General features: G+C 43.8%; 9 protein-coding genes and 1 long non-coding RNA gene across 27 annotated transcripts in view; 8 read left to right on the top strand and 2 right to left on the bottom strand.

Moving 5' to 3' along the window:
* LOC118236547 (metastasis-associated protein MTA2-like) overlaps window positions 1-12,032 on the top strand; it is a 19,843-nt gene extending 7,811 nt beyond the window's left edge. For all 3 annotated transcript variants that reach the window (XM_035435023.1, XM_035435024.1, XM_035435025.1), the window contains exons 6-19: window positions 5,633-5,696; window positions 5,863-5,980; window positions 6,310-6,412; window positions 6,547-6,646; window positions 6,920-7,108; window positions 7,519-7,593; window positions 7,995-8,053; window positions 8,306-8,406; window positions 8,836-8,975; window positions 9,160-9,388; window positions 9,485-9,574; window positions 9,760-9,878; window positions 10,242-10,384; window positions 11,184-12,032. In XM_035435023.1, the coding sequence (XP_035290914.1) occupies window positions 5,633-5,696; window positions 5,863-5,980; window positions 6,310-6,412; window positions 6,547-6,646; window positions 6,920-7,108; window positions 7,519-7,593; window positions 7,995-8,053; window positions 8,306-8,406; window positions 8,836-8,975; window positions 9,160-9,388; window positions 9,485-9,574; window positions 9,760-9,878; window positions 10,242-10,384; window positions 11,184-11,331 (1,678 nt within the window). In that variant the 3' untranslated portion in view covers window positions 11,332-12,032. The remainder of the gene's footprint in view (window positions 1-5,632; window positions 5,697-5,862; window positions 5,981-6,309; window positions 6,413-6,546; window positions 6,647-6,919; window positions 7,109-7,518; window positions 7,594-7,994; window positions 8,054-8,305; window positions 8,407-8,835; window positions 8,976-9,159; window positions 9,389-9,484; window positions 9,575-9,759; window positions 9,879-10,241; window positions 10,385-11,183) is intronic.
* A 1,157-nt stretch (window positions 12,033-13,189) lies between these two features.
* Window positions 13,190-18,903, top strand: LOC118235875 (solute carrier family 35 member F4). Its single transcript, XM_035433741.1, has 7 exons — window positions 13,190-13,268; window positions 14,261-14,570; window positions 15,527-15,746; window positions 16,143-16,268; window positions 16,640-16,832; window positions 17,167-17,256; window positions 18,012-18,903. The coding sequence occupies exons 1-7, from the start codon at window positions 13,190-13,192 to the stop codon at window positions 18,248-18,250; spliced, it is 1,257 nt and encodes a 418-aa protein (XP_035289632.1). The 3' UTR covers window positions 18,251-18,903.
* Window positions 18,904-19,589: 686 nt separating this feature from the next.
* On the top strand, window positions 19,590-22,629 carry LOC118236026 (protein ZNRD2-like). 2 transcript variants are annotated; one of them, XM_035434023.1, is made up of 4 exons: window positions 19,590-19,702; window positions 20,515-20,666; window positions 20,995-21,079; window positions 21,525-22,629. In XM_035434023.1, the coding sequence occupies exons 1-4, from the start codon at window positions 19,642-19,644 to the stop codon at window positions 21,962-21,964; spliced, it is 738 nt and encodes a 245-aa protein (XP_035289914.1). In that variant the 5' UTR covers window positions 19,590-19,641; the 3' UTR covers window positions 21,965-22,629. The 2 variants fall into 2 exon arrangements, with proteins under 2 accessions (XP_035289914.1, XP_035289915.1); XM_035434024.1 differs by having other exon boundaries at window positions 19,607-19,698.
* Window positions 22,630-22,907: 278 nt separating this feature from the next.
* LOC118236024 (protein ZNRD2-like) lies at window positions 22,908-25,975 on the top strand. 2 transcript variants are annotated; one of them, XM_035434022.1, is made up of 2 exons: window positions 22,908-23,826; window positions 25,297-25,975. In XM_035434022.1, exons 1-2 carry the CDS (start codon window positions 23,709-23,711, stop codon window positions 25,743-25,745), a joined length of 567 nt encoding a protein of 188 aa, XP_035289913.1. In that variant the 5' UTR covers window positions 22,908-23,708; the 3' UTR covers window positions 25,746-25,975. The 2 variants fall into 2 exon arrangements, with proteins under 2 accessions (XP_035289913.1, XP_035289912.1); XM_035434021.1 differs by having other exon boundaries at window positions 22,908-24,225.
* Window positions 25,976-26,079: 104 nt separating this feature from the next.
* fam89b (family with sequence similarity 89 member B) lies at window positions 26,080-29,796 on the top strand. Its single transcript, XM_035434025.1, has 3 exons — window positions 26,080-27,347; window positions 27,921-28,189; window positions 28,667-29,796. The coding sequence occupies exons 2-3, from the start codon at window positions 27,935-27,937 to the stop codon at window positions 28,961-28,963; spliced, it is 552 nt and encodes a 183-aa protein (XP_035289916.1). The 5' UTR covers window positions 26,080-27,347; window positions 27,921-27,934; the 3' UTR covers window positions 28,964-29,796.
* A 7,212-nt stretch (window positions 29,797-37,008) lies between these two features.
* On the bottom strand, window positions 37,009-38,449 carry LOC118235750. The gene is made up of 2 exons (XR_004766911.1): window positions 38,377-38,449; window positions 37,009-37,665 (listed from the first exon to the last, which is right to left on the bottom strand). It is a non-coding gene; the product is annotated as an uncharacterized LOC118235750 (long non-coding RNA).
* LOC118235746 (EH domain-binding protein 1-like protein 1) lies at window positions 38,167-82,545 on the top strand. 12 transcript variants are annotated; one of them, XM_035433490.1, is made up of 30 exons: window positions 38,167-39,110; window positions 48,784-48,841; window positions 50,368-50,463; window positions 52,074-52,127; window positions 52,940-53,118; window positions 54,351-54,484; window positions 55,030-55,104; window positions 57,186-57,365; window positions 57,599-57,769; window positions 58,108-58,464; window positions 58,640-58,837; window positions 59,406-59,465; window positions 60,283-60,526; window positions 62,203-63,150; window positions 64,123-64,521; window positions 65,549-65,989; window positions 67,261-67,773; window positions 68,338-69,081; window positions 69,680-71,263; window positions 73,818-74,067; window positions 74,399-74,613; window positions 75,260-75,308; window positions 75,431-76,018; window positions 76,398-76,458; window positions 77,109-77,179; window positions 77,733-77,844; window positions 78,084-78,183; window positions 78,838-78,911; window positions 80,157-80,271; window positions 80,576-82,545. In XM_035433490.1, exons 1-30 carry the CDS (start codon window positions 39,007-39,009, stop codon window positions 80,661-80,663), a joined length of 8,262 nt encoding a protein of 2,753 aa, XP_035289381.1. In that variant the 5' UTR covers window positions 38,167-39,006; the 3' UTR covers window positions 80,664-82,545. The 12 variants fall into 12 exon arrangements, with proteins under 12 accessions (XP_035289381.1, XP_035289382.1, XP_035289380.1 ...); XM_035433491.1 differs by having other exon boundaries at window positions 38,168-39,110; window positions 73,818-73,956; window positions 77,724-77,844; XM_035433489.1 differs by having other exon boundaries at window positions 38,168-39,110; window positions 77,724-77,844.
* A 4,588-nt stretch (window positions 82,546-87,133) lies between these two features.
* Window positions 87,134-95,698, top strand: LOC118235749 (ras-related protein Rab-1B). The gene is made up of 6 exons (XM_035433503.1): window positions 87,134-87,440; window positions 91,693-91,765; window positions 91,876-91,971; window positions 94,708-94,803; window positions 94,893-95,024; window positions 95,369-95,698. Exons 1-6 carry the CDS (start codon window positions 87,427-87,429, stop codon window positions 95,561-95,563), a joined length of 606 nt encoding a protein of 201 aa, XP_035289394.1. The 5' UTR covers window positions 87,134-87,426; the 3' UTR covers window positions 95,564-95,698.
* A 4,924-nt stretch (window positions 95,699-100,622) lies between these two features.
* Window positions 100,623-119,045, bottom strand: LOC118235747 (E3 ubiquitin-protein ligase pellino homolog 1-like). Its single transcript, XM_035433502.1, has 7 exons — window positions 118,744-119,045; window positions 110,145-110,345; window positions 108,084-108,213; window positions 106,144-106,245; window positions 105,695-105,901; window positions 102,694-102,882; window positions 100,623-101,345 (listed from the first exon to the last, which is right to left on the bottom strand). Exons 2-7 carry the CDS (start codon window positions 110,315-110,317, stop codon window positions 100,746-100,748), a joined length of 1,401 nt encoding a protein of 466 aa, XP_035289393.1. The 5' UTR covers window positions 110,318-110,345; window positions 118,744-119,045; the 3' UTR covers window positions 100,623-100,745.
* A 2,090-nt stretch (window positions 119,046-121,135) lies between these two features.
* Window positions 121,136-130,794, top strand: LOC118234866 (CAAX prenyl protease 2-like). Of its 3 annotated transcripts, XM_035431693.1 has the most exons (9): window positions 121,448-121,481; window positions 121,920-122,022; window positions 122,226-122,265; window positions 123,850-123,933; window positions 124,741-124,819; window positions 125,472-125,639; window positions 126,065-126,136; window positions 127,582-127,644; window positions 127,870-130,794. In XM_035431693.1, the coding sequence occupies exons 4-9, from the start codon at window positions 123,874-123,876 to the stop codon at window positions 128,091-128,093; spliced, it is 666 nt and encodes a 221-aa protein (XP_035287584.1). In that variant the 5' UTR covers window positions 121,448-121,481; window positions 121,920-122,022; window positions 122,226-122,265; window positions 123,850-123,873; the 3' UTR covers window positions 128,094-130,794. The 3 variants fall into 3 exon arrangements, with proteins under 3 accessions (XP_035287582.1, XP_035287583.1, XP_035287584.1); XM_035431691.1 differs by lacking the exon at window positions 122,226-122,265 and having other exon boundaries at window positions 121,136-121,481; XM_035431692.1 differs by lacking the exon at window positions 122,226-122,265 and having other exon boundaries at window positions 121,288-121,481; window positions 123,854-123,933.
* The last annotated feature ends 10,117 nt before the right edge of the window (window positions 130,795-140,911 follow it).

Here is a 140,911-nt window from a genome sequence, read left to right as displayed (position 1 = left end):
CTGACTGATAGGAAATCATAAATAGCTGCAATCACTGTGGCCCTCCAGGACTGCCGTTTGACACCCATGAACTAGAGTCGATTGAGATGTCAAATGTTTCCTCGTCAGAGTCTCCCAGTTCCAGTGTTTTCAGAGCTTTGTTTCAAATTCACTGTGCAGTCACATAGATGGGTGTTCAGATACTTTGTTATACCTAATGAACTACCAACAAATTGATGGAATAGCATACTAATTTCTGCTACAAGAGGAACATCTGCTTATGCAAATAAACTCTAATATAATTTATTTGCCCTATTTAATGCATGACTTGAATATAATTTAACAGACAGACTTGCATTTTAAAATTGATAAGACTGGTTAATGTTTGTAGCTGTTCAGTACACTCGTATAATCTCACACATCCAACCCTTTTACATTTGGCACATTGAAGTAATCAAAGTTTATTGGATGGCAGTGCTACTATAGAGAAGCAGTTCACACAGTGCTTGCATAATAATGATGGAATATGATTCTTAAAATTAAGAACCTAATTTGAAATTACTTTAAAAATTATTTAAAATTATTTTAGCCCAATGTTTTACACAACCTACGCAATCAGCCAAGTTTTGAGTCAAGATATTCGCGCAGTTAATGAAAATGGATGAATTAAATGGGGAAAATGCAAAAAAAAAACCCATGTATGTATGTGCTCTGCTGATAGTGGTGGTGAAAAGAAAACCAAGTCGTGCTCTCCACTGAGTCAAAGTGAAATAAAAACAATGTTTCTTTTTGGAGAAGGAGTGACCACCGATGAAGTATTATGGGATGTAGCCTACAAAAGGCTGCCATGCCTGGCTTAAGATATACAGCCCAGATAAGAAACTTTGTCTGGAGTCCTGAAGGGTTGGCTAAACTGAAGGCGCTTGAAATGCTTTACTCTTGTCTTGAGCTAAATTGAGTTAAGTTCAGAAATTTAAAGTGCAGTATTGTGTATGAAAGTGCATTTCTTCCGTCTATGTTTAACTCAGAGCCGACATTTTGTGGTTTCTAAAATCTCATGCTGATTTTAATAATACCTTCAGTGCATTTCATCAGTGGTGCCTTCGCTGGGCTTGTTGCTTGTTTTTTTTTTTTTTTTTTTGGTGCGTCTGAACATAGCTGTGGTGCTTCACAATGAAAATGAGGTTTAGACCTTATAGAGTTCACATTTGATTCATTTGGTCCCTAATTTTTTGTGCAGAAAGAACTGTTTGTAACAGCAGTTCAGTTGTAGTAATGACTGTGTTCACTTACCATATTTTTATATTTGTTAATCAGTGTTCTTAGCTTTTTTCATGCAACTAGTTTTTCTTATGGTTGTCCTTGTTTGCTGTAGTTTTACCACAAGCATGCTTACCTTGTTTGTCTTTCAGATACTGAAACCTCAATGTTCCACAACTCGTCACACACTACACAAATAGTAGCTTGACTCAAATGCCACGCTCACAAACCTTCCATACTTCCTCACTTTACAGCCTCAGTCCTGCTTGTAATGATAGCAGTGTGGCTGTTTGCTGAAGATGGATTATTATTACAGTTTATTGTCATTTTTTAAGCCTGAGCCTTAAGGTGAAAGTAGCCTGAGATGCCCCAATGGCTGTTCACTCTTAAAGGAACTCATTTAAGCATATGCTAAATGTTTTCTATTTTTAGAGAGAAAAAAAATTTCCCTTTGTGAAGCAGAATCTAGAACAAGGGGTCTAGTCACAAGACCCAGCCTCCCCAGAAACAGGAAAAGGTGTGGCCTCAAAATTGTGCTGCCCAGGGGCCTTTTTTTTTTTTTTTTTAAAAAAGGAAAACCAATCCAAAGAGTATGTTTACCTTTCCCCAGCATTACAGCCCCCACCGTTTAATAGGTTAAGCCTGTACACATGTGCAAAAAGTGCATACTTAAACAATTCCCCACTGGATATGCACACTCTATGGCTTTTTTAACAGATGTCCAAGAAAAAAGTTCCAAAGAATGAGTAATGCCATTATACTGGATTTAAGGAGGAATCAAATAAATACTGTACTCATGTTCTATGTTCAATATGTACAATATGCGTGGCCTATGCTATGCAGAAATGTAGTTAATGAATAGGATAGTTGCAAACACTGGCCATTCAAAATAGGATTTTCAGAGTAGAATATGCCACTAATTATAAGGGTTACAGTTTGCCACTCAATTAATTGTATTGGTATATCAGGTATTTTGTTATAGTCTGATGCGTTTAATGTGTTTTGCTATTAATACGAGTTCAATTGTTCCTCAATGTTATACTCCTATATACATGTAGGAGAGTTTGCACCTGGTTAAAATGGTTAACACTGCAGCACGTTAGCTGCCCGAAGAAGACCATAGCCATTTAAGTGTCTAAATAAAGAATTTTCTTTTTGGATGTCTATTTTAAGCTGTATTTGTGGTTTCTGTTTCATGTAGACCTGTGTAATAATGAAAAAAATGGCACGCAAGCCAAAAAAGGGAAGAGTATAGTTTCAATATAACTGGCATGTTCTTGCAGGACAGAATCTGTTGACAAAATAAAATAAAGCTGTTGTTCAATGTTAATTACATGTTTGGGTATTTTCTTTCCTGAGAGGGTTGTTGCAAAATAAAGAACAGTTATTGCATAATAGCAAGTTTTGTGACCTTGTTTAACTTGAACCTGAGCAACAAACTCTGTATGTAGAATCTCATAAAAAACACGTTTTCAACGTACAAAAATGCCAAGTTACTCATACATACAAGACATACACCATCTATAACTCATTCATTCACATACAATCATTCACGCAACAGAAACGCTGGGCAGCGAAATACATACATACCAATAGAAATTGGACATATAGACGCCTATTCAATCAATCTTGACTGAGAAAGCCATCCACACATATGTTTGGCCTGTCCATGTACTGCATGCTTATGCACACAGGGCCAAGTGACTTGAAAGAATTGAGGAAATATTGGGTAGCATTGCTTTGGAATACATCTTATTTAATTTTGGTGAGACAAGATAGCCTATATTGTTTCTAGTACCGTAACTTGGCATCATTTTGATATCAATACTTTTAATGGCAGGCCTGGATTTTGGCAGTGTGAATGAATGAGTTATAGACGGTGTATGTCTTGTATGTGTGAGTAACTTGGCATTTTTGTACGTTGAAAACCGTGTTTTTTATGGGATATCATTTCTTTTTGCAAAGCGTTTTATTATGAGAGTGAGAAATGCGAAGTGACCCTGTAAGAAACGTTGTGGATTATGGTTATCGTTGTGTGAATTTGTACAGTCACATGAGCGTGTACCGTTAAGCAGTTTCGGTTTGCTATATATGTAAAACAGTTCAGAAGGGTGCGGTGGCGTAAGCGTAAACACATCAGAAACGCAGGTGAAATATGGCCAGTGTATGTACTCATGGATCTGACAGCCATCCAACTAGCTTTGATTGACAAAAGAATCAACAAGAATTAGTAGAATTAGAACTCCCTAGGTCGCAACTTGTGTACCCTTCTGTCCTGCTCCGTTGTCTGTTATTTCGTGGAGATGCAGTTTTAGTGTTTGTAAGGTTTATAAGGCATTTTGATAGGCTTATCTGCAGGTAGGAATCCTCTTCGCTGTTTTGCTAAGCCAGAACCGGAATACTTGATAGTGGAGAATAGGAGCAGACTCGTATGTCCCAGCAGGCTTTGCATATGAGAAAATAACAACAGTGTGAGATAAATTAGGAGAAATTATGAAATTGTGTAGTTGAAACAATATATTTTTAGCAGAATGGGCATGTAGGGGAAGGTTGACATGATCACAGACTATAGTACGCAGTAAATGAAGTGACCATGAGCGAGCTTAGTTTCCTTATCGAATGGTATATATAACAGTCTGTATAAAACATTAGTCATTAAAATGGAGGGTTAAGTTACGTGTGAAATCAATTGCATTGGTGTGCTTTTCTCATGTTCAGTAGTAGTAGTAGTTATAATTATGAGTGAGTCATGATTTAAAATGTAATGTTTTAATGAGGAGTTGCAGAACGTACATACGTAGTAATTGTGTGTATGTGGCTAGATAGAGAACAGGGCGAGGTAACATGAATGTAGAAACGTGGCGTTTGCTGATAAGAAGGTTTTGTACGGTAGCCAAGTGAAGAAATATAGTTAGTAGAAATGGCACAGTGGTGAACTGGTGTAACTGTTTAATAAAAGGAATACATTTGCCGTCATGAAATGCATATGGGTGGCCGTGAGTGAGTTTTGGTAAAGAAAATATAAAAGCGTAAGAAAACGTTAGTGTAAAAGAGGAAATTATCTGCCCGAGGGTGAGGCGGGATTCAATCCTTCAACCGGAGGTTTACCAGTCTGTGACTTTGTTAGTGCAGCACCATGACATAGCTATGCAATGCGTGAAATATCATTAGCGAACCTGTCCGTAGTTTTAAAGAAGAACAGTAAGCACAGAAGAGCTCCCGTTGAATTCATATGGCTTTGCAATGTTGTAGCCGGTTAATAACTGAAGAACGTGCAGACTGTACGTCATAATGCAGTGTACGTTCGGTGAACAGCGGGTAGATATGGTGAAAAGCAATAATTGAGAAGTAGTAGACAATTATTAGTGAGGGTAAAAGCGGGTTACAGAAACATGTCCCTAGCTGGGCTTGAACCCAGGACGCCGTGTTTCCAAGACTAACCTTGGCCACTAGGCTACAACAGACTGGCTGTTGAAACTGGAAATGTTTCAGAATAAGAAGGTATGGGTATTTTGCATGTGTATGCAAGTTTTTGATTGGGTCGTGTAGGTGAAGATTTGGCTGGTGTCGGTAAAGTGTCCAATGGGGAGACATGTTGTTAGTGGGATAGGCGGCAGGACAAAGAAGAAGAAGAAGAAGAACAATGAAAAGTAGAAGGAGAAAACGCAAAATCCCCTTAGTTTGGGGCTTTATTGTGTGGACATGTGAAGTTGTTTATGAATTCTGTCTGTTGAAATGGGGTGAGAATGTACAGAATTTAATGTTTTTAAGGGCTGAGTGTCTGTGGCTGTTGTGGTTATTTCTGTGGGGAACCCTGAAAAGTGCCAAACTCTCGGTGCTGTATAGGTATGGAGCATGCCCCCGCCAAGGCGTAACTTGGCGGGATGGCATACCTGCCATCCCAATCTACCTAAGCTTAGAAAAAAAACAAAACAGTTCAGAGGATCTTACCTACTCCATTAGGGAAAAATAAACGAATTGTCTATATAGTGTAACACTATATTGAGCTTGCTAAAAATATGTGATCCAAACAGACAGTTGGAAAGGTATGTTTACTACTGCCTGACCAATCAGATTCAGCCCATTGTGTCAACAATTCAGTAAAAACGAATTTTCATTGGGTGGAACCTCTTGATTCCTGCCTCTATCATTCTACAGCCAGAAAACTCCCCTTGTTCGTGTATCTCTATGACAGGAAGACACAATTGTGCAACTACAGAATGCAGGAAGGTTGGTTTTTAGTTTGATTGAATTGCGAATCTCCTTAGAGTCTGAGTGCATTTGGTTGAGTACTGCCCTCATTTTCAGAGCAGAATGGGGCCACAGCGGGGTGCCAGTAGGACTTAACCTCCAGTTTCCTGTGTTTCCTGATCTTGCTTCTTCTTTCCACTAGGGGGAAGTGTAACGTCACGCTCCTAAATGAGACTGACCTGCTCACCAGATACCTGGAGAAAGAGGTGAGACCCTGCTGAAATCGTTTTTGGCATCAGTGTGGCGTGTCTGAAGAACCGGAAGGTTGCTGGTTCTCTTCCCGGATTAGGGCTAAGCACCTAACAGACATGGAGTTAAAAAGTTGTCGTCTGGTTGGATGGATATTTTAGAACCTATTCATGTCTGTTTCAGGACTCCTTCTTCTACTCACTGGTGTTTGATCCGGCCCAGAAGACTCTGCTAGCAGACCAGGGGGAGATCAGGGTTGGATCCAAGTACCAGGCTGAGATTCCGGACAGGCTGGCCGAAGGTGGGTGGGGATGAAGACCCATGTACTCCTGATTGACAGTAGCTTTCACTACATTTTTGTTGTGTATACTATTTTGGTTCAGGCCATAGGTCTTTGTTGTGCACATTGTATGTAATGGTATTAGTAAAATGTTTGTTTTTAGCACTGAATGTATACTTATTGTATTGTTATATACTATGCCACTTACTGTGACATGTGAAGTTGAATGCTTATGTTAGCAATGTTTTTGGCCTGATGCATTATCAGTGATATCTTGCTCGCTATTCTGTGGGGATGGATAAATAACTATAAGCCCCATGGAGTTCATCCCCTTTAATGGTTGCGTGTAGGGGATTTGGATGGCCGTGTGCAGGAGAAGCTGGAGACCAAGGTGTGGGACCCAGACAACCAGTTAAAGGACTCACAAATTGACCAGTTCCTAGTGGTGGCACGGTGAGTGGAGTATCTGTGCTCTGCCTGCTGTAAAAGTGAAACGGTGCTTTAGGCGTTTTAAACTCCAGTTGAAACTGCTGTTTTGTGGCTGTGTGGAGGTCCTGAGAGTGGACTCTGTGTTGTTTTTCCTCCAGTGCCGTCGGGACGTTCGCTCGCGCGCTCGACTGCAGCAGCTCCATCCGCCAGCCGAGTCTCCATATGAGCGCTGCTGCCGCCTCCAGAGACGTAACACTGGTGAGACACTGCTGAGGTTAACGTTACTGCTGACACTGATACTAACGCTACTAATGACATTGAAGCTACTCCTACTGCTAATGCTAACGTTACTGCTGACACTGATACTAACGCTACTAGTAACAATGATGCTACTGCTAATGCTAACGTTACTGCTGATGCTAATACTCCCGCTACTGTACGTTACTGTGGACAGTTAATGCTGCTGCTTTTGTGAGATTCTGCTGCTACTTCGGCTGTCCCTGACTCCACTCCACATTTCTGCCCCGGCAGTTCCACGCCATGGACACACTGCAGCGGAGCGGGTATGACCTGGCACAGGCTATGTGCGCGCTGGCACCCCAGGGGGGGCCAGTGCTGTGCCGGGATGAGATGGAGGAGTGGGGAGCGTCGGAGGCCATGCTGTTTGAGGAGGCGCTGGAGAAGTACGGCAAGGACTTCACCGACATCCGGCAGGACTTTGTGAGTCACCAAAACTCCAGTATTTCAACCTTTCCATTCCTGCAAGGCAGTTCTTCCCAAGCTGTGGCTCAGATCCACTCGTCCCTAAGGGGGTTCTGTGGGCTACTGGCTAATGGGGTACTGTGAACTACTGGCTAATGGGGTACTGTGGATTAGTGGTTAAGGGGATACTGCAGTTAAGTGGTAGTGTGGAATCGTGGTTAAAGGTTTACTGTGCAGTAGTGGCTAAATGGTTGAGGGAAAGTGGTTAAGGGTGTACGGGATGGTGTTGTGGAAGCAAGGGTCAAATACCAGTGAGGGGTGTTGTTTTTGTACCCTCATCCATGGGGAAGGATGAAACAGCAGTAATATGCGAGGGGTGGTGAGCAGTATGGTGCAGTTCTGAGTGACCCTCTTTCCCCCCCTCTTAGCTGCCCTGGAAGTCTCTGGCCAGCATTGTGCAGTTCTACTACATGTGGAAGACCACGGACCGCTACATCCAACAGGTTGTGCGCGCAATCACCTGGCATGGGGCAGATCAGGGGGTCCAGTACAGTCGCCCACCAGACACCCGAGTCTCCTCTCTGCTACTGCTCTGCTGGTCATATTTGCTCTTCTCATTTCCTGTTTTTAAAGTCATGCTCCTACCACTTCTATAAATACCCTTGTATGTAGACATTGCTGAATGAGTAGTATACCACCTAGTGGCTGGGGTTCAGTCAACATTTGTGCACATTGCCAATGCCACTGTGGCCAAACAGTGTTTGTGCAGAAAATAGTCAGATTAGGCAGAGTTTGAAAAATGGTGATTGAATCCAGGTCAGAGTGTAATAATATGCCTCATTCAAGTGCAGGGTGATTACAGAGTTTTAATTCCAGTTTTGCTTTGTCATTTTTTTCTCTTCAGAAACGTCTCAAGGCCGCGGAAGCAGATAGCAAACTGAAGCAGGTTTACATCCCTACCTAGTAAGCACCTTCTGTATTGGGTACTCCTGTCTCCTGCCTATCAGCGGACTTACCGGGAACATCAAATAATCACATGATGCGCTTCAAAGAGAAAGGATCTGTGCTTTCCCCCCTCATACCAGAACAGATTCAGCTCCTTCTGTAGTTTTTCTTAGTCATAGGTCCATATCACTATTCAGTACATTTCCGTTTTATTCCAGAATCTTTACACTGTGTAATTTGTTTTACTACTTCCCTGCTTTCCCCCACCAGCACCAAACCCAACCCCAACCAGATCATGGCGCCGGGCACCAAACCTGGCATGAACGGGTCGGCAGGGTTCCAGAAGATCCTGAGCTGCGAGAGCTGTTTCAGTGAGTGCGCCTCCGTCACCAGCGCCGAAAACAAGTCGCGCGTTAGCCAATTAGACTCCAGCTTCCGATGGGCAAACCTGGCAACGGTCCTCCATTTTTATTTGTCACCTGCACTGATCACATTTTACATGTTATCCGTTGACTTTTGACCTGATTACCAGCTGTCTCTAAAACATTGTACATAGGGTAACCTTACCCTATTTTCACATTGAAATGTTTAGGAAAATCATATCTGAATCAAGTTTACCAAATCATATCTGAATCAAGTTTACCAAATCATATCTGAATCAAGTTTATCAAATCATATCTGAATCAAGGGTACCAAATCATTACCAACCACATGTTACTGGTCTCTCCTCCCATCAGCACACCTACTATCAGTGTTTAATTTGTGCCAGCCCAGTATCATTGGTGTCCTCTCTCTTGCAGCTGCACAGTCTCCACAGTGGTATGCCTGGGGGCCTCCCAGCATGCAGTGCAGACTGTGCGCGTCGTGCTGGATCTACTGGAAGAAGTATGGAGGACTGAAGACCCCCACACAGCTAGAGGGCGGCGCACGACCCAGCACGGTACCTCTAACAGCACAGCCCGAACCCTTTCTGTCTCCTGTACCTCATGTAAATCACAATGCTGATCAATTCACAGAATCTTGATGCGAAATTTCATGTAAGTGGTTCAGCTTTAAAATCACAAGAGTGTATGATTGACAGATGTCTCTCAGGTTGTCATAACTGTGACCCTTTTCTCCCGCAGGAGGCGGCGCCCAGAGGTCACATGACTCGGACGGAGGCGCAGGGCATGCCCCCGTACGCCATCAGCGCCGGCCGGGCCAAGCTGCTGGCCAAGAACCGGCAGACCTTCATCCTGCAGACGACCAAGCTGAGCCGCGTGGCGCGCCGCGTGTGCCACGACGTCCTGCAGCCGCGCCGCGCCGCCCGCCGCCCTTACGTCCCCATCAACTCCACCGCCGTCAAAGCCGAGTGTAAGGAGCGCTGCGCCCTCTGCTGGCCTGGCTGTCTGTGTGACCGTTCTGCACATGTTCTGTCTCTCACTCTGTTCCCCTCTGTCTCTCCTCCAGGTATGATCAGACTCTCTAAGTCCTCGAAGGCTCCTGTGAAGGCCAGGGCCTCGCCCCGGGCAGACCTGGCCACCATAGTGAAAGAGCTGGGTGAGAGAGCACAGGCATGCTCGTGTGCCGGTCCTTGTGTGCGTTTGTGCGCCTGTGCGTTTGTGAACGTTAGTGCCACAGCCCTGGTGGTATGTCTCCATACAAGTCAAAGCATTGTGGGATGTGTGAAATGCGATGATGCCTGCTTTCTGGTGTTAATTGGTGGATCCTCTTTGTTTCTACAGCATTGCAGGCTCCGCTACGGCTCAAGGCTCCTAGCAGCACGACAACTGCCATGAGCGGTAACCAAGGCAACCAGCCTCGTGGTGCCTCAAACCTGCTGGGCAAGAGGCCCTTCGAAAGTGTGAGTGTGACTCTCTCGCCCTCTCTGTCTCTCTCTCCCTGTCTCCCTCTCTCCTTCCCTCCCTCCCCCCTCTCAGCACCACACTGGTGAGATGTGACTAATGCTAGCATTATAAGTGAAACTGATACTAGCACTAATGCTACTGCTATTGTGAGAGTCTGCTGCTGCTGTGATTCTCTCTCTCTCACATGCACGCACACACACACAGATACACACACTCATACTCTCACTCTCTCTGTGGTTTGACTGCCCTGTTGTGGGACTTCCTTGGTCTCTGGGGAGCTGCTAGCCTCATTCCTAATTTAAAATACATTTTCCTTGCACAGGCTGCAAACCAAAACTCCTTTTTATCATTGGCTGCAGGTGGGAGGTGCCGAGCTGTCCACCAATGGGAGACCATTTACCTCAGGCATGCGGACAACCTCACAATCTCTAGTCAAGAGGCAGAAGGTGAACCAAGGAGACTCCCCAACCCCAGTGGTGTTTGTGGCGACTAAATATACCAGGTAAAACCAGTCTCTATCTGAACACTATCAGGTAAACCTCTGCAAACATTCCACCTGGTATAGCTCTCCAAACATCTGTTCTCATCTGGAGGTTGTGGACCAAAGGACATGTTAATTTTCTTCTTTACCATCGATCACTTTATATCTGTATTACAGTATCACAGAACATAAAAATGCTATCCCTAATTGTATTTTTCCATTAAAAATGCCTGTGAGTGTGTGTGCGTGTATGCATGCATGTGTGTGGTGTGTACATTTAACGGGTGTGCTTTGTGTGGTGTGTTTTGGCTGCGTGTGAGTGTATGTGTTTGGGTGGGTGTGTTTGTGTGAGGAGATGGTCTTATTTAATGTCAGCTCTATGTGTATTTGGTGTGTTTCAGTAGCGTGTAACTGTGTTTGGCCTGTAATTTACGGCCTGCTGTGTGTGCTGCGTAATTTCCTGCCTACTGTGTGTGTTTGCTGGATGTGTTCTCTGGGCTGTATGTATGATGTGTAATGTGGGGTCTCTGTGTGTATATGGTGTTTCAGTAGTATGTAACTCTGTGTGATGTGTAGTTTCCTGCCTGCTGTGTGTGTTTGCTGGATGTGTTTCGGGGGTGTATGTGTGTGTTTTCGGGGCTGTGTGTGTAAAGTGTAATGTGGGGTCTGTGTGTGTATATGGTGTTCTAGTAGTGTGTAACTGTGTGTGATGCGTAGTTTCCTGCCTGCTGTGTGTGTTTGCTGGATGTGTTTCGGGGGTGTATGTGTGTGTTTTCAGGGTTGTGTGTGTGAAGTGTAATGTGGGGTCTCTTTGTTTCAGAGCCCTGAGGAAGGCTCTGACCCAGACTGAGATGAGGCGTGCTGCCAGGAAACCCCACTTCCCCCTCAAGGTCAAGGTCCTCCCCCCTCCCCCTCCTGCCCCCATCCTGCCGCCCCTCAGCAGTGAGCCTATTGTGCTGGAGGACTGAGGACTGGGGGGCAGGGAGGGGGGGTCTCTGCAGTGCAGTGTCCTTCACTTTCACCTTTCAGTTTATAATTCAGTTACATCCCAGGAACACACATTCCTCAGCCACATCCCCCCCCCCCACCCCCCCCTCACACACACACTCGCAGTAGGGTATGTGTGCGTGTGTGTGTGGTGTGTGCGTGCATTCGCCTGTGTGTGTCTGTGTGTGCGTGTGTATGTGTGGTGTGTATGCATGCATTCGCCTGTGTGTGTGTGTGTGCGTGTGCGTCTGTGTGCGTGTCTGTGTGTCTGTGTGTGCGTGTATGACACTTTTTCTATTGTTTTTTTTGGGGGAGGTGGGGTGAATGGGCGATGGTGTGTTGGATTATGCTCTGCTGTTACTGCCCACCTCCACCATGCGTCAGCACACAGGTCATGTGGTCAAAAGTACAGCTGTGTGTGTCTGTTTCTCTGTAACACCCTCACCTCCTTTTCCTTAATCATGTACAATGCATTGCTCTCCCCCCCCCCCCAACACATCCAATCAGGTTATGAGCATAACACACAACGTCTTCACATTAACTTAAAATCTTAAAAGTAATATTTTTGTACAAAAAGCTTGTAATTTGTTCTCAACATGGAAAGGGTTAATATGCTCTCCGTGGCTGGGGTTTTGGGTAAGGGTTTGGAGGAATGGGATCTAAATTTTGTACATTTAAAAATGGAGAAAAAAAATCTGTGATTGTCTTTTGTTTTTTTTGTTTGTTTGTTTTTTTACAGTTCTTTCGTAATAATGTACCTTGAGATGAAAAAAGGAATAAAACATTTTTTTCATCAATCTGTCTTGTGTTTTTGTCATTCTGGTAAGGGCATTTTGTCTGTACCCTTGAGTAATTAAGGTTGAATGATTGGTACAGTTTAATCTGTGCTGTTTATAACTAGTCAATAAATTAAAATGGGTTTTCAGTTCAGAAAATACAGTTCAGTCTAAGTATTTGGACAGTGACAGTTTTTGTGTTTTGGCTCCCTACTCCAATGCACTGGATTTGAATTGAAACTATGAATATGCGGTTAAAGTGCAGTCAGCTGTAAGTTAATGGTTTTTTTTTACATCCTCATCCAGTGATCCATGTGAGAATTGCTGCCCTTTTTTGTACATACTACTCCAACCTGTGCTGGAGTACAGAGCCAAGACAGCAAAAATTGTGTCACTGTCCAAATGCTTACACTGAATAGACTTCACCGAATATGATAACACGCATCCCCAGACGGAACCAGGTTGTTACTTTAAAAGCAAATCAATGCAAGAAGTAATGATGCATTTCCGATGGGTTTTCCTTATGTGACTGATGTCATTTCACTTCCGATTAGATGCATCTGTTCTCTACATTTTTAGACTCTTTCAATTGCTGCCAATTAAAGGCACTGTTGAATTGCTGCATCTCTCATTGCTTCTGGGGCGATTTAACCAGCTTTGAAGTGATCCCGAAATTTGCATGCATTATATTGTGATTGTGCAGATGAAAAGAGGCTATAGATCTGTAAACCTCCTTGGTGTAGATCAAAGGGCTCGTAAATGTACGTCCTGTGTATAAATTTGTTCGGGCCCGTATGCTCTGTGTTTGTGAGGGCATGTGTGTGTGCTTTGTTTACTGGTTATGATGAGTGGTTCGGGAGGATTGTAGATGCTGAGATTGAGATTGCCCGTGGTGCAATGGTAATTACGGAGCCAGATGATTGGCTGATCTCCTTAGTTTAAGTATATTAATCCACCTGCCTGCTACACCCTGTCCTGCCCCCTCAGAGGCTTACACTCCTCACATTGGGGGTCCTGAGTACAGCAGGACTATCAGCGCAGAGGAATACAGAGAAGGACAGCCATGAACAAGCTAACGGCCAAAGTGTCTCCTTCCCCCGCTGCTGTTGCTCCTGTTGCCCTCTCGCCTCCTGCCCCTCCAGGTAAGACGCATCGCCTGGTTCAGTCTCTCATTGTGATGTCATAGATTTCTTGTTGATGACATCACAGAAATCACCTGACACAACCAGAACAGGAATCAGTGTCAGTGCTTCCTGTAATTCATGTTTTTTTGTTCAGTGCTTGGAAATCTATTCATCGAAGGTTGGATATGAATCAACCAACATTTGATTAGGGATTATTAGAGATGATACACCATGCAATTTTATTTTGGGAGAACAAGTACTTTCAAATGAGTGGTATATCCAGTTAAAGCACTGTGCTGAGGGATGTGCCATATGGCCTGAATGCTGGCTGCTCCAGTACCAGCTGTGGCAGGGGTGTCATGGAGCGACACACGATTGGCCGAAATATTTGCCAGGATGTTCCTCTCCTCAGTGTGTGGTCACTGCACAAGCAGATTGCATAGTGGAAAAGAAGCGAAAAGGTGACTTCATGCATTTCAGAGAATGTACATGCATGTGTGCACCTTCCAGAATGGAGGTGTTCACAGCAAAGGGACGGGCAATTATGATCGGTCACTGGAAAAAGAATGGGAGGGAAATCATTTGATGATTGTAAAATGTCCAATGATATCAATAAGTTTTCAGTTGGAACATTGAAACCTGGCTCATATTTTAGTTTTTTTCCCAATGCTTTTCTTAAACCGAATTTTTGTCAGACCTGTCCTTTTGGTAGCCTGTTTCTCCATGAATACGTTGGTCAAGGGTGTTTGGGCTAACCTCAGAATTATGTCAGTTATACTGTATTTTTGACAGGACTTTATTGGTTCATCTCTTATTGGGTGCCTCCTGCTTTCTGTGTATCCTTGTTATGAACCCAGTGCAGGCTTCATGTCTTAACTTGCACTCACAGAGCATACTGCAGAGGTTCATGGAAGGAGAGAAGCCTGATGAACTGGATACCCAGTGTGTTGTGTGAGCGACCTCTAAACTATGACCTTTCCCTGATCCTGACCCCCACCCGCCCCTTGTAGATGACGCAGCAGGGGAGGAAGCGACCATGTCCGAAATGGCAGGGTCTGAGGGGGACAGTGCGACAGGGTGCTGTGATCGCTGCCCATTGGTTGGCATCAGGCGGGTGGCATGGGGGGTGGTGCTGGGGGGTGCCGTTGCATTGGCCTGGACTGCCAGCACACACAGCGCCAAGCTGGTCCTCCTCAAACTCCACGCCCCCTTCTTCATCACCTGGTTCTGCAGCACCTGGAACCTTCTTGTCTTCCCCTTGTACTACCTGGGACATCTAATCGGATCGGACCAGAGGCAGAGGCCAGTGACTCGCTTCAGGTGGGTAAATTCAACTGTGAAAATTTAGAAATCCTCAAAACGTTTATTTTTTTGTATCTAGTTGTTAGAGTTTTGGGTAGAGGTTATCCAGGTCTCCCAATTTTTTTGAAAGAATCAGATTTGATATACACATGAAATGCAAGTTCATATTTGTATTAATGTGTTTATGATTTTTTAAAACTTTTGTGACCATTTATAAATGTTCCTCACTCAACAAATATATTTAGCTAAGATGGTGTTGCTAGTATATGTCACATTCACATTGATTCTTCAATGGAACATGATACCAAGGTGGATTATTTGAGCTGAAAAATAATGTATTCAGAGATGACAATGGCCATTTTCAGAACATTAAAAACAGTTGTTTTAGTTTACCGAGTTACCTGCTGATTGCAGTTTTTGCAGACGAAGAGTTTAACAATCATGTGGCAGATTATAGTCTTCACATACTACAGTATAAACACACTCAAACTCAATATAAGCTGCTTTGGGTGTCTAATCTTCTCAGATTCACTTTAAGATAAACAAGCGTTTGCACTTCAGGATTGGCACGTAAGCTGGTGCTATTAAATTGGCTTACCAACTGCGGTATATCTTTGGTCTAAGATATACCATGCACTTGTTTCCCCACTTACTGCAATTGAACTTGCTACCCTGTCTGAACCCAGTAGCTTTTCAGTATTATTAGGCCAATTGTCATGTTTGTTAAATATGATTGGCAGGAATGTGCAAACAGCACACTTCATTCTGTCACTTATTACTTTGCTGTTAGTGGCTTTTGTTGTTACTGCAGCTCTCGTAAATCCATCAATGTGTATTTGAATATACTTTATGCTGTAAGTACGCCTGGATGAATAAACTGATGCAATGTAATGTGACGTGCTGTGGTCTCTCACCCCCTGGCACCCCCACCCCCTCGCATTTGGGGTCTGATAGTTTTCCTTAAACTCTTGCAGGGAGTGCGGCGAGGCCCTGGGAGGAGGGGCGGTGCCCTTGCGGGCGCTCCTGCGAAGCTCCGCCCCCTTCTCCGTGCTGTGGAGCCTCTCCGGCTACCTGTACCTGCTGGCGCTGACCCGTATCTCAGCCAGCGACGCCAGCACCGTCCTGTGCTGCAGCCAGGCCTTCACCTTCCTGCTGTCCTGGATTGGCCTGCGTGACCGCTTCATGGGCGTCAGGGTGAGCTCTGCCCCCACCTCGCTTCGCCCTGCACCCTGCTCCTCGCCCAGCCACGCCCAGCACCCCACACTGCACCCCGCCCCGCGCCCCTGTCTCGCCTCATGTGGGCTGGTCGATGGCTGGATGGTGGGTGTGTCCAGATTATTGTGCGGTGGTCATATTTGAAAGAGTACCTTAAAATCCTTTTTTTTCCCTCAAGTAGAAAATATTTGATTTTTATTTACAGTTGAAATGATCCTTCTCTATTGGCAAATCTTGAAAAGAGTCAAACTGTCTCATTTCATAGGCAATCTTTTTGTCCTATTTAGCAAAAAAGTAACAGAAATAAGATTTTAAGTCTAAATATAAGACCAAAATACTTGTTAAGATTGACTTTTTTTGTGTTGTCTATTGCAGATAGTGGGAGCCATCCTCTCCATCACTGGAATTGTCATGATGGCCTATGCTGATGGTTTCCACAGTGACTCCATCACTGGGGTGGCACTTGGGGTGGGCTCTGCTTCCACCTCCGCCCTGTACAAGGTCAGCACCAGCTCTGTTCTCCCATGACCCTCAATTTCTTCGCTTCCCTCCAGCTCTCTCTGCTTCCTGACTCAGTCAACTCCTAGCTCTGAGTGATGTAATGCCCAAACCCTTTGCTTAAACAAAAAAACACTTTGTGCTGCCATACTGTATTGAGTGTCTGTCCATTGTCCATGTGTGTGCATATGTGTGTGTGTGCGTGTGCATGCATGTGTGTGTGTATACATGCGTGTATGTGTGTCTGTGTGCATATGTGTGTGTGTGTACATGCGTGTATGTGTGTGTGTGTGCGTGTGTGTTTATGCATGTGTTTGTGTGTGTGCGTGCGTGCATGCATGTGTGGTGTGTGTGTGTGTGTGTGTGCTCTCCAGGTGCTGCTGAAGCGGAGGGTGGGGGAAGTTGGTGCGGGCGTAGCCAGTGTGCTGCTGTCCTGCGTGGGCCTGTGCAGCTGCGCTCTGCACTCCTGGATGTGTGTGCTGCTCTACCTCACCCACGTGGAGTACTGGCCCTTCTCCCAGCGCATGCCCTGGGACATGCTGTGTGGCCTGGCTGCGCTGCTACTTGGTGGGATGGCCTCTAGGGGGAGCCCTTTCACAATTGCTCAGCCACACATGCTCTCCTTCACAAAACTCTTGCTCCCCACATCGTACTTACCCTTACTCTCAGTCACACCTTTTACTAAGTAATGCCAACTGTTCATTGCATGAGTTCTGTAATGTACTTTATAACAGTCAGTTACTGCCTCAGATCCATGAGAAATGTTTTCTAACAGTAATCAAATAATCAATAATAGCTTTTCCAGTTTTTATCCCACAAGCTTTACTCACCTGTGTTATGTGTATACTCTTTAATAATAATAACTTATAATAACTTTAATAATTCTCTCCACTCTTTCCAGCTTTCAATGTATTGGTGAATTTGGGGGGAGTTCTCACGTACCCCACATTCATCTCCTTGGGGGTCCTGCTGAGTGTCCCAGCAAGCACCGGTAACCACTGACACACCGTCATTCTGTTTCTTACAGCCTGCTTGCCAGTGATGAAATTCACTGGGTTATAGCATTACTGACTCAAGTTTTACATTTGCAATAATCTTGCAATCTAGTCATGCTTGCAGCAATCCTGTTCCCGCTTGTTCATGTGTAATTTTTACCTGGAAGCTGTATGATTGTGTAAGGGCTCCTTGCTCCTGTGTAATTGTACATGTAAGCTCTATGTATTGTGTAAGGGCATTCTTACACCAGACTGTGCTGCAGGAAATACAGCAAACACTCAATGTAATTACCCACAGTTACTAGTGTAAATGTGTATGTACTCAGTTTATCCCTATGTGTAAATTCCATGTAAGCATTACATGAATCTCAGTATCTGAGTATGTCATGCTGAATGATAAGTTGCTTACAAAAGATGTACTGTAAGGAATATGTATAAATGACAAGGTCTTAATCCCTCCAGCAATAGTGAAAATATAAGCATTACAAAAATATAAAGAATACAAGAGCTATAAAGCCACTGGAGTTATATGGAAGTAATCTAGTAGGCATAATTGATAGTATTTATTTTACAGTGCTGTTGTATTTCATTTGAGGGTAAATTGATTTTTTCAAACAGACCACACATGGCAAGTTAACATAATTGCTAGTATTCCAGCTGAGCTGTGTAGTATAGTCTAAACACCATATACATTCCAGACTGCTCAGGAATATTAATTGGCTAGTTTCTAACCCCATTGCACCCTGTGTAGCTGCAGATTTGTACCTGACTGGAGCTTCCCAGCTCAGCCAGGTGAGGCTGGCTGCTGCGGGAATCATTGGGACTGGCTACCTTCTCCTGCTGCTTCCAGAGCATTGGGATGATAGTGCCCTCAGGTGGCTGGGAGGACTATGGCATGGCGGGTGGCAGAAGGACAGAATGGCTGGAGAGGAGATCGGCATCGAGGGTTCAACTGGTGCCCGACCAAAGCCCAAACCAGCACTGGCCTGACATGACAGAAAGTAGTAGAAATGAAGAGGGTGAATGAGAAATGTGCTCTCTCAGGCTCAGCATGTTCCCATAATTTCACACACGCATGAGTGTGTGTAACTGTTAACCCTTGTATTGTTCATTTGTGCCAGCGAGTCCAGCACTGGTTATAGCAGTCCCCAGGGATGAAAAGTGTGAATCAAATGAGTATCCCATACCACGTTGTGCAACAGCGACTCCTCTGGTCAGCGTGGTGCCTGCAGTCTGCCTGCGCTAGCTGTGCATAATGGCGGCCATGTCTGCGCAGCCCAGCTGGCTGCCCAGACCGCAAGCACTAGTCCGGAGTCGCTAAAATTGACCGAAGATGTTGGACGGGATCACAAATATGAGAGAAAATTCCAAACTGCAGAGAAATTTTTTTTTGAGAAACCCTTGCGGAAAAAAAGAGGCACATGCTTTCCATACACACCTGAGTAAACGACAGCTGTCACTGAAATGCGCATTATTGAAAACACAGTAGGCCTACATAAAATGCTTTTTAATCCATCCAGTACATGAAAATATTAAATTACCAATATTATAGCACAAGATAGGTTTCTGAGTATGTACTGTATGGTTTGCATGGTCCTGCTGAACCACACATGGAAGGCAAACACCGGTTGACCCACTACTTTTATGTCTGTGATCTGTGAAAGGTGTTATTTATGAATAAACTGTTTTCGAATGGTCATGTTAAAACCTTTGTGAAAGTTCCTTTAATAGTCCTCATTAAAGAGTTAAATCATGTATCAGGAACTGGAAAATACAGGATACATGGGATCCAAAAAGACAGATTTTTATGGTATGAAATGCACCTTGTGGGTTTATTCATTATTTTTAAAAAGACTTTGAAGCAGGTGTTCGGGCTTGACCCTGTGAATGTGAGTGAAAACTCACCAACCCCATATTGTTATGACAGAGATGTGACCAAGAACAATACTATGGCAATTGATGTATGTTTTTTGTTCTGTCATATTCCACTGGAAACTCCTGTTGATAAGAAACAGAGAGGACATAAAGAGGAAAGCAGGATCTGAGTATGTTGTGAGTCTATAGAATACATGGGAGAGCTACCAGTACCTGTTGGCAATAACTCATTGATTAAGAATTTGGTGTCCATGAAAAAATTATTTGAAAAAATGAAAAAAGCATTTGCGTTCAGTGTCAGGAGTCAGGCAGAAGAGCCCCAGCCATTGTTTCACATGGCTAGAACTCCCCAGTTTCGCCATCCCTAAGCTTACTCCCTCTTCCGCTAGAGTTTGATAAAATGAATTTACTTGGTACGTGTATTTTCCCTCCGGGGCAGTAGGGGGTAGTAAAACGAGTAATACCCGGAGCGTAAACATCCAGAAAAAAACCCCAGAACGTGGTTTATGCTTTCGGTCACGGACTTGGAAATGCTGCCGGGTGCTGGAAACATGTCTCTCAAGGCAGGTTAGTAGATTTTTGTTTTAGTGTTCCGAAGTTTGTATGATTTAATATTAGATGTGTGTGTGTATGTGGTGTTAAGCAAGCTAATTGCAAAATGTGCTAGCACTCATCATAAGTAAGGGTAGCTGCCATGCCGTTTCTGTTTCATGCTAGTTGGCTAGCCGTTTTTTCCCCCGAAAACAAGATAACCAGCTGTCTTTGAAAGTTGGTTGGCCGGTAACTTACGTTACGTTGTCGATAGGTCATATCTCGGGTATTGGAATGTGACAAACTAACTTACCAACTGAGGTAATAGCACCTTACAACTCTACTTGGAAACATAATTCGCAGTTTTATTTCCATTGCTTGAACATGCCAGTCAGCTAGCTAACGTTAGCTAGATATACGCTAAGTAAGGCAAGTGTGTAATAGTCGGCTACAGTGTGTAAAAGTTAACTAACGGGTCCGACTGCCAATCTATTGTAAATGTCCAAATTATGCTAAACAACTACGGTAGCAAGCTTCTAGCGGTATGCAATGTCTAACAGTCTTCAGTCACGATTGAAGGCAAAAAGTAAGGTTGCCGTCAGCTAATTTAAAAGCTATTAGCAGTATAACCGTTTCTTTTAACGTTACTTGGCTAGCTCACCTGCTGTAGCAGCGATCAAGTGGCTACGCTCATGCAAATGTTAACTATATGAATGTAGATATATAGTTTTTATAGCTATGTTCTGCTACATTACTCCAGTCCAACCATTAACAGGGGCCTTTCTAGACAGTAGTTAGCTAGATAAAGACAAAGTACTGGTGAATATTCCATGCCCTCGTTTCCGCAGAGGACGATGACTTTGAGTGGGAGCCCCCGTCGGAGGCAGAGATGAAGGTGATCCAAGCTCGGCGGGAACGACAGGACAAAATCAGCAAGCTGATGGGAGACTATCTGCTGAAGGGCTACAAGATGCTGGGCGAGTGCTGTGAGCAGTGCGGGGTGAATAAGCAGCGCGCGCGCACACGACCCCATTAGCAGTTCACCTGCTCTGTTACCTTATGTCCCGAAAAACTGGTGTCTGAAAGATCATCACGACCGTTATTTTACAGTGCAGTTGCCATGTTTGCAATATCTGCATTGAAACCAGAGGGTTGCTGGCTCACAGTCCAGCTGGTTAGGTCAGGACACCCTTAGAAATAGTCTTGAGACTCACAAGTCAGGAAGAGTTGTGGGTCTGTGAGCTGTGAGGGATGAGTTCATAGTTGGGATTTGAGGATAAAGTTGATGCCATAGAAGAGGAGTGAGTTTTTCCCTTTCTGCTTTCCAGACAATCCTTTTACAGGACAAGCAGAAAAAGAATTACTGTGTGGCATGCCAGGAGCTGGATTCAGACATCGACAAGGACAACCCAGGTAAGGGGCCATCATATCTGGTAGGGAATGTAAGAGATCATGTTGTCAATCAGATATCATCAGGGATGATTAAGAGGCTATAGGCAAGATCCAGTTTTGTGGAATTTTCATCAGTTTTTTTATCACTGAGGTTAACAACCCTACTCTTTTGAGTTTGTTTAGTAGTTGGACATGAGAATGCTACTGGGCAGCATGACCGTTTCCACAGATGGTTTACTATAGTTGGAGTTAATCCACATTATTCCCTGTCTTGGATGGTGAAGCTGCCTTGCCCTTTCCCTGCCAGTCAATATGTCATGCATGCCACATTTGTTAGTCCTTTGGTATGTGGTAGCCAAACCTATGTTGCATATATCTTGTGGGGTCTAAAGGAAGGGCTGTAACATTGTTGAGACTCCCTTGATTGGACCAAACAAAATGATGACACGTTTGCTCTCTGTTCCAGCACTGAATGCCCAGGCTGCCCTTTCACAGGTGAGGGAGAGACAGCTGGCAGCTCACCCTCTCCCGCTCGTCAACGGAACCACACCCAGTGACTCCTCCCCCTCAGTTCCTGGTCTGCCACGCCCAGAACACTGCGAGGGTGCTGCCTCTGGACTAAGAGGACCTCTACCAGTGCAACCGAATCCCGCCTCCTCTCTTCCGGGCCCCGCCCCTCCCCTCCCGACCACAGCCCCTCCCATTCAGCAGAGCCAGTCCCAAGCAGCTTTGCCGGGCCAGCACTCCACCACATTCTGTGCGGAAGAGGCAGTCCTGCAGAAGATGCGGTGGGCATCGCAGGAGCTGCAGCATTCTAGCTCGGTGGAAAACAGTATCCAGCTCTGCAGCCTCATCCGCAGCTGCGCAGATTCACTGCGCAGCCTGAGGAATCTGCAGCTCTCCTGAAACTTTTACCACATTATCTGCGCAACATGTCACCCTTGTAGCCAGTCCAACCGACACCAAGCCTCACTCAAGGTCGGAAAGTTCAATCTTGTTAATGGTAAAAAAAGGAGGTTATTTTAAAAAAAGAGCCCTGTGTGTTTTTTTTTTTTGTTTTTTTTTGGTTTGTGCCTGAGGGGTTGTATGGCTTGATCCTAAAGGACTGTAAACCACTGCTGTTAGTGCCGTGTTGATGTTGCACTTGTTCACCAGTCAGGGTTGCCATGGTTGGGGATTAGGATTAATGCATAGTGGAGTGCCAAGGCAAGGTGTGTGTTCATTCCTCACATTCTTACCATTTCTATCATTGTAGGAGGTGACATTTAGTGATGCAAATCCCCTGTTGTATAGAGACTTAAACTGTAGAGGAAAAGGAAGGGTAGAATTTGACTTGGTGTAATAGGTCTTAAATCCCAACTGTACAGATCCCAAGCAAATAGAACTGCAGTTTCCCCCCATGTGTATAAATGAGACTGTCCATTTGATTTCAGGCCCATTTCACACCCCTCTCAGGAACCTGGCTTTGACTGAAAGTGTGCAGTTAAATGGAGCTGTGAACTTTGGTGGAAAGCAGGTGATCACAATGTGTATCTGCTGTGCTGCTGCTCATTAAAGCTGACTTAGACACAGCTCTCTCTGGTGTGTACTCACTCCCTGATTCTGCACAAAGCCACAATGCCAGGTTTAATCCAGAAACAGGAAATTGCCAATTTAATGTTTTATCAGCCCAATTTCTATGGAGTGGTACTTATTTCAGACTGAAATGAACAATTTTCTTGATGATGATGATAGATCTGTTAAACCTCTTAGAAACCAATTCAGCTTTACTCTAATCTGATTGGTACACTTTTACTAAAAATCAGTATGCAGCTTTTGCACTGCCTCCATCTTTTGGTAAAGATGGGTTTCAGCCCATATTCCCTCTGTGGATAGCAGCTCAGTGGTGCCATTTCCTCGCAAGCATGTAGGGTAGGCCTGCTGAGAACTTGGTTCTGTTTTGCAGGGATGACCCGGGGAATCAAATCCGCTAGGGAACGCAAATGATTGTGTAGTCAGTCAGACATAGGGGATGCTTGGGTGCGGTGGCCAGATGTTGAGATTCGGTATTCTGGGGATTTCAGTAGAATTTCACTGCTCACTCAAAATTGCAATGAGATCTTCAATGACCCCAGAGAGTCAGGACTTCAGTTTGACATCTGGACAGAGCATTTTACAGCACAGAGCCCCCATCTCTCCCTACTGGCCCACCAAAACTGCTTACAACAGCACACTGGTTTTCCTAAGAGGTCTCCAATCTAAGTATTAAGACCAAATCTGTTAAGCTTTGGCAGTTTGACAGGTAGAGGTTGGCATACCTGTGTGCAGAAAGACAGTTTATTATGGTTTGAATGATTCTATATTATTCCATGTCTTGGATGATGAAGCTGCCTTGTTTTAGTTTTTCAGTAAACATCTCATGCACACATTTCTTAGTCCTTACCCGTTTGGTAGTCAGACTTATCTTGCACACATCTTGTGGGTTTAAGGTTTGAAATTGTGACTCGATTAAGGCAGTTGTCATGTAAACGCCATTATATAATTATTTTAATCGGGGTAAAGTCAAAATAGGAGTAAACATAACTAGATACGTCTCCAATTTTGCTCAGTTCTATGATTATTGGTGCACGTACTCGTCTTAGTCGCATTTAGATATATTTTAAAACTGCGCATGCGACGGGTCACCAGATGCAGTGAACCGGATGTTGTTTGTACACTTCAATCTCAAACCAACATGGCGAACAGCAATATACAGCGCAGTGTGAGGAGCGGTGGTGCAATTAATAAAAGTAATCATTTTTGGACTGATGAAGAAACTCTGTTTATGCTTAATCAGATTAAGAAACTAGACATTCTGAAGTTCATTGACGGAAGAAAACACCGTAATGTACATATGTTTAAAAAGGTGTCAAACAAAATGGTGGAGGCGGGTTTCGTCCGAACAGTGGAACAAATTCGCTGTCGCTGGAAATCGTTAAAACAATCGTACTGTAAAGCGAAATCACACAACAGCACAAGTGGTAGTGATACGGTAAAATGCCCATATTTTGATTTTCTAAACGAAATGCTAGGGCGGTGGCACTTAGCGGGTACCGGGGACCAGGGGATAGATGTCTGTTTTGACAATAAACCCGTCACGGCGCCCGAGTACAGTCAGCCAGCGACACCGCCTACACCCTCCTCCTCGGGTAAGTCACAATAACTAGGCGGTAGTTGGCTCCCGATTCGAAATAGCCAGTTACACATTAGCTAAATCGGTTGCTAATCGTTTGAATACTTTCATGTTCTTGCTTAAGTGTTTAAGGCTATTATGTGCTTCTAGAACCGAGCTAAGGCTCAAAGAGAAATGGCACAATGGTGGCAATGCGATGAAATATATATTTTAAAGTTACATTTACTTCAGAAATATTTTGTTGGCTTTAAGGAAACATCAGCTATTTGCTACATGCAAATTTAAAAAAACAAATCAGTAATTACCCTACAAAATTCCTGGAATTCCGTAACACTTCATCAAGATCGACCAATGCTGTTTATTAGGTAAACAAAAATCGGAGCAATTACAGAAAACGTATGCATTTTGGGACATACGTGTTTTCACGCATGGGTGTATGTTGAAGTACATCAGAAATGATTTGCACGAAATATCACTGCCGCGGCTTGACAATCTCGCTTTGAAATTAATGTGTAAATCAATACAGTAATTTAGGCCGACTGAGAAACTGCATGCTGGATTGAGTTTTCTCTTCAGAATCAAAATGTCTCCAGTTTGACGCTTGTTTATGACAGACGAGGTCATGATGTACCTCTTACCTGATTTAGGTGAAATATTACTGTGGCGTTTTCAAATAATCTCACTCTAAACTTTCTGTTTAAATCAATAAGGTAATATGGCCGTATTGAAGCTAGGGACATTTTGGATTTAGTTTTTTTTCTCAATATCAAAATGTCACAAAAAAGCGTATTTTGGATTGAGTTTTCTCCCAAATATTTGGATGCCTCAATTTATTTTATTTTGCATTTATTTGGCACACGCTTTTATCCAACGCGACGTACAAAAATTGCACATCTTCAAGTGGAGAGAGGGGAACTAATTAGTGAAGTCAGCAGGTGAAGTGATCGATTGGAATGAAAAACTGCGTAGTCAGCCCTCTATGCTAAATGTTTAGGCACCCCTGGTCTAAAGGAAGGGTTGTGACATTGTTGAAACTTTTTTGATTGGCCCAGATAGAATGACATCGCAGGTTTGCTCTCTGTTCCAGCACTGAATGCCCAGGCTGCCATTTCACAGGTGAGGGAGAGACAGCTGGCAGCTCACCCTCTCCCGCTCGTCAGCGGAACCCCGCCCAGTGACGCCTCCCCCTCAGTGCCTGGTCTGCCACATCCAGAGCACTGTGAGGGTGTGGCCTCTGGACTAAGAGGACCTCTACCAGAACAACCAAATACCACGTCCTCTCTTCCGGGCCCCGCCCCTTCCCTCCCGACCACAGCCCCTCCCAATCAGCGGAGCAAGTCCCAAGTAGCTTTGCCGGGCCACCACTCCACCACATTCTGCGCGGAAGAGGCAGTCCTGCAGAAGATGCGATGGGCATCGCAGGAGCTGCAGCACTCTGCTTCAGTGGAAGCCAGTATCCAGCTTTGCAACCTCATCCGCTGCTGCGCAGATTCATTGCGCAGCCTGAGGGACCTGCAGTTCTCCTCAGACTTTTAACAGCACATTACTTGCGCAACACATCACCTTTGTAGTAGCTGGTCCAACCAGCACTTAAGCCTCACTCAAGGTCAGAAAAGTTCAATAATCTCATTTCTCCTAAGTGTTTTACCACATTACCCGCACAGTGCGTCACCTCCGTAGCCAGTCCAACCAGCACTTCAGCCTCACTCAAGGTCGGAAAGTTCAGTAATCTCATTTGTGGATAAATAAGTTGTTTTAAAAGAAAAGAACCCTGTGTATGTGTTTTTATTCCTTTTGGTTTGTGCCTGAGGGGTTGTATGGCTTGATCCGGAAGGGCTGTAAAACCACAAGTGATGTTGCACTTGTTCACCAGTCAGTCTGTGGGTTGCCATGGTTGGGGATTAGGAATAATGCATGGTGGAGTGCCAAGGCAAGGTGTGTGTTCATTCCTCACATTCTTACCTCAATTCTAGTATTGTGGGAGGTGTCATTTAGTGGCGCACATCCCCTGTTGTTATATAGAAACTTAAATTGTGGAGGAAATGAATGGGTAAAATTTTTAATTGTTTTAAATCTTAAATCCAAACTGTACTGCTCACAAGCAAATAGAACTGCAATTTCCCCCACATGTTTAAAAATGACACTATCCATATGATTTCAGACCCATTTTCACACCCCTTTCAGGAACCTGGGCCCCGTTTCACAAAGCAGGATTACTGAGTTAGCGGGAGTAAAACCCGGAAAGCTCCCTATTCTGGAACATGGACTGACGTAAAATGAGATGTTTTGGGTTTTACTCAGCGGAGTTATCCAGCTAACTCGGTAATCCTGCTTCGTGAAATACCCCACTGGACACTACTCTCTTTTGGTGTACACCCATTTCCTGCATCTGTAGGAACCATACAAAGTCACAATGCCAGGTTTAATCCAGACATGTGTAGGAAATTATGAATTAAATGTTTTATCAGCCCAGTTTCTGTGAGAAAGTGAGAAATAGCACTGATTTGAGACAGAAATGTGCTCCATATTGACAAAACATGAATTAAATCTGTTAAACTGGAGAATTTTGTCTGGTGTAATAAGTCACTGACATGAAATGTAGTTTTTAAAGGCATATTTAAAGATTAATCATATGCCCATTATATATTATTTTGGTGCATAAACCGGAACAAATTGAGCTTTGCTTTAAACTAGTACACTTTGAACGTTCTCTAAAAAAACAGTAAACAGTTTTGGACTGCCTCCGTTTTCGCAATAGATGTTGAGTTTCAGCTCTACAACCCTTCGTATTACCTCTGTACCAGCTCAGCGGCGAGAATCCATTTCCTAGCTGGCGTGAGTATGGGTTGGGCGGGGAGATACTGAGAGGGGCGAGGTTGGGAACACAGACAAAGGAAAAACCGCTGCGGGCAACCGTGGAAGATTGCGAGAAAACAAGACTACCGATCTGCCCCTAACGAACTATCTAGCAGCTCTTAAGAAGAGGAAAATATGACAATGACAACTGGATGTTAATGAGAACTGCACATTTTCGGCCTATTATTGTCTACAACGGAAGTGTTGACATGGTCTATGCTCTGCTGGTGCTGTTAAAAAGAGGCATTAACAAAAAAGAGGACAGCATAGGGCTACTGGAAGGTGAAGCACTGTTTTACTTTGACCACGAATTTACTGTACCGAAACTAACGAATAGTGGTGTTATCTTGGGTCAGGACGTGCGATGATAGCGGGCTAAACTGACACTTGCCTACATTTTACCGATGTCATGAATGAATATATGCGGGAGCGGGATTTCTTTCTGCCAGGAATAGCTCCGTGGTTTCGGGATCGTAAAGCTGTACATTTGTAGCTTACTAGTTCATTACATTGATTTTAAACAATTTCGTAACATTTTTATTTATTCTGGAAAAAAAAACAGTAAACGAATTAATTGTATTTTATGTTCTTTCGACTAAATTGTTAATCACAGAAAATATTTAGACGGCTCGATTCATGTTAGCGAAGAGCCTAGTGCAAGTAAACCGTAGGGTATTGTCGCACTGTAGGCTATTATTTTACCTACACATGTTAACAAGTTAACTTGTCGAATCTGTACAGGCTGTAAATGGAAAATTGTTTTGTTTGAAGGTGGTATGTGTATTTTGAATATTACAAACGTGGGGTTATATCTTTTTAAAATTAATTCAATTTTACATTGGGTCATTTCTTAAGATTAAAGAGGAAAAATGAACGGGTTCCAGTCTAGTCCTCCGGAGTGTCCCGTTGGAAGCGTCTGCTCCATCGAAGGTCTACCCCCACTTCCAAAAGGCCTCAGTGGGATTCTGAACTCCAGCGGTGGTTCGTGGAGGGACATCGAGAAGGTTTACAGCAAGAAGACCCGCATCCAAGCCGACATCAGCAAGTCCAGAGTTAATGATTCCATGGACCGTAGCAAGCCCGCCAGCCTGGACGCAGCGCTGGCCATGCTTCGTAAAGAGATGGTAAGAACATTAACAACAACATAAGATTTTTGTCACGTGCCCCTACAGATTTGTCGTTCATGTCTTGATGAGTTGTGGACATCAGCCTATTTTTCGCGTTTAGTACAGGTTTTGGGCAATTTGTTAGTTCAGACGACTCGAAACCTGAAATAGTTAAATAGACACGAACTATCAGCCTTCGGTGAATCTAATGTCTTCCAATTAACTGTTATTAATTTGTAGACCACACCCACACATTACCTCTAGGCAGAGTTGCATAGCTTACATTTTTATTTATTTATAGACCTGGACAGTTCAGTCTTTTCAGGTTAAGACACATTGCTCAACTCTTCAGCTGCCGTGGGATGTGTTCGCACAGCCTTATGGTAGCACTTCCTTACTGTAGCATGGCACTCCATCTTTTAATCACTCCCGCCCTTTTGACTTACTTTCCCTACATTTTCCTGTCCCCCCACCCCCGTCATTTCTGTTCCCAAGGTGGGGCTAAGACAGTTGGATATGTCGTTGCTGTGCCAGTTATGGTCCCTGTACGAGTCCATCCAGGAGTACAAAGGAGTTTTTCAAGACATGTCCTCCTCCCTCATGTCTGAGAGCTCCTTCACTACTGAGAATGGGTTCTCAGAGGAGGAGGAGGAGGAGGAAGAGGAAGAGGAGGAGGATGAGGATGAGGACAGAGAGGAAGATGCACAGGGTGCTCCCGGAACCACTCTGTCACTGCCACAGCCTGCGCAGAACTCTCGGGACCAGTGGATTAAGGAGTCCTTTCACTTATAGACCATAATGCTCTACTCACACATCCCCTTTTAGACCACTGCATTTGTTTCAGACATCCCATTATAGGACACTACATTCTTCCTATACATCCCTTATAGAACAATGCATTCATTCTGTACAGCCCTTATAGAACATTGCATTATTTCCACACATCCCCTTATGGAACACTGCATTCCACGTGTGCCCTTATAGAACGCCACATTTGTCCTGATGGAGTGCTCCTTTCTTCATCCGAGCTTCTGTGTCTTTCAGTAGCTAGCTGACATGAATCAAACAAAGCACTTTGCTCTCAACTTCCTGGGTGGCGTTTTCCAGGTGATGCTCTTGTTCCTTGAGTGGTCATAGGATGTCCCTGAACTCATGTTCGGGCACATCAGGCTGGTGCTCTAGTCAACTGCTTTTTATAAATATGTAATACTATCTTTTATACATACTGTTGAATAAGAAATTTGGTTAAAAAGTGATTGAATGTGGCAAGTGAAGAGGAGCATTTTCAGACTCTAAAGGCCGTTGGCTTATTTCTCCACTACATTTATTACTTTGGATGTACCTGTATGGATATGAAGTCAAATCAAAATGTTTTTCCAGTTTGTATTGATGCCTTTTAAAATCCTCCAGTGGTATCCATTGTTTTGCTTTCTTAATTTTATTCTGATTGTAAAAGTATTCATTTCTGATCTGTGGGGAGGGAGGGCATGTTGATGCTCTTTGTCTTTATATTCAAATGAAATATTTAACTTGTTTATACTTAACAGTTTTTTTCTATGCTCTGAAAACTGAATGTAGTCATAGACTCATTTGAAGTTGTGTGAATAAAATTATTTGTAATATTCCCTTCTGAATTATTATGCTACTTAATTTGTAAGTACCGTGAGATGGTCTGTATATACTTAATGTTTCACAGTGAATAGGTCATGATGTCCTTAGAGCTTTACATAGGCTCAAGTTGGTTGTTCAGCTTAGCAGCCAATTGTGTACTGGTGGCATAACAGTGTACAGTAGAGTAAATCTTTATTTGGTTTGCAGCATGTCACAGAAAATTGGCATAGCCAATAACAGCAAAGAACTTAAGGTAAAATAGGCAATACGTAATACATGAAAATATCTTAGTAAAGCAGTAAAGGCCTTCCACCCTGCCCATACCACAGAGGGTAGTTTGTATTATAAAGGTGCTGTAGCATAGTAGTAATCGTAAATATGTTCCTGTAAATTATACATTCATATTCAATAGATAAATAAATCAAATGTGTTAAAATTGATTATAAAAACACATTGATATAAATATACATTATTTATATAATTCCTTTAAATATTCCCCCTCAGATCATTAATGACTAGTACAGCTCTTATAAATTATTCATGTCTTATAAACAACTAAGTAGTTAGTCAATGTTACGTATTATTGAACTAAAGACATGTCCAAAAGTCTTGAAAATTATATCGGGTAGACACTGTTGCTGCAGTCCTAAAACAGACCACAAGATGGCGAATCCGGGTGCGTTTTATGCTACCAAGCATTTTAAGCGCTCGCATATTTTTTCTGCAAAATATGTGAAAAACAAATAAATGCATTAACTGTCTCAGCTTCAATAAGAAAAAAAAAACATTGGGAGGCAGCATATGTTGCATTATAACTGAAAGTATATTGCAATGTATTTTTTAATTTCCTTGGTATAGTCAACAGACACCTCAGTCAATGATCATAGTGCCTACATCGTGTGTCAACATCTGAAAAAAACGTTCACATTAGTTATTTGACTCGGATCCCAGTTGCTAGTAAATTGGGAAACAATTGTCGCCGTTTACTCAATGTAGATAGTTATGCAAGGCAGGACTACATGGAAAATAGAAACCCCACTGCAAGCCATGCTAACATTTTTATCGTAAACAGTTCGTTGGGAAACCATTACTAAGCCATACTGACTTTCTGTGATTATGTGGGCTGCAACGACACAACTCAACTGTCATTACTCTGAGAATGACATGGGCTTCAATGCTTCTGCATACAAGTGGAATCTCGCGGAGAGTGATTCGGATAGGCTACGCGCGCATCGCTTTCCCAAGCCCTGGGTTCCCACACTTCCTCCTGCACAGTCAAATAAACAGATCGTTCATGGTGGACATGTGCTTATTAGGCAATGCAAGGGGTTTGGGGCTGTGTATGACGATTCAAGGAGGAGCTGGACTCAAAGGTGTAACACTCAAATAATGGTCACTTTTAACGTGATCTGATAGGCTCCCTGCTCACAAACTACAGTATATAAACAATGGGCCTAATTTACAAAACTTTTAAATTGTTTTTACTTTTGTTCTTTAAAATGTTCTGACGAAAAGCCAATATGTGATTCTTGAAACATATGCAGAACTTTGGTTGTGTGCATATCCCAGGTGTATGAGATGATGAGGCCTAATGTTATGTATGAAATTGGTTCTCTTGCAACTTAAGGTGTTTTAAGGTTCATGTTACCATGTTCTTGTCTTATTTTAATGTTTCCCCCTTTTTTTCCCTCTCGGTTTGGAATGCCCAAACCTTTCCTTCATGGTCCATTGCAACAACCTTTGCTATGCATTTGGGAGAGCACAAACAACCATGCTCTCCTCCGAAGCACGTCACGTCAGCACACCAGTCACTGCTGCTTAGCCCACCGCAGCATACAAGTTGGATTAGCACAGACATGATTTGGAGGAAGATCTTTCACATGCAGGTCAACAAAAGGACCGCGTGTGTCTGATCATATGCAGTTTCACAGACTTGACCAGCAGAAGTTGCTACAGATCGATGAGACATCCCAGCCAGCTGAATCATTACCACCACTGTCATGTTTACTTACATTATTCCTAAATGGATGGTAAATGGACTGCATTTATATAGCGCTTTTATCCAAAGTGCTTTACAATTGATGCCTCTCATTCACCAGAGCAGTTAGGGGTTAGGTGTCTCAGGGACACTTTGACACGCCCAGGGCGGGGATCGAACCGGCAACCCTCCGACTGCTACACAACCGCTCTTACCTCCTGAGCTGTGTCGCCCGCAAGTTAGTTAGTCAACCTAGAGTAAAGGTAGTTCTACCCAGATGGTAAAATGTGTGTGTGTGGTACTGATAGAATCCCTAATAGTGGGCCACTGGGCTTTCTAAGGCATTACAGAAGCTGGAAATCCCCCTCAAACGCCTCAGAGCAGCTAATGAGACTGGCATGAACAGTCCATGGGGGGTCAGTGAGGTAGAGTGGGGAAGGATCTGATCTGGTTACAAGCCCCCTCCCCAGCCCCCATCACTTGAAATGTCAGGTTTTTAATCATTTCAGTCAGAGAAACATGCAGTGAGACAGGGTGTTTAGACTCACCGAGAGACAAGTTGTAAAAACGTACTTCGAAAGTAATGTAAATATTCTTGTGTGCATCTCAACATATATCCATTCATTTGTGTTTATTTGTATCCAGTAGTACTACAGAAACATAACACGCAGCTGATAAGTATTATGTAAGTCCTCAACCAGAAGTTGGAAATGTTTTCTGTTTTTAATCCAAGGGATTTGTGTCTGAATCTTAACATATATTCATTTGTGTTTATTCATATGTAGCAATACTACAGAGACATAGCAGCTCATAACAATTGTCCTCAATTAGAAGTTGACAATGAGTTTTTTTTTTATCCAGAGGAGGTCTGGAGTCTTATACATACTATGTTATACCTGAGTCACATAACATGCTCTCTTATGTATACCGGGCTTGTAAACTTATGAACAGCAAATATGATAATTTCTCAGATTTTCTATATTTTACAATGACCTTGTTAACCTTTCCTTCCTCTCTGTCTCTCCCCTTAAATGTGATGGACAGGGGACAGGTGATGGTAAGCCATCTCTATATTTAGACTGAGCAGAGTGACACCGTGTTCGGGCACTTCTCTCTGTCGTCTAAGAGGATATTAGTCCAGCACCCATTTCCTCCTTACTTCCAATATCAGGCAAACAAACTCCCCTCTCCTTAACTCTCTTAAATTCAAATAACCTACCATTATAGGATCATTATACATTGATTCTGGAGGATTGAATTGTGCAGATGTGCAGTTGTTATTAATGACAACCCTACCAACAATAATGGTTTGATTAGGTTTGAGCAACAGATTCCATATGTATAATGCATTCTATGTTCACAGGCTACACATTGTTGGCAATCAGAATGACTTTGCTTTTGGAGACAGTTTCTGAAATAGCAACTTGCTGAAAACAACTGGTTTACTCTCCAATGTGAGAGAGAGTAAGAGAGAGCAGCTACATCGGACATTTCATTCCCTTGGTAAACCAGTGGGGTTATATTTTGTTTTTAAAAAGAGCCTATTCATGATCTAGACTCATCCATCAAACGTTTAATTAATACATAATACATATAAAAATATAAACCAAGATTTTGCAAAATAAGGTTGTCGTTTGGGCTACCTCTAGATGTAAAAGATGGTCATGGAGAAGGGGGGCTGGAGCCTATCCCAGAATGCATTGGGCAAGAGGCAGGAGTACAATCCATCTCAGGGCACGCACACAATTCACTCACACACTTTCATACCTATGGACAGCTTAGGACTCTCTAATTATCCTAACTTTACTCTCTTTAGACTGTGGGAGGAGTATCTGTAGGAAATCCACACAGAGTTGCAGAGAACATGCAAACTCCACACAGAAAGGTGGGATTCAAACCCAGGACCTGCCGAAAGGCGATAGAGCTATCCAATGCACCACCGTGCAGTCCTACTGATTCATTTTGGTTTAAAATTTCCTTTCGCAAAGAATTTCTCTTCCTTCCAATCAGTCAAAGAGTGGTGGTTATGGTGAAAAGCAGCGGTGACCTGTCAGTCCTCCAACAGCATCCCCATCCTACCCAGCATGCTGAACACAGTTGGGAAACAGGATGTGCAGACATCAACAAACTCCAGGCCTACAGGAAGTGTGTGATCTGAGACAGGAACACCCCCCCACCCCCACCACCACCTGTCTTGTAGACACCCCCCATCTCGCCCCACTGTGCCCTATCTCAAGGTTGCCTAAGTCAGTTTTCAACAGTGTGGGTTTTCTTTGTTTGTCTTTCTTTTTTCAGACTCTCTTTTCATACTTGACCTGCATTGTGTGCATTGTGTAGGCCAAAAAAGGCTTTGCAGTTTACAAAGGTTTTCTATATACTGAAACAGGGCCTAGTCACGTTGACCTCCTTCCTAACAAGCGGCTCTAACCAGGTTCCAGGGGTCAAACACACAAACACAAATGCAAATGTGCTGTTAATTGCTCAGTTTGACATCAATATAATTGTGAAATGCTGTATATGATGTGGTTCCAGCTCTGTCTCAGTATTTGATTGACTGCCTCCATGTTCATCCAGGTAGAATTATGTTGAATAGTTAAAATGTATTGGTCCGCAGGCAAGTTCAAAGATATACATGATAAAATATTAGATAAGTGTTTTTGTGAGTGTAGTCTGCTTACCACTCACATTGTGTAATTGTGCAATATTAGAAAAAAGGCACATACACATTTAAAAAAAATTCAGCAGAAAATGAGAATTTCTGCTAATTTTTTAAGCTAGAATGTATACTGGCTGACAATTTTAATGAAATTCTCACCTGGAAAATACTATCTACGAGGTGTTCCTAAAGGCAATTTTTCATAATGTTGGTATGCAGGGTGCTTCTGATTATGAAGAGCATATACAATTTTCATCTGTGCCCGGAGTTTCCAATAGTTCCCGCTAATCAGACGTCACTTAAATTATAATGCATAATAACTTGTTGCTTTGTCCAGAACACCCATGCAGTGTTCTTGAGCTGGACCCGAACCTGTAGACTTTCATTTCTGACACGGAACCACCACTGTTTAAATTGTATCTTTCCCCTTTTTTTTAAAGATGGTCTCTTATTGTTTTGTATTCTATATTGCCTTCAGTCTCTTTAACCATTAGTATTAGTTGAGGTTAACAACTAGCTCTACACTGAAGTGCTCTTAGGTCCTGGATAGGGATGAATAGTGTCATATAAACACAACTGATTATAATAAGTCTTTATTATAATCTTTCTATAGCCCCATGTTTGCTGTTGTTATCCTCCTCCCATTTGTTGTGTGATCTTGTTTTTCCAGGCCATTGTGCTCCCATATTTGTCTTTCATGTAACCCTCATATTATGTTGACATTTTATGACGCCTTTTATGTTTGGGGTCAAACCGACCCCAGCAGTTTAAACTGACTGTTTACAGTAATAGAAAATTTTTGTGTGTCACCTTCTTAATGTCCCCCTAACTACTTAACTGGTTTTTAAGAGATGTCAAATGCTGAATAGGGCCAAACTGACCCCAAACACAATATGAGGGCTAAGTTGTTCTTCTTATTTATTTTTAGTTCTCTGACAGTTAAATGAATAGGAAAAAAGAACACAAATGAATTGTTGCAATTAACTGTCTATTCCTCCAGTCTGTCTGGAGTCTAGCCCCGCCCCCCCCCCCCCCCCCCCCCCACCCCCAACATGGCTGACATGCACAAATACAGCTGTTTGTTTCCCTTTTTAGACCCCATAGCAAAAAAGAATGAGCACTTCCTGAGATACAAGAGAATCTCATCGCACAATATGGTTGTGCATGAACACTATAAATACGGCAAACACGTTCCTTCCACTGTCTGGATTCAGAATCTGGGTCTTGAGTAAATATGCTTTCCTTTCATCAGTATTACAGCCTGACTAATATGGGGGGAAAATATCCCTGCTATCACCACAGTAATATCCTATCCAGGTATAAGCTCAGGAAATAGACACTGGACTCAATGTGTTGAATCTTAGTAATGAGTAATGCTTTACCATCCTTAAAAGGTAATACACTCTTTGTGTAACTTTTCTCTGTACTTAGTATTTCTATCTATTATATTTATATAATCAAAATTACATTCAAACATAAGTGGAAGCATTTGAAAAATATGAAATAGGAATAATTTTAATGATACAAATTTTTGGGTGTGTTCAAATCAGATTTATATAATTGAAAAAAATAAGAAATAAATAAAATATCTGAATGGCAAAAACTGTTGTCATTATTACAGTAAAAATGAAGGAAACTTGCAGGTGTGCAGATCATTTAAAAAAATCTGATTGGTTAATCAAATATTTGATGAAACTAACATCCCTCAATGTAATGAATACTCTGCCTTCACTTATGTGAGTATGTTATGACTTGAGAGTGACATCACTTCCTGAAGTCGACTAACAAACATGATTAGCTGTTGGTGCCAGGGACCTGGGTCTTTGGTTGCCAAGTTTCGTGCTTTGAGATTGCAAGGTTGGGGGTTTGATTTCTGTTTCGATCACACAAGTCACTTTTATTTGGAATATTTTTTGAGAGGATCGTAAGATAAGTCAAAGCTTGTTTAGTCTATACAGCGAGTCAGTATGTGGTAAATGGTTGCCAGGGCCAGTCATTGTGTTGTGAAAGCACATCCTTTGCTCACTGCAACCCACCTTGCGAATGACTGCGTGGAGGGAAGGGAAGCATCAGGAAACCACGTCTGCCAGCCAACCCAGTCTAGACTGCCGCAAGGGTGAGAGAGAACCGCGCAGCACAGAGAACGCAGCTCACAGCAAACAGCACAGAGTACACAGCTCACAGCACAGCAGTCAGCACAGTAATGCACAATACAACACCACACAGCACATTTAAGGAAGAATATGGTGTGGTAGCTGCACTTTGTCCACCTTGACTTGCTACACGAGTCGGAAGGTTGCAGAAGCGCATCCCAGATGGGGAAGTGTTACACCCTAGGCCTGGTGTAAGGTATTTAACCTGAATCACATTATTAAATATGCAGCCATCCTGGATAGGCATGTGTGCTTAGTAAATAAATAAGTTGGTGAATCAGAATTTCCCTGGGTCTGGGTTTTGTTTTCTTGCTGAATTGGAGTTGACATTTGTGGTATGACGATGTTGTAATCTGTACTTTGTTCCTTTCACAAGTGCGTATGGTTATTATAGGAGTAATAATTACTCACAGATGGACACATAGATAAGAGGCATACATATGTCTGGGAGATATCACCTTTATTAATGTAGCCTTGATTTATATTCACATTTTAAACATTCCAATTTTTTAATAGAGATTTTAAAAAATAAAATCCAAATATTTTTAATGAGAGCAAGAGTTGTGCCCGTTCATTGATCAAACATTCCAAATCTGCCATTGTTATGTTAGAAGAACCAGGCATCCCCCATTTGCCCTATGGGTAAATGAGTATGTTAGCCAGGGAACTTCTCCTGTCCTAAATACTCAACTTTTCCAGTGGATCTCAGGAGGATATGAAGGATATACCAGAATATAACGTGACTGTTGCACAATAAAAAAAAAAAAGTGTAAACTCTTACAGAGTACAAATGTCCTATTGGACTCATGTGTAGGCCTACTATGTTAGAGTTCAATTAACACGGGGTATTTTACTGTGTGGTGCATGTTCTTCTGCAGTCTGAGCGAGCTCCACTTGTGCGAGCCCAGCTGCCTCCGTCTATCCGCCCCTTCTCTCTCTCACTGATTATAAATAAACTTCTGCGCACTCTGGAAAATCCCAGCGTCCTTATTCTCCCAATAGTTTAGGCGCTGTGATAAGAGTCCCCTTCCTCTGCTTGTTTCTCCCCAGATTCTCAGATTCTCCCCCTCCATCCACGCTTTCCCTGTGAGTTCCACTTGGGGGAAGAAACAAAACCAGCTGACCCTAACGAATGTGTTTAAATGGGTAAAAGTGTGCCAATATGGCAATGTTCTTCAGTAGCCTAGTAGCACTAGAAGTAGTAGGCTAGTAGTAGCCTTGTTGTATCCTAATAATAATACACAGTCTCAGGATTTTGTTACACATTCTCAGGATTTTCAGTACATTGGTTTTACATTTACATTTATTATTATTGTTACTATGATTATTATAGGTATACTCATATTGCTATTATGATTTTTCTAGATATAACAGCAACAACAAAAATATGATTATTCTAGACAACAGCAACAACAACAATAATTTAAAAAATAATAACGAGAATAATTTCATGATGTTGTCAATTTCTGTTTCTTACTTCACCTAAGTTAATTGATTAATTTGATAAAGATACAAAGGCTTTTCAGTTCTATAGGATTAATCTTATCAGATTTAAAGGGAAATCCTCCTGACAATATCAATCCTGATTAGGACTGGGAACCATGCTGAACAAACGAGATCCAAAGTCTGAGCGATTATGCCGCTCAGTGTACTTTTACCGACAGTTTGCAGACAGTCAATTTTGCATACTGCTTCATCATCAGTGCTTTGCGTGCCTCTCCCTGTTCCCAGCCTCGCATTTACTTAGCTCTCTGCTCTTCTGTAGTAACCCGAACGTTTTGTCACAGCAAATATCCTGAGGACTTACCTTCGGAAAATGCACTGAAAGTGCTCTTTGGACGGGACTACCAAAACTGCTGTACTTGGTCTGCGATAAAAAAAGACTATGGATTAACCCATTCGTTTCTTGTGTCCGTTTCAACAATTGTTAAGGACCAAGGACTGCACGTCGCAAGCCAGAAGAGCGACTAGGCTACCCTTTGCGTTATGTTAACTGGCTCAAATAACTGTAAATAATAAACATACTGTTTTAAGCGACAATACAATCAGTCAGAAGTTTTGAAACATAGGATAGGCTACCAAGTAAGGAAACATTAAAACGATCTAACGTTAACCTACGCAGTCTATATCATGATTCTGGGTCGGTTCCTCTTATGAGCGGGTAATTAGTTTCCGTACATAGCTTTGTGTTTTGTGCGCGTATTTTTCCGCTAGTTTGCAAGGGGGATGGCGACAATTCGCGAGGACTTCATCTGCCTCCGGAACGATGTCAATGTTTAGATCGACAGCATGCTTGTTTCCCCGAATACGACTCGTCATACGGCAACTGTCAGTGGTTTCTATATCTTTACTACAAGGGGGGGAAGACAAGGCATTGCTATTTAGGTATTAATTATTCCTCCGACATACGCCTTGTCCCAGTAAACCAGCTATCAACATGACTTCGGTCTGGAAGAGACTTCAACGGGTCGGCAAAAAAGCCACGAAATTTCAGTTTGTGGCTTCCTACCAAGAATTGATAGTCGAGTGCACGAAGAAGTGGTAAGTAACTCAAAGCAACACCCGCACCCCCTCTTCCTCCAGCTAGCGAGTTCAACCTAAAGAAAAAAGAACGCGTGACACGAGGGCGTTTCATCCCGTATAAAACATTATCTGATGGGGCATATTGCCCATAATAGCCTACTTTACCCGTTTGATTGAAATTTACATTTGCTTTTCCACTGTGAATGTAATGATGCAGTATAGGCTACTGTAGCCCAACTGAAAGAACGTTTGTGATGGCTTACAGCTAAAAGTGTTGCGTTTCCTGCCCGATGGTGACATTTGACAGCAAGGCTGCCCTGCTGAACTTTGTTAAGGCAATGTGGAAATTGAAAGCTAGATATGATGGTTGCTCGATCGAATGTACTTCCGCGTTGACTTTCTCTAATGCTGGCTTCTTATTGTGAGGCTATCGTCACCAGTAGACTACGTATTTTACAAACGTTATAACATTATACAGTATGATAAAATTAACATTGTAAGTTCGAAGTTGAAATTGGAAATATTTGATATAATACAATGAATCTAAAATGAATTCAACGAACACGTCCCTCCGAATATACCTTAAAATAGAATTGGAACGTGATATAATCATAATAATAATAATAATTATTATTATTGTTGCTATTGTTTTTGTTATTGGTGTTGTTGTCATATTATTAATAGTTTCGACAACAACTGCAACAAAAATTGTCGTATTTTGTCCCATCATTCTGTTTACTTAATTTGCCTGATTGTTTCATTGGCTCAGAATTGACTTCAATTTTTAATTAGGACCTAGTAGACTATTACCCTTGGAAAGGGCATGGAAAGGATGCATGTCAAAGGGTGCAGTGTGTGCACTGTGCGCGTGCATGCATTTTTGTTTGTATGATTTTTGCGTTTGTATGACTTGCAATATTGCATTGATAGGCTGGAGCTATATTCTAAACACATTATTTCCCCTGAAGCAGTCGTGTAGAGCCCAGTCTCGTGCTTCCTTGTGTGGTTAAATTTACATTCCAGCAGTCACTCTGGCTGTCCTGGCCTGTATCATTGCACAGGAAGCTAAAAAGCGAGGAAATAGTCTAACTTCAGCAGTCAGGGAAGAGTTATAACGATATCTATGTAACTAGTCCAAACGAAGACATATGAGATTGTTTTCTTACACCATTTAATGTCTCACATAGGGAGAATTGTGCAACCTTTACAAAAACTACCATAGAATAATGACCTTGCTGTGAGGTTGAATTAAGCAGATAATTCCAGAAAATAGTTTTCCAAAAGACCGAGGCAAATATATTCTGTACATTTCTTGATTTAAAAAAATATGTTGTAGATACTGTATCATGGCTGTCCTTGTTATCATCAGCTTCCAACCCAAAGAGGGGTCTCCAGTGATTAGTCAGCATTCAGTGAGATAATTCGAAGGATCCTGAAACAGTACAAACTTTTTAGCAAATACCATCACAGGCCCAGATTCTAACCATATCATATATTTTTTCTTAAAAACATGTTCATATGCCCGCTGCACCAATAATCTCAGAAACAGGGCAAACAAGGATTTTTATTTTTATTTTTCATTTTGCAAGTAATTTGGGAGTTTGCTATATGTAAGTTTGGATGTGGCAAAAGAAGTTGAGGAGGACGGGAAGATTTGCCTCTTATTTGGTTGCAGCGTGGATGTGTCCTGTTAGTGCGGCGCATTGAACCGTGGCTGGTGTAGCACGGCTGGTCTGATGTAGCGACACACGCGCAGGTCATTTGGCTGCTCATCACAGCGGAAGGTTGTGTTCCTGGAAAGCCTTCTTCAGGTTTCTGAAGTCACTCCAGACTAGTGCATGGTTATGTGGTATAAATATTTATTCAGTTATTCTCTCTCTCGCTCTCAAAGTTAATTTAGAATGGAATTGAATGTAAGTATAAAAGTATTATTCAAAAATAGAAAACATCAATTATTTTTTGAACAAAGGATTTATTATTTATTAAGTGGGGAGCAGGCTAGCCTGCAACAGGTATGACCCATTTAACTTGGAATATCATGCACCAGTGTAATTAAGCAATATCCCTGAGTTGATAGAAAGAAATGCTATAAATTACACTCTCACCTTATTAGTTGTGCCTGCTGATAGGATACAAATAAGCTTATGGTTCCCAGTACTCCTTAGTGAGCAGTTTTTATGCTGTGTGCAAGAAAATATGTTTATAGTTTAGAGTACAGACCAAATAGATCAATTAAAAAACAATGAAATCAGTTATTTATTTAACTTTGTGCCTTTACCAAGATCTAAAATGAGACTAGAGGGACAAAGGGTCAATACATTTGGTGGCGCTGGTAAATATAGACTGCATTACCCAAATTCCTTGAGTAAATGTACTGACCTAAGGAAAACCCCTGTGTGCTCTCTGGTCCATTTTGTATTTGTGTGTGCGACACATTGTGCTTGAGTGTTATGAACAATTACCATGTTAAAGAATGACATTTTTGTGAATAAAAGCCAAATAGCCCGCTGGTCATGCTGGGAAATGTTTTGGATTTTTGGTGATAATATCATCAACTTGAATAATATGCATTTGTCTAGTTTTTTAAATATAGCCGCAGGGCAACTTCTGAATTTGTATTTACAAAGATGTCTCCTCTACAGTATACACAAAGATGCTTCACTACAAAGCAAAGTGCATTTGGACATGCGACATGGGGAAGCCAATGATCACTTTCATTTATCCATCACTATTTAAAACTATTTTACATCATTAACCATTCATGTTCAATAGAAATGAAATGGGTGAAACAGGGTCGTGTGCCACTTGCTGTAATAATGGAAAAGCTGAAGCCATTTAGACATTGATGCAAAGCCACAACAGGCGTATTGGACTGGTGTTACCTCAGAGAGTGGGACAGATGAGTCATACAAAACCTTCGGTAGGCATGAAGGCCCCTTGCAGGGCTGTGTTTGACTTGCCTGTAATTTTTTCTTGTGGGCACCAGTGGCTTGGAGCCAGTTTGGGTTGTTCTGCTATAACGGTTTTGCCTTTTAAAACACTGTGCCTATTTTTAACTTTAACTTTGAAAATAGTCCGCCAATTCTGAAGTTTTGTGAAGATTTTCATTACTGTCCACTGTGCCTCAGCTGTGTAAGCCTGTGTCACTACCTGGCTCAAGAGCCATGACAAAAAGGGAGACACCCACTGACACATTTAAAAGTTAGCAAGTTCACATTTATTCTAACTAACCTAATTATACAAAAAAGGACAAATGTAAGGGTGTGAAAGTCAGCATTATCAGTAGTGTAGGTGAGTGGATGTGTGAAAGGTATACTGAAGCAATGTATGGTGTAAAACCAAAAACACAGCCAACACCTAAACAGAAGCCAAAAGGTGGGGAGAGAGCTCCTCCCCAATCTGGAGACAGGCATCTTAATCTCTCTGGGAGCCCTGGACACAGGTGCTCCCAACTGCACCAACGACCCTCAGCTCCGCCCTTTAGGCACCTGTGAACAATACCACAATGAGCAGCATGGGCAGCAGGTTAGGGGGTCATACAGCCTATATAAAAGCTTTCTTTTTGGAGACAGCTATCATGCCTTGCACATTTTTTTCCCCTGTAATTTTGATTGGAATATGAATATTGCGTGTTTTCTACATGCTCCAACTTAATGTCTCATCAGGTAAAACGTATTTAAAACATGCAATTTGTTTGATTAGCTTTTATCTAACTAGAAGAAAGCAAATTAGGTGTCCAATAAGGTTAAAAGGTCTGTTGGGCTGGAGCTGGTAACCAAAGAAGCTGCACCCATTATTGCCACAAGTATGTCCCATATCTCTGTGTGTCACTTTTAGTTCCGGGACACACAGACATTTGGGAATCAGAGTCACTGGTAGTTTGTGCTACAAAGGGACAGTACTTGGGTGTTGGTGATGTCACAGGAGGAAGGTGTTGGTGTGATGTCACAGGAGAGAAGTGTTAGTGTGCTGTCACAGGAGAGAGGTGTTGGTGTAATGTCACAGGAAGGAGGTGTTGGTGTGCTGTCACAGGAAGGAGGTGTTGGTGTGCTGTTACAGGAGAGAAGTGTTGGTGTGCTGTTACAGGAGAGAAGTGTTGGTGTGCTGTCGCAGGAGAGAGGTGTTGGTGTGCTGTTGCAGGAGAGAGGTGTTGGTGTGCTGTTACAGGAGAGAAGTGTTGGTGTGCTGTCGCAGGAGAGAGGTGTTGGTGTGCTGTTGCAGGAGAGAGGTGTTGGTGTGCTGTCACAGGAGAGAAGTGTTGGTGTGCTGTCGCAGGAGAGAGGTGTTGGTGTGCTGTTGCAGGAGAGAGGTGTTGGTGTAATGTCACAGGAGAGAAGTGTTGGTGTGCTGTTGCAGGAGAGAGGTGTTGGTGTGCTGTTGCAGGAGAGAGGTGTTGGTGTGCTGTCACAGGAGAGAAGTGTTGGTGTGCTGTCACAGGAGAGAAGTGTTGGTGTGCTGTTACAGGAGAGACTTGTGTGATGTCACAGGAGAGAGGTGTTGGTGTGCTGTCACAGGAGAGAAGTGTTGGTGTGCTGTCGCAGGAGAGAGGTGTTGGTGTGCTGTTACAGGAGAGAAGTGTTGGTGTGCTGTCGCAGGAGAGAGGTGTTGGTGTGCTGTTACAGGAGAGACTTGTGTGATGTCACAGAAGAGAGTTGTTGGTTTCTGGTCACAGGAGAAAGCTGTTGCATATGGGACTTGGAGTGGAGTGCAGTGTGTGGACACCGGACAGATGTGTGGCATGTCCATCCTGTTTATTTTGGGCCTGCATTTATAGCAGAATCTTGTATATAGCCTTATATATATTCAGGGGAACTACAACTTTTTCATTTATCCTTTTTAGACAATTTTTGATATGATATAAAATCATATAACAATCTGTCATAACTTTTCAGAACCAATAGACTTTTTATTTTACTGTATTTTAGGAAATCCCTGTCAGCAAATCAGTAGGCATTCAAGCCTGAGCCTTGATTTATAGTATGGGTGGCATGTTTAAACAGAGCAGTACTCTTTGGTTGCATATGCTTGCTAAACAATGCTTAATCAACTGGCAAACCTGGCCTGATGTTAAAGACAGGGATCCGGTCTGAGCATACCTGTGAATGTGCAATACCAGATGTTTAAACTCAGGGTCTTCCAAGTGCTGATTTTAATCACTGTTTCCAAAGTGCGCTCTTCAGATTAGCAAATTACAACACACTTGTGTGGAAAATCAACAACCCCTTGAGATTAATGGCAATTCCGAGGCTGAGAAACATTTAGGAAAGAATGAAAAGATAAAAATACTGTAAAGGTTTTTTTTAACAAACATTGCATTCCTTTGACATACTTGGCAGTCAAGGGGAGAAAGTCTGGTACTTTTCATATGGCTTTAAACTAAGCATTAAGTTGAACTGTTTTGGTTCCACATTATGAATGTAGACTATGTCCTTTTGCTAGCGTGGACGGTAGACAGGCTAGTGAGCTATCTTACATTATCAATGATGACAGTGCAGTGTGAATTTTTTGAATTGTGACACACAATCAAGGAATTGACAGGATGGTGTGTAGCAGGGGTGAGGCAGACTAGTTGATTATTTTCATATTTGACATTTGACCATTGCTATGTCACTAGTCAGTTATTAGACCCAGTGTAAATTCCTTTTAATAAAGAAAAAGCTTTTTATTAAAAACAAATTTGTGATAGAGTACAAAACCCTGAATTGAACATGTTTATTTCAGAATGAATTAATTTTACAAATATCTCACCCAAAATGTATGAGAATATCTAGATCCCTCTTTATTTTATGTTCCATACTGCATAAAAAAATAATTGTAAATTGGGGGGTCTGATTATTTTAATGTATAACCATGGGAAAAACAAAATATGAAAATATCAAGATAATAAAATTATGAATTCTCAAAATAAACTGTATGTTTATCAGCTGGTAAACCCCATTGTTTGTAGTTTGTAAAGCTGGAAATTGTACTGTATAGTATTGCATAGTACTGTTGGAAGAATGTCTTGTTGTCCAGTGAGAAAAACAGAGGCGTAAACTGGACTGCACTGGGTTGGGGTTCGAAAGGCTGGCTGAGCAGGTGGGTTAGACATCGTCACCAGGCTCAGCTGGGGGTGGGCGGTCGCAGCTGGGTCTGGCGTTCACGAGCTCGGACAGCTGACGCTGCGTCATGCCACCGCCTCAGACCCAAGACAGACTTTCCGGTGGTGACCGACCGCGGGGGTAGAGCGCTCTCTGACCTCATGCTTTAGCCAGCCAGGCCCCCTATCTATTTTTAATGCCCCACGCCACCCTCCCGCTCCCTCATAGCTTCCCCACCCAACGTGGCCTTTATGTCCTATTTGCACCGATGCTATAACTAGCCTGCAACTTGAGAAAGGACGAAAGAACTGCCACTGGGACGATCTCTCACCCCCCTGTGGATTTCCCACTGTACAGCTGTCGGTTCAGTGCTAAAGCAACATAGCCTAACCCCACTCTGCCAGCCCAACACATCACCCCCCTCTCCAGCCCACGTCATTTTCAAGATTCAGCATTTTTGTGACAAAAAAAATACAATGAAAAGAGAAAAAAGATAAAAGGTCATGAAACAAGTAATAATTTATTCCAGTGATTCTATTCCCATGTGTTCTGGAAAGTGTACTGGAATGTGTCTAGGGAATCAGAGATTCCACAGGGGTTTTACTGGGAATTTTGTCCAAGGCAATTCACACGAGACCCTCATGTTTGATAACGGAGGCATGCGTGAGTTACCTTCCATTAGTCTGGTTATGTCTGAGAAAAGGCTTTCACTCTTCATTTAGAATATTCTGCATATTTGCTTCTCATATTTTCCCATTTAGGGTCAATTGTATCTTCTGTGTGTCACACTAAAAGCAGGCCTTTATGAAAGCCCAACAATACTAAAAAAGCATGATACTGTGGAATAATATTTAATCCAAAAAGCACCAAGAGATTCGGAAGCACCTTTCGGACACCGCAATCCAGGTGCTATTCATTTCTGTTTATGAAAAACGTAGCGGTAAGGAGTCCAGACCTTTGAAACAACCTGCTGCAAGATGTTTTGTGGTGGGCGGGGCTTTTTTGTACTTTCCATATTTAGGGAGGACTGGATAGGCCACACCCTCTGCATGTAAACAGAACTGAAACCAGAGCCAAAGACCAGAGCCAGAATGGCTCTTCCTGTCATTCTCATGTGGGGTCAAAGGTCAGCTTTTACTGTATGTGCAAAGGAAACAGGAAAATCCATTTTCCAGTTTTCTCTGGCTACTTAAAATTTGCATTTGGTTGGAATGGTTTCTCAAACTTAATATTTCATATTTGGTAACAAATATGTTTCTGCCTTACTGCCTTTTTTTATTTCAGTTACATAACACAGAAAATGTTTTTTTTAAAATTAGAAATAGCATGTATTATACATGTTGACAACTTTTTTGAATGCTTGAGCAAAGATTCTCAGCTTTCACTTTCTTTTGTTTTTACTTAAAGGCTCTGTCCTTTGCTGACAGGCACCTAAATTATTTTTCAGCGTGATTTTAATAGAACACATCTGTTTGTCTTGGTAAGCGGCCATGGAGAGGAAACATCTCTACGTCACTGAAGGCCGAGGGGGACCGTTACCAAGCAGCACACACATCTGCTCTCAGGCCACTTTCTTCATTGTTTGAAACCTATTCCTCCGACTGGAGGCACATTCCTAACTGCTCTCCGTATTTGTTGTTGCCGTTCTAAACCAGGGGCCGTTCCTGGTGGTTCCCGTGTGACTGCGGCCGTCTCAGTCCAGCTCCGTTGCGGACAGTAATGCTCATCTCGTGATGGATGTCTGAACAAGACCGTGCCTGTCTGTAACTTCAGCCTCTCAGCTTAACTGTGATGACAAAACAAACGTAGAGAACATTGAGCAAAGCAGGAATATAAGCAAACAGTGGAGAAAAAGCCATTCATATAAATATTAAAAAGCAAAACTATCTTAAGTTTAATTTGGACATTTGTTTTTTAAAAAGGACTGTGGCAGCGTTTTTAACTTCACATTAATATTTTTTTTTCGGGTGCCAGGGTTGTGCTACCACGATACCAGTTTCAAATATGTTCAGGTAGCCACTAGCCTCTATAAAACAGTCAGATTTTCAGTACATGGTGTACTTTTACTTTTTTCTATTTCATGTAGCACCAGTGAGGCACTGAATAACATGAGGAATACCTTCAAAATTCCTTGAGAGGCTTTTGTGGGGGGTTGGGGTGTGGAATTGTTATTATGCATTTCCATTGTTTTTTTTTTCCTCGTCACTCTTGGACGGGTTCTAGCATCTCAGCAGCTGCTTTTGATTTGAGATAAAGGCTGATCTCAGTTCAGCAGTGAGCTTCTAACGTGGTCTGCACTGAGAAACCTACGATACTGAGTGATGTCATATGTGGGCTCTCCTGTGGGTTTAGCTTGGTTCTGCATGGTCCCGCTGAGGCAGTGTGGAGTATGGTGTGTAAGTGTGTGTTTGTGAGTGTGTGTGAGTGTGAGTGTGAGTGTGTGTGTGTCCTGGGTTTATGTTACTGGTAATAATAATATTATAGTGTACGTGGAGTATGCTTAAGCGACAGGGGTTTGCACTGTCCGAGGCAGAGATCAACAGAAATGCCACACTTTCATCAAAATTCTTTTTTTGCTGCTATAGTTATACTGAAAAATGCAGATTACAGGGAGTGATCAGTAAATATGCAAAAATAGCATGAGGGAGGGTGGTATTCCATGTTTTAGCTTTAATGATTTTATTTCATTATTGAGTAAAAATCTGATGCAAGTCAAAATATAGATATTGTCACTACCCCACCGCTATTACACCCTACCCCCCCCTGCCACCAACCCCCATGATTCACAGAAAGAAAAGTATTTGTTCTGATGGTGGTGGAAGCACACGTGTGTTTGTGTGAGTATGTGTGTGTCTGTGTTCCTGTGCCTCTGTACCTGTGCCTGTGCATCCAGTTTGTGTGTGTATGTGTGTGTGTGTGGTGTGGTTAGTGTGAGGAAGGGTGTGTCTTTGTGAGAGAAATTGTTATTGTACAACTTTTTTTACTAAACCACGTCAGTACACCCATCTCTCCAAGTTTCTTTCTTTCTTTCCCTCTTTCTTTCTTTCACTCTTTATCTTTCCTCCCTCCTCTGTCTTGAAACTTCTTATGAATATACCCTACTTGTCTTCTTCAGTTAATTATTGCCTGATATCAACAAGATAACTAGAAGGGAGTTGGAGGTAATGTTATCCAAAATGAATTGATCATTTTGAATTTACTAAAGAGTTTTTCTCAAGGTAATTAATTGTGGTTACTTGTCTATTTTTTGTACAGTACTGATGACATACAAAATTCTGTAAAAATCTTCCCTAGAGAAGATTGTTATGTTTGTGGCCCAGTGCCGTTGAGGATTGAAAGGTGAAAGGTCACCGAAAGCTTAGATTTACCGAGGCCTGGCAAAGATATGGCTGATAACAGGGGGTCTTATCGAGGCTGTCTGTACTGTGTGCCTGTGCATGAGGGTGCGTGACTGTGTGCACATGTGCAGTCTTCTGCATAAACACTTCCACAGAATGAGCGTGCGTGTTGTACATCTCACTGCTCCACATCTTTCTGGTTTTCCTGTAATGTTAATGTGATGTTAATGTAATGTTGGTGTGTAATATGATACCTGTGTTGTGTGATTGCAGGCAGCCAGACAAACTGAGAGTGGTGTGGACCAGGAGGAATAGACGAATCTGCTCCAAGGTAAAATGTGATAAAACCAACAATTATACTATTAATTATGACTGTTATTTTACTTAAACATATAAATATCAGTCATGGAGTTCTTATAGGATTTAAAGCAGTAATCATAGTCTTTAACCATAAAAAACACAAACAGTTAATTCATTATTAAGTGCTCATAGTATTGACTCTGTGGATTACCTTCTCTTGGGAGACTCACACAACCCTTTCACGCAGCTGTAAGGATTAGTGAAGCTACCCAGCCTGGCACCCCAGGCTCAAACACACAACCACTTGGTTGCAAGGCCAGAGGCTCTATACTGCCTCCTCTGGCTAAAGCATTAACAGCGGCAGCAGCAGCAGGGAGGAACATAAGTTAAAATGGCATGCGCAGGTGTAACACTGAGTAACGGTTGTGGCGGCAGTGGCTGCCCTTTCAGTTGTGATGTAAAACACGACACCTGTAGTAAAATTCAGGTCTGTTGGAGAAATATGGGCATTTATTTACATTAGTGCTGTAGAAGTGTAGAATATCCTAAGTGTTGATGCAGGATACTGCATGCATGGCTCATCTTTCATAGGGTTCATATCTCGAGCAGAAATGGAGTGATGTTGGCTCTTAGCACTTCCTACAATATCTATATTGCCCTTTATCATGTCTTATGCCTTCTGTACTGGCGTTTAGCACTCCATACTCTATCTGTATTGACCTTTAGCAGTCCGCACAGTATCTATACTGACCTTTAGCATTCCCTATAGCAGTGGTGCACAAACGTCTTCAGTAACGACCCGGAGACAACAGCCATGCCTATATACATGTTTTGTTTTGATTACTTAAAATCTAAAGGAGAAAGTTGCTGAAATTAGCTGACAATTTACCCTCTCTCCATTTAAAATAAATTACTTGTGGCGAGATGTTATAAATCTGGGGTAACTCATAATGCCCATAATGATTTGAGGACCCAATAGATTTCTCCCCCTATAATATCTATATTGGACTTTGGCATTCCATGTGGTATCTCTTTTTGCCTCCATACAGTCTTTGTGCAAGTTATATATACACCACCCACGGGCTCTTGCTGAGGCTCTGGTTCTTTGTGTAGTGACACACCCTGTAGTCTTGATCAAATCCTGACCATACCTGTTCTGTGGCCAGTAGTTCCAATGGGAAATGCATTATTGACCACTGGGTCACCCAGTGAGCAAGGGTTTGACTAGCCAGGGTAAGAACTTTGGTCCCCTAGTCCATCAGGTATCTGTGATATGCTTTTTAAGTTCTAAATGAAAAGTACTGCTTCTTTTGAGGACTGAAATTTCTTTAGACTTTCCCCCTTGGAAATCTCTGAGGGGCAACGGAGGTTCTGCTAGTGGACACAGTTGACCCCAGGCTCAGCAGTGGAGGAGCCCTGCAGTACCCCAGGCAGTCTGGAGACAGATTCACACTTTTTCCTTCTCAGTTCGCAGTGCCCTGATTTGTGCTTGTTGGAAGGTTTTTGCTGTTGGTTTTCACCCGGTTCTCACCTGGTTCTGGTCATGTGTCTGTCCAGCTTCACGGATGGCAGCCTGGGATCAAGAACCCATACCGGGGGATGGTGGTGTGGCCGGTACCGGAAAACGTGGACATCACTGTCACACTATTCAAGGTACGCCTGTCAGGAACACAAACATACTGAACTGTGAGGGGAGTCGTGGGTGGGTGGTGACCCTCAAAAACAGTTTGCTTTTCTGAGAGGAAGGCAAGTATACATGAAATGAAATGTCAAACAAAAAAAGGCTCTGAGCAACCGAGTGCACTAGTACCCGCCTTGTGCACTGCACACAGAATCAATGTATTCTGCACATTTTGCCATTCATTCATACATGCACCCCAAGCAACAGGTTGACAGTTGCAATAAAAAACATTTCAACTGTGGTCATGTTGTATGGAGATCAACAATAATGGTGAATCATCTCACAGCAGGGCACAAGGGAGTTATGAGTGGTGGACAGATGTCATCCACAACGTGACCAATACAAACATTCCATTAGAAAAAACTGAACAACCCCAAATTGTGTGCATTTCTCAATAAGCAAGTAATCAATGAAAGAGCAAGGTTCAGACTGACCAACAAAAGTCAAACCTGAGCCATGCAAACCCAAATGGGGCAGTTGGTATTCTGTAGTGACACAGCATCCCCAGTACCTCAGTGTCTCTTCCAGATTTGTGGAGCTGTAGATGAACGTGTCACCAAATACCACTAGGCTCACATAGCTTAAGGTCACAGATCATGTTGTTAGGTATGCGAGCAGAGAAATCAGAATACATGAAAAATACAATTAGATTGAAGAACTAAGAAATGTATACCAAACAGTTCTTCACCAGACGCACAGTGCAGTCAAAACAGTAAATAGATAATGTAACAAAACATTGAAAGGCGCAGAGAAACTGACAATTTATCACAACCCAGATGCTCTCCAAAAGAATGGATGGATTTTTGAAATCTAGAAATCCTGCACACTAGACTTGACCAAACTCACTGCACTTGATTCTGGAATTTTGTAGGGACTGTCCTTCTAACCTTGCCTTCACAAATTATTCACACAAGAAAACATCACTGTAATGTTACTGGGGGAGTTGTGGGACAGGTGAGAAAATCTTTCCAAATATTTTGCAGAGAGCAAAACTACATGCTTCATTCCAACCATCTCCTTTGATGCAGAAACTGTTTGGGAGGGGAAAATTGTGACACCAGCCAAGATGCATGTTCATGGTTCAGTGATGAAGTCCAAGGCCTGGACCTCCTCCTGGCCATGCTAGTGCTGACTGTGATCAGAAGTCCCTTGGGGAAATACATCATTTCCAAGCTTCCCCAAAGCTATGAGGATTTCAGTCAGTGGGGTATCACACACAAATGATTAGATTCCCAGATCCCCTGGTTTTTCAGGTGCTTGAGTTTTGCCTTAACCCTGGACACCAGTCAAACGATACCTCTCCATAATGCCTGAGCAATACTCCTGGGTAATGGCTGGCCAGTCCAGCTGGCAGATAATGCATTACTTGCTAGTGTGCTCCCTCCCTGAGCTCATGGCTACAATTGAGCATTGTGTTCCAAACTGGGCAAAAGAAAGAGCAGGAACGTGCATTAATTAGACAGGAAGAACATGCATTATTCTGGGAGAATGTGGATTCTGTGATTAGAAGATTGTGGTAGTCGTGAGTCAGGCTCCTTCTAACCTGTTGATCTTAGTCACAGGCCTTCTCCTTGTCTCTCAGGATCCCCATTCTGATGTGTATGAAGACAAGGAGTGGACCTTCGTCATTGAGAACGTGAGTGTCTGTCTCTGTATAGGATGTTTGTGTGGCATCCTGCCATACCTGGTGCCCCGTGGAAGGCCAAGTAGCTGAAAAATGACTGTTCATCTTTAGATTCAATTAAATAAAATAAAAGGGATTAAATATTGGGAGGCGCTGACTGGATAATACAGGCTCTTCTTCTTGCAATATGTAAACATATGTTCTCTGCACTGATATACGGGATTCATGGTTCTGATGATGTAAGTCTTCACATTCCAGGAAGGGCACATAGACTGTGACTCTTTTACTGGAGTCTTATTTCAATCTGGAGGAGATTAAGTAAAAAAAAAAGCAGCACTCTTCCCATAAAATTCTCAGTAGTAGCCCATAGGCAAAATTATTATTTTTTAAATAGTTTTTTTTGCAGTTTATTGTTGCCAGTCATGCATATGCCAGAGATTTACAGTATATCAGCTCTTGTAGGTGATAACATTATTTTTTTCTATTTTTCCTATTTGTCAGGTAACTGAAAAAATTGTATTGCCATTTTATGACTAATTTATAACGGCAGTACTGGTTCCGTTTTGTAAACGTTTTTGTTTGTGAGCAAAAGGTACAATTACCATGTGTTTACCAAGGGTGCTTTTTTTTTTTGAAAATGCAGCAATAACTTTATAAAAATATCACTCCGTCTTTTTTGTCTCAGGACGCTAAAACAACATAGAGCACTATTCGGATCACATCTCATGTGCATCTGTGCTGAAAATGTGATTAGCACATAATGCAGAGCGATTTGATGAGTGATGTAATGACGAGTGCACCCTGCTCCCCGGCTCCCCCCGCAGGAGACGAAGGGCCACCGCAAGGTGCTTGCGTCAGTGGACGTGAACATGAAGAAGTTTGCCAGCGCCACACCCACTCAGACGGACCTGACGCTGAAGCTGAAGCCGCTGTCGGTGAAGGTGGTGGAGGCCACACTGAAGCTGTCCCTCTCCTGTGTCTTCCTCAGGGAGGGGAAGGCCACGTGAGTACCAATACCCGCTACCGCTAAAATGCCTTTTATTATTACCCGCTACCGCTTAAATGCCTTTTCATTATTACTCAGTACTGCTAATAAACTGCCTTTTACTATTACCCACTACTGCTAATAAACTGCCTTTTATTATTACCCACTACTGCTAATAAACTGCCTTTTATTATTACCCACTACTGCTAATAAACTGCCTTTTATTATTACCCACTACTGCTAATAAACTGCCTTTTATTACCCACTACTGCTTAAATGCCTTTTATTATTACCCACTACTGCTTAAATGCCTTTTATTATTACCCACTACTGCTTAAATGCCTTTTATTATTACCCACTACTGCTTAAATGCCTTTTATTATTACCCACTACTACTTAAATGCCTTTTATTATTACTCAGTACTGCTAATAAACTGCCTTTTATTATTACCCACTACTGCTTAAATGCCTTTCATTATTACTCACTACTGCTTAAATGCCTTTTATTATTACCCACTACTGCTTAAATGCCTTTTATTATTACCCACTACTGCTTAAATGCCTTTCATTATTACTCAGTACTGCTAATAAACTGCCTTTTACTATTACCCACTACTGCTAATAAACTGCCTTTTATTATTACCCACTACTGCTAATAAACTGCCTTTTATTATTACCCACTACTGCTTAAATGCCTTTTATTATTACCCACTACTGCTAATAAACTGCCTTTTATTATTACCCACTACTGCTTAAATGCCTTTCATTATTACCCACTACTGCTTAAATGCCTTTCATTATTACTCACTACTGCTTAAATGCCTTTCATTATTACTCACTACTGCTTAAATGCCTTTCATTATTACTCACTACTGCTGTAGTGCTTTTATTTTTCCCACTGCCGCTAAAATGCTTTTTATTATTACCCGCTACCGTTAAACTGCCTTTTATTTACCCGCAACAGATAAACTGCCTTTTATTAGCTGCTAACGCTAAACTGCCTTTTATTTACCCGCTAATGCTAAACTGCCTTTTATTATTGCCCATTTGTCTAACTAGCCTATGTTGCTATTACTTACCAGGTTTTGTTATGCCCAATTCCTGAGGCCTAATTGGTCTAAATAGTTCATTTGCATATTATTGCATGCTTGGAGTATGTAAGTATGTGAATGAGTGTGAGTGAGATTGTTGTTCTGTATAAGGGAGCAAGTATTGATTAGTGATCAGTAACACTCAGTGCTGTCCCCTAGTGATGAGGACATGCAGAGCTTGGCCAGTCTGATGAGTGTGAAGCCCACTGACATTGGAAACCTGGACGACTTCAATGAGAGTGATGATGAGGAAGACAAGAGAGCTAGCAGTGGAGCCAGCATGGCTGCTGCAGGTACTGCTTATACACAGACACGGACACACACACACGTGCACGCCACACACACGCACACACACACATACCTTCCCATGCACACACACACCCCCCCCCCCACACACGCGCACACATGCACACACACAGTCGTGCATATGCACCCACATGCGCACAAACACACACATGCACATAAGTACACACACACACAGGTATATAGTCTCAAGCCCATACAGTGTTCAGCACCCCTCAGAATCTCTCTTTCCTGCTCCTGCAGGCTGTCGAGTCTTTAGGCTTTCTGTTCTTTCCTGTACTTCTGTGTCTGTTTTACCTTACTGTCATTACTTATCCTCTTTTTTCCTCCCTTTTCCCACCTCTTTTCTCTTTTTTCCTCCACTCTGCTGTATTATGCCCTGCTATGCTGTTTACCCTCATCCTCCCCCTGCCCCTCCTCCCTCCTTCCACTATCTATCTTTCCTGCTCCTCTGTGTCATTGCTCTCTCTCTCCCCCTTTCTTTCCCCCTCTATCTCCTTCTCCTATTTTTTCTCTCCCTCCTTCTGTCCATCAGCCCCTCTGGCTCCAATGCGGCGGGTGCGTGACGAGGAGTGTAAACCTCCGGTAGTACCCTCCCACCCAAAGAAAGGTATACCTTCACCTGCCCCCTCGAACCCCCCCCCCCAAAAAAAAAACCCCACCACCCTCCACCCCTGGAGGCTTTTTCCATTAGGCCAATGGCAACCAACCCTGTTCCTGGAGAGCTACCGTCCTGTAGGTTTTCACTCCAACCCTAATAGAGTACACCTCATTCAACAGCTAGAGATTTAATTGAGCTGCTAATTAGTAGAATCGGGTGTGCCAAATTTGGGTTGAAATGAAAACCTCCTGGATGGTTGATCTCCAGGAGCAGGGTTGGTTACCCCTGTGTTAAGCTATTGTTAATGTCATTTTTGACAGAACTGGCTGTAGTGCATGTATTTGGGCAATAGCTGACTACTCCAAAGCAATAGAATATTTGCTAGATTGAACTAGAAATTCTCAGGTAAAAAGCGTAACTCTGGCTTTTATTTCCATTGTTGTGTGTCTAAGAGCAGTTGCTGTCATTCATTTTTCCATTTCATTCATTTTGTTTCTTTTTCCATCTCTCTCCATCTCTTCTCTGGGTGCCCTAATCCACCCTTCTACACTCACTCTATCCTTTACCCCTCTTCCACTTCCTGTCTCCCATTTATACCTGCAATGTCTTCTCCATTCATAACCTCACCCACCCCATGCAATATATCCATTTTTCCTTTCTCCCTCTCCTCTCTCTGCTTCTCTCCCCCTTCTTTCTGGCTGTCTTATTTATTTTCTACCCTCCTCCTTGCACTCGTTCTTTTGCCACTTTTTCTTCCTCTTCTCTCTCTCCCTTTCTGCTTGTCCTTCATTCTTTTTTACTCTTCCTTTGCTCCTTCTCTGTTTCTCCTTTTCTACACCTTCCTCTTTTCTTCTCTCTCTCTCTCTCTCTCTCTCTCTCTCTCTCGCCCCAGTTCCCTCATCCACTGTCAGTGTGAAAGAGAAGTGTGGTTCTGCTGGCCCACCCTCCAAAGTGCCTAAGTTCTTCCGAAAGTCACACCCCTCACAGCCAGCCCCCTCTGCACCTCCCGCCCCCCCTGCCCCCCCTGCACCCCTGCCCCCGCCTACCCCCTCTGCATCCTTGCCCCCACCTACCCCCTCTGCACCCCTGCCCCCACCTACCCCCCCTGCCCACTCTGCCCCCTCTGCCCACCTGGCCCCCCCTGCTCCTCCTGACCCCCCTCCCTTGACCATCCCAGATGCTCCCCCCCAACACGCCCTCACGGGCCCCTCTGCCCCGCAGCAGGTTCACCCACCCCCTTATGCACCCACGGTGGCCACCCTAACCCGGGCACACCCACCGGCTCTGCCCAAAATCTTCCAGCCCACTGCTGGCTCAGGTACTGACAGACAGACTCCGCCTGACCGACAGAATGACTCACTGCTACAGTGTTTAGAGGTTCTTGTGTGATGGGAGCCTTCAAAAATCTAAAAATGCACTGAGCTACCATGTACTGTCAATCATTTGTGCAAACCAATCAAAAGCCTCTTCTCATTGTGAAACGCTATGATTGGTTCACTTCAGGGAGTGATTGAGAACATGACAGCTCCACCCTGTATTTTGTTTTGTGAAGCCTCACCATACCTTCATCAGCACCTGTGTTGCTGGATGTATAGCGTGCAAGATTGTTTTGCCTGAACAGTCATTATGAATCACCCATGGGTTAGTAAGCCACATTTGGAGACCTCAACGTCTTCTGAAACATTAATCTTACTGAGGTTTATATCAGAATGTAAAAAAATCCACAAAATGATGGAATTTCCCATCCACAGAAGACCAGCTGTGTGAAATATGAGCAACCAAAAGTTCATTTGGCCTATTAGTTTCATTTTCTGTGTATTCATGTCAAATTCTCCTTAGGAGTAGCAGGTTATAAAATGTGTTTTCAGCTTTTTCTGTATGGCACATGCTCTTATGAGTTTCTTCCTCTTCCTTTTTCTCAAACTAACACTTTCTGTTCTCTCTTCCTTTACTTCTCTTTCCCTCTCTCTCTGTCTCCCCCCCCCCGTCTCTCCCTCGCTTGCTCCCTCTCTCTCTTTCTCTGTCTCTCTCTCTGTCTCTCTCTCTCTGTCTCTGTCTCTCTCTCTCCCTCTCTCTCTCTTGGCCCTCAGTGCCCTTGTCTCTGGGGCGGAGGCTCTCTGGGGAGCAGAGTGGCCCCTGGCCAGGCTCTGGGCCCCCAGCCGGCTCTGCGGCCTCTGTGTTCCCCCAGCCCAGGCCGGACATGTCTGCTCTCTCCCGGCCCGAGCCTGCCTCTGCCTTCCTCCCTGCCCCGCCCCCCAGCCCGCAGACAGGTACGAGGGTCACCCGTCCCCTGCCTGCTCAGTTCCTCATTCTCTGTCCCTTTCCTAATTGTGGTGTTCTAATGTGCTCACTTCTTTTTCAATGTTTCAATTCAGTTCAATAATGCTTTATTTGTATGGCTGTATATAAACAGTGCTTCTCTTTCTTTCTCTGTTTCTTCCGCTCTCCTCCCCCCTCTTATATCTGTGTCCCTCTGCTGTCCCTGCTATGCTCACTTACCCAGCATCCCTAGCTGCCGCCAGTGTCTGGGGTCCTCAGACTGCCCCAACTGTTACCGCTATGCCCTCCTCTCCCACGGGTGCGACACTCCCGCCAAAAACTGCGTCAGCCACCCTCCCAAAATCCACCTTCGCCCCTACCCTGTCAGCGGACCCCTACTCTGCCCCTCAGACAGGTACCGGGACACAGTGGTATGCAGAAACGTGACATTATGGAGCCTTAGAGGCGGTCAGCGGGTTTTAAATGTTCTTAGCGCAGTAGTGCATGACACCGCCACAAAGCCACAAACTCAGACTGTGAGTGATTTGCACAAGTGCGAGCTGCATGGACTAAAGGTCTTCCGCCTTCTGTTGGCATAGTGCTGAGCCTCTCTCCTTATGCTGGCGTCCGCTGGTGGTAATGCCATTTCCTCTCTTCTGTCTGTCTTCACTCTTTCCACCTGCCCCATAATCACCACAACTCACTCCACGCCCACTTCCACTCTTTCTCTCTCCTCATCCCTCGTTCTCTCAGCCTCTGTCCCTGCTCCCTGGAGGAGTGAGTGGCGGACGCCCCGGGTCCAGACGCCCCTCTCCTCTGGTCTCTCCCCCTCCTATTTCACCTCCTCTCCAGCTGAGCCCGTGGTCCCCGTCCCCCTCCAGACCAGACCAGACCTGGAGGCCCTGTGTGATCCGGTCTCTTCTCCTTACCCTCCCCTCTTTCTGACCCCTCCCCTTTCTCTTTCTCCTACCCCTTCTTTGTCCCCTCCCCCTCCCCTGTCTCCCTCCCCTTCTATATCCCCACCTCTTGCTTTAACTCCTCCCCCTGCCCCCTCTCCCTTCTCTGACCCACCTCTTCGTGAACGAGCTCTGTCTGTTGCTCCTGAGTCAGGTACAGACCAAGAGCGATTCGGTCCTATTCTGCTTTTTTGTAGCAATCTCAAAGTGCTTCACCTAACCATGCTCTGCTCATAGTTCTGACTCTTGTTCACCATTTAAAAATCTATATCAAATGATTTTCATATTTTCTGTCATCTTTCTTGCTTCTCTCTCTCTCTCTCTCTCAGAATCTTCCCCTGAACCCCCTCTGTCTGAGTCTAAGCCCCAGGGTGTGACTTTCGAGGTTTCCCCACCCTCTGCTGCCATTTCCTTGCCTTCTGAGTCATCGTCCTATGCTACCCCCCTGCCCAAACCCTCCTCAGCAGCCCTTTCTCAAGCCTCCTCCGCCCCCGCCCTATTGGGCAGCCAAGCCTCCTTCCACCCAGGTACATAGCAGAGTGGTAGAGCCACTTGCATTGACACAGAAATCACAGGCACTGATTGACAGTGACAGTGATTCCTTATTGGCCTTCTCCAGTCACCTGTGTCTGTGCTGGTGAGATGGGTCATCCTTATTTATGTCAGCACCCTTGCTAATCACTCTGGCTGTAATGAGCTGATATGAATGTTGAAGGCACCGTCAACTGAAACATGGCACTGACCCAGACGCAGCACAGAACCAAACACAGCATTGACCCAAACATGAGCACAAACCTAAATACATCACTGACCCAAACATTGCATTGACCAAAATGCGGCACTAACGCAAACTCAGCACTTCAATTCAAATACATCACTGACCATCACATCACCACAGTACAGACTCAAACACACCAATTACTCAAACACACCACTGATCCAAACGTAGCACAAACCCAAATCCAGTACTGTCTCAAACCCTCCGGTGACCTGAGTGAGAGCTGGGGTCTGAATATGTTTGGTTTCTGACTTTCAGTGACAAAGGTGGGGGCTGTCTGCATGTTTGTTGACTGTGTATGATTTTGCTGTTTTTAGAACCTCATAGAGACTCAAACCTCCGGACAGAATTGGATTTCCCTGGTTCTGCAGTTCAGAGTGAGTAGCCAGCCTGTGTCGTCTCACTAATGTTTCCTCATGTTTCCTGTGAAAGGTGCCAAGGCCTCTTCTGCTTGCCTTGGAAGAGAGCAGCAGACTTGGTAATATTTTCCCATCATGAGGTCAAAATATGCGGGGTGACATCACAGGAGGACGTGTGTAAATATATCATTCCAAACATTGGCCCAAAATAAGTTCAAAACATGTGGGTTTTTGTGTTAATCACTACAAAGCCCTTTCTTATCTTTTGAATGGGTTATGTTAGTGAATGTTAGTCCAGCTAGTAATAACTTTCATACTGCAGAAACAAATGAAATTTCCTGCTTGCATATTGCTTTCATTTCATTTAGCCATAATACAGCTGTACCTATGGGATTTTGTACAAAACATACCATACTTGCATCCTATACTTCGCTGTTGGAATTGTTGTTCCGTTTAGTTGCTGTGACCCATTGTTAATAACATGTAGGATTTGAGCTGGTACCATTACCAATAATTTAAAACATTGTAGTAAGTGCTGTCAATGATTTGTAAACATAAAGGCAGGAAATGGTTGCCAGTAATTTTTAATCATGCTGCCAATGATTGTCAATGGGTGCCACCATATCAGTGTAGAAACCTAACAAAAATGTGTGGATAAATTTGGCCAGCATCTTCAAAGCTCCATATAAATAAACAAATGAAACAAAGTTCAGTGATGCTCTGTCACAACCTCACTGTTAGCTGCCGCAGATAAATGCTTCTTTTATGAGGCCCTGACCTGACCTGTACTAAGAGCTCAGCAGTGCTTGACTGTTTCTTTTGGTCGTCTCCTCAGGTGTGAAGCACCCCCCTGTGCAGTCCACGACCACGCCCAAAACCCTGGCCTTTGGCCGTCAGGATGAGGCCCAGCACTCCCACCGCACCGCCGGCGGCATCAGCATCGCCAACCAGCTCCCACCCCCCACCACAGAGAGGCCGCTATTGGTCAAGCCCATCCCCACATTTGCCCCAGGAACCAATCAGAGGACAGAAAGGCCAGGGACAGGACAGGGATTAGAGCCTCTGAAGACTGCCATTGGGTAAGTGCTGGGGAGGAATCCTTTGTGTGCAGCTGCGGTCTGCTTGGCTCAGGTATACGCACAGACTGCTTAAAGGCTGATGTTTACTTTCCACATCCACACAGGCAAAATTACATGTAATACACGGCTGTCCCCTGCTGTCCACTTTAGATGTTTTTGCGCACCTCTGACATTTTGTGTCTTTGCGGGCCTTTGTGGAGCATGCTTGCACTGCCTGCATAGAGCGCTAGAAGACAACATGGACGTGCTTCCTGATCTGTTGTCAAGATTTGGTTTCTAGTGTACATGTACAGAATGTATACTTTCAGTATACCAAATTGTAGTGTGAAAATGTGGTAGACTGCACTGGAGGATGCTAGGGCACTATGGAACTCACATATGTAGGTCAGTGCTGTGTCATGAGCAACACATCATATCCGGACTCTGCCAATGCATGGCTGGGCATAGTGTTGTCTTGATTTTTTGGTGTAGCAGTTGAGTTAGTAGAATTAGTTTAGGACTGCACAAGCACTCATCTCTTGATTGGGCCCGAGTTCTGTACGGCATGCTACGTGCATGCACAGCAAGTGATTTTCAGTGTGGTTTCTCACTGCAAGCCAATGTGTGTGAAAACTAATGCTCACAGCGGAACTCTTATCTTCTCTTCATATGACGGCAGTATGCACTGAGAATTTAATAATATACGTCAGTGGAGATTGATGCTTGGTTTAAAAGGGCATTTCTAAGCTGTGCGTGTTATGTTCTTGGGATTGGGTTTGGTTTATTGGCTTTATTGTTTCTGTTGCACCATCATGGTTTTTAGCTAAAGTGTCAGACTGACACTATGCTATTTATAATATATTTTGCGAAGCGCATGCTGATTGCCTTTGCTGCACAGCTTTCGTATCCCTGACTGCTCTTTGGTGTGTGGAGCGTAACAGTGGGATGAGGGTGACTCACGTTGGCCTCAGTGCTTGGCACAAAAGCAGCTCTATGGAAAAGATAAATGCCGGTCCAAGGGGCTTTTTGTGCTACGTTCCCATCCTGGGCTCAGTTGGAGTGCCTAATATGGCGGTGACCCATTTGTTGCTGGTGCATTCCTATCTGTAACGTGTCTGTAGTACATTTTTTATGGAAGAGGCTCACTTGCTGTGGTCTTGTCTCACAGCCAAACCTTTACTGCATCCCATGCAGCTGTCTATGCTGTGCTATTTTTAAGCTGCTAATTCCATCCTGATGAGTGAGTGTGGCTTCCCCCCCATTACTTTGCGCTTACACACCTGATTGGCCGATTTCCTCACCTGCTGTCACGTGTGGTCTCTGCTCTTCAGCACTCTGAATTCTGACCTTAGTTCCTCTATCCCTCAGCACAGATTCTCCATGCTAACCAGATGGTCAGCATTATTGTTCTGTCAACTGGAGTTGAAATATTTGAAACATTTGATACACCTCATGAAACTTCATGAAGAAGCGCCCCCAAGCACCACAATCCCAGCTCTAATGAATATTTTGTCCTCAGGTTTGCCTCTTCGTGAATATTCACACACAGTTCCTCTTACTAACTGGAACTTCTTGAGTAAGGAAGTTGAGATTTGATGGAAGAAAAATGGTCTTACACTTTGGTTACTATAGAGAATCTGTGCCCTCACTGTTCTCCCTGACCTCTGAACTCTGACCCCAGTTTCTCTGTCCCTCAGCCCTCAAAGTACAGCTGCCCTGCCATCATTTCCAAGGGCCAGTGTCCTTGGTTCTCCACCCACAGAGCCAACTGATTCAGAGGAGTTAGAGGTGGAGGAGAAACTGATGGAGGCCGTTCCCCCTCCCTGGCCATTCTCTTCTCCTGTGCTCCCCGAAGCGATGCGTAGCCCAACACAAGAGCCCCCAGCCAGGACCACCCATCCATTTGGTACCGAAAATCTGCCTTTGGCTATGGCAGATCATGACCTCAAAGAAATGGCTACATCCAATCAGACAAAGCAGAAGATTGCCCCAGACCCTGAAGTTCACCTACCTCCCCCACCCCCTTATGAGACATCATTAGTCACTGCACCATTGGCTGAACCAGAACCTGACTTTGAGGTGATGATCACTGAGAATGTTTCAGAGAAAGCCAAAGAGAATATTCGTGAGATCGTCCTTGAGAATATTCAGGAGAAAGTCAATGAGGATATTTCCAAAACAGCCAGTGGTGATGTTTCTGAGACAGCCAGTGAGAATCTTACTGAGGCAGTCAATAAAAATGTTCAGGCGATAGCCAGTGAAAATTTTATAGAGACAGCAGATGCAGCTGTTTGGGAGATAGTGGGAGATAATATTCAGGAGAAATCCAGTGAAAAAGTTCCTGAGACAACCAATGAGAACGTTCCTGAGACAGCCAATGAGAATGTTCAGGAGATGGCTAATGAGAATGTTCAGAAGAAAGTCAGTGAGAATGTTCCTGAGACAGCCAAGGAGAATGTTCTAGAGGAAGCCAATACGGATGTTCAGAAGACCATCAAGGAGAGGAAGGAGTCGCAAATCAACCTCCTGATCTCCAATGAAGGCCGGCTTTTGGAAAAGGAAGTTGTTGAGAGGCAGCAGGAGCCGAGTTTTCCTCTTTTGAAGGAAGTGCCAGCAAATGCAGCCCTGGGCTACCAGGATGAGTGGTAAGTGGGGCCCAGCGTACGCTTCAAGCTCATCTTTCCCCCATTCACTGGGTCCTTACTTGACGCAATGCTTGAAACGCACCTCTTGTACGGTGAGATGTATTGTTATTGGCTGGCATAGATCTAACACTATGTAGTATCACACCTGTTTGAGTTCAGTGGTGCTGTGAATTTTGTGACATTTGAAGACAGTTTCCTAATATGGCACACGTTCATACACAAACACACACATGTCCATCTCCACATTCCCCCACACACATGCATGTGTTCATACACACTCACGCACACACCTCCATACCTACATGCATATGACCAAACACACTCGTACATCTATATACACGTGCACACACACACACACACACACACACACACACACACACGCACAGTTCATTTGAACAGTCTTGGTATGGAACTGTGGAAATTTTGTACTGCTTGACTCGCGTGTTTGCCCTCTTCCCTGATGGAAGAGTATTATTGCTGTATTAACCTTTCGGGAATTAGTCCTGATTCCCTGCCACCGGGGACATAAATACACTGACCTCTTTGCTCTGCTAGTGGTCTTAGGTTTGAATCTACAGACCACTTCTCACTGTGCTGTACAGGCAGCATTGCATTATACCTAACCTGTAGCCTACTGAATGTCAACTGCAGCCAAACCCTGCTTTGCTTTGTGTGTTCGGAGACTTGGGAGCTTGGTACATTTTTGGAGAACACAAGATGAGTAAAATCTTGGTGGTACTCTGATGTACCACACTGTGGCACAGGAGCATTTTGTCTGTGGGCAACATTACGCACTGTGGACGTGCTTCAGAGGGACCCATCCAGCTTTATTCACTTTCTTATTTCACCTGCTTCTTCTGTTCTGCTTAACCACCCACCCACATTCTCACAGCTATTTGCTCTCCTCCTTATCTCTTTCCCTCTTCGTAACTCCTTTCTGCACTCGTCTTTTCCTCTCTCCCTCTCTCTTAGTCCTGAACGCTACTCTCCGGAGCCACAGCTCTTGGTGGCAGGGGACAGGGCGGACAGAGAGGGGGTGCCCCAGCGGCCTCCCTCCCCACAGCCCTGCCTTTCTGAACTCGAGGCACCGCCTAGCCCAGACAGGGAGTCCCCGACCCTACCTGAGTGGCCAGCTCTGTATATAACTGAGATTCCCGAGGAGGATGAGGAGGAGTGGGAGGCGCGGGAGGCGCAGGAGGCGCAGGAGGCGCAGCTCCGAAAGGAGACGTTAATGCAGGCAGTGAGCCCATTATGGGAGATGGAGCGGGAGGTGGAGCAGGGTTCAAGACAAGAGGCTGCTCCTGCTGTAGGGAGCTGGGAGGAGCTTGGATTGAGCGCAGTGGAGCCAGCTGAGCAGGGCTTGGAGCGGGGGTGAGTGTGGGCTGGTTGTGTGGTGACTGGGCTTGTAACCAGAAGCTTGTGGGTTTGAATCTTTGGTGAGATACGCCACTGTTGAACCTGTGACCTTCTTGCCCTGTTATCCTCCTTAATAGATTTAGCTGCATAAATGGATACCATATATGCATATCCACACTGCACAAAAGAATACTATCTATGTGCAAAATATGCAAATGCTGCTCGGTAAATGGTGTCCTCTAAGCAAATGAATGACAATTTAAAACTGGAGTTTAGATCCTGGTCTCCTGTTTTTGGTTTTGCTTAGTCATCTTTTCTCTGCTGTCCATGAGTGCGAGTTGTATTTCGGAGTTTCCTAGTGTGGAGAGTGTGGAAATACCCTGCTATCCCATGTGCTTAAATGGGCCATGTTAGCCTGATGACTGCATCTGATCCTATGCCAAACAAGCATTGACCATTAAAAAGAAGGTGTTTTTGGTTGGTACTATTAGCTAGTCATTGGCAGTAGAAGGTTTAATCCATCTGGAAGGTTAATAAAGCTTTGCATTGTTGGTATGCTATGAAACTGAAACATAATTTCTCTGCCTGTGGATTGACTGTGAAGTGTTGACTGTGGCTTAAAAACGTAGAGGACTGTATATAGGTGTGTGTTTATGATGGGAATTCAGTGAGTAGGTGGTGTTGGCTTATAGATGTCCGAACGTATGGTTTTTGTAAGATTATCCAAGATCCAATACAGATATGAAGTGTGTGTGCATGTTTCTCCATGTGTGCATGTGTGTGGCTTGAGCAGTTCTCATGAATTTGTCTAGGCCTTAATAATGTTTACAGAAACAAGGTATATTCTTGTCAGATGTGGCACAGCAGTATTTGTTTCTGATGGAGATATTAGCTCACTTTGCCAGCGGAATTTATGATCTGTTTTTTTTTTTAAACATGTAAATGTGATTATAGCTTTATAAGTGCAGTATCACCTTATTAAAAATTAGGGTTATGATGTAATACTTGACCATTGATCGCATTGAATGTCCTTGTCCCTCAGCCTAGAAGTAGTGACCCCCAAGTTTCAGCCATCTGGACCAAAAGTTGACAAAGACGGGATAGAAAGTTATAAAAAGCTAGAGGGTCCCACAGAAGAACCTGACAGGTCAGTGCATGCATTCCTCAGTACCACCATGCGGGAGGAAACAGGAAGTGACATCACTGCTGACACAGAAGCGCCAGAGATCTCGATCCCATCCGAACCCCCCCACGCCAGCCTTAAGGTGAATCGCTCATTACAGCCTGAAATACTGCCACTGTCAGAAAGTGGCGAACCCTCCGAGATGGACTGGAGTGATGAGTCACATGATGCATCCAAACTTGCACGCTTTCCATCTGAGGCTGAGAGCCCCATTTCAGTGGAGCTCGCTGTGGAGAAGGAGGGTGTGATGGGGGAAATTCTTGGCGTAACACAGTCAGAGGAGGATACATTGGATGGGAGGTAAGGAGACATCACAGTAGTGGCAGCATGTGGGCTTGGAATGTGCAAGGCGCAAGTTTTACCATTAAACTCAGTGATGCTCCTGACCTGTTTTTTTTTTCTTTGCTTAATTAATAAGTTTCACTGCTTAGTAGTAATATATATATATATATATATATATACATATATATTTTAAAGCAAATCCATTTATGTTAATTTTATTTCCATTGTTTATTAATGTCATGAGACAGTTAAATGTAATCAAATTAATACAGCGATTAAAAATTGACACAAATAATCAATAGAGATGATGAGAAAAAGAATCACTTGTCATCACGTACAGATTATTTGGACAGCTTCATTATTAATCAGAGGAAGGCAGATATCACACATGGCCTTTATAAAACAAAAAAGTAGTTCAACAAACAGCCTACTAAGTCCAAGATCTTCACTAGCATGGCTTGGAGTGAAACTAATATGAATCCCAATTACATGAATTAAACAGCTTTTTTTTGGTTGTGCTGGTGTGGTGGTTGTTGCTTTGCATTGATTAACTGAGGCCTGTGTCTTCAAGGCAAGGCACTGATTCTCTTAGCAAGCACTTCATAAGGGGGGGGGGGGGGGGGGGTGGTTGTTCCAAGAGCCCTGATTGACAGGGGCCCTGGATAAAATATTAAACATAGGATTTTCTTTGGGGGTGGGGCCCAATGTGAGATATTTTCATGGGGCCCAAAATCCCTGGTGGTGCCCGTGTCTCTTAGTCTTGTGTGTCGTGCTTGCTTTCCCTTTATGGAACCAGATACAGCATCCCTGTTGTGTTGCCAAGTGTAATTGACTAACACACCTGGCACTAGGACCTGTTTTCCCTCTGCTGTTCTGTTGACTGGAATCTGTCAGCCCTATGTTCCGTTTTTCTGTCAGGATGTGATGCTGCTTTGAGAATATTGGAACCCTCCTGACTGAAGCCTTGCATGCAGTGTTAATCCTGTTTGTGTAGTTTATCCCCTGTGTGAAAATGATGCAAATGGGGGAGGTTTTGCAGTTGCACAATGCTTTTGGTTTCTTTATTTAAAAACTCAGTCCAGGTTCATCATGCACAGGCACAATATATGAGCATGCTAAATGGTGGGCTAAAGGTTAAAGCAGCATGTTACATACTGTGCTATCAAGTTGCACAGACCGTCGGCGATATGAAATAGAATCAGAAGTAGAGACTAGGAAAGGATAAACACAGAAAAGAAGATTAAAATGTAGAGCTACTGAGAGTTCTCACTGTCCACTGTTCCTGTCAGTGTCTCTGACAGCCCAGCCTCAATGAAACCCCCAGCAGAAGAATCCCAGGGGGTGGAAATCCCAGAGGAGGCACCTCCTGCACCTCCTGTGGCGCAGAATGAGACCGATGGAGAGGAGGTGCCTGCCCTGAGGAGTCTGGTAGCTCCTGTTCCTCTCCTCGAACCCTCGGCTGCACCCCCTGAACTGTCCCGCACCCCCGAAATGGAGCCTCTCTCCTGGGAGCAGCCATCTTACAAGGCGAAGAGGCCCCTGTGGGCTGAGGCTGACTATTCCTTTGAGTCGGAAGCAGTGGAGATCCAGCAGGAAGAGCATGGTTTGCTGCCTCCCCCCTCCACTGCAGGCCTGCCTCAGGCCGAGCCTCAGGAAACAGTTCCCCTGGAGGAAAGGGTCAAAGAGGAAGAACCAGAGCTGGTGTCTTGTACTGAGCTGGTGGATGAGCCGGATGTCATCTCAGGGCAGGAGGAGAAGACTGTGGGCTTTATGTCCGTGATAGTGGGTGCCCTGCACAAAAGGTAAGTATGGGAGTAAAGCTAGCCTGCTCCTCCTTATGGCTTGCTTTGGCATGGCTTAGCAAAGACCAGCTTTATACTCTGATACTGTGATACATTCTGCAGTATTTTCATAAATGGTCTCTAACTGAGGGTGGTCAATATTGGTGGCAGCAGTGATACTGAGCAGCATCTGACCTCAGATTCTGCATGTTAAACCAAGTTAATGACTTCTGGATAGTTGCATGTTCTAATAAAGCCACACTTGTGATTCAACAGTGTGACACTAACCTGAATCTGCCAGAACATGCCTATACATTGACTACTAAAGTCTTTTTGGACATCCAGACTCCTAAGTCTTTGTGAACGGTCAGAAAAAACAAACAAAACCAACATTGTTTGATAGCTTGAAGCTTTGTGAGATAAGAAATGTATTTTTGCTAAGGATAGATTTATTTTTTGTTTTATTGGATTGGTCCATTGGTTTCCTGGACCAAAATGAATTAGCGCCTGCTGTAAATTCAAATCACATGCTTTTGTGAGATACTTGACATGAGCGTTTGCTAAAATATCCCCCTCCCATCTCAGTTTTGAGATGGTGGCCACCATCTTGCAGCCGTATATTCCAGAAGCGGTCTCCAATGGGGTGGAAAAACCCAAAGAGATGGACTCAGGGGCCCCAGGTCCCAGCCAAGTACACCCATCCCCCCTGTGGGAGCCCGAGTGCGGTTCCCCTGAGGGAACACCAGTACTCAACCAGGAACCTCTAAAAATAGAAAACAACTTCTTGGCAGGCAAGAAGCCTCAATGCCAAGAAGAAAATGAGAATAGAGCGTTGCCCACTGTGGGTGAAGATGTTCCTACAATGAGTTTGGTGGAGTGCTTGCGATTGGCTGCCTTGGAAGAGTCCATCCGTGGGAAAACAAGTGTGTCAGAGCAGAGCGAACAGAGGCAGAACACGGAATCTCGGACTTCGTCTCGGACGCCCACTAGGGCACCATCCCGCGTAGCCCCGGAGAAAGAGCAGCTTTCCTCTGCATTGCCAGACAGAAAAGAGGGCCCCAAAAATGCAGAAGGACAGAGCTCTGTTAAAAAACCACTACAATCGATGGAAGGGGATGTCAAGAAAGTGACCCGGGAAGAACGTAGAGAGACTGGCAAAACAGCGCCCCCTGTGGCTACAGAGACTAAGAGGGAGAAGATGATGAAGGAAAAAGCCGAACCGAAGCAGGGTTTAGAGTTGGACAGCATGCAAGGAGAGGAGATGGAGTTTGAGGATGGGGAAGAGGATATAGGCACAGTGTGGTCATCATCACTGTACATGGATGGAGGGTAAGTGCCTGGGGGCATGTTGCTCTCTGCACTACTCCACTCGCCTGCATGGCCTGACACAACATCTGTCTTCGTGGTCCCTCACATGGAAATGCTCTCCTCCGGAATGTTTCTTTCTTTTTTTTTCGGTACGATGGCTGAACATGCCGAGTAGTGCACTTTATTTCTTTGTGAAATGAGCTCCGTTACGTGTCATGGTTTGAAGCTGCCTGGTTTTATTATTTTTGAGCCCATGTGGATGCAAAGCCTTGGTCTTTAGTGCTGTGACATGCATACACCACTGCCCTGGCTGTTTGGAGTTGATGAGATGGGCCTGTATGCATGGAAAGGAATGCTGGTAGATTTGGTTGAAAAATGCTTGGTGTCATTTTGTCTGATTGATATCAGCTTTCATTCGCTGATTGATCCTGCTGTTTTGGCAATGGTCAGTGTACGTCTTGCCCCCCCACTGTTTTTTGTGACACTGCTGAAAAGCTGTGTGGCAGTGTGGGAGGGGGGCCATGCTGGGGTCATTGGGCTAAATGATTAAAGAGTTACGCATAACCCAGTGTGTGACACTGAGGCTTGAGTCTCTAACATCAGTATATTTGTCCCTCAGCCTGGAGGAGCCATCTGCAACGCTGCTCACCACAAATGCAGCCAAAGACACTGGGGGCGCACGCTGGCCCCCGTCTGCAGCAGCAGGGCTCCCGACAGAACAGAAACTGGGTAGCATGGGACCTCCTCCGGATGTCCTACGGGATGTAGGCAGTGCCAGAGTGCTCCCTGTGCCAGAAACCAAGGACGTGGCCCCACCCCGTCGTGGTAAAAAATTTCAGCTCCTTTCCCTGGTGCCACTGCAGGAAGAAGGCCCTGAGGATGTCAGCCAGGCCTCCCCAGCCATGCCCACCACCAGTGATGTAGTTCCGCCACATCGCAGCAAGAGGAAGACCTTTTCAGCAGAGGAAGTGGCCCCACAGAACACCGTCCCCGCCAGCAGACAATGTACCGTAGTCGCTAGCGAACCAATTCCGCCCCAGCGTGGCAAAAAGAACCCTCTCCCCTCAGAGATGGGAGGTGGGGAGAAGGTGGATGAAGATGAGCAGCAGCCACCTTGCTCGGCCATGACCTCAGATAAAGGACGGCTAGTGGCCCTGGAGAACTCCAGGGACGCAGAAGAAAACCGGAACCTGAAGGAGGCAATGTCAGAAGAAGACGTTTCTAAAAGCTCGGTGGTCCCCTGGCCTCTACCTTCTACCCCAGAGCTCTTACACAGAGAGCACAAGTCTCTCAGTGGGGAGGAAGAAAGCCTATCACTGCCAAAAAGTCTGCAGGTGGAGGAGACTAGCCCCACAGACTCAATTGGTTCCATTCCTCAACTGGAAACACAACTGAGCCCCTCCCTCCCTGACCAGACCCAGCCACTTGACTCCACCCTCTCTTTACTGCCCGATACTCCTGATGCCCAAGTGTCTTCCTTTGGGGGCGCGGGAGAGCCAGCTTCCAATCAGGAGGAAGTCTCCACCCCTACAGCCACAGAACTACTACAGCCTAAACAGCACATAAAGGAAGACCTCCCTCTTCCTTTGACTCCTCAAGAGGAAGGCACAGGCCTAACCAATCAGGGTGCAGCTCTTGTCCCAGACACTAATGAAGTTCAGATATCATTGCCCCAGGCCGGGGATTTAGGAGTCTGTGAGAATGGTCTGGACGAAGCCAGTGAGACTGTGATGCTTTCCTCAGTCTGTGTGAATATAGGAGGTGGTGAGAAGGACCTGAAAGAGACAAACAATCAGCTCCTTCCAAACACCATTCCCCCATCTCCTGACCAGAGCCAGGGAGTGGTCACCCCAGAAGCCAATCAGGAAGCAGCACCAGACTTGACAGCAAATGAGAGATTCCCATCCTTAGATTCTGCTATGGGTGAGGGGGTCCCTTCAGGCGAGTGGGAGCGGCCTAGAGAAGAGCTCCCAATGACTGGTGTATCCAATCAGGATCAGGAAACCAGCAGTCAACTGCTCCGCACCCATGTTCCTCCATCCCAGGATGAGAGCTTGTTGCTAAGGATCATAGAGGAGGGAGCCAATCAGAAAGAAACAAAGGCAGAGATAGAGATAAGCACTACACTTGTAGACGAGGAGGTGTGTTGTTCGTTAGGGAAGGCAGAGATGCTCGTATATCCAGCGCAAGCACTGGATAAAGGGTAAGTCTGGTAGGACACCCTTAAATGTATGTACCGGATTAGCCCTTACTTCCGCATTATTAAAATGTCATAGTCATCTTGACTTTAGCCATCCATAAGCCAAAATATGTGCATTATGTTGCTTCTTGAAAAGAAAGTAGTTTAATGTTTAGACATAGATTTTTGGACAGTAATCAAATATTTACATCTAATTTGTGTTGTGTGTAGTTGTGTTGTGGTGTGCATCTTGCCTGATTTAGATTCTAGCTTTTCTTAAATCAGTTTGCATTTTGCAGTGTCTTTGGGATAACAGTGCCAGTGCACAGTGTTAATACCACTGTTGGATTGTACAGTTGGCATTGAGGCTAATTATTCAGTGAATTGTTTTACAAAATATCAGAGTACCACATAAAAACGTACCTGTTTCATGTGAACCTCAGTGCGGTTCATTATTAGTGAGAACTCAATCTGACATACAGTAGCTACAGGACACAACTAAAATATGCTATGTATTATTGGTTGAAGGCAGATGTTGACGACTGCTGGGTAAAAGAAAAGTAGCATTATATATTATGTTTAATGCCTGTGCCACAGAACAGAATTTAAACCACTTAAGCAACCTTAAACTTAAGTGTTGAAAAGACTAGTGATTGAAAAGTATTCAGACACTATGGCAACTGAACACATGACTGGTCTTACCTGGTTCCTCTTCTGTGGAAGCATGTCATGGCCAGCACACTTCAGAGCCTGCCTTTTATTCATTGTGGCAGCAGTGCATCATCGCTGAGTACTGTAACCTAACTGAACTCAATGAGAAATTCAATAAAGGAGTATCTTATAGAAAAATTAACTGAAGTGCCCGGAGGCTTTACATATTTAAACAGCCAATTGAGTGTAGATTAAACAATTTACAAAATAATAAATAGCAGCTGTCTGTTTCCAGTGATACTGTGAGTACACTTTTGAATTCTTGAGATGAAATTGCTTTTATGTAATTGAACTGTATCGACCTATTATAAGCTTGGATGATGAATCAACACTGGTCAGCATTGGGTTGACCCTCAAAACTTGTACACAATTATGTCAAATTCCATAATGGTGCTATTCAGTTATGCATTACCTGGATTTTTTGAATACTTTCAACAAGTTGTCATAAAATACTTGATTCAATAACTAGTTAAAAGTCCAGAGCTTTACTAAAAATAAGGCCTTTGTTTCCACATGCTCATAAGAAATTAACAGACTTATGTTATTTCTGCTACTGGACTTGTTTTTCCTCTTTGCCTGGGGAGCTAGGTTTGAATCACTGATGTATGATCCCTGTCTGCTGAGCCTGTGAGTTATGCTCAGAAAAACTGTGAGGGAGGAACAACAATTGGTTTTAAAACTGAGTAAATATATCAGATATGTATATATATATGTGATATCATTCACTGAGCCTCTCTGTGTTTGTATACCTGACATAAGTACTAATATTTGTTATTGCTTTATCCGTATATGGTAGGGCTGTCATGTTAAGTTTTTGGGGTGTGTTTTTACAGTAACATTGAGAGCTATGTTTTAAAAATGTGAACAAAAACAAAAAGAAGCTTTGGTTAGCTGATTTGCCATTTGAGTTGCCTCTACTAACACAAAATATTTTTACCATGTTGGAGAATATTCGAGTTATATTCTAATTTGGCTGTGAGATAACATTATGATGAAAACATTCCCCACACTTAGAAGGTTTTATTGGTCCAAACTTGTTCTGCCAAATTCACACAAAAATGTTCCAAACAGGTTAAAATAACAAAATGAACGGGCAACATCGGCTCATGGTTATTATTGGATGTATTTTTTGTTTAAATGTTCTGAATGAAAGCATTCAAAAGGCAGATTTGCTTAACATTGCTAAAATTCCAGAAAAAATGACCGTCCACAATTTGAATTGAATAACAGAGGTGAATAACATTCTCAGGCTGTTTCTGCAGTGCAGTGCATGCGACTAACTTTCAGGGGACTGCCAGGAAACTTGACAAATGCCTTCTGGGAATGTTTTGAGAAGCAAAACATGATTAGCTGGTCCAGTGTTACTTTCTGTAAGCTCATTGCTCATGTCAGGGCTTTTGACATGATCTCGTTGCTTCACCACATAGCCTTTTTTTGTTGTTGCATGGCATAGTCTTACATTATTTAAAGGTATTTTTGCAATAATTTAGCATGTTTGTAATCATTTTTCTATTAACCTATTAATCCTTGCATAAAACCAATGTCGTTCTATTAATTACTGGGCTTTGCGGGAATTAAGTGATTGTTCGCGTATTACTTACACAGAGAAAACTGCTGTTTCATATGTAGATGGGGAAAAGAGCACAGTAATTAATTTATTTTGATATGCTATCTTTGCAACCGTAGAATATTTGAATGTCAGATTATTCACAGTGTATGTAGTACAAAGTTTTCTCCAACCTGTGGGAAGCCACAGAGAGGTGCTGCTGGTGGGAAAGTTGAGTTCCTGAGTTCTTTGTTCCATCATGTTTCCATTGTTGCCATGGCGGTTCTTTGACTGTGACTCTCTCATATTCTCTCTCCTCAGTCCTCAGACGCAGTTGGAGAAAGAGGAACCTGCGAGTTTGCCGGTCGCAGAGCAGCATGGGAAGGAACACCCCACCCCCTCCCCTGCCCCCTCTCCAGCAGAGACCACCGCTGTAGTGGTGGGCCCCTCCGAGTCCCAGGTGCCCCTCCGTCGTGCCAAAAAGAAGATCTTCCCCCCTCCAGAGCTCTTAGAGAAATATGACCTGAGCCCTGTCCATGTGTCTACCAAGGGAGAGGAGTCCACACTGGAGGTGGTGATAATAATAATAATAATAATGAAAATAATAATGAAAATAATAATAATAATAACTGCTATGCATACGGCGAATTCATCTTTAGTGGAGCAGTTGGGCAGCCTCAGGGGTATATCATTAGAATAATAATAATATGGATAACAGTTACATAATGAATATTGTACCCTATCGGACCTGTGTTTTGTATTTGTCTGATGACCTTCGGTATGCACTTATCGTATGTCGCTTTGGATAAAAGCCAAATAAATGCAATGTAATCTAGTAATAATAATAATAATAATGTCGAGTGAGACAGACAGGTGCCTGATACTCTCTGATCTGTCTTCAGATCTCCAGCTCTCTGCCCAGTGCTGATGTGCCCCCGGCCAGTGACGATCGGGCCCCTCCCACCGCGGATCTGGTCACCTCCACCCAGTCCCTGCTGGAGTGGTGCCAGGAGGTCACTCAGGGCTACAAGGGGGTCAAGGTCACCAACTTCAGCACCTCCTGGCGGAATGGGCTGGCGTTCTGTGCCATCCTCCACCATTTCTGTCCGGAAAAGATGTGCGTAGCTGTTAAATTACATTTGTTCATCATCAATTTGCCTAGGGATATGTCTCTATTGTTTATTTCAAAGCTGAAGCTGCAGTTGATGTTCCTGAAGTTTGTTTCTTTTCATCTCGTATTGACACTGATTGGAAGCTCATTCAGACATACTGAATTGTAGTGGTGCATGAATGAGGCTTGGGTGAAATGTAACCAATTTGTAGTTTTTTTCCTGTTTCCTGTCAAAACGTTTTCATTTGGTTCAAACAAGTCAGTGTTTGACAGCCCATTGTAGTTCATACATTATGGGGTTTATGAATCCCCATAATGTGTAAGCTTAATGAACTTGAAAAAAATAGCCAGTGTAAGCTTGCTTTTTTTTCAACTTAATTCAGTAAAAGAATGTCAGAATCCATACTGTATTCTTTCACTTCAAGAGGATATTTGCTTGGATAGTTCACAGAAGTGACAAGTTACACACAGTACTTCACTGAAGAGTGCAACAGTTTTGCATCGACTGGGTTGCATACCTGCAACCTTTATGTTACATGCCTCACTCTCTCACCCCTGCTCCACACCCTATGTGCAAACACACCTGCCTGCTTTGATATGTACAACATGTTACACTACTGCTGTCTAAAGACATTATTTCCTACCCTTTCAGAAACTATGACACGCTGGACCCCTACGACATCAAATTCAACAATAAGAAGGTGAGTACATCCTGCATCCCTCAGGCCACATCAGTTCTTTAAAGAACTGATCATTTAATTTCTCTCTTACTTTCTCTTGTTCTCTCCATCTCTCTCTGTCGGTCTCTTCCTCTCTCTCTCAGGCATTTGATGGCTTTGCGGCTTTGGGAATTTCGCGGCTGATCGAGCCATCGGACATGGTTCTGCTCCCTGTGCCAGATCGGCTCATCGTGATGACCTACCTGTGCCAGATCCGCACCCATTTCACCGGGCAGGAGCTGAGCGTGCTGCAGATCGAGCACAACAGCAGCCAGTCCAGCTACTCCGTGGGGGAGCCCAGGGAGGGCGCGGACCCGGACGCCGCCGCCCGCTACTGCGCCGAGAGGCTTCAGGCGGGCGCCATCGCCCTGGAGACCAACGGCAAGGCTGCCGAGAAGGAGGCGGAGCCTGAGCCGGAGCCGGAGAGAGACGCCAAGCCGAACGGGGGCCTGGTGCCCCCGCCCCGTACGAAACGGCTCCAGAAGGCGGAGGAGAGCGGCGGCCAGCCGGAAGGGGGCGGGGCTCCCACCCCCGTGCCCCCGCCACGCCTTCACGCCTCTGCGTCCAAGTCCAGCTTCAGCCACGTGAGGGACGCCGACCTGGTGAAGAAGAGGCGCTCGCGGCTGAAGAGCGAGTCCATGGAGGAGCAGGACACCCCCCCGCAGCACAGCGCCCCCCAGCGCACCACGAAGGTATCACGCCTCATTCTGTTCTCATTTCCCCTCTCCCTCCGTTCACCTCTTTTCCTCGATTGTACAGCATAAGCATGTTTTTCCTTGTACAACATAAGGATAGTGTAGACTGCATCTCTGCAGAATGAATGTTTTTGTGGTGAAAAGTGAGTGAAACCCTGTCAGGGCATTCAGATTAAATCCCAACTACATTTGGTTGAAAAGTGAAAGTTTTCTAGCCAATTGTACGTAGCCAGGCTACATCCGGGTAAAACCTGAGCTATATTGGGGTTAAACTAGTCAGTTTGTCAAAACATCTCTTAACTTACATTTCCATCCCTGTAGGCATCTAGACTCCAGCTTTTGCTCACTGGATCTGTTCTGTGTTGTGACTTTACAGGCCCCTGAAGGGCAAGTGGAGATTGAAGTGAAGAACGGCTCAACAGAACACACTGAATCAGGTACAGGCCTCATCTGGGTTATACTGCTTCAGATTCCTTCTTCCTATATTGGGAATCCTAATCAGTCAATTATCTGTCTATTTTATTTATATAGTGCATTTGCACGGTCAGGATTGTCACGAAGATAGTCCCATTTAAGAAATCAAAGTGGGAAGATGTTTCGTGAATTCAGCTGTAATAATAATGATTGCAAATTAAAATAAGGGTCAACATAAAAACAACCCTCTACTGGTTACAGGATAAAACACTGTACTAAACCCTGAACCTAACAACCTGTGACAAACTAGTTAGATGGCAGTAGATGCCAGGCAGTGATCAAGTGAAAGCACGTTACTGTAGGATTTTCCTCTTCCATTTTAGGGTGGGTAACAACAGCAACCATTGCTTTTGTAGGGACATCCCAGTTATGACAAAACGTTCTCACAATGTTGCTGCCGTGTAGTGGCAATATTATAACACTGATGAAACATTCTAGTAACATTGTGAGAACATTTTGTGTTAGCTGGGATGCTGTGTGTCCTTTACAGTGTTGTAAGAGGTGGAAGTATATTTATGAATCTCTGGCGGGCTGAGTCTGTGCCGTTGCTGCCGTTAGTGTGCCTAAGCTTGACCGAAGCAAAGCGTGACCTGAAGTGTGTTTTGTTTCACAGACACGAGGAGCTCCATCGTGGCCCAGGAGTCGTTGACCCCTGGCGAGGAGAGCAGGCCAGAGGACAGCCTGGTCAGTTTGGTTTCTTACACCTTACAAGCTCTTCCTTCTGCTCATCCTCTGAGGGCTCGCTTTCAAATGCAGCACAGCTTCCCTTCGGCTGTTCCTCCTATGATTTCTGTAGCTAGGCCAGTTCATTGCACAAAGATGACAATGCGCAGTTATGTTAATGACCTGCTGTTTGCCCAGCTTAACAATTGTATTAATGACCTGTTTCTTGCCCAGCTTAACATGGGGGGCGTGGCTGTGTACGTATCTGTGTGTCTATCTGTGCGTGGCTATGTCTGCGTGTTTGTGTGTGTGTGTCTGCGTTTCTGTGTGTGTGCGTGTGTGTCCGTGTCTTTCTGTTTATATGTACTCCTGTGCTCATCTGTATGTTTCTTTGGCTGTGTCTGTATGAATTTGTCTCTGTGCGACTCCACACATCTGTCTGCATGGCTACTCATCTTTGTGTCTGTCCTGCGTGCCGTGATTTACCCGTGTGTGTGACTTATCCGTTTGTCCGTGTTTGTCTCTGTGTCTCTCTCCGTGTCTGTTGGTGGGTCTGTGAGCCCAGCGCCTCCAGGACACCAGTCAGTACGTGCTGAGCGAGATTAAGGCCCTGGAGAGCGAACAGAAGCACATCGACAGCAGGGCGGCCATAGTGGAGAGGAAGCTCAGATACCTGATGGAGACAGGTGAGCAAACTGACTGTCACCTGATGGAGATGCTTTGTTGGTACATAATAAGTGAGAGAACAGGTAAGAAAGGAGGAAAAAACTGAAAATGAATAACAGGAAACAGCATTGTGAACAATGAGGAGGAGTATGGTATGCAGTTTGGGAAACTGTATGGTGAACAGTATGGTGAAGAGCATGGTGAGCAGTGTGGGGAGCAGTATGATGAACAGTGTGTTTTGTGGGATCTGCTTTCCCAGGTAGTGACCGGGATGAGGAGGAAAGGCTGATCCAGGAGTGGTTCATTCTGGTCAACAAGAAGAATGCCCTGATCAGGCGGCAGGATCACCTGGAGCTGCTGTGAGTCCCACGCCCCTCTCTGCTGGTCTGTGAGAGCCCTGCTTGTCTCTGCCTTTCATCTTTGAGAGAGCTGCTCATCTGTGAGAATGCTGCTCATCTGTGAGAGAGTAGCTCATCTGTGAGAGACATGCTCATCTGTGAGAGCCCTGCTCGTCTCTGCCTTTCATCTTTGAGAGAGCTGCTCATCTGTGAGAATGCTGCTCATCTGTGAGAGAGATGCTCATCTGTGAGAGCCCTGCTCGTCTCTGCCTTTCATCTGTGAGAGTGCTGCTCAACTGTGAAAGAGCTGTTCAACTGTGAGAGAGCTGCTCTTCTGTGAGAAAGTTGCTCCTCCCTTCCTGTTCCTTTGTCTGTTTGCTCCTCTTCTTAAAAGCAAGAAAATGTTTTAATCTGTCTTCCTCACGCAACACTGGCTGTAAGGTTGAAATGAGGTAAAGTGTGCCACTTTAGAGTTGGGACCTCTCAGGCTGTTTGGTTACTGTTGTATCTTGTGCTTTAGCCCCATCTGCGTTATAAATAATTACTTTCATGCGCTATGCTTGTGCATTTTTATGCCCTGTTTGTGTCATTGAAGTAATTTTTATTTTAGTAATATTATAGGTCTCTGAGCTTTGACCCTGTGGGTGATGGCAGTGTCTCAACTCGTCTTTGCAGGCAAGAGGAACAGGACCTGGAGAGGAGGTTTGAGCTGTTGACCAGGGAACTGAGAGCCATGATGGCTACTGAGGGTAAGCCCCCGGCCGAAATGGGGTTAATGCCTTGAAGAACTTCACAGCTGGGGCCTGTTAAATAAGATGTGTGAGAAGAAAGATAAGGAGGCTTGGCGGGATTCAAAACCTTTTTTCATTTGGAAACATTTCTTTCTATTCGCGTTCCAGCATTTTTTGAAAAAGACTCGCAAATCAAGTTCTGTACACCAGGGTTCATACAGGAATGAATACTTAACTGTTACTTGTAATTAAACATCAAACATGTACTTTAGGAAAGTTTACATTACGCAACATTACATTATATATAATGTAAACTTAGAATATATGAGTATGTTATACTATCAGTTTTAGCTGTTTTTGGAGTGCAGCTTATATCTGTGATTCTTTGAAGTGTCTTTCGTGAACAGCGTGATACAACACTGTCCAAGAGCATGATATTGTGCAAGCCTCATTCCTTTTTATTTTTGTGTGTGGCACAAAAAAACTGCTACCATTGGCTATTAATGGTGGGTGGAAGAAGTTGCTCAATTGCGTTGCTCACACATCTGCTGCAATAACATCACTTTATCATGTGTTGGAAAGGTGTTCTCCAGAGAGATCTGGCTGCTACTATGTCTTCAGTAGTGCACAGTTGCTGTTGCAAAATTAAATACTGCTTGCAGCACATCAGAAGTAAGCATTCGGATTAGTAGCTGAGGACCTGGGCGCAAGCGGGAGGTTGTAGGTTTGAGGGCTAATTGGGGAGTGTAACTAACCGAATTGCTTGCGTAGATATACCCTACAAATGTGGCATGTCCGTTTCATTGTTGAGCACTGGTGGATATGGTGGGAGTCACAATTGGAGGTTACCTCTGGCACTTTAGTGACTGTGCTATAATCAGCAACTGTGCTGGCAAATCAGAAACTGAGACTAGCTCATAAGAATAGCCCAACAATTCGTCAGATGCTCTTCGCTGAAAAGCAAACCGCATTAAGGACCATCTTGGATGATGTTTGTTGGGCTATTATCGGTGCCTGTGTTGGAGCATTCCTGAAAACACCCCGGGCTGCCCTCAAGCAAACCATATTGCACAATGTTAAAAATGACATATGGTCTACAATGAGTACTTTTTGCTGGGAGTTCAGACGTATAAATGGATACGTTTTCCAATGTAAGAATGTAAATGTGTTTTTAGGCTACATACATTACCATATGTAATTGTAGTGCACACGTATGATGTTCAGTCAGTGACTCTTGTACATCCTGCTTCTCTCCCTGGTCAGAGTGGCAGAAGACCCAAGCACAACAGCACAGGGAACAGCTGCTGCTGCAGGAGCTGGTGTCGCTGGTCAACCAGAGGGATGAACTGGTCCGTGACATGGATGCCAAAGAGAGAGGGTGAGAATACTGCCGTCTTATCTCAGGCCAGCTCTGTTAGGACTGTCTTGTCAAACCTCTTTCAAAGAAGGTTAAGTGTTCAAATTACTGTTCCAAAGTAAATTATTGTTGTTGAGCATCTCATGATCAGTGTGTCTGTGTTCAGTGTCTGTGCTCATCTCTGTACTCAGTGTGTCTGTACTCACCTCTGTACTCAGTGTGTCTGTATTCATGTCTGTACTCAGTATGTTTGTACTCATCTCTGTACTTAGTGTGTCTGTATTCATGTCTGTACTCAGTGTGCCTCTCTTAATCTCTGTTGCAGGGCGCTGGAGGAGGATGAGAGACTGGAAAGGGGGTTGGAGATGAGGCGCAGGAAGCTCAGCCACAAGGAGAAATGTGTGCTGCAGTGAGATCCCTCCCCCCTGAAAAATTGCCATAAACTCCTCCTCCCATAAACCTCTACTGTAGTAAACCCCTCCCCTCCCCCTTTAGAAACCCATACGTGGCCCTTCCCCCTAGTCGGTGCCAACACCCAAGGCTTGTTTGTGTGTCTAAGTTGTCCTGGGCCTGATTGGCTGGACTGGGTCAGAAACAGCCTGCTGTGGGTCAAAGGCAGCCGACATGGGTCAAAAAGACCCGTGAACCAAACTAAGCCTGGTTCATGTTCTTGTTGCTAGGCAACTTTTCGCTGTTCCCTGTGGATCTGATATTGTTGTGTGTGCATTTTGGAGTTGTGTTTAAGGTCTTTATTAGGGAGGCAGGTTTGCTTTTTGTTACAGAAGCCTTGTATTACGCGACCGAGCGGGAATGTGATGTCGCGTAGTGTTGCCGTTTGCTCAGGAACCTCACTCACCTGGCTCTGTAAAGCATGTATCCCTACGGAACGTGGCTCTCTCTTTTGAGTGATATCAAACGTATGTGTCTAGCCTGGGCCCAACTCCCTGGGTCTCAGTGTCTCTGACTGATCAGCTGTCTGTTCACTGGCCAGAAAACTGTGAGAAGACTACATCTGCTCCGCTGCGGTCTGAATTTTGAAATGGGGCTAACAGAGGAGCTTGCTGAAAGCAGTGGTTTGGGGGTGGCATTGGACAAGACTTGGCACTTTTTCTGCACTAATAAAAAAAGGGACAAGATGAAGGAGAAATTACACTGCTACATCCGAAAGTTTCCATACTTTTTTATTTTGTTTTATTTGTGGAATGAACATCTAGTTGGATGTCATATGCTTTGAATTTCAGAAATCCCCCTAACCCCCACACTCTCTCCCTCTAACTCCCACACCCTTTCCCTAACCTCCACAGTTCACATCCTTTCAGAAAGACTGCTGCTTTTCAGAAACATCTTGCATATTAAGGGAGAGAAAATCATCCAAACTTCATATCTGTTTGGGCTTCAGACTAGCCGCCAAATAATTCCAAATTTAAAACCACCTCCCTTCACTACGTTACCGATACAGGCCAGACGGGGGACAGCCAGCATTGTTTCCCTTAGTAGGTCCTGCTCTTTGAGTATGAATACTTGGAGCACACCATTGAGGACAGAGTCCAAGTCAAGTGCATTTATACTGTTACCCTTGAGGAGAGGTGGAGGCCAGGGAGGAGCCACAGTGTTTGCGCACAAGCGCTGCAGGTGTTTTGACTGAAAAAAAGCACTGCTGAAGAAATGAAAGTTTAATTACTGAGCCTCGCAAGGCACTGAGAATCTGTGTGTGTGTGAAGCTGAGACTATCGCACAGACCGCGTAACTTATCGTACAGACTGTCACAGAGAACCTGGGTGACTCTGTCCAAAGCATTAAGTGGGGGTACCCCAAATGTCACATGACTTGTCTTCAGGAAGCCATCGGACTGTTCCCTAAAGAGACAAATATCTGCACCTCAAGGATGTGATGAGGGAGGGTGCAGGGTGAAGAGTAAAGAGAGTGTGCATTTGAAAATAAAGAATTTATATGCAAGGTTTAATAAAAAGGGTGCGGATAGTGGGTGTGTGTGTGTGGGGGGGGGGGGTTAAAATGTTTGAAAAATGTGTTTGTTTTACGAGTGATTCCATGATCCTCTCTCTCTCTTTCACTCACTCTTTCGCATGGAGCTTAGTCATGGAACTGTATTCTGTGGTACGTATTTACTGTTTCCCGTGGGAGGGAAGACTGCAAATATGTATGTCATTAATTTCAGTTGGTATTATTATCATTTTTTTGTTTTGGAAAATCACCAAATGCACCCTAAACTTCTCTATTTGCACTATTTGTAATATTTGTGCATGGAGAATAAAGCCATTTTGGATGCTTGCCGAGCATGCGTATCTCTGATTGTCTAATTTTCAGTGTAGTTTTCTCATCTGCCCAGTTCTGGCTTGTGTACTTTCGTAAGAAGTCCCTGGATTTGGGAACCCAGGCAGACAGGTTTGGAACTTAGTCAGAGCTACAGAAAGGATTCACTGCAGATACAGAAGCCTATGTAATTTGTAGAGATGTGTGTGTGTGTGTGTGTGCGTGTTTGTGTGTGCTGACACACATAGAGACACAAGTTTTTGACATTTTTTTCCTTGGTGTTTGCCTCAAACAAAGTTGCCATTCATTAGCACCAGTAAGATAAATTATCCTTGAGGACCCTAGAATAATTAATCAACTTATTGAGCTTAATCAAACAAGATAGTTGTCCTATATTTCACTCAATATTAAATGACATTGCATTACACTTACTCAATTGGCAGACACTTTTGCCCGAAGTAATCGCAGTTATGGTAGACAATAACAAGAGCAAATAACGGCGATGACTACTAAAGACTTAATGAAAATCTGAGTATATAAATATAGCCCTCTAAATGGGTTTTATATAAAAATCTTACCCAGACCAAACTTCTTGAGCCCAGTTTAAACAACATTAGGATGACAGGATTGACATGGAGGGTTTGAGCACCAGGCTTAGAGTCCGTCTCAGTAAAGAGATGTGTTCTTGCAGACTTTCACTGAATCACACCATTCATCTACTTATTCAGCTGATTGAATCCGCACCATTTCTTTCAAGGTTTGACTGCATTAATGATTTGTGGAGAGCAGCAGCCATTACTGGATTGTCGGCAGCCACCAGGACATTGAGACAATAGGAAGACACGGAATGTCTTGAAAACAACTGAACATACCATGCAAAGAAAGTGCATTATGAAAGCTAATTTAAATGTGGTAGACTGTTCAATCACAGCCTTTATTGGCCAGTGGGTGCAATACAATGTACACCACATTGAGTTGATTTTTGGGATTATGTTTTCAGAGCTGTTGAGCTATTGTTGGTCTGCTCTTTTTGTCCTTTAATGGCCGAACAAAAATGAAAATAACAGGACACAGAGAGGCTGGAAACTCACATGGCTTTGGGCGAGGAGGATAAATGAAGAAGTGAAAGTAATGTTGACCAATAAAGGGTGGACGCACTCTGCTCCTCCTCATCCTCGGGTTTGCTGACATGACAACTTCTCTCTAGGGTTTTCAACATACTTGTTCCTGGTTATGATTATACACTTTGTTGTACGTCGCTCTGGATAAGAGCGTCTGCCAAATGCCTGTAATGTAATGTAACTATACATTGCTATTCATAACAGTAACCATGCGTATGTGAAAAGGGTGCTCAGCAAATCCAGTGTCCAACTGTCGAACCTAGTCCCCAAACACATAATTAAATCCCCAGAGAGAAACATTACTCTGAAAAAATAAAAATATGTGAGGGTTATGACCACTGTCTGGTGCAGAAATTTTTGTTTTCTTTACTGAAAATGGGGAAACATCACATATACTGCAGCATTGACACTTGCTCACAGGTCCTTACATTAAAGCCTCACATTATGCGGCTGCTGGGTAACACAAAATTGGCTCTTGGAGGGTTTCAGTCGGCCGGAACTACAGCACCTCAGTGCTCACTAGCACCCCCTATTGCTCAATCAGGTTTCTGCAAGTCGGCCTGTTGAGCTGCAATCCCTTTCTCTGACCCATGTCTGTATGAGCCTGACTAGCTAACTGGTTTGGTAAGAAGTGGAGGCCATGTCCTTCATGTGCTTTGGAGGATAGCAGATGCTTAATATATGCCATATCTCACAAATCCAAAGCTGAGATTGCGCACGCACGCACGCACACACGCACACACGCACACTACAGGCTAATGGCATTAGGCTACCTGTGGTTTTTAAAAGACTTAAGGTGCCCTTCCACCTCCCACCCACCTGTCCACATCCCTCTTTGCAGAATGACTGGATAGACTTCCAATAATTTGTTTAATTGTAATTAAAGCCAAGGAAGGCTATTTCGAGGAAAGTTGTGTCTAAGACACAACTTTAGTAAAACTTATCTTTTGTGTTATTGTAGGTAGAAAATGTACTTTGGTTTGTTATTTAATAATTACTCATAAATTAACAGAATTCTTCCCTGCCTAAAGTTTTATTTATTTTTAAAAAATCACAGGTGGCCTAATACTTCGGCCTGTACCACACACACACACACACACACACACACACACACACACACACACACACACATAAATAGGACGCACACATTTATCTACACACATACAGAACATACATGTACACAAAAACATACACACAACACGCACACACAAACACACTCACACACACACACTTGGAATTATGCATTCCAAATTGGGAGCAAAAAGGCCAAAAAAACTATTTCACATTATGAGATATCAGAACTCTAACTATGAAACCAAGGAAGAAAACAACTGTGATGTCACCAGGTTGCCTGTACTTGTCAGGACGTCTCAGAGACAGGACCTGAAATGACCTGAGAGGCTGTAATCTGGAGCCATCTCCCCAAATTCCACATGTAGAAGCTTCATTCAGTCAACAGAGGCCCTTTAATTGGTGAGCCAAACACTTTCTGGACTCTTCCAACTGCCGTCACAACATAATCACAGGAATTTGGCTGACTGCTCTTCTGGACTTCCTTTGTGATCACATGGTCTTCTTCGCACTTTCAGTTCAAGTTTCCACAGCAGTAGAGAGCAGTTCAAACTCCTCTTTCAGAACTCCAGTGCCATCTGATGTTCAGTTCAAACGATTCTGTGATTTATTTTCTAATCATGAACATATTTCAACCAAAGTGCCCTACTGCAGTTAATGATGTCAACTAATTAATTTAGGTCTTTATGACATTTTATTGACATTATTACAAACAAAGGCATAATTAATTTATGCCATAAAGCAAATATGCCGTCTTACTTAACCAGGTATATTTCATTGTATACAAACAACGTTCCTCTCGATTTACCGGGAAAGTTGCTGTCAAAATGAAAAACCCTGCGCCATTTTGCCGCAGTTAATAAGTGTTGCCCACAGAGGTCACTGTATAACTTGCATAGGATTTTCTCCAAACCCCAAATGCTTGAGATTATATGTGAGGCCTTTTTCAGTGACAGTGTATATATTTGAGCGTCACCATTTTCATCTATAAAGAGTTTTTTAAGCATATGAGGATGCTTGTGTCAAGACAAACAAATTCCATATTCACCACTCCCTATGAATGAAGTCATTGTGATAAACTGTGGGGACATTGGGAGGGTGGAAAAAGGAAGATAAACAAACACTGGGGCCCACTGAGCAGCACAGAAAACCAACATGAGCGGTATAAAACACTCGCAATAAACCCAAAAGTGGTAATGCTGTCCCTTTTAACAACAACAACAATAATAATAATAATAATAATAATAATAATAATAATAATAAACAATAATAAACATAAAATCTTTATAATCAAAGGAAAAGGCTTATCTCAGCTAATCCGGTGTAGCCTCACCTGGGTGATGGACAGTAGCTATTTTTGCACAAGAACTCTCATCACACATCAGCTTTGATCTAGAGGGAGTGAGTCTAGGCAGGTGGCCAGATAGCTCCCTTCGCTTTACGATATGTGCCACTGGATTTCAAATTACCACAGTGACAGTACATTGATTAATCATTGCATCCAAAATACAGTGTTTGCTTCACGGCACCAGGGCATTGGTTTTGGCTCAGTCCAGAGGGAAAGACCCACAACTTACTGGCCCACAAACACCACTTTCAGCAGCAACACATATATGCATGCACACACGTGTACTCACACACAGACACACACACACAGACACACACATGTATCACATGGATGGATCACGTGTGTCTGTTGCTATTGGAAATGCCGTAGTGCATTATGCATAATTGGAAGATCATACTATGCAAATTTAACAGATGACAATTAAACAATTTTACACTCCATGAAAATAAGATAACCATACGTAGCAATTACTATACGTCAGGGAAGTCAAACGTCAGTCCTGGAGGACTGCGTTGTGGTTACCTTTCAATCAGCAGCCAGTTAAGGCCTGAAGGTGTATGGTCTCTGTAGCCAATCGATAACCTAAATTAATCACTTGTGCTGACACACAATGAAAACCAGCAGACACTGTGGCGCAACAGGACTGGAGTTTGACACGCTGCTATATGTGTATAATACTAACATTGTGAATTCAGTAAATCAGGGTACACAGCCAGGGCTGATCTGTTTCAGGATTTTGTGCTAAATTCTGCTCTTATTTATTTAATTAGCGTAATCATATCTTAATCTTACATAAACACTTACAGTCACAGACTATATGTAATCTAAAGATTTTACTATGTTCAAGTCCAGGAGTGAACCAGTGTAGTTTATAGAGCTGTCAGAAAATAAAAACTAAAGTAATTGGATGGAACAAAAACAGGCATGCGGACCAGCCCTCCAGGAGCGGAATTGCGCACCACCTACAGTACATAATCAGGTAATGTTCTTTTCTTCAAAACTACGCCTCCCAAAACGCCTGTGAAACCGGCTCAACCACGTGCCCTGGCTCTAACGCCACGTCACTAAACGTCACTACCGCACCTGCGCAGCCATCTTGTATTTTGGGCGAAAAAAGAAAGGAGAAAGAAAATAATATCCGAATGACAAACCTGACAGAAGAAAGGAAATAGGGCAGGACCTACCGAACGAAAACAAAACAAAGGTTAAACAGAACAAGAGAAGAGCGAGCAGAAGCACGGACATTCGACAATCCGCTTTGAGCCCAGTTCTCAAGTCATCTTTTGGTTCACAGCGGAGACCGAAAGGAAAAGAGGAGGAAGAACCGCCGTCAGAAAAACAGATCCCTACCGTGTCAAACACACCATGAATCCCGAATAGTGAGTAGCCTCGCCTGATAGTCAGCGAGCTAGATCCATTGTACTCCTCGTCGATAACTGCTTTCCTATGCCAGTTGGCTCATTAGCTGATTAGCTATTGTTTGCTAGCGTGCCACTGGTGTCACCACCAGGGTCTGTTTAACTAAATAGCTAGCTAGCTAATGTTAGCTGTTCTGGCTAGGGTGGGCTGCTGACACAACAGAAGCAGCTAACATTAGCTGGCGGACTCGCCAAGCAACATTTCTCTGGCACAAACATACAATTTCCCATAGCTTGCATTTATCCTTAACAATACAGTCTATTGGTAGCGAGCATAATGCTAGCTAAGAGCTATTATGGCACAAAACGGGAAACGAGCAAGCTCGCTAGCTAGCCAGCCTTGCCGGTATAGCGTCGTTTCCTGTTGGCAATTAATTAATGCTAGTCTAACGTGACCGAGGTTACCAGACGGACAGCGGAGGACCTGATGGTTTGAGACCTGTTTTGTCAGCCGGTACTTAGAAAACTGACGAGATGTGTGTGATGCTTGCTGATGTCATCTCACTTCGTGCTAATTTTCATTATGAAGTACAGTTTGATAGCTGGACCTATCTCATTCCTAATCTAAGATACAAGGTATCCATATTAATTATTACTAGAATATACCCTAGCAAAATAAAGCTTGCTGGATAGAACACTTACGAAAAAATTGTTTAAAATCATTAATCTTACGTAGCCTGTTCCTTTGATTGTAGTTCTGAAAAAATGACTCGATTACGAATCATCAATATTTTGTGTGCTGCCTCACACAAATGAGCAAATAGTGTATTGATTGTTATAGATACCTGGCAACGTTAGTTTTCCATGGCAACGATAGTAGCTACGTATTAAATTACTGGGATGCTAGCAGTTAGCCGACTTGGCTTAAATGAACCACAGACGAGTCAGTATTGACACTCACTGATGGACAGTTTTATTATGGGACACTTAACATATAATTATATTTTTATAATGTCCGAAGTATAATCTGACTCTCACTCTCAGTGAGCAATGCACTAGTCGTGGATTATTTATGTTATACACTTGTACAAAAGAAAATGAGGCTGTTAGACTCGTGTATATGTAAATCCATGGTACATCATAATTACAGCGATCACACTAAGTTCGAAGGTGAAGAATAAAGGTTCACAGAATGCAACCAGACAGACAATACAGTCAGCTATCTTTTTTGCAGTTAAATTGAGATCCTATAGAACTATTGTCTGTAACCTGCTGTGGATTAATGTTACGTCACCAAGTAACTACCTGTTGTCATAGGTAAGACCACTTAAAGTAGGTTTTAAATTTGGGTTCAATGGGCCATGCTTTGATTTCACACAGACAGTAGACAGACTGCTGTGGTTTATGAAATGTATGACCCCAGGCCCAGACCCCTACAGCCTCACCCACAGCTTATTGCTCTTTGGAGTGTCTTCTGCCACACAGCTGAATTTTTTGAAACTGTTATATTGACGGAAATCTGGCCTTGTGGGCTGAAGCTCGCTGGGTGGGCCTCTTGGGTACCACGCTGCTGGAGTAAGCAAGGCAGATAAAAGTGTAGTTCTACTGTAAAATCTTTCATGCTGTACCTTATTTAAATTTTGTGTTTCACCTCTTTGGGTTGCCTTCTTTGCGATAGTATTTGTATAATCAATGAAAAACGAATACAGCTCGCCACAAGCTTCTCTGCTACATGCTGCATTTGATCGCATAGATGGGCCTCAATGCTCACAAATTTCAGACAATTGAAATGGAGATTTTTCTACCTCCTCTGAGTGTCACTTTGTGACTTTGTGCACATGCAGAGAATATTAAGAATATTGGGGATTTTCTGTTTGTGCATTCAGACTTTTATCTAACAAATGTGCTTATTAGCATGTACATGGCCGGTATTATTTCATGCATAGTTACTGTTTACAAAAGCAAATGAATAGACTGCAGTTTGGCTGTGCACAGTTTGCCACAACTGCACAGGCAGGATAGTGAGAGCTTGGAAACATGTTTCTTTAGTTTTGCTATATGCTATACCTGGCCAAAAGCACATGGACACCTGTTCTAATTAGTGGGTTTGGCTACTTCAGCCACACCTATTGCTAACAGGTGCACATAATCAAGCATACAGCCATGCAATCTCCATAGACAAACATTGGCAGTAGAATGGGTTCTACTGAAGAGCTTAGTGACTTTCAACGTGGCACTGGGATGCCGCATTCCCAAAGTCAGTTTGTTAAATTTTTGGCCTGCTACAGCTGTCCCGGTTAAGTATAAGTGCTGTTATTGTGAAGTGAAAACGTGTAGGAGCACCAACAACTCAACTGCGAAGTGGTAGGCCACACAAGCTCACAGAACGGGACCACCGAGTCCTGAAGCGCATAGCACTTAAAAACCATCTGTCCTCGGTTGCAACACTCAGTACCGAGATCTAGACTGCCTCAGGAAGCAACGTCAGCACAAGATCTGTTCGTTGGGAGCTTCATGAAATGGGTTTTCATGGCCAAGCAGCCACACACAAGCCTAAGATCACCATGCGCAATGCCATGTGTCCACTGGAGTGGTGTAGAGCACACTGCCATTGGACTCTGGAGCAGTGGAAATGCGTTCTCTGGAGTGATGAATCACGCTTCACTATATGGCAGTCTGACGGACGAATCTGGGTTTGGCGAATGCCAGGAGAATGCTACCTGCTTGAATATATAGTGACAACTGGGGCTGTTTTGCTAGGCCCATTAGTTCTAGTGAAGGGAAATCATAACGCTACAGCATATAATGGCATTCTTAAAAATTGTGTGCTACCCACTTTTTGGGAACAGTTTGGGGAAGGTCCTTTCCTGTTTCAGCATGACAATGCCCCCATGGACAAAGCGAGGTCCATAAAGAACTGGTTTGCCGAGTTTGGTGTGGAAGAACTTAACTGGCCTGCGCAGAGCCCTGACCTCAACCCCATTGAACACCTTTGTGATGAATTTTGAACGCCGACTGCAAGCCAGGCCTTATTGCCCAACATCAGTGCCTGACCTCACCAATGGTCTTGTGGCCGAATGAAAGCGAGTTCCCATAGCCATGTTCCAAAATCTAGTGGACAGCCTTCCCGGAAGAGTGGAGGCTGTTATAACAGCTAAGGGGAGGACCAACTCTATATCAGTGCCCATGGTTTTGGAATGAGATGTTCAGCAAGCACATATGAGTGTGATGTTTGGGTGTCCACATACATTTGGCATGTAGTGTATGTCTTATTTAAAAATGAAATGGCTGCAAAAAAGTTAATTGTGAAATTCATCTTGAACACTGTAGAGGGTAGCTTTCATCATAGGATGATGCAACACAAATGGTATCTCTCTCAAAATCTCAATAGACTAAAGTAACACACGCCCAAAAAAGGTGCTGATTAACGGTCCATGAATCAAAGTGGAAAAATGAAAATCGCACAATTCGCTCGCTCCATGCAAATAAAGTTTTTTTGAATAGGAAAATCACCTACATTTTTTGGCAGTATGCCTTCATCAGAAGGTACTATCGGTGGTTTTCAAATAAAAAAAACTTTAATCGCACGGAGAGAAGTGTGTGATTTTCATTTTTCACCTCTCTAAATCTCTCCATTCATGCCACCATTTCTTGCAACCAGAGGGCAGTGCTTGAGAGTTTGCAGGAAAGATGGATGGGAGAGAGTTGCGCTTTTAGAATGCACTTGTGTATTTATGCAGGAAAGCTAGGCATATGTGCACTGTCAAGCCTAGTATTCCTAGTGGGTGAGAACTCAAAATAAGATTTTTCTGTTTGTTTTTGATTTATACATCAATTCATAGCACCGTCCAAAAAATTACAGCCTTTAACAAGAACATGCAGGCTAAAATATACTGGCATATTCAGTAAAACGGTATAAAAACACAATAAAAGCAAATGGTCATATAAAGACTATACATTTAATCTTCTAGGCTGGGTAAACTGTTCCAGAGCCTGGAAGCCATAATCTGAAAAGCATGATATGGCAAATATTGAGCGATTTTATTTTATGTTTTTAGTGGAATGTTAACATAATATACAAACATGTCTTCATCAAATGTCTGTATTTGCAGTTTGTGTTTATTCCACATTCTTCATTCAGGACAGCGTCTGTACATGGGAATATCTTTAATTATTTTAAGAATTCCGGAATATTCCAACCAATAATAGAATATTTTAATATTGGTTCACTCATTTACGCTCTCTCATCTCTCACGTTTTCTCTTGTTCTTAGTGACTACCTGTTCAAGCTCCTTCTGATTGGTGATTCTGGTGTTGGCAAATCCTGCCTCCTCTTACGATTTGCTGTAAGTACTGTCTGTTATTGTGCAATGTGACCATAAATAAGCTGTGTGTGCAGACTATACCTGTAATGATGAGTGCATGGGCGTATTTATGGGTACACGTGTGCTTTCAGGATGACACTTACACAGAGAGTTACATCAGTACCATTGGGGTGGACTTTAAGATCCGCACCATTGAGCTGGATGGGAAGACCATCAAACTGCAGATTGTAAGTATATTGCTGCCTGAGTTACTTCCTCTCTAATGCCTCTTTATACAGCTGTGAAATCAGCTATGTTTGGTGTGTCAGGCCTTTGGCTAGCGTCGTAATTGCTAAAGTACAACCTCCTTTGATTTCATGATTTGGAGAACTTGTATGCATAGACTTGGTTCTCCATTTATTGTGGTTTTCCAGTATTGAGAAATGGAGTTCCTGGAGATTGACTGTCCTATAGGTTTTCATTTAAATCCTAATTTGGCACAAGTGATTCTACTAATTGGCAGCTGAATGAGATCTCTAGCTGTTGAATGAGATGTGCTTTATTAGGGTTGGAGTGAAAACCTACAGGTCGGTAGATCTCCAGGAACAGGGTTGGGCAGCCCTGTAGAAATGTTTGCATGCAATTTAAGAATTACCTACACCTGTAGCTGGCCACTGCAAAAATAGTATCTATGTTTTGCTCTGAAAAACCTAAGGTGTGAGTTGAAATGTCTAAAAGAATTCATGCGTATTTTGTCAAATTCCGAGAAACTGAAAGCTATTTACAGTGCTTAACACTAGCGAAGGATGGTACGTTCAGGGTTGTAAAAGACACAGCCTTATTGAGGGAACACTGAAAGAGGAGCAGTGGTTGAAAATCAAGCTGAACATCTTCTGTTCTGTTAATGAATAAACACAAGAGTTAATAGGGCAAACAATGTCTTAATATGTTTTATTGTATACGAGTAGGTTCTCTTGTTTTTATTTCCTTATGTTGCTCCCTTGGAAACACATAGATTTTCATTGGACCCCAACGTGATTGAAAAGGAGGCGTATTTTAAAGGTTACATTTAGATGTGGTCTCATCTCACCACACAGGCCACCAAAGTCACTTCTTGCTATGCTGGTGTATGCCGGATGAGGCTGGGGTATGCTGGTGTATGCTGGTTTATGCCAGTTTAGGCTGGGTTAGGCCTGTTAAGGTCGATGTATGTGACCGTATATACACCATGTCCTGCTGCTTTAGGCTTTAGGGCTGCAGCGGTCCGTGGCCATGGAGCGAGGGACAGGGCTGGAGGGATTCCGTTAACTCTGGGTGGGTACACAGGGCTGGAGGCATCTGTGAACTAGGGAGGGTGAGGGAGGGACAGGAGCCCCAAGAGAAAAAGAAACAAAGAAGATGAGATTAGGCACTGTAAAGATTGTCAACACACTATGTGAATGTACTGCAGCCCAAACTCGATTTCAGTTTATGCTCTAACCCTGCAGGGCTAACTCGGATCATACACTCATGTACTAGGCTGAATTCCCAAGTGTGTCAGCTCCGTTAAGGCCAGCTTGACTCTTGACGTTAAACCAAGTGTGTCAACTCTGTAACGGTCTGCTTGACACCTCGGATGTGTGTAAACAGCGCATTAACAAGTCCTCCTTAGATTTGATAAGCGAGCATCTGGTCCTGCTGGTTTGAGTGGCAGTACTGGAAGTATGCCCTGGCCAGCTAAGCTGTCCAGACAATTACATCTACCTTCATAAACTCCATTATTTATACTTGACCATTTAACAGGATTTACTGTGGGATTATTGGAATGGCTAACTATAGGATTGGCTAAAGAGATAAGTTTGAAGTCTACACTTAAAGACAGAGAGTGTCTAAAGCCTGCACAAGCATTGAGAAGTTGTACCATCAGACAGGAGCTCTATAAGAGAAGGCTCTACCACCCATTGTAATTTTAGGCATACATGGAATTTTCAGCTTCTGGAGAACAAAGTAATCTTAGAGGAGAGTAAGGAATAAGTAACTCTTAAAATATTCTGGAGCCAAATCGTTTAAGATATATAACATATATAGGTGAACAGCAGAATCATAAAGACAGTTCTAAACTTGATAAGCTGCCAGTGAAGAGATTTGAGCCCTTGGCTGATATGTTTCTTTTTCGTACTTCTAGTAAGAACCCTAGCAGGTGCATTCTGTACAAGTTGGAGACGTTTCAGGTCCCAGTTGGTGCTACCGGACAATAAAACATAACAGTAATAAAGCCGGGAGGATACAAATGTGTGAACCAGTTAGTTTTATGCTGGTTAAATAAACAGTAAGGTACACAGCAGTGTTCCAGGAAGTAAGTTTGACCGCCCTGGAGCAGCCAATGGGTTCATGTCCTGAAACACTGATGTGCTTACGCTTGCTTATGCTTGTATCGTAGCTCAGTGTTTTAGAGAGAGTTTGTTTTTGAAGAGTTTTTGACACTATTTCAGTTTTATTCTGTTTTTTTTAGTGGCCCAGTTTTCTGTTTGATTAACAGTTTTTTTTAGATACTTAGAACAGGGCTGGGCAGCCCTGTTCCCGCAGATCCATCTACTGTTCAATGAGGTGTGCTTAATTAGTGTTGAAATGGAAAACCTACAGGTCGGTAGATCTCCAGGAACAGGGTTGGGCAGCCCTGACTTTGAAGGTTCTGGCAACACGGTGTGCTTTGCAATAACTGGTATAGAGGCATTTGGGGGTTTGCACTTTGAAATCAGAAAATACACGTAGTATGTATATAAAATGAATTTGTGAACATGTGTAGTCTCTGGGAACACAACGGCACTTGTACACTCTGCTTTGGAATACCAGCCCCGGTTGGCACTGGCACAGTGTGGATTAAGTCCCAGGCTGTGGGGCTCCATGCACGGGAATGCAAATGGTTCATTAACCGGATGAGACGCACAGCAGCCCCTGAAATGTATTGTTGTGTGTGATGGCCACTGTCATTGCTCTCTGTGCAGTGGGACACGGCGGGGCAGGAGAGGTTCCGCACCATCACCTCCAGCTACTACAGAGGAGCTCACGGCATCATCGTCGTGTATGATGTCACAGACCAGGTGAGAGCACACACATATTCCAGGCCCTGAGAGTTTTGAAATAGGACAGCCATCTCTCCGGCTCACATTTTGTTTTGCTCTCTCTCAAGGAGTCCTACAACAACGTGAAGCAGTGGCTGCAGGAGATCGACCGCTATGCCAGCGAGAACGTCAACAAGCTGCTGGTGGGGAACAAGTGTGACCTCACCACCAAGAAAGTGGTGGACTACACGACGGCCAAGGTGAGCATGCAAGAGCAGACACCCAGCATCCGGTACCCTTTAAAGCGGCCAGTGGACCTCCTGTGGAATTTCTGTCAAAATCTTGCCAAATATTGGGAGGGCTGTTCCTGTGTTAGAGGGGTTCCCTGCTGAATGGGAGCCCCTTATGGGGGGAAGGGGCGGGGTTCAGTGTTCTAGAACTCCATTGTATTCAATTACGAGTTGTAATTGCTACTTCAGCATTAGAATGTTCGGTTAAGAAGATTCTGATAACATATCAGACTTTAAAGAGTTAAAATGGGGGGGGGGGGGGTGTTGGCGAAGGGCATCCGCCCTGAACGCGTCTCTCGTTGATCCCCCGGCAGGAGTTCGCCGACTCCCTGGCCATCCCCTTCCTGGAGACCAGCGCCAAGAACGCCACCAACGTGGAGCAGGCCTTCATGACCATGGCGGCCGAGATCAAGAAGCGCATGGGCCCCGGGGCCACGGCCAGCGGGGACAAGCCCAACCTGAAGATCGAGAGCACCCCAGTCCGGCAGGCCGGGGGCGGCTGCTGCTAGACAGGACTGCCCGGCCCCGGCTCCCCCCGGCTCTCTGCACCCGGCACCCTTCTCCCGGTCGAGCCGGGCCGGGGTTGAGCCGGGGGGAGGGGCTTCGTTAGGGGAGGGGCTGAAGAGCGGGGGGGGAGGGGTTGGGGAGGGCAGGGCAGGGCAGGGCGGGGTATATAAGGACTGGGGGACTGACATTTCATTTGGAGCGTAGCCCCGGGTAGATTATGAGAGAAGGAATTCCTGGGGTGGGATAAGCCCCCCCCCCACTCTGCCCCTTTTTACAGAGAGCCAAGGAAGAGTAAACCAATCTGGGAGGAGGAATTGGAATAATTGGGTATAGGCACTGTATGATTTGAGATCATAGCTTTAGATTCTAGTATTCCCTTCACACAAATACACACACACACACACACACACAGACACATGTTAACAAACCCATACACAAAAGCAAAACATGTAGAGAGAGACGCACACACATGCACCTGTGGACACACTGATACAGACACACGGACGCACACGCACACCAGAGCTGGAGGACTGTGATGTACGGAAGGCATTTCCTGTATTTTATGGAAGCAGTGATGGGCCCTTACTTGCCCTTTAGGCAGGGTGTCAGACTCCAGTCCTGGAGGGCTGCAGTGCCTGCAGGTGTCAGTGGTTTCTTTTTCAATCGGCAGCCAATTAAGGACTTGAGAACAGGGTGTGTGAACTCTCTAACCAATCAATGACTTGCATTAATCACTCGTGCTGAAACTGGCGGACGCTGCGGCCCCCCAGGACTGTAGTTTGACACCCCTGCCTTAAGGCCTGCGGTTGTTCTCTTCGGTTGCAGACTGAATGTGTAAGACTGAGGTTTTGGAATGGTTACCTGAATAACGAGAGCGGATGCTTGAAGGGTAAAGTGAGCAGACAGAAACTGGCCAATGGGAGTGGGGACATTGAGGGTGTGAGCGCGTGAGTCGTTCCAGGCTTTAGCCTGAGTGTCGAACGCGCTTCTACTAAAGCCTTGAATTGCTCAAACTGTTTTGACCAGGGGAGTGGCTTAGCTTTAGTTTAGGGGTGGGAGGCCTCATAGTCCTGTACACTCCTGAGGAACTGGGATGAGGAGGGTGGAGCCAGTTTGGATGCAGGCGAGAGGCACGTGTTGGATTGTGGGGGGAAGGGGGGAAGGGGGCGAGAGCAGGATTTGGAGCTACCCCATTCACGTAGTGTCCAGGCAACCTTGTCCTTAATGCACGGGTGCACAACTCCGTCCCTTGAGGCCCGGTGTGCTGTTTGTATTCTTCTGGCTAACTGGTTCACTCCAAGCACAGACCGCAGAGAAGCGTGTTTCACCTGCGGTGCGTGTGCAAGCTGCAGCCACAGCTCATGCCTTTAATAAAAATGCTTTCACAAATATATGACAGGGCTCATGAAATAAAGGCCGAAGTTGACATGAAGTCCCAAGAACAGATTGTTGTGCACCCCTGCCTTACAGGATAAATAACACGAAAAAAAACAAATCCCAAATTTTATGAGTTGTTCTGTACCTTTAATGCAGGAGGTGTGCATTTTGAAAATACAATTTTTTTTCATTTCTGAGAGCACGAGCTAACTTATATCCGATCTGTTGTTCTTAACCTGATTCAGGCTGTATAACTGTCATTCAAGTCCCAGAATGCATTGCTCCTCCTTTCCTCTGTGCTGGTTCTGTTTGCAAATCGTATTGTTACTTGCTCTTTAAAAAATAATAAGGTCTTGATCATTGCAACGCATTAACACAGACCCCAAATGCTTAGTTACACCATAATGCGAGACCCTGAATTTGTTATTTTTGGCAGATTGTTTGAATTGTAACAGGCAGAAGAGATCTGACTGGCTTTGCAGTGCATTCTGGGGATTTGAGTTTATTTTTAAATGTCAAAATTTCAATAAAATGTAAGTGGATTAAATGGTTCAGGATGGGCACCTGCATACCCTTTGAAGGCTCATTTATAGAAAACAAAAACTACATTGTTGCAGGAAGCTTTAGAAACTTGAGTAACTTACCAATTTGAGGGAAAAGTCATACCTGACATCAGACAATGACTTTCCTGTGGAAACTGAGATCTATCCACTCCGTGAATAGGTACTTGCTTTTCAATGTGCATGCTGAACTGTGAGGTAATGAACAATCCCTTAATATACACAGACACACAGTGACGAGGAGTGGGGGTATTTAGGACGGTTTGGACTAGTTCTGGAGAGTGAAGGAGGGGCGGGGCAGGGCATTGAGCCCTGTGGCCCAAATGGTGGAAACAGCATTGGGACAAAGCGGCAAAAAGAAATCTGCAATATTTAGTGTCCTTGTCTTAACTGTCACTTTTTTAAAATTCTTATATTATTATTGTGGTTTTACTATCGTGATTTTTTTGTTGTTGTTCTTTTACGTTCTCTTCTTTTTGGCTTACATAGAAAGCTTGTACAGGCGCTGTACTTAACCGCTGCTGCGTTAATCAGTGGTGCAGGTGTGGTCCTTCAGAGAGCCACGGTTCTCTCCCGAGTGTGTGCGAGTCAAACGGGAGGCCTGTCTCCAGTCTTACCGCTGCTGTGTCCTCGCGTGAGGAGGAAATACTCCACTTCAGGGCTTTGTGACTCCTATTTTGAAGGGAGAGTGAGGCATCCTTTACACCCCCCCCCCCCCCTTAAGAGTGGGTGGAGCCATGGCATTTTGTCATCGACTCACTCGATCCAAACCAATCGCCATTGTTTGTGCGGTGGAGGGCAAACCCTTTGACTGGTTCTGACAAGTCGGTGTGGTGGCTCAGTCCATTAGCAGGGGCGGTGAGGCTCACTCCTCCCATCCCTGTTGCTTTGTTCCAGGTTTTAATGAGTTGATTGGCAAGGCACCCTTAAAACTCATCAGGATCCCTCTGGAAATACTGTGGGCACGTATGCTATAACACGGCTGTGGCTTCATCATGCTTGTACAAGCAAGCAGTCGCTGTAAAAGAAAAAAAAAATTCTTAATGATGGCTCCCTTTTTTCTACCCCTGTGTTGCATCAGGAGTGGCGTTTAGCCCTTTTCCTGCAGTGCTAAGTGAGGCGTTGTAAGTTTTGGGTTAAAGCTGAGAAGTTGTTTTCTCCAAAAAGTGGATCTCATCATTGAAAATCACAGAGCGCTCACCAGTCCTCAAAAGCCAAATGAAATGTCAACGGTCAATGAGATAAACTTGCAACTAGGCCATCCGCTTAACAAAAAATGCTATTGCTTCTTGTTGTTTAAATACACCCTAAAAAAATTGCTACATGTTCTAGTCTTTCTTGAACTTTCCAAATTACAAATTAAAAGGCTTCAAAACATGCGGGCAAAAGAATTTTTACTGAGTTCTGTTTGGCAGGTTTGAAAATCTCTCCTAGCTGAGATACTGTTCCTTTTTTGGATAAAAGATTGTACCCTTAGTACTTCAGCTAAAAATGATCAGGGATTTCAGTGTTTTCTGAGAAGTTCAGTTTGGTTTTAGACAGAGGACTCCTGAATCAGTCCAATCTTACAGAGGCTGGAGGAGGAGTTTGTTTGCATTGTCTTCTAGTGCAGAAGCCATTTTAATCATTACAGTCCCTTATTCCTTGGCTGGATGTAAAGAGGTCAAATTCTTGTTGAGCAGCCATTTTATTTTTGGTGTGAAGACCAGTGAAGGTTTTTGGGATGAGGGAATTAACTGCTGTTCACTGAAAAGGGGTTAAACTATATGACATGTATGGATGCAGGGGGTAGGGGTGGGTCATTATATCTGGCTGTGTATTTTGGGCAATGGTTTTCCATAAAATCTCTGCAATGGCCCTTGTGTTTAATACTCTATGTATGACCCTGATTTATAAATAAACTATGAATCCTAACGGGGAGGGGAATTAACTGCAGACTGACTGACTGATCTTTTTAATATCCAAATTATCTTTGTTAACTGTTTTACTGTGGAAAATATTAAATGCGCACGACTGTCAGAATTCATCTAATGGCTGTTCTGTGTGGCTTATGGGAGCAGTTTATGGGAGCAGTTTGGCCGTGAAAGTGGGTGTTGTGTGTAACCTGTTGTTTCCTGTACGAGCCCTCATTTGCTTATGAAATGAAGAAATACCCTTTCAGAAGTGCTATGTGAACAGGTGCACTTCACATTTAACTGATGCAGTACTTTCCACATGCTGCGAGGAGCCTCCATGCCAAATGCATGTGCATCTGTGGGCCTTCATGTGTAGATGGTATAACAGCCAAAGTAAAGGCAAGGGTTCACAAGATGTTCCCCGGATGTACCATTCATGATGTAAAAGTACTGCGCACTGTATGCCACTAAGTTCTGTGAAATGATTGAATCTATCAAATAACGAATGCTTCAGTTGAACACCCACCTCCCCAATTTTGTGGAAGGTTACGGATTTGAGTGCTTGCACGTCCAGGTGTTAATTGATGACCGGTGAAAAGATGAAACTTTCTGAGAAATTAAGCGGCGAGAAAAAAAGATTTATTACATCACAAATGTGAAAAGAGGATGCAGAGGATGATGTCATTTCGATTAACCTTAAAAAAAAAAAAAGATCTCAGTGAAGAAATTTATTATAGATAATATAGCTGTATGGTTATTACTACTCGGCGTACAGAATTCAAGATCTTGACGTATGTGTCAAATGGAACTATTGTGTTATCTTGCAACCAACTGAGCCCTGGTCACCACAGATGTCTGTTTCTTATAGTCTTACATAATCTTTCTCCTTCTGTCTTCTCTTACATGGTGAAGTGCTTTGAGATCAAAAGAAAAGTGACATTGAAGTTATAATCCATTGTTATAGTCATACACATGCACACACTTGCTCAGACACACACAGGCCCAAATGCGTGCTTGTGCCCTTACACATTAACCCACACATGCGTGCCTGTGCATGTACACCTGCGCACAGTTTCGTTCTGCTCCACACACACACACACACACACACACACACACACAGCTGTGATCCACGAGCAGACCTACAGCAGCAACGACAATAACCAATAGACCACACAAGAAAACAAACATCTCGTTTGAATTTTTTTTAACCTTTATTTACATACCCCGCCCCCCCCACACACACACACACCTTTGTTCTCTACTCCCCCATATGGCTGCTGTCCATCACTCTCTTCTCTACCACGCCCCACCCCCCCACACCCCACACCTCACGCCCCACAGCTCTCTCTCTCTCAGTCCAGCGGCCCTTGGAAGATGAGTTTAATGTAGCCCTGCTCTCCGGTCAGCCAGGTGCCGCAGAAGGGGCAGGCGGCGTGGAAGGCGTGCGTCCCGTGGGGGAGGGGCACCTGGCTCCACCCCCGCACTGTCTTTTCCGAGCACACGTGGCCGCAGGGGCAGAAGGCGTGGGTGGGGGGGCCCTCGTCCAGGTAGAGCCCCCCCTCGCAGCCCAGCCACAGCGGGACGTAGGGCCCCACCCGCCGGCACATGGGGCACTCCCGCTCGCCGGTGGTCGCCAGCGACCCCCCCGCGCCCCCCCCGGCCCCCCTCTCCCGGCGGAAGCCCCAGTTGTGGTAGCCGTGCACGTGGCCGCAGTTGACGTAGACCCAGGGCTGCTTCTTGTCGACGGTCTGGCGCTGCGCCAGGCTGGGGAAGGCCAGCGTGTTGAAGCCCACGGGGCACTGCGGCCGCGCCGCGTTCAGCTCCTGCCGCAGCGACTCCAGCTGCTTCAGCGTGGGCGTGCGCCGAAGCCCCGCCGGCGTCCGCCACAGCAGCGTCGCCCCGCACAGGTCGATCAGCGAGCCGTCCTGCAGCGTGTTGGACTCGTTCTCCACCTGTGGGGGGGGGGGGGGAGAGGGAGAGGGGGAGAGGGAGGGAGGGAGGGAGGGAGGGAGGAAGAACGATGGAGGGCAAGAGAGAGGGAAGAGGGAGAGGAAAACAAACTCAGGAATGGCAGGAGGGACAACAGAGGATGGAGGTGGAGAGCCAAGGAAGACGAGAGGAAGTCAAGAAATAAAGAGGAAGGGGAAAAGGACAAGATGACAGGGAAGTGAGGGAGATCAAACAGGATGAGAAACCACAGACAGACGTGAGGAGTGTTTACACACACCTCCACAGCTGGAGTGTTTACACACACCTCCACAGTGTAGCAGTGCTCAGAAAAGCCTAGAAGCACAGTGCCCTGCTTGCAATCACAGTGCAGGTTACACAACAATGCAGTCAAAAAAGCATAGTACATAAGAAACAGATAAGTGATCGGTTTGAGTGTATTCATTAAGGATACAGACATGAGGAGGCATCACAAAGGATGACCGCCAATAATATCCCTGACCTTTAAAATACTATTATTGATCACAGACAACAGTCTCCATGCCTATATTTAAAACAGAATCAGACCAGTGCCTTTGAAACTGCAATCCCTCCAGTCACCACTAGTGGTCTCTGGTGACAGAGGGATCAGTGTTATCTTTATTAAACTTAGTCCTTATTTTATCCATTTGAGATTGTCTGAAAAATTCTTTAAAAAAACACTACTATTTGCTATGTACTTACTGTAAGACTAGTCAAACCCATATATCATTGCCTGAATTTAATTAACTGCAGTCTACCAAACATTTTCAGTAAAATATTGAGAAAATGTTTTGTATTTTTTATTGACTGCAAGCTGGTCTCGTGCAACTGTAAACATTACTGAGAAGTTCTGATGCAACATCTGAGTTATTCTTAATGTATAACAAGTTTGTCAAAGTCTTAACTTGGTTTTCATACTATATGTTAGGCCAAAAATGATTTGAAATATATATTTCCAAATATATTTCCACCAAGCTATTTTATTTGGTGCTTGGTGTGATTGGTTCTCAACAGTCGGGAGAGTATTGTGCAAAAATAATTCTTACCAGGGTATCTTCAAAAAAGGTTAAATAAAAAAACTAACCCAAAGAATGAGGAGAGCTGGCTGACAGTTTGACTGTGATACAGGAGTCAGAGGTGTTAGTCTTCTCCTTTCCTGTTCATTAAATGTGCTGAAGGCTTAAAAGCTCTGTGTGACTCAGCCCACCCCCTCCTTCTGATTGGACCTTTTTTGAAGTCGATTTTTGAATCCTGGTAAGGATTCTTTTTATAAATAACTTGGAAAAATGTCTTCCCGGTGTATGGGCTCCACCCTTGCCCTCCCTCTCTCACCAGTTTCCCTCTCTGCTGGGCGGAGCGGGTCTCCCGCAGGGCGTAGACGTTCCCGCACACCGAGATCTCCCTCCACACCCCGGGGGCCGGCTCCCCGACAAACTCCCCGGCCGGGTGCATAACCAGCACCCCATTGGTGGTGAGTCCGTCCATCAAGCCGTCGGATGTCCGCCATTTTGCCGCCCTCTCCTGAGACGGACAAACAAAGCCGGCCTTAGAGAGTCGGCAGAGCAGGACATAGAGCTTACCCCACCCAGAACAAACACACAAATACACACACATGCACAAACGTACACGTGAACAAACACACAGAGGCGAGCACACTAAAACACACACCCTGGTCAAACATTGCTAAAATTAGTTCTTCTCCAACCTGCCAGTGCAAAACTGGGCTTGCGACCAAAAGATGCAAGTCCAAGTCCCTGATGGGCCACAGCTATTGTTACAGGATGTAGAACTTGAAGTGCTTCAGTGAGTATGCAGCAATATGAATGGATAATGTGTGAAAATGTAAGCACTCCCCCCCCCCCCCCCCCCTCGCCCCAACATAACGCTCTCTGATGAATGAATCATTTAACCTTGTTGGAGAACCAGGCGCAGTCCTCCTGGTTGCACCAGGCGCATGTATTGCGAGCAGGTATTTGATGCGCGCGCGACAGCTGGGCTCTCGCTGCAGGTAGCGCGTCTCCACGTCACGCTGATTCACGCGGGCGGCGGACTGCTTTCTGCCAGGGACATTTTGCGTGGGAGGGCTCCAGTAGCCAGGCCAGAGTCTCTCTGCGCGCGCTTCATTAACACAGCATTTATTATCCGCCTGTGGTATTTCTCTTAAGCTGCCTACTGTACCGTCAGGAATCTGGCACTCTTTCTGTACTGCGTACCATGTGAGTGTTTACACCCGGGCCCTCACAGATCTCTATAGCTGGAGTTTCTCCACAGGAAGACATTCAAATTCATCATTAAATTGCATTACATAACAGACATTTAGCATACACAGCATTCTACATAGCATTTATATTGCATCCATTCATCCAGCTGGATATATACTGAATCAATGCAGGTTAAGTACCTTGCTCAACGGTACAATGGCAGTGTCCTACCCGGGAATCAAACTTGTGACCTTCAGGTTACAAGACCAGTTCCTTACCCATAATACTACACTGCCATATTGTGTTATTAGTGTTGTTTTTACAGCAGCCCAAATGAGCTGTGCCGACAAAAACAATCTCAGCAGTGATTGATGATTTTACGGGAGGCCGGCTTGGCCGTGGCCCTGGATCAGCGTGTCTGCACGCGGGGAGTGTGAGAGAGAGAGGCAGATGTGGGGGCAGCCGGCCTGTGGACTCAGCCCCCGCCCCCGACGCAGGGCAGCACCTGCTTTGGCCCGCCTTCCTGACGTTGCTCCTCTGGAGGAGGAACTCTGTTTCCCCCCCTTGCCCGATTTCGCCCCCACGCGTTTGAGCCCAGGGCCCATTGGTTCCGGAGCTTTCTAGGACTTTCACTTCCTGCCCACGCCTCCTCCCGGCGAGCAAGGCGGACAGGCCGCAGCATCAGCATGTAGCGGACCCTTACTGCGAGATGGAGAGTGTTTGCGTACAGTTAGCCTCGAGTACTGCGGTACAGGAGTACATGGTAGCGGATCCTTACTGCGAGATGTAGAGAGTGTTTGCGTACAGTTAGCCTCAAATACTGCGGTACAGGAGTACATGGTAGCGGATCCTTACCGCGAGATGGAGAGTGTTTGCGTACAGTTAGCCTCAAATACTGCGGTACAGGAGTACATGAGGGATGCACTGGAGAGCCAGTGGGCGATGCGTTTAAGGAGCGGTACTGCAAAGCACAGCCTCATAGATTTCCCGGAGGGGCGGAGGTGTTTTTCACGAAGCAGGATTACTGAGTTACCTGGATAACGGCTCTGAGTAAAAACCTGGCACGGCACTTTTTTACTTCAGTCCACGTTCCAGGTTTGGGAGGGTTCCGGGTTTTACTCAGCACAGTTGTCCAGCTAACTCAGTAATACTGATTCATGAAGCACCCCCCAGTTCAGCCTTCTCAAATCACGACGCAGCATAACGTAGCGTAACTCGGCACGGCAGATGGCCGTGTCCGCGGGAGGCGATGCGCTGTTGCCAGGGACACAGAGGGGCACTGGACCTCAGAAATGAGCACATTTTTCGGTACGTTTCTGGGTGGAGCGGTGGCTTCACACCCGAAAACCAGGGCAGTGTGTTCAGTCCCGCGAGGCTGCTGTTTAGTTTTAGAAGCATCCGATGCTAATAAAAGAATGGGGAAATGCACATTCATCCATTATTCACAGCTGGCAGACTGCACGTCCCGTTCAGGGTCAATGCTGCGACAGCTGTATGTACCTACAGGGAGAAGCCGGCCCAGAGAAACAGGAGCTCCCGTCTGTAGACAGGAAGCTAACTTAACTCCTGCTCTCTGTTTAAGTCTTAATGCTAACTTAATGCCTGCTCCCTCTCTAAGTCTAAATGCTAACTTAATGCCTGCTCCCTCTCTAAGTCTAAATGCTAACTTAATGCCTGCTCCCTGTTTAAGTCTTAATGCTAACTTAATGCCTGCTCCCTGTTTAAGTCTAAATGCTAACTTAATGCCTGCTCCCTGTTTAAGTCTAAATGCTAACTTAATGCCTGCTCCCTCTCTAAGTCTAAATGCTAACTTAATGCCTGCTCCCTCTCTAAGTCTAAATGCTAACTTAATGCCTGCTCCCTGTCCAAGTCTAAATGCGATCTATATATCTGCTCTGTGTCTAATCCTGCATACTCACTTCATACCTGCTCTACAGAGAGTACTGCTTGCTAATTTCATTAAAACCCAATTCACTGAATCACCGCCCCTGCCTTACCCACTCCCCACCTCCGAACTCACCCCAATTCACTGAATCACCGCCCCTGCCTTACCCACTCCCCCACCTCCGAACTCACCCCAATTCACTGAATCACCGCCCCTGCCTTACCCACTCCCCCACCTCCGAACTCACCCCAAGGAAGATGTTCTTGGAGGAGTCGAACCCGGCGGCGTAGATGCGGGTGGCGTAGGGCGGGCTGCGCTCACACAGGATGCGACAGGCGTAGCGGGAGATGGTGCTCTGTGCCGACTGCCCCCCCTCTCCCCCCCCGCCCCCCTGCCCGCTGCCCGACGTGTCCGTCACCACAAAGTCGATCATGCTTTCCGTGGAGCGCCCAATCTGAGGGGGTGGGGTGGGAGGGGGGTGGGAACAAACACGCCAAACAAAATAACCGCAGTGTCCTCTCCATCCGAAACCCACGTTGGCGGAAACAAGCTCGCCTTTTACCTCAGCTGTGCAATAAAACAGCACTTCGCACACAATCGTGAATTCCCATCTATGACATTACGTCCTGTGCTCCTCATTTATCACCGCATGCAGCATTTTAAACGGAAGGTTCTAGCGCTGAGGCGAGAGCTCACCTGGAACATGTCCATGGTACTGTCGTGCGTGTACTCCACGATGACTGAGTGGCTCCTGGACAGGGTGTATGAGATACTGTGCTGGCTTTTGTTACTCAGAGCCTGCAGACACACAATGCCCAGCCCACACTTAAGAGCTGCATAACACCTTCACAAGCACTACATAAGCAGACATGCACACTTATGTCAGGTGACACAGGCTGCAGCAAGGAGTGCTGTCTCAGCAAACAGTTTCCTAAAATGTTAGGAGAAATGGCAGCAGGTTAAACAGTTTCTTGGACATTCCTTGTGTTATCACAATTGTCAAGTCACAAAGAACATTTCAGAAATTGCTCAAGAAAGTTAATCAGTTTTGTTATCCCTCTTTTAAAAATTTGATGAATTTGAAACAATGTGGCAATTTGATGCTGAATATGTTCTAACATTTTGCAAACGTTTTAACAAGTGACTTGTATTGCAGTTGTATCTTCACCTAGCACTTTCATGTTACACTTGTATCTTCATCTTGACATTGTAGCTCTTTAGCATATCTTTTGTAATCATGCCTCACTTCTAGCTGATGACTTGTCATAATTTTACTGACTTAGCCAATGCTTACTGTGTGAACTTGATGTTCATAGCCACGAAAAAACCGATACTTTATGAGAATTGTACCTTATCTGAACTGTACTCTGTAGTTGTTCCAATGACCTTCGGCATGCACTTATTGTACATCGCTTTGGATAAAAGCATCTGCCAAATAAAATGTGATGAAAACTGACTAACTCATAATGATACCCATCAGGAGAGGTCAGCAGTAAGAGTGCATCTAACAGGCGAAATATACAAAACATTTTTCTGTGACCTTGACAGACATTTCTGGAAGAAGAAAAGCATTTTAAAACCATTTGCAGAATCTTCCAGACACAGTAGGTTGCGTCAATGCCCTGGGAGCCATGGCTTCCAAATGACAATATATTCCCAGACTAGTGACTCATTTAGGGGCTCCTCTGGGTGGCTGGACTCCTGTGGTTAGCCTGCGGCAGCTATGTAAGGCTCAGATTATACTCCACAAAGCCTTAGCACTGAAGAACCCACCAATGTGGAGCCATGTGAACATGCACTGCATGGAGCACACCACCACACAGGGTCTTTCAGCACCATGGGGTCTAGCAACTTGATGTAAAAAATAAAAATAAGTCTGTCCTAACAAGGATTTTATTCTTATATTTAGACTTAAAATATTATTTCTATTACTTTTTTCATTAGTAAGACAAAAAAGATGCCAATGAGGTGAGACAGTTTTACTCATTTCAAGATCTGCCAATGGGGTAAGATAATTTCACTTGTTGAGCAAAAAATAACTTCAAAACAAGCTAACATTTCTACTTCAGAGAAAAAGAATAAGACTTTAAGTCTCATTACAAGACTAAATCACTTAAGACTGTTTTTTTTTTTTGCAGTGCAGCATCTCATGTGCCACAAGGCCACTGTGATTAAAAAGTGACGATACATTTACAAGGGCAAAAGGAAATGAAACCAGTCGCTTCCCGGAGGAATCCTCATCCACTCACTTTCAGTGCCTAGTAATGTTTATGGGAAAATCCATGTTCATGGCCATAGGATATCCACTTTATGCTTGATGTGGTGTAAAAGAAATAGCACAGAGAACGCTGAAATGACATTATGTGACCAGATGAAACTAAGCATTTACAATAGCGCTTGGTGGAGCACAGATCGCGTCTAAGCTGGCCAGTCCTGCAGTGCAGTGGCTGAGCTGGTCTGTTAGTGAAATGAAACTGCGGTTCGCTACACACACTTTGAAGGACACACGAGGTAGTGTGTACTCTCCTGAGCAGCTGTGTGTGTGTGGGTGTGTGTGTGTGTGCCTGACTTCACCTCACAAATTCTGGCACCCCTGGGCCACACTGCCGCCCATGTGGCCAGCAGTGGCAGCTCACCTTTGAGACCAGTGGAGTAGAGATGTTGTGGATGACGTCAGGCTTGACCCCGTTGGCTTTGGGCCTTTTGTAAAGGGCAAGACGACTCCTCCTTCGACCTTTATCGCCATTGGCCAGGCAGCCATTATACCTGAGGAGCACAGAGCTGATCACACCCGCATGGTCCTCCTGTCTGTCTGGCCATCTCTCCTCCATTATTATATAACAGATTCTCTTTATCAATCAGTCAGTCAATCAATCAATCAATCAATCAATCAATCACAACAGTTGAAAAAGAAAACAAAAATTGAAATACATGCTAATATTTTGGTAAATATAAATAGCAAAAAAGACACAGATAGTTATGAGACTGAAGACATTACTTTCTGGGAAGATCTTGTAAATTGAAAATGATTGCGATTATTCCTAGTTCTGCACTGCGCTAAAGTTTGTAAAAGTTCCCTCCCCTGAGGGGAAACTAAGTTTATCTGAATTTGTGCCTGAATTTCTTGCCTGATGATCAAGCCTTCTGACTTTACTCATAAGAAAAGACTGTTTATAGTAATGCAATATTACTGTGATCCACGTGCACCAAAAAAAAAAAACCTTCATGGCATAAAGCAATGTTTTAAGTCAATTTAAAAAAACAAAACAAATCCATGTCTGTGAATTTATTCATTTTTAAATCTATTGGCAATTTTAGTCATTACTTTGCTTTGGGGCATGTATAGTTTATTTGGTAAAGGGGGAGGCAGCAGGGGTGGGGAAATGCAGTTAATATCTTAAGGAGAGGAAACAGCAGTGAGGGCAGCGTGCTTTCTCCTGCCTCAGAAGGCGAGAAACCCCTCCCGTACACACCAGCCGCAGGATTTACGAGCGCGTGCAGATCGATACGCCAGCGGAGCACTCGGGCGAGGCTTTTACCCGCCAGCTCACGTGCCGTACGGCGTGTGTGCGCGCTGGGACGGCCTGGCTGCGGGACAGTTACGGGCATTGTGCGATTTCATTCGCAGACGCCCTCAGAGGGGTTTTCAATGTATTTTTTTTATTGAGGTCACTCGGTTTACGAGGGGAAGGAGAATAAAAAGTGGTTTTTAATCAGGCACTGACTGAAGCCTGCAGGAGGGGGCCTGGCAGTCAGACGGGGGGCCCCGACATCGCTTTAACTGCCTGCTATAAACACACCTGTTCACAATTTCTCCTTGATCCCCATCAGCTGGACCTACACCAAGCACAGCATATATTTTATGATATGTCTTACTGCTATGGATCATGGTCTGGCACCATGTCAACATTATGATTTAAGGTATTGTTTCTGTTATGGTTCATCATCAAGCTACACACTTTCCAGGATTGTTTTTTAGGCACTGTGTTTTTGTATTTACACATAAATATATATTATTTTTTTGCTATTTACTCTACTTTAATTATAATCTAGTTTTTCTATGTCTTCTTTATTTATTCTGGTGGTATGTATTTAATACATAATACTATATTATCCTTCTAAGTCACCTTGGATACAAGCATCTGCTAGAAAGGATGAATAAGACTGCCTATGCATGCATATATTCATGTATACAGATGTAAGGGATTGAACCGGCAACCCTCCGACTGCCAGACAACCTCCTGAGCTATGTCGCCCCTATATAATATACCATACATATGCGTAGGTTAGGCTTTACCCATTTTTAGCTTTAGCATTTATGCTTTAATGTTACTGTGGTATTAATTTTCCTGCGGGCCATATATTTGTGGGAGCTGAAGTGATGGTCTGTTGACATATATTTTCACAGCCACTGGGAGGCGTTCTGGGGGATTGTTAGAGAGGTTTAGCTCCCAGGGGCCCACGGGGGTCTTAATCCAGCCTTGGACTTGCCCACCTTGGGTTGTGAACTTGGATTTTGAAATTGGTCAAAGAAAGAATTACAGACCGTAGTTTCTTAACCCTTAACCTTCCCACAACTGTGTGTAAGTTCCCCATAAATGAAGTTGTGTTTCTGATTTTCCTTAGCTTGCTATTGTTCTTTGGCAGTGTAAAAACCCAACATCCCTCTTTTTTTGCAGAAGAGAAATTATACTCACCCCAGCACAATGAGCTCTCCGTATTTGACAGGTTCCTTGTCTCCTGGATACAGGCCCTGGTGGGGGTGAGTAATGGACCCCAGTGGAGGGGGGGGCTGGCCCTTCTTGCAGGGGGAACGGAGCTCCAGGGAGGGAGGGGGGCACAGAGCCTCAGAACTGCCTTCCAACACCATGCCAACCGGCCACAACACGGACACACAGCTGGGGAGTGGGGGGAGGGAGGAGAGACACACATGTCCACTCTTAGTAGGAGCTTCATTAGGCCTGTCTGCTACAGTCATTCTAGCTCTTGTGCACATGTAGCAACTGAGCTCAGCACAACATTTGAGAATATACAGGCAACTTCCTAAATAAAGGAAACATGGGTAAATTAGGGATACAACGCATATTCATGCACAGGTGTGATTTCTTACCATGGCTAGAAGAAGAGATGTGGCAGCCTTTTAAAGACAGGTGTTTGTTGGGGCACATTTGGCAGGAGTTTCAGGGACTAAGACTGCTGAGCTTGCTGATGTTTCATGAGGAACCGAACAAGAACTTTACAGAAAAGGCCAGTATGGTTGCTGTTTCCTTCATTTCAGTAGTTACCTGTATATATTAACCTCAGTTTTAACTATCCAGAATCTCTGGTATCACATGTTATGGGACTACCACTAAGCAAACCATCGGACAACTAATGAACTTAGCTAGCTAGTGGCAGCTAAAAGCATCATAATCACCATAGCTTCAGGAACACTGCAATACTACCAAAGCTGGTGGGAATCTAATAAAGTTGCAGTTATATGTTGTTGTTTTATCATTTTATATTTCATCTTGATGTACCATTGTCTCTTCATCCATTTTTAATGCTACTACAGTCCACCCTAAGTTTCAGCTATAAACTTAAAGTGCATTTTCTTATTGCCATGCAGAAAAAGGACAGCATTACAATATAGGACTTTTAAATTAATGAGAGGTATAATGTTCATATTGCTTTTACTGCCTAACTTGTGCCATAGAAACAAACTTTATCATTTTTACTGGAGGTGAGGGCAAAATTACAGGCCAAGATGGGCTGAATGGTCTGCTACAAATGTTCTCACAACACAAGCACGTAAGCAACTCTTGAGAGCCTACTTCAAAGAGTGGGGTTGGGACTACACAAATCCGTTTTTTAACCTCTACATCCATACAGTTTAGCTTGACTGATTTATGTATTAACTCCACTGCAGATATCTCATAATTACACTGGGAACTTGAAAAGGCAATGAGGACAAAAGTTAATCTTCCAAAGCCACTGGCTCTACATTAGTCAGCCTTGATTGAAATGGACTCAAATGTAGTTTCTCCCTTTTCTGAGGATGAGAGAAAAGTATGTTCTAGAATAAAGCAGACAGGCACTGATTGATGAGATGCACAGAGAGTTACTTAATCAGCGCATTCTGTTCTTGCCCCTGTGTCCTGCTCTGGATAAGAGGCATGCAAAATTTTCTGGCTGGCTTGAATATTTATAGTGTTTTATTGATTTATAAAGGTGGATTCTGGCAGGAACACTCAGGAATGACAAGACATCATGACTGCCACATACCTTTTGCCTGCAATAATTCAACACGCTGAACTGGTTTAGCACGACAGACTTACAAAAGAAAACAAATTCAGTTTATGCTCACTGATATGAATCCAGATCCATGCTGGTTTTGTCAGTAGCAATTTTACAGTAGTTGTTTTCTGTTGAAACACAGAGAAAATGTACTGGTGTGAAATAATATTTTAGGAGATGTAGGAGTGGGATTCAGGCTTTTCATGAGGTAGAGAGAGTGAGAGTGTGAAAGAGAGAAAGAGAGAGGGAGAGAGAGAGAGAGAGAGAGAGAGAGGGGTGGGTGAATGCAGAAGGAGACAAAAATAGAGAATAGGTGTAAGTGTGGGATGCCGGAGGGAGAGAGAGAGAGATGGATGGCAAAGGAAAGAGAGCACAGAGGGTAAGCACAGGAGGGGTGAGAGAGATGGATAAACATGGGGAAAGAGGAGAGGTTAAACAAACATGGAGGGGAAAGGAGGAAAAGGCACAGCACTGGTCAGAAAAGAGGCGAGGAGAGGGGGAGGGGGAGAGAGCGCTTGTGTGCGTGCGTGTGTGTGTGTGTGTGTGTGTGTCCGTCCACCCGCGTCCACGCGTATGTGTGGGTGCATGTGTGTGTGTTTGGCAGGGTGATGGATCGTTTATTCTGTGCCAGGCACTTTCTAATCAACCCACAAATCTAGGGGAAGGGGGAGAGGGAAGTGGGGGAGGGACTGCAGGCAGTAGAAAAAGGGATGTAAAGACATTATGGTACTATAAAGAGGTATTTTGCACACTGGTACATTTAGGAATAAGTTAGAATTAAGGAGGTATTGTACACATCTGTTTTGCAGTGAGTTAAACTATAAGGAGGTATTGTCACACAGATGTTTAGATGTGACTTACAATATAAGAAGACATTACAAGTTAGACTATAATAAGGAGGTGCTGTACACAAACGAGATTTGGATTGAGTTAGACTATGAGGTCGTATTGTGTGTACACATGTTTTGGAGTGAGTTAGACCATGAGGTAGTACTGTACATGCTCGTGTTCTGGATTGACTGAATACAGTGCAGTTCCACACCTGTGCACTGTCTCCTTTCATTTACATCACCCCTCCAGTCAGCGTGCTCTCCCCATAAACTCTCTATTTCACTATCTGCAGTCTTCTGCAGCAGGAGAGTGAGATGGTGGGTAGGTGGGTGGGTGGGGGGGGGGGTGTGTGGAAACAAGCTATTTATATTCTAAGCCAATATTTCTATCCTGTAAGAAAATGCACAAAGCTCTGAATGTACGTCGCTGCACTGGGGGATGTGTGTATGCTGGTGTAGTCAGTCTGTATAATGAATGGACCACAGGGTTTGCATCCTTCGCCCCGAAACCCCCCTTTCTCCCCTCTCTGCTCTGAACACAAACAAAAAACTAAGTGAGGCGAATGACAGCCTTTTCCTCTCTGATACACGCATGTGGACACAGCCTCCCCGTCACAAATAAACCATGTTTATTTATACCTGTTTCACCTGTGAATAACCTTTAAGTGTCTTTTCATTTGCAAACATCGCTTCCTTGTATCCCTGTCTGCTGGCCTGCCATCAGAGGTGGAAAGTCCAGGGTTCAGAAAGTAAAAGTCCTCCAATGTGTGTGCTCCAACCATAAACTCAGCCAGTTGATTTCACCAATTAGTTCAACCTCCTGGCTGACGAAATGTGCTAATTAACAAATCCAGGTGACTGGAAACAGAATACTTTGGAGGACTTTTACTTTCTGATCCCCTGGACTTTCCACATCTGCCTGGCCAATCCGCTTTCCCATCTGAAGAAACCCAATCGTTAACAAAGTGCTTATTGGGCAGTCAGCATCGCTGTAAACAAAACTCCCTAAATAGCAGGGGGTGCTTCTGTCCCCCGTGTGTCTGGATTCCGCCTGCCCCTCAAATGTGCTTGCCTAAAGGCTTTAGCCTCTCCGATTTCACTTAGCCAGCTAAACCTCTCTTTATCTGCCTACCTGTACTCTTCTTTACCTCACCTCTTTAGCTTTTGCTTACTATGTATTCTATTTATATGTCTATATTTAAAGTATATATGCACATGTATACTAGTAGTGTTGGAGATGGTGTTGGGCTGCTGGTGTAATATTCAGTTTGCAGTACTAAATGTGCTTTCTTGCTAATATGCAGGCTAACATACATGTTAAAATGACTCAATAAGAAGAGACAATATATTCTGCATTTTCAGCTGAAATATTAATAACTATTGTTATGGTAAGACTCAGGAAGTCACAGTCCACAACACGTTATGTTAAATCACTAGACTTCTCACTGAAGGCAGGAAATTGGGAGAACATGAAGGCTGAATTCTCAGAAACGGTGACCATATACAGTGAAATATCTGGGGTTCGAGCCATTAAGAAAAAATACTAAGTGCAGTCTGTACCACAAAATCTGCAAATGCTATCCGCAATCGGGTAACCGTGCAAAGAAAGTGAGTGAGTGCAGTTTGTGATGGTACAAATGCACAAGACCAAAACATTGAAAACAAACTCATGGAGGAAAAGAAACATAAAGTTTTCTGAACAGGGCCTAGAGGTCGGGTGATGCGGGTCAGTGTTAACTTGCCACTACTTTGAAAGGGGTTCAAATATGGATTTCAATCACACATGAAATACCAGTGGTGTAGGTGTTGCAGGACCTGATGGAGCAAATAGAAAGAAAAGATAGGATGATCTTAAAAGAAGGACCTCCGTTTTACACATCTAACTGTCCACAGACACAATGGTGCTTTATTGTAACGTATGATCTGGAACAAACTGTCCAACAAAGTATTCAACCAGAATAAGTGAAGTGCATAGTATTGACACCACTGAGTCGCACACTGAAAGTTGGCTAAGTAAATTACACCACGGCACGCTACAAACATTGGCATTCGTTTTCTTTGTTGTATACAATCGATGGGTGTGTTTCACTTAGTATAGGCCGAATGGCCTTGTTTACAATGCCATAAACTGAGCACCAAACTCATTTAGCATCTTGGACAATTCCATTGCCACTTGCATTCAGGCTGCATATATGGGAGCTGGAAATGACCGAATCCAATCACTATCTATATTCTACTGCTATGTTGGCTACAGGCCTCAATTTTAACAGACCTCTTACAACAAATGGGTCTTAAAGGAGGAAGTGGAAGGACGCTAACCCACAAATACAAGTTACATTTTTAGTTGTCCATCACGGGTCTGGCCACTGGTTTAAGCAGCCTTCTTCACACAAGTGGCCTATTGTAGCAGGAGAAGACATCATCAATCCGGGGCAATAGCATATTTTAAATTAGATTTAGTGAACTATTGGGAGAAATTAAAGTCCCCAAAACCACTAACAAACCTTTTTTTCACACTCCATGCTGTCAGCTGACCTGGTAAATGGAGGATGAATGTGTATTTTGGGCCCGCATCTCCAGTACAATCCTCACCCATGTCAGGAGGTTAGGACTCAGTGCTCCTGGAAGCAAACTACTGTATGCCATGATTCAACTGCCCAAAAGCAATATAGTGCTGGAGGTGTGTAAGATGATGGGAAGATAACATGTTATTTAAATCTATTGAAAGCTTTCTTAAGTTTTTTTTTAAGTTTTTCATGGTTTGGACTAGGCCCCTTAGTGCCAGTGAAGGGAAATCTTAATGCTACAGCATACAATGACATTCTAGAGGATTGTGTACTTCCAACTTTCTGGCAACAATTTGGGGGAGAACCTTTCCTGTTTCAGCATGACAATGCCTCTGTGCACAAAGCAAGGTCCAAAAAGAAATGGTTTGCCAAGTTTGTGTGGAAGAACTTGACTGACCTGCACAGAGCCCTGACCTCAACCCCATTGAACACCTTTGGGATGAATTGGAACACCGACTGCAAGCCAGGCCTTATCGGCCAACATCAGTGCCGGACCTCACTAGTGCTCTTGTGGCTGAATGGAAGCGAATATCCGAGGCCATGATCCAAAATCTAGTGGAAAGCCTTCTCAGAACAGTGGAGGCTGTTGTAGCAGCAAAGGGGGGACCAACTCTATTTTAATGCCCATGGTTTTGGAATGAGACGTTCAACAGGCACATATGGCTGTGATGTTCAGGTGTCCACATACTTTTGGCTATGTAGTGTACCCCCTCAAATATTTTCTCTTTGATGGCAGTTTTACACTGTAAACAAATTCAGAGACTAGCTAATAGCTTATTTAGCATAGTAGGCATACTCATTTATGAATACTCAATTTATGGCATTAATGTAGAGCCCTGATACCTCCTTATTAATGAAGCTCATCGCCCACCAATCCAGAGATGTTATCATTGTCATACAGTGCAGCGTTCTGACGTTTACCACAATGCAGTCCTTACAGAGATGAGTTTTAGGTTGGGTTTCATTACCTTGTGTGTAAAAAATTATATTTTGGTAAGCTATTGTTCCATCTATCTAATGTCACTTAGCTATGAAAGCAGGAATCATAGTTTTTTTTTAGTCATGTGGTTTGCCTTACAGTACAGAAGAGCAGCAGCCTCCTGAATCTGTAACAGTATTTCTAGGAATCTGCCTGTCTCTTCTCCATGGTGAGTCAACTTATGACTGTTATCAGTTTCAATTTTATCACACACACCCCCCCCCCCCCCCGCCATCAGGACTGTGTGCTGATTTACCAAAGACCACACATTTCCCGCTCATTTGACACTGGCAGCAGTAGACAGTTGGCTCTACGTCCATATGATGTCATTGCATGGCCTAGGGTCAAAATGGATGACCTGTGCTAACTGACTGCCTTCCTATGGAAAATGAACCTCATCGTTATCAGTTCTGTGGGCTATTGCCACTTCTGTCCACATTTTTAATGATACCCCGCCCATACTTCCCCCCCCCCCCCAATAAACTAGCCCATGAGCCAGTAACTATTTTACGCATTAAATGACACACGATACTATAAGACAGATAATGCTGATAGTAGGCGATTATCTTAATGATGAGAACTGGCAGTCTTAGGAGGAACTAATGGGGCAGTAACTGGAGGAACTCTGACAAAACATTAACCCACACAACCTATTACCCCTGGCAGGACAAAGCCAAGTATATGCTGCCATTATCGACTGCTTGCCATAATCAAGCAATGACACAGCCCACGCTCAAACCTCCATGAACATGTCTAAGGCTATAGGGCCCAGTTTGCACTTGTGGAAAATGTCTTCAACAACTGAACCACTCAGGAGCCACACCTTCTTGATTTTAATCCTTGGCGACATCACCCTTGTGACCCAAATCTGCTTTTCAATAACCCTCTTTGTGCCAAGCCAGTGCAGTGTCTGAAATAATCATTTCCCGGTCCTTTTAGAATTTTAGATTTATTTGATGTTTGAATTTAGAAGAACTTGAACCATTTGCAGTGCAGGCGATTGGACACTGCAGAAACTGAACTTGACAAATTCAAATGAATAGAAAAAATCATGGGGACAGCATTAATACTGAAATTTATTTTATAAATAATAATGAGAAGCAATTATTTGTATAAGGACTCTATAGCCTATTAATAACAAAAAAAACCTAAATGAATTAGGGCTGAGGGTCCTAAATACAAGAATATTGTTTGTCTAGACTGTTTTATGTGTTGGTCCTCATATCCCCTTTACCCTAGTACAATATGCAGCAAACAAAAACTGGATTTTCCACAATAGTTCTATAGCAGTACCAAATGTTCCTAAATAAGCTACACAGCATATTGTGCAATACTACTTTCCTTTTTTAATCGAAGTCACGTAATAAATATACCCTTACTTATAAAATACCTCCTGATCACCAACTCCTCCACCTGCGTGGTTGTTCTCGCGGACTCCACATGGAGCGCGTGGGTGGGCGGTTTTCATCTTCCTGCCCCACGACCTGATTGCGTCACTGACTCACGCTCTCTCAGGATGGACTTTGTATCCGGTAATAGCGGTTATGCAATATATATAATGCATAGTTTTGTCATAAATAACGTCAAATTTACGTCAGTTTTCTTGGTTAATGAATTATCTATAAGTATTTAGAAAAATTTAGCTATATTATACTGATCAGGAAAGTATTACTTTTCATGTTGACCACAGAATGATTTGGGTTAGTTGCCCATATGTATTCTTATGATACGAAATAATAATAATAATAATAATAATAATAATAATAATAATAATAATGATGATGATGAACATTCAAATTAGTTTGGGGAAATTATCTTTGTTATTGTTAAATCCCATCTCTGAGTAATACTCCGGGACCTGATGTACGCTCTTCCCCTTTTTACTGTTATGCTCGTCCAAATCAGTACCTCACTTTCTTGACACTCGTTGCCCTTTCAGCGAATAGATTGCACCGGATTGCGTCTCCCTCTGCTGCACATTTGGTGGGTTACGAGCTAATACTGTCTACTACCGTTCCCCACCTTTCACTCGCGTAAGACCTCATATAACGTCCTAGGAAATAACAATGAAGATATAACATCATAAAGGTATATGCTTTACTGTAAATTTATTTAATTGGTATCAATGCAGTAAACCAGCTGCCACTAGTGACGTATTAATTTACACGGTTATATCAATTATTAAAATGTACACACATTTACGATCCAGGGAAATTATTTATGTTCGATCGCTCAATTCTGGACAGCATACAGTGGACAATTATTGTTCAACTATTTATTATGTATTATAGCCTATCATGAATTACTTAAACCTTGAATGAACGATGTTATTGTTAGCATACGCAACACGTTACAAGGTACTGTATAGCAGCCATGAAAACCAGAAATGACAATGGAGTTCCATTTATGGGAGCAATAATACCATACATTTCAAAGACACACACACACACACACACACACACAGCGCATAAGATTTACATTGCTATTTAACGGCATTCGTTTGTTGTTAACTCACGCACATTATACACTATACTACAAGTATGTACAGTGACCAATAGCCTAAACAAGTCATCGCCATATCGCTCTGGCAGTAATGAACGCTGGTTATGGTAGACAATGATTAAAAACAGATAAAAATAAATACCCGCTGATGTTTGCCGATGGAGGTCTGGTTGCTTTTCTAAGCACTGGGCGCTGTGATGTTAAAATCCCCCCTAGAGGAGTGGGTTTGATTGCGGTATCATTAGAATGAACGGCCTCCGCATTGCCGCTCCGTTGTCATCACTTAAACGGGAAACGGCGAGGACCTTCCCCCTGAGACAAGTCGTGGTCCAGGCGCCCTATAGTCACGCTCATCTCTTCGGTAAAAAAATCACGCCTTTACGCCCACCCCACGCCTTATCTGGTTGGTCAGGTCCGAATTTTTCCCTCGTTGATCTTGCCTACAGCTCCGCCCAGCGACGCGCATTGGGCCACACCTTCCTGCTGATCTCTTGTTACTGAAGAGGTTGTGATGCATACACGTACACTTGATTTTGCCTCCCAAGAAGGATATTTCCGTTTCCCCCCCCCCCCCCGATTTCTTTAAATGTGTTTTTTTTTTAGCCAACATGACAAGCCTATTGTGTTCATAAAGGCAATTCCGAAATTACGAGCAACCTAATAGTTATTTATGTGAGAACTTTATTAATGAGCAAAACTGTCACTTTGTCTGTCTTGGGCTTTTTGGTTAGGTTGTTCCAAGATGTAAACATTCTGAGATGTTAGCAACTTAGAAACAGGTTTCTCCAAATGCAGAGACATCTCACTGAGGGCATGAACGGAAACAGATGGATTGAGTCTTAGAGTGAGAACACGCTGATTCTATCCGATGACAAGCCCTTCTGGAGCTGACTCACTCAGAGTAATTTCAGATAAATTAACATTGCTTTATACCAACACTTTTCAAAAGTAAATAAACTCAACAATTAGATCACAGAAATATCAGCTGCGTTACAGATTACTGAGCTGTGACAATGTGGAGATGCTGATCAGAATCACAGTCAAAAACAGACATTATTAGGCAAATGTTTTCATGCATGCAAGGAATTTGGCTTGCTTATTCAGTTGCTCTCTATGTAACAGTCAAGACGGAATGAAAAAAAAGCAATGGAAATAAGTACCTAGCATAAATTGTATAAATTATATTGCATATGTTGTGAGCATATATATTATGGCATTTCTTATTACCATGATGGTATTTTATTGTATTCAAAGTGCAAATGTTTGGTTCCAGCAGGTAAAGTGCTCTTATTGAGATAGTGAGGTGCTGAGTTATTATGTGCAGTTTGACTGTTCATGAGTGTGACGGCATGTGGGAAGAAGCTAGTATCATGTCTGGTGGTTTTTGTCGTCATTGATTGGAAGATCAATGAGTTTCATATGACGGTGGACAGGGAGCAAGGGGTTGCCCATTATTTTGCCCGCTCGCTTCCTAGCTCTGGAAGTGCACAGATCCTGGAGGTGGACAGGTTGCAGCCTGTGATCTCTTCCGTAGTATGGATGATACACTGCCTGCAACCTGTGCCTGTCATGTTTTGTGGCTGAACCGAACCAGATGGTTGTGGAGGTGTTGAGGACAGACTTGATGGCAGTGCAGAACTGGACCAAAACTCGAAGATCATGTGTGAGAGACTGAATGGAACATCAGAGAAGGATAAATGACAGCAAAATCATTGGAACGGGAGGTATGAAAACAGAACGAGGACTTGGCCTGGAATTTGAGGCGAATTTGAGGCCAGAACTGAAAGTTCTCAGTGCGTTGTTTTTATTTCCGACATTAGCATCCTTCCTTAAAGCGAGAACAATTGTGTTCAAATGAAAATAGTTAAAATATAATGTGAAAGCAGAAAACTTTCTCTAGAATTTTATTCTAAATGTAGGCTACATATTTGTATTTAGGCCTAATGTCTTGTAAAAAAAATATAATTGCAATTTCTGTGAAGAATGGAGTTTGCTTTACTTCATTCCTGTTTTGACAAGACAAACTGCTTCTGCTCTGTTGGTTTCACTTACAGCATTAAACCAGTTTTGAAACTCTGCAAATGTTCAAGCACACAACAGTTAACTCTAACAGAGTCAGAGCTTGGTAGCAACTGCCAAAATATGGGAAGGAGTCTCCAAAATCGTTTATGAAAAACGCAGCATTAAGTGTGTTAGCTCTAAAGCTGTTCGGAGGACAGAATCTCCTGAGTTGTAGCCTAGTTGAAGCTCCATAAAGTGAGTCACAGTGGCCGTCACTACCTGCGAATCACTGCGTAGTTGTTAATCTATCATGTCAATAGACCAAAAGAGAATCTGCACAAATACATGTGCATGTATGTTTAACTGAAATTTGTCACAACACAAATGGGCTTTGAATATATATTAAAACAGAATAGTCGTAATACTTTGTCGCGAATGTGAACATGAACCAGTCTGCCCCGTGTAATACGATTCGCAGTCCTTAAGCAAGTCTTTTGGTTACACCTGACTTGCATCCATGGTGTCAAGCGCCAGCTGGTGATGACGTAAAATCCTCGCGCCGGGACGCTCTGCTTTCTGTTACTGAATTTTTCGCATCTGTTTGTTCTTTAATTTTTCCCTTAAATAAAAGTACGAGACAGAAAACAAGGGCTGCGATATTTACTTTTATTTACCTCTCCGCTCTCAGCCCGTCCCCTGCGTCATGTCAGAGGATGATGATTTCACGTTTCATTCAATGTTTTCCGACGAAGTGTCGATAAATAACAACGATGGTTTCGTGTCCCCGGACGGACTTTGCTGGGTGTCGGTGCTGTCATGTTTGCTGCTTGCCTGTTCTTACGTTGGGAGTTTATATGTGTGGCGGAGCGAACTGCCCAGGTAAAGAATTTTCTGTACTCAGCATTCGATCCATTCATCGTCGCAATAACAAGCTAACATCTGCCTACCTACCATGACTATGGCGCAAGCAGTTGCTAACCTGTGTTTCCCCTTCATTATCTGGGGGTACTGTAAGTGTTTGCAACAAATGTCTGTAGCTATTTAACAGGCTGTCGAAAGCGAATTGGCTGTCGACCTGACCATATCATATAGCCTATTACTTTCCACTGCTTGTCAAACGATGCAGCTTCACCTGTCAGATAACTTGCTAACACGTACAGCTGACAAGGTTGAACTATTTCTCAAGGCAATATGTGATATGTATAAAGCGGGCTCACTGCATAACTTGCTGCATGTTTTCCACATATTCACGATTTTATTGCGGGGTTTGTATAGAATCTCTAATGCACTGAGATGCGTTGTGTGTTTGCGCTTTAGGGATCACCCGGCTGTTATCAAGAGGCGGTTCACCAGTGTGCTGATCGTGTCGGCACTATCGCCTGTCTTCGTGTGGGCATGGAAACAGTACACTGGCGTCAGGGTAAGTGCCGCAGTCTACGACACAGGATTAAGGGGTAGTTTGATACCATTATTCTTCTGCAAAACCTAATTCTAAAACTGCTAACAATATACACTTACAAGCAGATATTGCGCAGGTGCCTACACGTTGCTTTGCCTTGAATAATTTAGTTAAATTAATAGGAGGTACTTGCATCTCTTATACTAATGGTGTGTTCTCAACAGCAAGTCTAGGGGAAGACCCACAGTTCACTACGACTAAGAGGTTTGTAAATGTATGTCATGTGCATGCCTGGTTTGCTTTGTCGAGGGCAGTTTGCTTTGACCATAATGGAGGAGTATAAACCTCCAGTTTAGACCTTTAGACCACTAAACTTTAATAAAATGGAATGTGTTCCCCATATGCAAGATTAGTTTAAAGTTCAGTAGCTGTATGGTGTTCATCTTGCTGTGGTGGTTGTATATGGCAAGTGTTAATGTTAATGAGACTCCGTAGTCCTGTCACATTTCAGATAGCACTTAACACGGCATCAAAGACTTACCAGCTGCATACATGTTTTTCTCAGGAGTGCAAATTGACTAGTTACTTAAATCCAGTTACTGGAGGGGTTTCAGCAATCTACAGTATCACCCAATACAACCGAATTAAATTAAAATAAATTGGGTGATAGGTTTCTGAAACCACTCCACATGTTTCGCTGGACCGCAACAGCGAGGCCAGCCCTACAAAGGCAAATGTCTGTGACTGAGTGATGAAGTTACACCATTGGTCAGCCGAGTTATGAAGCTACACCATTGGTCGGCCGGTCCAGCCATATACTAGGTTTTGACCTAGTCTTGTTTCTATATGCTTTGACACCGTTGTCTTACCAATGGTGTCAAAGCATACATAAAACATGCAAACTAGTGTTCTCTCTTTTAGGCAGGCTGGGGCAGTAGGTTCAGTTCGCCATTTATTTGTAAACCCACTTCAGAACACAGAGAGCAATGTTTCTGTGGCACTGCTGTGATATAGAGATCTGAGTGATCAAAGTGGCTAGGAACTGATGTCTAGCCCTCCTGGAAAGTATTGCACCAGAACCCCCTCTGCAAACCAGTAGCGGATGGTAGTCCATTGGATTGTGGTAGTCGGTAGTGTGGCTGCTATCCTGTTTTACAAAAGGAGCGTTCTTTCTGAAATAAGGAGGAGGATATTCTTCACCTGTTTAAAGAATGTTCAAGTGTACAGCCTGTGTTAGAGCTGTTCAATAAGCTATGTGGGAAAATTGTATAAGGTCTTTTTAACCCTAGTTGTTTTAGCATTGGGCACAAAATATAGTGTAAGAAATACAAAATATAGAGTAAGAAATATTGGTGCTTGTTGATAAATTTGGCCAAGCAAAGCTGGTAACTTACAAAGCAAGGAAATCCTGTCCGACTGGCTGGCAAGTGATTCTGTTTTCGTCCTGCAGCCTGTGGTGGTAGCTGTAGCCTGGATGAATTTAAGCACACGCAGGCTATAGGTGGGGCTGTGTGTGAGTTAGGTTAAGGAGGAGGTCTGATGTCTGATTTTTAAAAACGGAGTCATAGAGCTGTGTCACGGGATCTTTCTGTTTTGAAAACTTGTTTCTTGTTGGACTTTTGTTGTTTTGTTTTGCTGGGGAGTACCTGAGCACACTGCCAGTGTCAGTGATAGTTTAAGATTCAAAAAGCTGAAGACATCTGCCAATAACGTGCCCATGTCCCTCCTCTGTGCTCCCCTCCGCTCCATTTTTTTTCTCTCTCATTCTCTCTCTCTCTCTCTCTCTTTCTCTCCCACTCTCCCTCCCTCTCTACCTCTCTCTCCCTCTCCCTCTCCCTGTCCCTGTAGCCAGGACCCTCTCTGCTGGCCCTTATGGGTATTCGGCTGGAAGGCGTTCTTGCAGCTGCCACTTTGCCTCTGGTACTCACTATGGTAAGAACTGTTTCTGCGGACGGGTAAATTCACTGTAAGGCATTTTTTTATTCACCCACCTCAGACTTTAGACAGCCTATCCCTTTATAAACATCCGTAACAGCCTTTCAACAGGACAAACTCCAACTGCTGTTTTCCAGCCCTGGGTAACAAAGGCTCATTTTAATCACGTCTTTATTTATTTGGCGCGTATTTCAATCCTAGGTGTAAGGTGTCTCACTGGTGGTTAGTTTCAGGTGATAAACTGATGCTGCATAATGTTTGCCTGTTCAGCTTTTCTGAGCAACCCTGATGTCGAAAATTTGGAATTTGCAATTCCAATGGGAGTTTTGAAAAACAAACTCATGAGTGTTGCTTGGACAAAAATGCAAAATAGATAGAGCTGGCATATACAAATTACCTGTGTGTAGTTGTGCTGGATCTATTCATTGCTTTATATTGCAGTGACAACATTAATATTTTGTTACATTTGACACAAGATGGAGAGTGATTGATTATTTCCTTTTGCCCTCTAATTTTTCCTCGACTATAGTGCTGTGGGCAGGAGAAAATGAAATGCATTATGCGAGATTATTAGTTTCAGTAAACTGAAAAGGAATAGTTTTATGAAGTCTTATATTCAAAAAAAAAAAATCTGTACCCCATTGTGATCGAAATACTTTAAGGAGAAAGTAATCAAAATTGAATGTGGGGGAAAAAGTGCTTTAAAGCAATACCTACAACTTAAATATACCTATACATTTTTGGTACAGTTTGCTTTAAACTATAAATGTGTTGTTACTGGAAATGGTGCTCCCTCCCCCCCAGGCTCTGTTCCTGGGGCCCCTGGTTCAGCTGGTCCTGGACAGCCCCTGGGGTCTTGTTGATGGAATTAAACTGGGTTTTGGTGAGCACCTTCATGCAACTGCTTACTGTGTATTCAGCATAGTGTGCGTGTGTGTGCATGTGCACGTGCGTGTGCGTCATGCGTGTGTGCGTATGTGCATGCGTGTGTGCGTGCGTGTGTGGTTGTGTGGGAGTGTATGTACTCATCTTTGGCATGCGCCATTGATAATGATGCACTGAAAAACTTTATAAAATAAACAACACATGTCACAAGCTATATTTTGTGCTCAAAATTTTGGAAAGCTACGTGTATTCTTTCATTCTAATAAACTGCTCAGAGAAATATAATATATAATATAATAATAATAATATTTTTAAAAAGTGATTTTGTTTCCCAAAAAGTCTGGTTTCAAAATTTTGGCATGATATTTTATGTAAATATTTTCAATACTGAAAACCCTCCTTTCACAAGGACGACACTGCATCATCCCTGATAGTGTTTTATAAGATTGATGAATATATTCGGGGGGGATCTTTGTCAGTTCCTCCACACAGAATTATTCAAGTTTCTTCACATCCTTCAGCCTGTGAAATTCCCCCTTCAAACCACAGATTTCTGACCAGGCTCAAGTCGGCCATTATAAAGCGGTGATTTTGCGGTCAGCGTCTGGTCGCGTTAACGCGTTTGCGTGCGATCGCCTCTCGTCCCGCAGACCCCTGGTTCTGGACGCTGTGCGTCAGCGACATGCGCTGGCTGAGGAACCAGGTGGTGGCGCCGCTCACGGAGGAGCTGGTGTTCCGGGCGTGCATGCTGCCCATGCTGGTGCCCTGCGCCGGCCCCACCACCGCCATCTTCGTGTGCCCGCTCTTCTTTGGCGTGGGTGAGTCCCTCTGCCTGCCTTTCGCCAGCTAACCCCGCCCTCTGCCGCCTGGCCTTTCCTTATGTCAGTATGTGCAGTGCCGACATATATACATTTTAAGAAAGCATTTTCCCCCTTCCTGATATCCTCCATTGTTGCATATTTGTCACACTGAATGGTTTGAAATCTTTGGACAAAATGTAATATTAGACAAAAGAAAACTACGAAACACATTTTTTAAAACTATTTTTTTCATTTATTTAATGAAAAGGGTTACTGAAAACACCCATATTGCCCATGTGAAAGAGCACTGTACGACTGTTAGATTCCGCATGGCTCACCTCTAAAACTGCACATGCTCAGCCTGTCGTTCTTCTTGCGTGCCTGTCTGTGAGTCTCTTTTTCCCCCCACTTTGCACCTGTTCTGACTGACTGTGTGATTCCAGCCCACTTCCACCATGCGATCGAGCTGCTGCGCTTCAGACAGGTGTCTGTGTCGGGGATATTTCTGTCTGCAGGTAAGATGCTGTCAGCATCACTCTACCAGTATATCAGTGCTCAGCACTGGTCTGCCTGTACCTGGACATTGTGACCACTCCTATGCCTGTGTATTTTCCTGCTAACAAATGTTCCAATAGCCACAATACTTCATCATATTCTGGGAACCAGCCTGGAAGGTGGTGTGTAAAGAACAGGCTGTTGTTACATAAACAGTTATACACATGGAATATGCTACATTTCCAAAAGTATGTGGACGCCCCTTGTAATTAATGGTTTTGGCTATTTCTGCCACACCTATTGCTAACTGGTGCATAAGGTCAAGCATGCAGCCATGCAATCTACATTGACAAACATTGGCATTTGAATGGGTCCTACTGATGAGCTCAGTGACTTTCAGCGAGGCACTGTCATAGGATAACACCTTTGAAACAAGTCATTTCATCAAATTTCTGCCCTGCTAGAGCTGCCCAAGTCAACTGTAAGTGCTGTTATTTTAAAGTGGAAACATCTAAGAGCAAGAACAGCTCAGCTGTGAAGCGGTAAGCCACACAAGGTCACAGAACGGGACTGCCGAGTGCTAAAGTGCATAGCTTGTATAAAATAATCTGTCCTCAGTTGCAACACTTAATAGAGATCCTAACCTGGAAGAGTACCTCTGGAAATAACGTCAACACAAGAACTGGTTTTCCATGGCCGAGCAGCCATGCGCAAGCCTTAGATCACCATGCACAATGCCAAGCATCGGCTGGAGTACAAATAACCTAAATAATATTTTTGAAAATATTGTCACTGCAACATGATTTTCTCATCTAAGACACTTTTCATCCAAGAAAATTTGAATACTTTAGCTTTTTTGTGTCCTACATCTCAGGAGGATGTGTGAGATGAGTTTGAGATGGATGTTAGATTAGTAGGAGATGGATGTGAGAATGTGGGATGTTAGATTAGTAGGACATGGATGTGAGTGATGGATGTTAGATCAGTAGGAGATAGATGTGAGAATGATGGATGTTAGGTTAGTAGGAGATAGATGTGAGAATGATGGATGTTAGATTAGTAGGACATGGATGTGAGAATGATGAGTGATTTTTTCATGACACTTGTTACATGTTGCCCCATCCCAGCACTTTTTGGTAATTTGTCCTAATACTGTAGCTTATTCTTCTGCCTAGTTGGCTTTGCAGAGGTTAGGTCTGAATAGTGTTCACTGTGTGAACTAAACTGTGTTCTTGGCTAGAAATAGCTGTACAAAGTAAGTATTGTACCTTACTGAACCTGTGTTTAGCAGTTGTCTATGACCATGAAATGCAGTTTTGTACGTCGCTTTGGATAGAAGCGTCTGCCAAATAAATGTAATGTAATTTAATGGATACTAGATTAGTAGGAGATGGATGTGAGAATGGTGGATTTTAGATTAGTAGGAGATGGATGTGAGATGAAGAGGATGCTGTTTGTGTTTCAGTGTTCCAGTTCTCCTACACTGCAGTCTTTGGGGCCTACACCGCGTTCATCTTTATCAGGACAGGTTAGTGTGCACGTGTGTGCAACAGTGCCCTTCAAAAGCATGGGAACAGTAGAGTGTAATGTGTTATTTTTGCTATACGCTTAAGGCATTTGGATTTGAGATCAGAAGATTGTGTGCGTGTGTGCGTGTATGTATCTGCTTATATATGCTTGTGTGTGCATGTACATGCGTGTGCTTGTGTGTGCGTATGCGTGTGCCCCTGTTTATGTGTGCTTGTGTGTGCAGGGCACCTGGTGGGGCCGGTGCTGTGCCACTCCTTCTGTAACTACATGGGTTTCCCGGCGGTGAGCGCCGCCCTGGAGCACCCTCAGCGCCTGCTCATCGTCTCCTGCTACCTGCTGGGCGTGGTCCTCTTCCTGCTGCTCTTCTTCCCCGCCACTGACCCCTTCTTCTACGGCTCCTCCCCCATCTGCAGCCTGGCCGGCGGCCAACGGGCCGTGTGCTCCTGACGCCCGGCCACGCCCACCCACCTCGGCCCGGCCACGCCCACCTCCAGGAGATGGCAGAGTGGAGGGGTGCTCAGCCAGCAGGGGTCTCCACTTCCCCTCAGGTCTTCAGTGTTGTCCTCTGTGAGAACTCAGGCTTCTCTCTCTCTCTCTCTCTCTCTCTCTTTCTCTCACTCCCTCTTTCACAGTTTCTCTTCCTCCCTTTCTCATGCCTCTATATGGCCAGTCTGAACGGGGTCCAAGGGACCCCCTCAAAATCTCATCACTCACCTGTTTACACTCCTCTCCCTATTCCTCTGTTTACCTCTCTTAGTCCCTCTTTTTAATTCTCTCTCTCCCACTGTATGTTTTTCCTGTTGCTTTTTTCCTGTCCTCTTTTCTGTTGCTCACTCACACACTCCTCTGTCCAGAACTTTTCCGCCATAGAAACTTGAAGCTTGTCTCTTCTTGAGCTGATCGGGTTCCGCCACGCTCAGAGACTGAGTTTACATAGCCCTGCACCACCCTGTTACTGCACAGTTCTGCCCTGCTACTGCTGGGTCAGGGGAGAGTGGAGGACAGGGAGTGTGTGAAGTCAGGATCACTGCGTCTTTGATGAATGTTGTATACAGCACAACATTTTTCACACTTTTCATTGTTATATTGTGAAACTTTTCAACACCTCAGATTCTTACTACAGTGCACAAATCAGGAAAGTTTGATTAAAAATGAGCATGCTACACTGAGGGACCCGTGAAGTAATACCGCAAACCCAATCATTCCCATGACACCTACACAAAAATGACACATTAAGAGAGAGAGACAGAAGCTTCACATTGAGCATCACTGGAGATTAAAGCAATAACTACACCTTGGCCTGATCAGGGATTGCTTTTGGTAAAACAAAGGTGTATTTGAATGAAGAACTGGCCTATGGCTCGATTTGCGAAATGTGATTTAACCTTCTCTCCAGTTTTTATTTTGTGTTATTTAAAAAAGAAAGTAATTCATCTTATTGTTAATTGTGTAGCATTAGCGTAGAGTTTCCTGTAAGTGTTGCATAGACTAGGATTTTTTGCAGACTTACCCCTTGATGATTAATTTTCTACAGAGCATAATTCTTGGAATAGGCAACATCATTATTTTTTTAAAAACCAAAAAGGGACATCTGTGCCAGCAAATAAGACAAAAAGTACTATAAGCTCTAAGAAACAGCAGATATGCGGGTATTGTGCAACTTGCAGTTTTATTTTTCATTTTTTAAAGCGCAGTTTTAAGGTCATTGTGCGCAGTGATGACCCTTTCCTGTTGTCTCCCAGACTGCGGCTCTTTAACCCCCTCAGCCACACCCGACCACGCCCTTTAGACCAGCAGAGAGCAGAGCGAGTGTTCCGCCTGAGCGTGTCTGCCTGCGATGGCCGTGTTCCATACGAATGTACCGGCAGTGTTCTGTGTGTCCCAGTGCTCAGTGTGGTTCTGTTCCTCAGTCCCTCTGACTGAGCTTTGTTGCAGGTAGCAGGTTCATCGTCCAGCCTTTCAAGTCAAAGGGACACTTGTTTAAAATGAAAGCACTACATCTAACATTGTATAGAATCAAAGGGACGCTACAGCTGAACGAGTGTTTCATTGTTTAGAATCAAAGGGACACTCCAGCTGAACGAGTGTGCCTTTGTTTCAAATCAAAGGGACACTCCAGCTGCACGAGTGCTCATTGTGTCTATTCAAAAGGGACAATACACTGAACACTGGAAAGAGTTCCATGCTGATGGTAGTGTGCTCATCCAGCAGGTGGCGCTGTATGACCGGTATTGTAATATTGATGCGGGCGATGAGCCCCAGCAGCAGAAGGAAACATGAGACACTCAGGGCTTCGCTGGGGTCTGTCTCCTCTTCCTGGTCACCCAGTCTGCACAATTAAAATTTTTTATTGGTTATTTTTTCTGACCATGACACGGACACCCCTTCATTGAAAAGCTGTGGTTTAAAAAAAGTCAGGGGGGGATTGCATTCAGCCGGTCTCTTTCGCATTTCGTCCGTTGAGGGCAGTTTCCTTGTTTGCGTTTCCGCTCTAGCGCACTGAGTCGCACGCTAACGCCCGTCTGGGGTGAAGTGTGTCCGCCGTGGCCGCCTCGAAGCGCTTGCACCAGGGTTAACTCGCTCCCGGAGCGCTCTGCTGTTTCTGTCCATATCCGAGCCTACTGACGTTCACGTCAACTATAAGGTGCATACACTGTACAGCCGTTAAGTATGGTACGTCTACAGAAATATATTTTTGCAAATAAGTGTTATTTTACAGAAAAACCTCGGGAAAACAGTGAAGTACTTTAGGCTTTGGGTCATGGCTTTTGGGTGTTTTAGGCTTTGGGCCAACCTGTTACATTTACCGCACACTGACGAGTTACTTAAAAAGAGTTTAAACGCCACTGGACAGTAATTTAATTATAATTGTTATTATTTTTATTTAGTTATTCCTTTTGCAAAAGATTATGTGGATGTTTATATTACCAATGAATATATTTTGTAATGAGATCTATTTTGATGACCTGAATTGAATGTTTTGAAAGCTGATGTAGGTGCATGTTTCTGTGTTTACATCATGTGCAATTTTGGGACAAAGACTTTAACAGTGTTTTATGACAATCTTGTAAGGGACCTTGATGTATCGATTTATTCTTAAAATCCCGACAGTTTTCATAAATAAATGGGGTTGATTTAACATTGTCAATTTTTTCATTGTCTGATCTGATTGGTCAGTATTTTGTTTAAGTTGGTAAAATCAATTTTCCAGTTTTGCATTTTAGTGATTAGTTGTTTTTATTGTAGCTGTCCATTCGCAAATTATTCGCCCTTTAAGATAATGACGAAAGAAACGTCTCAGGAAAAACTAACTACTAAAAACTAGCTAGTTTCAAAGTTTGAATGCTTTGTTCTCAGTCATTTGCTGTATATTGTTACAGAGGTAAGATTGGGTAGTCTACAGTATGATTTCTGTAACAATGTCATCTTGGGTTTGATTTTAAGTGCCTATGGGCACCTCCCATTCAGAGGTTCATAAAGCCATGCTTTGTGACAAAAAACCTAATGAAGAAATTCCAAATTGGAATTATACATTTAAGTATCCTGTAATAGAATCTCCTGTCTACATTTTCACAAAATATAGGAATAATCTATCAAAACAAACATTTAGGGTTGAATTAGCTCACAACTGTAATATTGTAACTATATATAATATGTAACTATAATATTTTCCTGACAAGACTGGCATGTGTAAAAATGATATGATCACTTGCAAATTTGTGTTTGACAAAATTGTGCTCTGCTCTTTCCATGTGACAGTCTGCTGGCTTGAGCAGAATTCTTCAGTTTCTTAAAGAACGGTTTTTAGGCAAAACGCTGATGTTCAGGTGTATATTTCAGTTCAGTGTATTTTAAAATTTACCAGCTAACTAACTGGATGAATAATAATAATAATAATAATAATAAATAAAAAACAACTCTAGCAAGGTGAACATTTTCAAAATTACCAAGCTGGATCTAATTACCAAGCTAGCCTGATGGCTAGCTAGGCTCAGTAGGTGCTTGATCACTGTCAATAAAGCTAGCTAGCCAACAATACAAAATACAGTGCTGTCGTGCTGTCGTGCTGTCTGGGGTTGTCTCATAAAACTTAGCTACTTTGAAGATGAAGCCACGGGTGGAAAAAATACCAAAGCCCCCCTCATTCCACGTCCCTCCTTACTTCCCTGGTAAACACTGACTGCAGTGGGAGGCTCATTCCACCACCGGGGGGCCAGGACGGACAGGAGACGTGACCTGGAAGTGCAGGTATGCGTGGGGGTGCCAGGCGCCCAGAGTTAGCATGTATCATACGTTAAAAAACTGACCTGTATCTTTGCATGTGTGTTTGTCTCATCCAGCTGGGCTACGTTGAGGATGAAGCCATGGGTGGGGGAAAAAAAAATCAACCCCCACCCCCTCCACCATTCCACTGACCCTCTGCACTTCCCTGGTAAACAACAGGGGTGGCAGAATGGAGCGGTCTGATGAGGTGTAGGGTCTTTGGAAGATATTACAGAGCTGCCCCTTTTGCTGCCTGTTAGGCTCGCACCAAGGTTTTAAACTTAATGTGCGCTGATATAGGTAGCCAGTGCAGGGAGATTGGAAGTGGAGTAAATTCTCCAGATGCTGTACAGGAAGAATCTGCAAACTGCCATTATGTTGTAGGAGTTTTTTAATCAGTATTACTCCAAGATTCCTAGCTGATGAAAAGGGTGGTACTGTGGTACCAGGGTGAAGGATGGGTCAGTCAGGAGGGAGGACTTGGCTGGGATGCATAGTATCTAAGTTTTAGCCAAGTTTAGTTTTGGGCAACAATTTGTCATCCAGCTTGAGATAATAGGCAAGCTGAGATGATGAGTTGTGTCTTCAGTGTAGCGATGATAAGACTGACCATGGGGGAGACTTGTTCTGGAGAGAGGAAGGAGGAGAGGACCAAGGACCCAATTCTGGGGGTTGAGTGTGGAATTCTGTATTTACATTCTGATACAACACTCTTGCTCTCACGCTTAATATTAGGCATTGCCGTGAGCTGACATTTTATCCTCGATCTGGCTTCTTTGCTTACTTCATTTTGCAGTTCAAACCGGCACTGAAGTCACACTTGCAAGGCAGGGCATGGCTATAGCTGTGCTTGAGTACTTAATACTTTTGTTTGCAAGGACAGATTTAAATGTGATAGGTTCCAAGAGTCAGTAGAAAGAAGGTAAGTAAACAATCAGTATTCTTTAGTCTGCTAAAGGTGAGTCGGATCACACAAGAAAATGTACGGTCAAAGTCCCACAGAAGGACAGTACTGCTGAGCATTTATAACATTCATATCACATCACTTGGTTTTTCCATTCAGCTTAGCAAATCATAATTTGTTATGTTTCCTGGTCTCCCAAATAAGATTAATAAGGTTGTATTTACACCGAGAGAGAGAAAGAGCCTGGGTTCTCTCCCATCTAAACTACAAGGAGAGTCAGTTATTGTGAACTGAGGATAACATGTTTGTAAAAATACACACACATATATAAAATGTAACATTTTAACTCCTACACATGTTTAAATGCTGTTTTCATTCACACAAATTTAGTTACACACATGAACATCGCAAGCTGAATTAACTGCTCAAATTAACAGCTGTTTTTCTCCTCCTGTCAGAATGGTTAGGAAAATAAGGGTGTTAGAACTCACTTGGAACAGAATGGGGATGACAATTCTCAACTAATAATCAAACTCAAAATTCTAGTTTTTAAAAATATTATATAATATTTTTTGACTTGTGATGGTGGCCTTGGTGTTTCCATGGTTTGCATCTTTGCATGTTTTATACATTAAAAAAGGCTGGTCTACTCCAGGCGATTTTCTGTACACAAACAGATGCTGGCGTGAGCGTTGGAGAGAGCTCTTCGCTGCAGAATTCATCTCAAGGTGTGCAGTATTTATGGAAGAGTCCCACAGGGAACCCCTGCTCTCCTTCCAAACTAAGGAGGGCTCCCAAACATCACCAACTGTCCCTGAGCTTAGGTGAACCGAGGACATGTGTTTGGGACCTTTAAACACCTTATGGGATTCAGTTTATAATCACAGTTAATGCTGTTGTGAAGTCACTGACACTGCTGTAAAATATATTCATGTTTTTCCATTGAAGAAAATGAATAATGCATGCATACACTTAATTAAATTTCTAGGATTTGCTGAGGTCAATGAAGTTTGTATAAGCCTTTAGGGCAAGTACCACTTTAAGGGGAGGATAGTCACCACACGCTGTGCATAAATCCTCACCCTAGATGCTTTATCTGAAGTTAGTTTTTCGAAATTACAGGAAATTTAGTTGGAACCACTTTGCTTAGTTTTAGCTAGTTTTAATGTATACAGTCGTAGATCAGTGGTTGACTGGACCTGAACAGTTACCTCCTGTTGAGCCCCACCTTCATGAGCTAATGCTTCCTCAAAAGTACAGCACGCCCATTTGGGTGGAGGCATCAGAAAGTCAACCTGGTCAGGCTCGCGGTACCTCGCAGTGCCTCTGCACAACATAGCTGAAAATGAGCAGCTGGGTCAAAATATTTCTCACTGCATTATGTAAAGGAATTTAGTCTGACCTTGGTCAGAAAGGCAGAAATGTCAGGCTCGGATTTTTATTTGACCGCTGGCCCCACCTGTACTGCTGGGCCCGTGGTGATCCAGTGCCCATCTCTGGCCTCCCCCTTCATCCCAGGTTGTGGAATGTCTCATGCCTGCCAAACAGCCTTGAGCTGAATTCAGTCATAACAGGCAGAATGGTGCGGACATCTGCGATATTTTCCTTTCCAAGTATTTTAAAATCCTGTATCTTTTCTTCTTTGTTTTTCTCCGGAAGTAGCCATCGTTCTTCGGTCAGACTTGAATTGCTGCCTTGTGAAATGAGACCGTCAAGAAAAAAAAACAATTGCTTCACATGCTGACGTCCATACAAAAAGTGTGTGTGTGTGCGTGTGTATGTGTGCGTGTTGTCAGTGTGAGTTTGTGTGCGTGCATGTGTGTGTGTGTGTGTGAGAGAGAGAGTGAGTGTTCATGTGTACGTGTGTGTGTTTGGGTGTGTGTGTGTGTGTGTGTGAGAGAGTGAGTGTTTGTGTGTACGTGTGTGTGTTTGGGTGTGTGTGTGTGTGCATGTGTGTGAGTGTGAGTTTGTGTGTGTGCGTGTGTGTTTGTATGTGAGAGAGAGTGAGTGTTTGTGTGTATGTGTGTATGTTTGTATACCTGTCTCTGAATCATTCATGCAGGTTGAATTCACAGACTAATGCCCTCCACCTTGAAACCTAAAAGCACTAATACAGACCATGTTGCTATGGCTGAGTGTTCTGGGCTGAAAAGGTAAATAATAACTCTCAGATGGCACCCTATTGTTATATGCCTTTACTTCAGAAGCCCCTTAGGATCCTGAAACAGAGTGAGTTTTGAACAGAGAATCATACATCATCTTATATACATTCCAAAATGATTACATTACATGCTCAGAGAGCAATACGTTTGAAAAATTGGTTTGAAAATCTTTTAACATTACAGTCCAAATTTCAGCCTCTCAAACCCTTATGTTTGTAATTTTGTCTTAGGTTTTTATTAAATTTGTCACAACTGGTTGAAAGCAATCCAGAACAAAAGGTTGAAAGGATGAAAGGTCCAGGATTAATCAATGAACGGAACCTTCATGCAATTCCAAACAAAACAGTTAATTTGCACAATTTTTAAAACATGTTCAACAAGATGCCCAAAGCATATGCAGAGAACAGCAGATTTATTTTCACCATTTGGTAAGAGCTTTGGAGTTGGTGCTGCTTTGGAATCTTCACTGCACCTAATTCACACTCCACTCTTGACTAGCAAATGTAGTTTTGTGTGGAGACCCAAATGAGGGTCTTTCCAAAATTATAGATGCTCCGAATCTGCAGCAGCTAGTGAACTTTGTCTGTGTCCCGCTTTCAGTGTACTTGGTGTGAGATTCATTTGATTCTGTTTCCCTGCAATAATAAAGATGCTCGAGGAGGTTCGGATAAGTGCGTTGCAGTACCGCCTCAGTTTAGTACTGTTATTGGCCATTCATCATGCGCTGAGAAGTACAGAACAAACGTGTCACAGCTCCTTTTCATTCAGGAGCGTGAAACCCGTCAAAAATCCGATGAGGCGGATAATCCCGACTTCCTCTCTCACACATCAGTCACCAGTCATTCCATTTCAGGAGGGAAGGAGCACTGGCCTGCAGCAGTCATTACTGACCCCCCCTCCCCCCCCCCCCAGCTGATCCCAGATCAGCGCCCTGCCACAGGAGTGAACACGTGTGGTCAGAGACGGCCCCCGTCTCGCGCCCCGGCGGCTCCAGCCAGCCGTCCCCCGCCGCGTCGTTAAGCGGGATACCTGGCCGCGGTCCTCCGTCTCCATACCAACCTGCCGCTCGGCCCAATCCCTCAAGCGCCGTGGCCTTTTGGAGCGGAATGGGAGGTGAGGCTGGGAAAGGGAGCGTGATCTCTTCTCCGTGCTGCGCTGGCGGGGTCCAGGGCCGTAAATCAGGGAGTTAGCGGCCGATCCCAGCCGTGCTGATGGTGTTGGGGCTCTCGGGCTGGCCTGGTTTTGTGTGGGCCAGCATTTCAGTCTGAAATACGCTGGAGGAGCACCTCTGCAGTGCTCTTACTGTGGAGGGGTGTGTTTGACTTCAGGCTTGCTCCAGGTCTGCTCCAGGCTAATTCCAGGTTTACTCCAAGCTTATTCCAGGTTTACTCCAGGTCTGCTCCAGATTTACTCCAGATTTTTTTTACTGAAACATTGTGTCTGATTACAAGCCTATAATTGAAGTTTTTTCTGACAATAACACAGGTGACATTAGAGAAATATCAAATATATTGAAATGTCAGAAGAGATGTACGCACACCAGCGAACAAAAAAATATCAGATGTGAAATCTGTTTATCATGCCAGCATGTGCCCCATGGTGTTGAATGCTGACTACCAGTGCCAGCTGTGGCTGGCAATCCTGCACCTGTGCAATCACTCAGGGTGGGAGGGTTTCGGTCGGTGTTGTCCTTGTCATCTAATTTATACTACCAGCCATCTCATTACAATCGCAACTCATGCAGTCTGCCTAAGGGTTGAAATATACCTATTGCTGCAACTTTAAACTCTTTTTAATTGATGAAGTACATTGCACTGATGGGACAAGTCGGTAATTATGGTTGGGGATCCCAAATTGGGAGAAAATGGAGAAAAAGGTTAAAAAAAGTACTGATGATTAGTGCAAGATCTGTTCAAAGTTGCTGAGTTATGCATACTTTTATAATGATATGATAACTTTTATAATAACACAAAAATGTGATATTATATCTGAAGTATCTTGTGTGTGTGTGTTTGTGCATGCATGTGTATTTCTTCATCCTTGCACGTGTGTATAAGATATATATTGCCGTAATGTTTAGTATCTTTATTATATTCATATGTATCACCGCCTTCACCTTAGTCTATCCATCCAGTGCAGGCGTTTGTTTTAGTACCTGAGAGACCTGCACTTTCCATTATTAACACAGCCGTGGTGGCCCAGCGGGTTGCCTCTCTGTAATAATATATGAGCAGGTCTAGCGGTGAAGAGGTAGCCGTTCGCTGAACCCGGGGTCCTCACGCCAGTGTTGGTCCCTGTGAAACCGCGCTGAAGGAGCGGGGCGGCCGCCGCGTGCCTGCAGCGCAGCGCCGGGAGGCAGATGTTTCCTGTGCGCTGGGTCTCTCTGCAGGAAGCGAGGTGCCGCACCGCGCCGCGCCCTGAGACTCGCGCTCCGGATCCCGCGCCGCGTTCGCACGGCACGCTGGGGCTGCTCTGAGCGCCCGTCCGCCTCCAGCTGAGCCGCTCTGCTCCGCGCACCAGGGAGCCATGGGACACGGAACTGTGGGACTGACTGAAGTACATTTCTTTACGAGTTCTTATGTGGTATCCGGAACAGACTCCTGGATAATTTTCGAGTCCTCCCCCTTTCTCACACACCCACCCCCCACCCCACCTCACCCAAAAAAAAAAAAAATAGATCAATATGGTCATCAGTAAATGAAGACAAAGAAACCATTTTCATCTCTGAAACTGAAGGGCTTATTTTGGGCTGAAGGGCCAGATTTGCATTCCTGAAAAAGAAAACTACATTTTAGGGGAGCCCAGACATGTAAAGTGAGCCGGCTCTTTTTCTCTGTGTTTTTTGAGCATGCGGCTTGGGACGCACGCAGGGCTCCAGGAACGTCTCATTCCAGCTTTCCCCAGGGGCCCTGAGAAAGCGGGGGTGGGGGGGTGGGAGGCAGTTTAGAGGGGTTCTCTGGCCACATCTCTGACTGCACACCCAAGCTGTTTTCAGACATGGCGAATGCATTTAGCCTTGCAGCACCTCTGGGCTTACGATCAGGGGGTCCTCGACCAGAGGACGCCAGAACATTAGGCTCTCTAATCAGGCTTCTGGAAAGACAGCTGTCTATGAATCTAAGGCCTTTATTTAAGATTATTTGTTATGTAAGAATCATCACATGCAGAGGTACAGTAGAATTCTGTACATTCTGCTCGATTGCTTTCTGGCACCCTGGGAGCAGTCACAGATTCTGTCAGCTGGGGTTTAAAATTTTTTTTTTTAACGTGTTCCTGGGGAACCAACTGTGTACACTGTTTTCCTGGCAACAAGGAAGACATTTACTATATTACATTTTCTAATGGAAACGTTTCTTTCATTTGTTTGACATTTTGAAGACCTTTGGGTTGCTCTTTATTTGGATAGCACAATACATTTTTGCATTAGCTGCGGTTGAATTGCCTTTGTCTAATCTTGAATTAAAGTGCAGAAGTAAATTATATTAGGCTGCAAATCCCTGCTCGGACTTCTTAAAAGTATTGCACACTCAGTTTTCATAAAATCTTCAAATATTTTTGATGTGGATCAGAATCATACAATCTTGATGTGATGTGACAAAACAAATAAAATAAATCTGGATTGAAACTGGATTGCAAAATGGAAGATTACAGAATCCACATAATTTTAATCCAGGTTAAAAGTTTTTAAAAGACTGTGTCCTAGACATGTACAGTGCTCTTCAAAATTATTTTCACCTTTGATAACCATAAACAAAAATGCCTTTTAAATATACCAGTACTGAGCTATATTTTAATTCTCAAACATGGGGAATATATCTACAATATATGCAAATAAACATGATGATGAATGTTTCCTAATAATTGTATGTAAAATGAAACCAAGGAAGTACAATTGTGGATACAGGCAATAATATGACCAAATATAGTTTGTGATGGCTGATGTACTGTATTCAAATGTTAAGCAAAATAAACAATAAATGGCACTGTTAAATTCCACTGTTTAAATGGCATTTCATCTCCATATCCCCTCCTCTCCATATTACCATTGCATTTTCTCCCAAATGTAGGTCATGCTTTTTTTTGTCATGTTGTTTTTTAAAGAGTCTTCCAACTGTCAGTGACGAGTATAAAACAGCCGATGAATAGCTGATAAATACAGGTCAGTAATCCCTGTTGCAGAGTGCAGCACAAAGTGATCCATTAAGGCTAATTTCATGTCTGCTGGCAGTGGCACGGACTGACCGTCAAAAGACACACTGAATATGTAATGATATTTAGTGTGGATGTACACAGTCTGGTGGTAATGTGGCCTCTGCATGGAGTATGCGGGGCTGTAATTGCAGCTCCTGCTGTGTGGCCCCCAGGGGCCTCTAAGAGTTCTGTTTTTTGCTCCCTGTCTCAGACACCCGTCTTTGCGTTCCATCTGCTCTCAGTCACATTAACTGCACATGACAAAGAGGAAGGTGTGTATGAGCTACTGATAGCACGTTAACGGAACCAGCTTTTGTGTACATGTATATGAAAGTGTGTGTGCGTGTGTGTATGCATAAGAGAGCGCAAAATAAATATGAAAGCTTTGCTTATTCAAATCACAAACAGCAAAATAAGATGGATTATTTCGATTTCAAAAAAATATTTAACAATGCCCGGGGCTACCATTCCACATTCCTGATCTGTCGCTGACTTTGAATCAGAGAAATACGTTTAAAGCAATTTAAGTGGGAAGATAAAACGCCATGTTAACACTAACCAGGTCTCATATGCAGAGTCTAGCTTTCAGTCAAACAGATTTACAATATGCGCACAGGATTTTTACAGAAAAGGCAGCCATTCTTCACATGTACTGTTTGCTAAGCTGGGCTATAAAACTTCTGACATTCCTGGGGGAATTACTTTTATGTTTTGGATTCTTTCCACACTTAAGTAATGAAGGGCACCTGCAGGTCAGACTGATTTACCTAAATCTCCCCACGCCAGAGTCCTGCAGTAACTCACCAACTAAAGATCCGTTTCCACCAAGTACAATAAATATAAGTATACCGTTCATGATATACTATAAGTTGGTTGCTAGCATCCAGACCAGGGAATGTTATCAAATTCCATTGAACAGGTCTGTCGATGCGTCTGTGGGTACAGACAGGGCACAGTGGTGTTCATTATGTGAATGAGAACTGCCTTCTCAATTTGTATTGAAATCAGAGCAATCTATTGGGGTTAGCTTGTGATTGTTAGGTTAAAAGTTTGTTGCCCCTGCTAACCTACGTTGCCTGAATTTTTGCTGACAAAATATAATGAAGCCATGTCCCTTAACGATACCTGGAAAATGTGAGTTGGACATGTTTGAATGACCATTTAATTGTTCTCCTTTGGGAACATTAGTAGAACCACGCCTCCTGCTGTTATGTGGGTTTTGGGTTTCCATGGGAGACCACACAACCTCGTGTAAGACAAAGACTGTGATTATTGCCACAAGACTATCTTGACATATCCCACCCAGTTTTGTCAGCATTGATAATGCATGCACCAAACATGATGGTAACACTGCATACTGCACCTAAACCAGCTGAATCATCCTCGACGGGGGAGGGGGGTGGGGGTGGGGTGCTTTCTTCTTGCTTGAGTGACAGACTGTCGTGATCCGAAAACATATGGCAGGGGCAGGGGTAAGGGCGGATAAAAGCACTTTTATGTGGGGAGGTGAGGCAGGGCAGTTGAAAAAACGCCTTCATGTGGTAGGGGATTTATTTGTTCTGTCATGTCCCGAATATTCTCTGTTTCAGTAATTATTTCCCACAGCATGGGGAAAGGGGGGTAAACTCAGGTCCCTGAGTGCCTGTGGAACTGGCTCTCAGGCTGGATATGCTTTTTGGAGGTGTGTCCAGAAACGAAAGCATTTTATTTCTTTATTTAAAAAAAAAAAAAAAAAACATTTTTCC

The sequence above is a fragment of the Anguilla anguilla genome, chromosome 9, assembly GCF_013347855.1.
Source record: "Anguilla anguilla isolate fAngAng1 chromosome 9, fAngAng1.pri, whole genome shotgun sequence".
In the NCBI taxonomy this organism is placed as follows: domain Eukaryota; kingdom Metazoa; phylum Chordata; class Actinopteri; order Anguilliformes; family Anguillidae; genus Anguilla; species Anguilla anguilla.
Note: the sequence above shows the minus strand (reverse complement) of the source record. Positions and strands in the feature narration are given on the sequence as shown.

Excerpts from the sequence above, each read along its gene's own strand:
- LOC118235875 (XM_035433741.1), top strand. The coding sequence starts at position 13,190 with ATGAACAAGCTAACGGCCAAAGTGTCTCCTTCCCCCGCTGCTGTTGCT. Across the intron at positions 16,833-17,166 it reads CCTGGCTGCGCTGCTACTTG|CTTTCAATGTATTGGTGAAT; the intron begins GTGGGATGGCCT and ends CACTCTTTCCAG. Across the intron at positions 17,257-18,011 it reads GAGTGTCCCAGCAAGCACCG|CTGCAGATTTGTACCTGACT; the intron begins GTAACCACTGAC and ends CACCCTGTGTAG.
- LOC118236026 (XM_035434023.1), top strand. The coding sequence starts at position 19,642 with ATGCTTTCGGTCACGGACTTGGAAATGCTGCCGGGTGCTGGAAACATG. Across the intron at positions 19,703-20,514 it reads AAACATGTCTCTCAAGGCAG|AGGACGATGACTTTGAGTGG; the intron begins GTTAGTAGATTT and ends TCGTTTCCGCAG. Across the intron at positions 21,080-21,524 it reads CATCGACAAGGACAACCCAG|CACTGAATGCCCAGGCTGCC; the intron begins GTAAGGGGCCAT and ends TCTCTGTTCCAG.
- LOC118236024 (XM_035434021.1), top strand. The coding sequence starts at position 23,709 with ATGCGACGGGTCACCAGATGCAGTGAACCGGATGTTGTTTGTACACTT. Across the intron at positions 24,226-25,296 it reads GCCTACACCCTCCTCCTCGG|CACTGAATGCCCAGGCTGCC; the intron begins GTAAGTCACAAT and ends TCTCTGTTCCAG.
- fam89b (XM_035434025.1), top strand. The coding sequence starts at position 27,935 with ATGAACGGGTTCCAGTCTAGTCCTCCGGAGTGTCCCGTTGGAAGCGTC. Across the intron at positions 28,190-28,666 it reads CCATGCTTCGTAAAGAGATG|GTGGGGCTAAGACAGTTGGA; the intron begins GTAAGAACATTA and ends TCTGTTCCCAAG.
- LOC118235746 (XM_035433489.1), top strand. The coding sequence starts at position 39,007 with ATGACTTCGGTCTGGAAGAGACTTCAACGGGTCGGCAAAAAAGCCACG. Across the intron at positions 55,105-57,185 it reads ACCCTCCCACCCAAAGAAAG|TGCCCTTGTCTCTGGGGCGG; the intron begins GTATACCTTCAC and ends CTTGGCCCTCAG. Across the intron at positions 78,912-80,156 it reads AGCCATGATGGCTACTGAGG|AGTGGCAGAAGACCCAAGCA; the intron begins GTAAGCCCCCGG and ends CTCCCTGGTCAG.
- LOC118235749 (XM_035433503.1), top strand. Across the intron at positions 91,972-94,707 it reads AGACCATCAAACTGCAGATT|TGGGACACGGCGGGGCAGGA; the intron begins GTAAGTATATTG and ends CTCTCTGTGCAG. Across the intron at positions 94,804-94,892 it reads TGTATGATGTCACAGACCAG|GAGTCCTACAACAACGTGAA; the intron begins GTGAGAGCACAC and ends CTCTCTCTCAAG.
- LOC118235747 (XM_035433502.1), bottom strand. The coding sequence starts at position 110,317 with ATGGTGTTGGAAGGCAGTTCTGAGGCTCTGTGCCCCCCTCCCTCCCTG. Across the intron at positions 105,902-106,143 it reads GTACCATGGACATGTTCCAG|ATTGGGCGCTCCACGGAAAG; the intron begins GTGAGCTCTCGC and ends CCACCCCCTCAG. Across the intron at positions 102,883-105,694 it reads CCAAGAACATCTTCCTTGGG|GAGAGGGCGGCAAAATGGCG; the intron begins GTGAGTTCGGAG and ends TGTCCGTCTCAG.
- LOC118234866 (XM_035431691.1), top strand. The coding sequence starts at position 121,306 with ATGTCAGAGGATGATGATTTCACGTTTCATTCAATGTTTTCCGACGAA. Across the intron at positions 121,482-121,919 it reads TGGCGGAGCGAACTGCCCAG|GGATCACCCGGCTGTTATCA; the intron begins GTAAAGAATTTT and ends TTTGCGCTTTAG. Across the intron at positions 126,137-127,581 it reads GGGGATATTTCTGTCTGCAG|TGTTCCAGTTCTCCTACACT; the intron begins GTAAGATGCTGT and ends TTTGTGTTTCAG.